Genomic DNA, 144179 nt, shown 5'->3' on the forward strand with positions numbered 1-144179 from the left:
TTGTGCATGTGTAACGTGTAAAAATATCAACACACGATGCTGTATATTGGAAACTAATAGAACATTGTGTGTCAGTTACATGTCAATTAAAAACAAACAGAAGAATTCAGCAAAGTGACAAACCTGATCGCCCAAGGCAGAGACGGGCAGCATGTCGGAGGGAGGAGGCTGGGATTAGGGAGGATCCCGGCTCCTCCTGTTTCTCAGGGCACCTGTCTTGCACACCTGTGTCTCGGTCTCATCATGATTTCAGAGGCAGAGGCCACATCTCTGGGGCCCTTCCTGCTTTAACACGATCCGATTGTATAAATTCGTATAACCAGACTCTACTTAGTAGCTGGTACTGGCCCCAACAACATACGCACAGAAACAGTCACTGGGTTGCTGAGACACCCGTGCAGAGCATCCCTTTGGGAAGGTTGCTCAATTTCTTCCGATTCACGAGCTCTGAAAATGAGGAGGAGGTGCCAGTAACTGTTCCAGGAAAAAGCTGCCTCCTTACTCGCCTCAGAAGCCATTTGGCTGCCAGAGACACAGGGTCCTCAGCCTGGGGCAGAGGCCCCAAGTGGACTTTTTTAATTTTTTAAATTTTTAATTTTTTTTTTGTTCTTAAATATTTTATTTATTTATTCATAGAGACACACACAGAGAGAGAGAGGCAGAGACACAGACAGAGGGAGAAGCAGGCTCCATGCAGAGAGCCCAACACGGGACTCGATCCAAGGTCTCCAGAATCATGCCCTGGGCTGCAGGCGGCACTAAACCGCTGCGCCACCGGGGCTGCCCCAAGTGGACTTTTTATAAAGGAAAAAAAAAATTTTTAAGGCTGGTAGCACTTACTGATGCTAAGACTGCAGTGTTAACTAAAGCTCACAGAACAGATGATCTGGAACTGACCAGGAATGAAATTTCAGTTTCTAGATCAGTTCTCTGGCAGGCCGAGGGAATAAGAGTTGGAGGCAAACTGGAGCACACCAGCTGCTTTCTCTTCTATTAACTCTCGATGCTCTTCAAACTCGCCTCAGTGCGATGCAGTCAGTTGAAACTACAGGATGCCAGGGGATGGTGGCTTCACTTCCCTGGAGCTTGGTGGAGCAGAGCAGACCCTGTCTCTGGCGAGGTACTACACCAAGGTTACCACATAAAGTACAGAACACCCAGGTAAATTTCAATTTCAAATAAACAACACATCGTTTTTGGCTATAAGTACATTCCACACAATATTTGGAGCATACTTATGGGGAAAAAAAATGCTTCATTGTTTATCTGAAATTCCAATTTAACTGGACACCTTGCATTTCTATTTGCTAAATATGGTACCTTAATTACATCCATTTCAAGCAAAGACTAGTTGGTTCTTAGTCTCAGAGTATAACAACATCACCAAACCAACCTCTCCCCCTGCCAAAACAAAAAACTCTCAAAACAAAACTTGCCTTTTTATTTCCAGGACATGTTTTTTAAAAGTAGGTCTGTAAGTATCTAATAATAATAAAAAAAAAAAAAAAAACAGAAAAAAGAGATGGATCTTCTTCTAAGTCTCCCTATTTAAGAGCTCGGCACGCCACTGGCCATAGACACTGGTACCAGCTAGTTCTTTGGGCAACCCTCACCCCAAAAGCGACTGGCTCCCGACTCATTGGGGTAGGGGGAGAAGGGAGGAAGAGCAGAATTCAAAGATGGCTACTTTTGCAAAGAGACCCGCTGGGGCAGAGGGACAGGGGAGGAGGCAGGACAGGGGAGGGCGGAAGAATGAGAGGAAGCAGTGCCAGAGCCCAAGCCACAGAACATACATGTCCCTCTACACAGAACACCCACCCAACCACAAGCTACCTGTGAGGTAAAGGAAAAAGTTATGGCTTTAATAGAATGCCAGTAGTTGAAGGACACATTCCCACCCCACCCTCATCCCTGACTTCTCCCCAGTCTCTGCATTTGCGCTGAGAACCAGGGAACCCCTGCCCACACACTGCTGGTTTTCTGGACAGACAGAAGCTGCAGGGCCTCAGGCAGTAAAGGGCAGTTCACTACGCTGGGGTAGGTGAAGAGACAAACACCTCCCCAAGTTTTTCTGAAATTGTGTTTATTATCCTGGTCAAAAGTTACTCATCCGATACAGTAGTCTTGAATTTTCATTTTGCATGGTTATAACAGAGTGAATGATTAGCTTGCAATTCAAGGCATTTTTCATAAGCTTTGCTCTTCAAAATGGTGTTAGTGTTGTTGTCGGGCAAAGTCCTCAACGGCAAAGAAATTACATTAATGAAATGAAATAAAGAATGATGTGCTGGTACCACAGATTACAAAGTGGCTCTAAGCAAACCATTCCCCCCCTCTCATGGCAAGAGAGATCAAGAGCTAAAAATACCTTAGAAAAACAAATGGCACCTAATACTCATATAAGGGTCAAGTTTGTAAATTATTAATCCATGGTACTCAAAAGTGAGAGAATTAAATGCAAAGCTAAAATCTGGTAAATCTTCTCATTTCCTCTTCTTCGTGGAATATAGTTTTTCTTCAAGTGGGACTGGGACAATCCCTTCACACTCTTTTACTTCCTGGGTCAGAGGGTGTCTTATAACATTCGGTCTAATGACATCAATGTCTCGAGACAAATGTTCCATTATGCTCTCAACAGCTGTGGCTGGTGCATAAAAATCCACCAAGAAATACCTGCAATAAAATAAAAATTTGTGAATTCCTGCATTCTGAAATACAACACTTTCACTATTTCACTATTTTGGTCAATGTTTTCACTTTACTCCTCTCCAGAGAAGATCAATGACACAAATACACACACACACACACACACACACACACACACACACACATGCACACCTTTGTCAAAACATAGAAACTACCAGCTGACCAGCTGAACAGTGGTACTGGCCCAACCTCCCTCTTCCTATGGCTGGTCCCATTACATTCTTGTGAAAATCTGAAATTAAACAAACTCTGTGGTAGCATAAAGCATTGTGACATTACATACAGCAAAGTCTAGAGAGTACAGTAAGATTACAGGTCTAAGGAACAGAATGTACTATTCAACAAGGCTAAATTCTTCAAACCATTTTTGAGAAAACGTCTATCAGGTAAGTCTTCTAATTTTCTAAAGGAGTTTACAAGTAACTTAATGCACCTAAGAGGCACAGTGCATACCATGAGCCACACTTCCCAAGCAAGGGAAAAGATTCTGAAAGGCCTGGGACTTGTCTGAGACTATCATGCATGTTCGAGAACTGACAACAGAAAGAAAATCATATGAATCTTGGGAAAAAGAAAGAGCTTAACATTCTTCCACTCAGAGTAGACTAAGGCTAATCCAGAAGGGCATCTACAGCCCACATCAACGACTTCATCAGCTCAGCTGGATGATGTTACAAAGGAAGAAGCATCCCTCCTCCCTGCCTGCACCCTCCTCTCAGTTCTCAAAGTATAAGCCTCCCTTGTACTGTTTGGTTTGAACCACAGTGCTGTGAAAGGACAGTTTTCAGGGCAGTAGTTCAGAATTCTGCGATGTTCCAGCTGGCTAAGATGACCTCTGACATCGCTTACTTTGTTCTAGCCACACTCTCCTCCCCAAGCATATTCCCATCCTAGGTCTTTGCACTCACTGTTCCTTCTGTCAGAAATGTTTGCCTGAGTTCCACAGAGCTCACCCCTCACTTCCATCATGTCTCTGTCCAAATGTCACCTTGTCAGAAAGGTCCTCTTTGATCACGGCTCCTAAAGTAACATCCTTCCCTGCCCGCCCACCCAGGCTTATTACTCCATCTGCCTTACTCGGTGCTTTCTTGTTTCCCAGAGTGCTTATCGCTGCAGATATAGGACATAATTTGTTTATTGTCTATCTCACTCCACTAAAACATAACTGCCATGAGAAGGACTTCTTTACTCCATCCCCAGCACCCTGAACAGAGGCTAACATATAGTAGGTCCACGGTAAATGGCCGACAGTGGCTGTGTTGGTGTGAAAGATGAAATTCTCACAGAAAGCAGAAAAGACCAAACTGAAAATGGACAGATTCAATAAGGAAGGGAGTTATGGGTAAAAGGATGACATTTTGTGTAATTCCATACAAAGAGGGTTCAAAACTCATAAAACAACTTCCCAGGTGAACATCCACAATTAGCTGAGCCTAGTGGGAAAGTTATTCAAGTAAATATTAAAACTGAAAGGACAGAAAAACACACCATGCACAAACATGAACCAAAAGAAAGCTTAAGTGGTTTTAGTAGTATCAAAGTAGATTTAAGAGCAAAGAAAATTCCCAGAGATAAAAAAAGATAATATAGAATAGAATGATCAGTTCACCAAGAAGACACAACAATCCTAAATGTGTATGTACCAGACAACAGAACTTCATCATACAGGAAGTAAAAACTAACAGAACTGAAAAGAGAAATAAACAAATCCACAATTACGGTTGGAGACTTCTAACTTCCTCTCAGTAATCGGTAAAACTAGTCAACAGAAAATCAGCAAGGATACAGCAAAAGTGAGCATCACCATCAACCAACTGGATCTGACATTTATAGTACCCTCCACACAAAAAGAGCAGGGTACACATTGTTCACAGTTGCAAACAGAACATTTACCAAAGTCAACCATATCCTGGGCCATAAAATAAGTTGCAATAAATCTAAAGGCATTCGAATCATACAGAAGACACTTGGGAAAATCCCCACATATTTGGAAACTACACATACATCTAAATAGTCTATGAGTCAAAGAAAAAGTCAAAAGGGAATGTGAATTGAATGAAAATGAAAACAACAAACAAAGTTTGGGGAATGCCACTAAAGCAAGAACTTTATAGCACTAAACACCTATGTAAGAAAAGAGGAAAAGCCTGATGCCCGGGTGGCTCAGTTGGTTAAGTGCCTGCCTTAGGCTCAGGTCATTACCCTGGAGTCCCAGGATTGAGCCCTGTATCAGGGTCCCTGCTGAGTGGGGAATCTGCTTCTCCTTCTCCTTCTGCCCCTCCCCATTCTCTCTCACTCTATCTCATTGTCTCAAATAAATAAATATCTTTTTTAAAAAAGAAAAGAGGAAAAGCCTCAAAGCTTCCACATTAAGAACCCAGAATAAAGGGCAGCCCAGGTGGCTCAGTGGTTTAGCGCCACCTTCAGCCCAGGGCCTGATCCTGGAGACCCGGGATCGAGTCCCATGTCAGGCTCCCTGCATGGAGCCTGCTTCTCCCTCTGCCTGTGTCTCTGCACTTCTCTCTCTGTGTCTCTTATGAATAAATAAATAAAATCTTAAAAAAAAAAAAGAACCCAGAAAAAATTATAAATACAAAGACAAGGGGAAAAAAAGAGAAAAGAAAAGAATAAAGATCAGAGCAAAAATTTCTGAAGCTGAAAACAGAAAAACAATAGAGAACATCAATGAAACCAAAAACTAGTTCACTGAGATCAATAAAATTGACTCACTTGTAATCAGATTGATCAGTAGAAAATGAGGAGACAAATTACTAATATTCAGGAATGACAGAGGTAAAATGGCTACAAATTTTACAGATAATAAAAATATGGAAAAAGACTATTAAGAACAAATTTTGCAAAAAATCTGACAACTTTGATGAAATTCCTTGAAAAATGCAAACTACCAAAACTTACTCCAAAAGAAACAGATAAGCTGAATAGCCCTATATCTGTTTAAAGAATTTAAATGTGTAGTTAAAAACCTTCCACAAAGAAAATCAAAGGCCCAGATGGCTTCACCAGTGAATTCTATCAAATGCTGAGGGAAAACATACCAATTTTGACACAAACTGGTCCAGAAAATAGAGAAATACGTCCCAACTTTTTCCATCAGGCCAGCATTACCCTGATGCCAAAACCAGATAAAGACATTATATAAGAAAATAAAAAACTGGTATCTTAGGACATAAATGAAAAAAAAAAATCTAAAAATTTTAGCAAGTTGACCATTAAAATATATATGAAAAGAATAATACATCATGATCAAGGATCACAGCAAGCAAGACTGGTTTAACATCTGTAAATCAATGTAAATCACATATTAATAAATTAAAAAAGAAAAACCATGTAATCATTCCAACAGATGCAAAACAAACAAACAAAAACCATTTAACAAAATACCATATCCAATTCCTGATAAACTCTCAGCAAAGCAGGGCTACAAGGGAACTTCTTCAACCTTAACAAACCTTACAACCTTATATCTTTGCAAAACCTGCAACTAACATCACACCAACTGGTCAAAATCTGAATGCTTTCCCCTGAGATTGAGAATAAACAAAGGGTGATGTTCTCATCATTTCTATTCAATATTTTGCTAGAGTTTCTTGCCAGTATAATAAGGCAAGAAAAAAAGAAAAGGCATCCAGATTGATAAGTAGTATAATTATCTATATTTACAGATGAGATGGCTGTGTATATAGAAGATTCTAAGAAATTTACAAAAAAGATACTAGAATATGTGAGTTTAGCAAGGTTGTAGTATACAAAAATCAACTGTACTTCTATATACTAGCAACAAATAATCACACTTTGAAATTAAATATGAAATGTTGAAGGATAAATCTGACAAAAGGTGTGCAAGACTTGTACACTAAAAACCATAAAACATTATTAAAAGAAGTTAAATAAAACCAACACAAATATCTTGTTCATAGGTAGAAAGATTCTAACTTACTTAGATGTCCATTCCAAAATTAATCTATAAATTCCTAAGGATCCCAATCAAAATCTTAAAAGACATTTTTGTTAGAAATTGATGAACAGATTCTAACGTACATAGGGAAATTCGAAGGACCTAGAATGGCCAAAACAACTTTGTTATTAGGAATAAAGTTGAAGGACTAACATTACCTGATTTCAAGACTTATTATAAAGCTATGGTAATCACAGCAGTATGGTATTTGCATAAAGATACACAAATAGTTCAATAGAATAAGAGTCCAGAAATAGATCCATATATACGTATATGCACAACTGATTTTTGAAAAAAATGCAAAGGCAATTCAATAGAGAAAGGACAGTCTTTTCAACAAATGGTGCTGAACAATTCCAAATCTGTATACAAAAAATGAACTTTGATCCATACATGTATCATATGCAAAAATTAACTCAAAATGGAATACAGATTTAAATATAAAACATAAAGCTATAAAACTAGAAGAAAATACAGGAGAAAACTTGTGACCTTGGGTTAAGCAAATAAACCTCAGACATGACACTAAAAGCAAAATCCATAAAAAAATATTTGATAAACTAGACTTCATCAAAATTAAACCCTATTCTTTGAAAGATACTGTTAATAAAAAGACAAGCCACAGGCTGGGATTTATAAATCACACATCTGATAAAGGACTTATTTGTACAATATAAAAAACTTTTAAAAATGTATTTAAAAAAAACATTTTTTAGAAAAGGGCATAAAATTTGAATAGGCATTTCACTGAAGATATATTATGGCAAAGAAGCACATGAGAACGATGCTTTGTCATTAGAGAAATGCAAATTCAAACCACAAAGAGACACCTACTAGAATGGCTAAAATTAAAAAGACTGACCATACGGAGTGTTAGGATACAGAGGAACTGGCATTTTCAACTCACTGTTAGTGAGAATACAAAATGACATTAACTGTTTTTGGCATTTTCTTAAAAGCTAAACATACACTTGCCATTATGATCAAGCCATTCCACTCATAGGTATTTATCCAAGAAAATGAAAGCATTAGTCATCACAACAACTTGCATATGAATGTTCACAGTGGCTCCACTTACAATCCAAAACTGGAAACAAAAATATCCATCAACATGTAAACTGATAAACTATGGTATGTCCATATAATCAATGGCATACTACTCAGCCATAAAAAAGGAATAAGCTGCTGATATACATGAATCTCATAATACTTTTGCTGATTGAAAGAAACGAGTGTATAAAAGGCCAGAGGCTGTCTGATTTTATCTAAGAAAGATTCTAGAAAAAATAAACTAATCTACAGTGAGAGAAAGCAGACCAAAAAAAAAAAAAAAAAAAAAGAAAGCAGACCAGTGATCATTAGAGATACGAACAAGTGAAGAGAAGGATCACAAGATGCAGGAGGGAAACTGAGGGGGGACTAATTTATTATCTTGATTATAGTGAATTCACGGGTATATACATATGTGTCAAACCTTATTAAAGTGTATATTTCATATGTGTAGTTTATTGTGTTGTCAATTTTCCCTATAAAACTGCTGATTTAATAATGGTGCATAAAAACCTGAATGGGCAGGCATTGGTGAATGATTTGGTATGAGTGGTAGTGATGAGAGAGCAATTAAAGATAATGAAGGCTCTGGAGCACGTGGGTGGCTCAGTTAGTTAGGTGTCCAACTCTTAATTTTAGTTCAAGTCATGATCTCAGGGTCGTGGGATGGATCCCCACATAGGGGCTCCACACTCAGCAAGGAGTCTGCTTGAGGATTCTCTTTCTCCCTCTCCTTCTGCCCCTCGCTCCACTCACCCTCTCGCTCTAAAATAAATAAATTCATCTTTTTAAAAAAATGGTGTAGGGGTGCCTGGGTGGCTCAGTGGGTTAAGCATCCGCCTTTGGCTCAGGTCATAGTCCTGGAGTCCTGGGATCAAGTCCCAGATCAGGCTCCCTGCTCAGCGGGGAGTCTGTTTTCTCCCTCTCCTCTGCCCCTCCTCCTGTTCCTTCTTGATCTTGCTCACCCTATTTCAAAAAAATAAAATATTTTTTAAGAAATGGTATAAATTCCATCATCAAGTAAACTTCTTGAGTAAGTAACTTGTACGTTTGCTAACTGATTAAGATCACCATTTGGACTTACTCTGAAAAATTATGCACCACCCTGGTCAAATTTTCCAAGGTGTAATTCCACTTGTTTATTTCTACTCCACATAAAAGGCACTAGATTCATAATCACCCCAACTTAAGAACTGCTCATTTGTTCAACATTTAATTATTGATTACTTACCTTGGGTAAGGCTCTACAATAGAGCATAAAAAAGTTTGTGTGATCAATCTTAAATTACCTTCTCTTTGCCAACCCCCTGTCCACAATAACTATGGCTGCTGGTGGCCAAGGCAAGAAACTCACTTAGCAGAGCCCCAGCATTTCTTTCTTCCCATTTTATTCATTTATTCTTTCATTCTGTATTCAACAAAATGTCCTTCCAAACTACCACAGGCAAGTTATGACCTCCAACCTCTGTTTACCAAGATTCCCACCATATTTATTCCAAGTAGTCCCCTCTCTCTAGAAAGTCCATAGGGGTCCCTGCTCTCCAGTCAAGCCTGCCCTAGCAGTCAAGTATTCAAGTTATTCAATACCCCATCTGGGGTTCAGCAACCACTGTTTCTTTCCGTTTTCTATTCAACTGTACTAGAGGCATTTTTGTGGGCTAGCCTCAGGGTCTAAATAATATTTTTAAGAGGAAGTGGGTGCGCAGTTGCCAATGACCAACCCAAACACCCACAAATCAACTCTCATGCAGTCTTCCCAAACAACACTGTCCACATACTGGCACTCATGAAATCATCCTAAGAAAGACACCCAATGCTTTTGGATACCATTTTGTGATATGGGTAAAAAGAATTTCTCAGGATAGAAGCTAGATGCCAGACAGATTATTATGAGAAACCTCTTATTTCGGGAATTAAAAGGAAAGTGTCTTACACAGAACTTTCTAATTTTCAAAGTGCTTTCATATCTTATCAACAGCTTCTGAGGAAGAAGTTGAACAAGAAATGGAAGCTCCATTCCACATGGTCATTCAGAAAGTGGAAGAGGAAATAGTGCTGGGTATTGTTTTGGTCCAGAAGCTTTCTCCTAGCAACACTACTGCTCTAGTAGTTTTTGAAGTGGTCCTCCTACACACTGCCTCCTTTGAGTTTTATAAGGATTAAGTCATTAGCTCAGGTCACTCAGCTACTAAGTGGCCACAACCAGAATTCTAATAGAGCAGGTCTTCTGACTCCAGGATACAAGAAGCCACATACAGCTTTGGGACCAAAGGGTTACAGAATCACAGAATGTACATGGTGGAGAGGACCATGAAGACAATGCAGTCCAACCCCTTTGAGTTGCTTATGAGGGACCTGGGGAACCAATCTGCTCCAGGTCACAGGTTCCAAACTCCAGAATCCACCATTCCCCACTCTGTCAACCACATCTCTTGGTACACCTGCACACAGCATTCTACAGGTTTCTCAAGGACAAGAAGTCCTACCTAAAAAAGACCTGGATGTCCAAGATGAGGCTATAACTTGGCTTCTGGAAGATCCCTGTTAGTATAAAAGCACCTCTAGCCTTTACTTTTTACCTAGTCTACCTTCCCTCCACCAGTCATGGACACTCCTCAAGCAACCAAAGCTAAACAAGAGCATGGCCAAAACGCAAATAGGTTTCTGACCACAACCACAGCTGTGATGGTCATTTCATGTTATCACCCTGCTGATCTGTGCCTAGGGCTAAGGTGGGTGGGCAAAGACTGCTTCTGCTCCCATGGAAAATTCCAAAAAAATGAAACATCCCCAAAATAAGTAAGAGGGCAAGTAGTTTCAGAGATGGGGAGATCTTACTGTATTCACCACTCCTGGTTGAAAGCTGAAGCTCTTACCTTCCCACTTCCTTCCTAGGGCACCTCCACCATGAGGGAACCAAGCAGAAGTCCAGGACAAACTCAAATCTCCGTCTGCCTTAGTGGCCCAAGCACACGGGGCAATAGCCCACTATGGCTTCCTCATACAGAAAAGACCGTGACCAATTCCTGGGTGTTGCCAGTAATCTTTTATTCATATAAGTGGGCAAACTAAACTGGTCAGTGAACATCTGTTATGGGTAGACCTCAAAAGGAGGCTAAAAAAGGAGATACAGAGGGCCTTGACCTCCCAGAACATATAGTCTAGATGGAGAGAGCAGTCATAAGGCTGGTATGCTGGCAGAAACCTAGGCTCCCACTCTTCATACAAGTTCCCCCAGGCCTGCAGGAACTGTGGAAATGATAGTAATGGACATCTGACACCTGGATGCTAGGCTTTTCTAATCTACAGAAGGTGACCCGAGGAGTGACAGTGACATGATAGCATATGGGGCACAGCCCTGCATTTCCGTTTTTGCACACGAAGGAAGTGAGGCCTAAAAACAACCTTAGAGTAGTGGGTTGGGCAAGTCCTGATACCTGCAAGAATCCCTTTCTCTGACCACACAGGTCCATAACAGATCTATAAAAATGGGAGTTAGGTTGGAAACATGACCTTGAACTCCCCTGATAACCCACTCCTTACATCCTGAAGACGGCCACGGAGAAGCCATTCTGAAGTCCAGATGAGCTGCTGTTCAAGGGAAGGGAGCCCGAAGAGGAAAGTCTTAGTGTCTCCAGAGGAATACAAGAGCCCCCTGCCCCACCACCAGTCTGGCCCTAAGAGGGGAAGATCAAGAGGATTCAAGAACCACAATTAAATACCAATCTTTACTTCTTCCCCTAACCAAGCTAGGCAGAACCAAAAACAAGACCATAGTCACAATACATGTGAACTTTCTTATCTCCATCCTCACAATTTAAGCTAGAGTAGTTGAGAATTATGACTACAATTCCAAGCGCCTAGACATACCTCAAAGCTGGCCTTCCAATTAGGAAAAAAAAAATTTCTCCAAACAGTTTTCCATTCTCTAATCAACAATTAAATCAGTAAATGGACAAATCATCTTGGAAAATCCAGTTTAGCAATCTAAAGTGTAATGATGTATATATTCCCAGTACCTTCAGTCCTGTGCTGCTCAGTGGCACCAGGTAGCCAAGGCCCATGTCAGCACCACCACCGCCTTAAACACAAAGCCCAGCAGTGTTTACATTTAAAGGTGTGTTTTCCCTTGTGTGGTTCTAATTACAGAATCACACTTGGTCTTCAAGGCAGAAATCAGTCTTACCCAAGCCATCTCTCTTTTCTACAGAACTTCACACTGATGCAGAACCAACTCCGCAGAAGTGCAAGTAAAGGGACGACAGGTACCAGGCAAGGAGATAAAGTACAAGAAAATGTTCAATATACTAATGTCATTCTCATTGCAGATTTCCAGTGTTCAAAAGGTGGAGGAAACTATTTCATAGGCAGAGCCTGCCCGTGTGGCATTCCAGGTGATGAGTTACCCTTCTCTGGATTTCTTAAGAGACTCAACACTACACATCTCCCCATGAGCATGACTAAAACCCAAGGGATCTGAGAAGACCCAGAGAATGGCTTCCCCAGGACAGACTGAGCCCAATCCTGGGAATCCAGGCCACTGGGAACACTCCATCCACAGCAGTAGCTTCCCCAGGGAGCCAGCAGCTCTCACTAGCCTTCCACTCCTCCTCTGGGGTCCTGCCCCTAGACTCATTCCCCTTAGTCTCAAATTCTGAATTCCGCTAAGACTGTCACCACCCCTACCCTCCTACCCCCCTACGTCCCACCCCCAGGTTGTTGAGGGAAGATATGTGTCTTCTTGCAGTGCTTAAAGGTCGTGATTGGTTTTTATTTCACTTTTGTCTTAGCCCTGCTATTTACAAGTTTACCGCAAAAGCGCTTGCCTGAATTTGAGTTATATTCTTTGTCTCTGTTTCTCTCAGACACAGTCGCACACTCACAGCCTCCCCTTCCCCCTAGCAGACAAGTGGAAATTTCCACTGAAACGCTCAGTGGCTCACGGTGGGTGGGGGGTGGAGAAGGGGGATGGGAGGGATTTGAAACCAAGAAGCATCTTCAAGCCTCTCTCAGAGGATAGGAAACAGATCTATCTGAATGCCAGTTTCTAGACTGTATCAGTTAAACCTTGCTCGATTCAGGCTTCACTGAGAGTGAATTCTTCACCTTAAAACCAAGGAACCCTCTGCATGGAAAAGCCCTATTTCTTTTTATATCTGTTGGGGTTCATGCATTTTTAAAACCACTAAACCTAGTGAAGAATCCTTACAAATCTCAGGAAGCTGCCACTAAAAAAGAAACCCTCAAGGCCGCAGCAGCTCTGCCTTGAAACCCGGTTGTGCAGCACCTTCACACAAGAATGGGGTCAGGATGCTGGCCTGGACTTAATGCTGGCAGGAAAGCACGAGAACATGGAAATGTTAGCTAACAGGAAAACTACAGAGAAGAATCAATCTCCTCTAGAGAGGGTGCCAGGTCTCTTGGAGTAAGCTGCAGACACATTTGGGGAGAGAGTCAGTAAAATTCCACTGATTCACCATAGAGTCAGTTATTTTTATCATTCTGCTTACCCGTAAATAGACAGGCATCTTATATGTAGGCCAGCAGATCTTATAAGCACCTATTTACATTTTAATACAGATGAGAACGGAGAAAGAAGGGACGACAGTCAAGAAAAGCCTCCTTCACTTCCTAAGAATTCCTTTAGGCACGCCTTCTGGGGTAAGTCCTATCTCAGAGCAGCAAAATCAGATCTTGTAACAACAGTCAAAGCCCATCGGGGGCATCGTTTTACAAACACACACAAGCCCAATGCTGAAATATGGACCACAGTCTCTTCTACAGTTCTCTCTCCTCCAGCAGAAAGCCCATTCAGTCTCAATCCAGCCCCATCTAGTGGAAAGAGAGCCTTATACTAGTAAGTGCAGCCCTGAAGTCTGACACTGGAATGGTTCTAGCGGAGGGTGACTGACACCACGACTCAAAATACCCATCCCTTTCTAGCAAGGGTTTAAAGGAGCATCTACTCCTACTGCTCCCCTCTGCATATGTGACACCATCACCTTTTAGACTCTGAGAAATACAATAGGAATCTTCTACAACACCAACTTTCCCTTTCTCAGAGCTGATGTAAGAATGAAGGTGAACATCTGAAGGTACAAAGTAGAGAAAAATCTATGGGCCCCCAGGAGACCAAAGCAAATCCAGAGCTGAGAATGAATCTCGGAACTTTTAAAACCTGCTCCCACCCCCTTCTTCCCCAACTCTGAGTCATGCTCCAACCGCTTCCAGACACTGCCTGGAGACAACAGGTGGTGAGTGAGGCCAGAGCCTCCATCTAGAAATCTGGTCCAGAAGACCCAAACTTCCTAACCACCCCAGCATGGCCCAAGGAGCAACAGGGGCATCTGGTTAACTCCTTTTTGGTCTAATTTCACATCACCTGGGGTACAACTTAACAAGTATTTGGAATATAACAAGTGTACTTGATTTTTTGGCATAGACCGGTCAGAGATTGATATAATAATAAATACCAGGTCCTAACACTCCCTCTGGGGAGGCTCCCCAGATAACTGTGAGGCAGCAGTATCTCTCCTATCTATCCACTTTTCTACACATCTTTATTTTGGGCCCCCTTAGCATGCATTTGGAGGAAGGTGGTGAGGATGCAGAGTGATAGAGGCAATCACCCAACAAGATGGGAAGTAACTGCCACAGACACTCGTTGTCAGCCAGGCCAGGTGAGCCCAGCTGTGCTAGGCTCTTATACCTCTTTGGCTGGTTCCTACATGAGCAACATACAGTCAAGTCCCTGATTCAACTGAAAACTCCTTGTGACCAAGACCACAATAATCACCAGAACCATCCTGAGATCTAGGAATACTACCGGGATATACATTTCCTCCCTATTTAATGTAAGAGCAACAAATACATAATACCAACAGTACCACAATGTGATATGGGTTCTTGGAGGGCATCTAGGTTCACTCGTTAGCCAGCTAAAAAAAATTGGCTTTCACATACCAACCTCCGGATTCAAATCAGCACCTCACCAAAATTACAGATACAGGCCATGCCTCCAGGGATGTTCCAAGAGTTAAAAACATTTGAATGCTAAATTCATAACAAACAATTCTACAGTTTCTTTTTAATCAGTTCGAAAAATTGAGCCTTTCCAAGGCCCAGCACATAATCCACTTAATACATGTTTGTAACACCTTATGTGGTTACATGTGATGCACACACAGACCTAACCAAGTGAACAAAAGCCTGGTACAAACATCACTGAGGGTAGTGACCTGAGGGCAAGACTGGCTGAAGTCAAGAGAGTATCAGGCTACACTTCAGCTCCACACTACAGACAACTGACATACCAATTTTTTTTTTTAAGATTTTATTTATTTATTCTTGAGAAACACAGAGAGGAGAGAGAGAGAGGCAGAGACACAGGCAGAGAGAGAAGCAGGCTCCATGCAGGTAGCCTGACGTGGGACTCGATTCCGGGTCTCCAGGATCACGCCCCGGGCTGAAGGCGGCGCTAGACCACTGAGCCACCTGGGCTGCCTCATACCACTCAATTTTTAATCTTTACCCAGGTAATGCCAAAATACATCAGCCCCTCCTCTCCTTTTACCAAAAGACACTGTGAAGAATATTAACGAGTAATACAAAAATAAGTTAAGGGTCATAAAAAGTTGATAAGCGAAGCCAACTTCTTACTGAAGGGCTCTTCCCATTAGCACACTAATGTATGCTGCACATCTCTAGAAGGGATCAGATTGTGTAAGGGACTTCACACTGTAAATGCTCGCTCGCTTGCTCTCTCTCACATATACACAACATTTTTTGATGGAGCATATCTGTATAACTAGTATTTCAGAGACTGCACTTTGGAAAACACTACCTTAGACAAATACATACCAGACATTGATTAATCCCAGAAAAGCAAGCTTAAACCATGAGCCTCCCCAACTGGGAGGGAGGTTCTGTGTCTATGTACAACACACAAATATAGTACACTTTATGAATACTCCTCCTCCTTTGCTGAGGAGTCTGAAAGTAAAAGAGCCAGAAATAAAATTGTTAAATGTAAATGAACTAAGTGACAGCAAGAGTCCTTGGTGGGGCACATGCACCTTGTCAGGAATCAGAATGTAGGGCTAAGAGTTGTCAGCAGTTGTGGCTTAGTTCCAAAGGAGTTCCTCCACAATCTGAATGTATGCCATCCACAAGAGAAAAACAGCACCACCCAACCCCAGCACCACACACAGACGCCTGACAACTAAATTAGTTTGTACAGTGGTTCTCAGAACATGGTCCTCAGACAGCGGCATTAGCACTACCCAAGTACTTGCCAGAAGTGCCAACTCTAGAATGCTGGTCACACCAACCCTCAGTAAATCCTGCTTGGAAAGGGGGCAGAAGAAAGCACCCCTAGTGCACATCCCTGAAAGCACAGGCATGAGGGAACGGGCTTCTCTCCCTGCTCAGTGCTTTCCAACTGAGAACCCCACTAGTAATTCTTACCTAAATTTTATATGCTCCTCTCTAAACAAAAAGGCAAAAGCATTCATAGCCCTGCCGTTAGAATGAAGCCCCTTTGTGGTTAAGCTAAAAAAACAAAAATGTTACACACACCATCTCCATCCCTCTCTGTGATGACTGTGGAAGAGGAATCGCCACTGTGCATTTCACGTTGCCTAGCAACGCCGCAGGCACTCTCTTCAGAGGTGTTCTCAAGAAGCTGAACACTAGCACAAAACAAGGGGAAGCAATCAAAAGATGAGATCTGCAGTATGTGCCACCCCTTGGCAGAGGTTTCAATGCAGTAAGAAAACCTCGGTGTGAGGCATGACTGCATGCAGACCTCTCCTGTGGACTGCACTTGCACAAGACCACCAGTCCCACATGGATAAAAGCGGCACCATCCAATGCTCTGTGCCGTCCACAGAGCACATCAAGATGATCTCATTTGATCCCCACGACAACGTAGAGGGAGAACGACCACCTGAGTTTAGTATCCAAGGAAGCGTCAATCAGAGAGGCTAAAGACCTGCTGAAAACCACACAGCTGGCAAGCACCAGAGGGAGAGCAGAGTCTTCCACTCTGGGGCTTTTCCACTATACTAATAACTGACTTCCATCTTCTCTATCACTACCTCTAGGAAACTCAATAGCAGAAGATCTCTCCTCCAAACCCGAAACCCTGAGTGTAAAAAATAACATCACCAGAGGTCAGAGAAGCTTCAGGTCAATTCAACAAGCAAACAGATATCAAAGAATTTCTATTAGGATAGTGGTCAATCACTACAGAGTCAAATCTCAATGTGTTTGAGGAAGTTGCTATATATACTTCTTGAGAAAGAAATCTCAGAGCAGATTATTGTGATTATTGTTTGGATCTCATAAAACCATTTCTTGATTGTGGGTCAGGCGCTGGTTATACGCTTTGCTCAAAAGAAGTACCTTTTGCTTGTTACCTGCAACCCACATTATTGACAAAGGATGCACTGAGTACGTGGACAGCGCATTGCTCACTGAGGCATTTTAAAGGCAAAGCTAAAGAGATGTCAGGGGAAAACAGTGCTTAGGTTGACAAGAAAAGTTTGCCACGCTCAGAAGCTTATAAACCTGTTGCTCCTTTCGTGATTTGTCCTCATACTCTGATTATGGTTCATTACCGGCCAGCTTTACCGTAGCTCACTTAAATGACAACGCCCCTAGAGGATGTCCCTGCACACCGTGAGGCACAACAGAGATCTCCTGAGAAATTACAATAATTTCTAAGATAAACTAACCAAAGACATTTTTCAAGATTTATGAAGTAACTTACCCTCCTCTAACGTGCTGCTGATTGTGGGCAGAAATCCTGTAAGGCAGAGCTCGATCGCCAAGGTTTTCCAAGTGCCTCACTATCGCCCCTCTGTCCATCAGGGCTTCTATGGTACGTTTCAAAGCAGCAGCAGTCTCTGGCTGTTTTTTTGTTTTCATTTTTAAAGAGAAGAAAAAAACAGAATCACTATATGAACTAGAACGATTAAGTCTGGTCAGTTCCAATCATAACAGCTCTACTGGTAGGGGAAAAAAAGCAACAAAATAACTGTTTTGCTAACTTAAAATTTAAAGAGAGAGACATTTAGTGTAAGGATATGAGATAGCTCACAGATACGAAGGAAAATCTGAAGAACCAGGCCTCGGAGAGTTCAGGAACCAGAGCAGCTCCAGGGATCTGGGAGGCAGGAACTAATAAATGGCTTCTTCAGAGCACCTTGGCCAGGATGAATCCACGCCAATCATTGTCAGTCCTTGTATCCCATGACTCAAAATCCAAATTCCAGGGCAAGAGCATCCCATCCTTTTGGCAGGATACTTTGATTGACCATCCCACCAGAACCATAGCCAGTGGGAAAAGGGGTTGTCCCCAAAGAAAAACAGGGAGATTATAACCAAAAGGGGAAAAGGATGACTAAGACCCAATCTCTGCTCTCTTGGAGCTTACAATCTAATAAAAGGATTAACACAAAAAGTCACATCAGAAGACCAGAGGGCAGAACACAGGAGTGACAGAGGGACTAGAGAGCTTGTGAAAGGCAGCACACTCAGCTGGGAAAATGACTGCATTAAAGAGAAGTTTGAGAGGAGCCCTCTGATGAATGACAACAGGAGATGCAAAGAACCAATGAAACAGGATCTGAGTAGAGGAAAGGCAAGAACTAGTACAAGTGCCCGGAGGAAATGACTAGGAGTTCGACCGGATGAAGATCAGGACACAGGAGGGCTGAGAGGCAAAATGTTGGGTGCAAGCATATAAACACTAAATACCTGTTTAAAAAAAAAAAAAAGAACAGTATAAAATCCCACCACACAGAGATAGAAAAGTTTGAACTTTGGTGAATTCCTTTCCAGATGTCTCTCTTTACATATGCACACAAAGATACTTTACAGGGTAAACCTGAAAGCAGCAAGTAAGATTATGTGGCAAACGAGGCGGAGATGTGGCCAAGGAGGGGCCCCAAAATCCAGTGGCTGAGAAAATGGTATGGTTACTAACAGCTAAAGGGAAATATGCAGGAGCTGGCTGGGGACAATTTTAAAGGATGAACTTCACATGCTGGTGAGCTGCTCAGGAGCTGCCCAGAGCTCCTCAAGGTTGATCTCTCAAGATGTAAACCTTAAGTTCAAAACAGCAGAGTGGGTTAAAACTGCACAGGGGATCCCTGGGTGGCGCAGTGGTTTGGCGCCTGCCTTTGGCCCAGGGCGTGATCCTGGAGACCCGGGATCGAATCCCACGTCGGGCTCCCGGTGCATGGAATCTGCTTCTCCCTCTGCCTATGTCTCTGCCTCTCTCTCTCTCTCTGTGACTATCATAAATAAATAAATAAAAATTAAAAAAAAAAAAAGAATCATCTGCACAAGAGGCTGTCCGAAGTCCCCCCCCAACTCCTGCCCCAGGAGTAGGGGGACCATGGAGGGAGGGTGCAGGGGCAGAAGACATAAACAGAACCTTGGCGAGCATGACTGTGTGGGGGCTGACAAGGGAGTTCCAAGTCAGAGAAGCAAACGGCAAAGACAGTCCAGCAGCACAAGGAAAATCAGGCCCAGCTTATCCCAGAAACTAGAAGACTGAAGACTCCAGAAAGACAGGGTGGAGGATGAAAAGAAAGCAAATGCCACAATATGGTGGTTGCACGGTCACACAGGACGGGGTAGAAACTAGATGGCAAGTTTCCAGGGTAGAGGTGGGACAGCAATGAAGAGAAAGAAAAAGCACCAAGGCCTGAGGGGCAAACTAATTTTAGCAGGATGTCTTAGGAGGCAGAGGACAGGAGCAAGTTGGTAGTTAAAGAAGAATGACCCAGGCAAGGGGATATAATGTAAGATGTTTTAAGTAACAACAATGGCAAGTCTGATTTACTGTGTAACTGCTGCGAGCCTGGTACTGGTCTAGTGTTTTATTGTTACATATTTAATCTTCACTGAGGAAAAAAAGAGCAAAGGTTTACAGATTTGGAAATTGGGGCCTCTGGGAGATGCCATGACTTTGAGAGGACGGGGGCGGGGCAGCTAGTACGCAGAAGAGCCTGATGCAAGGGCAGGAACACTGAGGGAAAAACCGGGGGTGGGGGTGGGGGTGGGGATGAGAGGGGAGGGTAGAGGTGCCAGAGGACCCCTCAGCAAGGAAATGGGACACTTCTCAAAGACAGAACTGGAGGGATGCAGGCAAAGAGATCACGGAGTGCTTGAGTGAGTAAACTTAAAGTTACCTTCCAGTGGCTCATTTCAGATCTAGTAAAAAGAATACTGGAGAATCATGTGAAGTGTGCACTCCAGTAATCAAAGAAAATATACCATTCCTATAAATTTTCTTTCCAATGAATTCTGTCAAAATGCTGTGAATGCACTATTAGTTTATGGTTTATAAATAAAAGTTTTACTTTCATCTCACACTGTAGCCCACTAGGGATTTTTTAGATTCCTACTGAAAATTATATTTATGTATTTAACCAACTTTATGATAAAATAGAAATTTCTTGCCAACAATAAAAATAGGGGCCCAAATCACTTCACATCAACACTAACCAGATAAAAAGTTTATGGTACTTTCTCCTTACAACTGTATACAAATGTCGTTTTATATAGTTCTAATCAACATGGAGACTAAATTCATATCACATTTCATTAGTTCACAGACATTTCCGTATTTCTGCAGAAGCCTCATTCCTAACAGCAGGGTAATATTTCATTTCATTAATAATGCCATTTCTTGACCTGGTGTTGCACTAATTAACTTGTGGTAAGGCAAACTGTCTTACCAAATGAAGATGTGGGGAAGTTTTTTTTTTAAAAAACCCAAACTTTGATGGATTACAGTCTTCTGATTAGCTATCCAAACCATAAATTTTAATTTCAGTTTTTCCAGATTAAAAAAGAATGTATCTCAATAACTCTTGTCTTTGTTTAAATTCCAACTAAAGTGCTTACAGTTTGAAACATGGTGTGACCCCCCTCTGAAGAGCTTCTGAAGTAAAAACTTTCCTTCTTTCCAAAAAATGGGTAAAGCCACCTAACAAGAATGTAACTCTAGGAAAATATCAAACTACATTTTGCTTGACTTTAAAGGTCAAGATCAAATTGTAGACGGCTGCGAGGGCCACATTCATTTCACTGTAATTTCACAGAACCCCAAAGTTTTAAAAGATGGAGGAGCAGATATATTTCTTGTTTATTAGGGAAGCTTAACTTGTCCCATATACCTTACCTTATCACTCTACAGCATGGGTCTAGCAAATAAGGGCTTGTGAGCCATCTGCCTCAACACCTGTTTTTGCAAATAAAGTTTTATGTGAACAGAGCCAGCTCATGCATTTACATAGTGTCCATAGCTGCTTTCATGTTAAAGGCAGATCTATATCAGAAACTGTATGTCCTGCAAAGTCTAAGTTATTTACTGCCCAGCCAACACTCTGCTCTCCATTGTCATGGATTAAGGGAGACGACTGGTAAGGCCTCAATCCACTAACTGTAAAATGCACCACAAATAAAACCATGAGTCTGGGCAACTGAGGTCTGCAGACAGAGAATGCCTCCCTGGGATGGGTCATCAGGTAGACACACATGGCACCAACCTAAGTGAACAACATCAGCCTGGTTGTTCAAATCACCACAAGATTCACAGAAGTGACAACAGATTCACTATTCCAACCACAAGCTCCTAATCTCCTAATCAATCCAAGGTGCCAACTTCAACTCTCATCTGGTGAAACCTACAGTTCTATTAAAATAAAATTCTTAGGCTTCAAAACAAAATAAGACGTTCTCCTCAATCAAACCAGCACAATGTTCAATTCGTAAGAATATATGGTCTACGGAAGTAAATGATCTGGCTGTCATAACTCCCATTCACAAGGTCTCTGAACCATTCAGTTCCAACTATTCTAAGAAAGGTTGTGTGTTCTTCTCATAGGCTTCTCCTGTCTCATCTGAAAGCAGTTCCCTAAGACTTTCCTCCAATCCACCATATGGCAAGGAAACACAATCTTGGCAAGGCACAGACAGAGGGACTGAAAACATTTACTTGGAAAAACTATGGAAGAAACAATGAATGAATGTGAACAGGAATAGGAAAGCTGGGTTCCAGTCCCAGCTCATTCACAAACGAGCTACAACCTTGGATGAACTGTTAATATGTACACTCTTAAACCTGTGCTGCTGTTTTCTTGTGTGCAATATCATTGGTTCCCAACAAATTTCCTGCCTTTACAAACTTCGTATAGATAACATTTATATGTAATTCTCAAAATATCCTAGGGGCACACAAAGTTTGGAAAAATCTCCCTCTTTTCTCTTCTGCACCCCTCATCCTATTGTCTTCATCACCCAGAAGTGCTTAGACTACCCAGGTACTCTTGTCATTCTGTTTCTTTCTATACAGTATTCATGGCAATCTGTAAATACTCTTTCATCACTAGAATGTAAGTTGCAAAAGAGCAAGGACTTTTGTCCATCACAGACTCAACTATATTCCCAAAGTCTAAAACACTCCACATATCAGGGAGGCAGGCACTAAAAAGAGTAGTTAAATAAATAAATTAATGTATCAATTCCGCCTCCCTTGCTTGCTTGCAAGCAATAATGCTTTTCTTGAGGAATCTTAAATCTCCTAGGATCTCTACAATTTGAAGCGCTTTTCATACTAAATGTAGCTCACTGCCACTTAGTAATTGTAACACTAAAGCAAGCAAAATGACAATACCAGTGTTTTTCTATTTATTTCCTATTAGTGTCAAAATGCTATTTATACTAATATTGTAGTTTTAAAAACTCCAGAATTCATCTCACAGAAGTGAAACTAAATATTCATGTATTTCAGATAGCAAGTTCAAACATATATACAAACATAAATATTAAACTTAAGATTGTTCTAATTATTTGCTGATACGATAAAGTACTATCCAAAAAATTTTACACTAAATATACTTGAAAAAAATTCACACTGAATAAAACTACCAATCTTGGTCTTAATATTAATTACTGAAACTACTGATATTCAGGATGCTAAAGACGACTCAGGGAAAATCGAACAGCCAACTTCATATATTTGCAGGACTACTCTGAAAAAATAGGTACATCATATTTTGATCAGACCTTGAGATTGAGACAGGAATCAAAGGGTAAAAATTATGGAGAAACAGAGCCTCAATGTGTAAGCTGCACATTTCTGAAAATTCCAGCTATATGAATGAGTGAATGAGTGAGATGGGCTGCCATGTGAAGAAGCGAGCCTCCCTCCCAGTACTAGAAGTGCAAAGATAAAGGAGGACCATGGAACCAGTGCATTGGGTGGGAAGCTGGACTGGCTAACTTCTAAATTCCTTGCCAAGATTAAATTCCAAGACTATTCTGGCACCACTCATCATTCTGAAGGACATTCTGAAGTGAAATTGGGTTTTTAGAAAAACTACAATTGCGTGGTGGTGAGAAATACACTGATGAGGCTCAGTGCTGTTGCCAGGCAAGGCTCAGTGCTGTTGCCTGGATTTATCTTAAGGTACCAGCTCTTTAGCCCATGACTGCTCCTGCAACAATTCTCTGACAGGGTCCCTAGGAAGCCCAGGCTCCTCAGACTACATTCTGAAAACTGCAGTTCTAGAGATTCTAATGGACAGTTCCTATTATAGAGACAAGAGCAAAAGGATAGGAAAGATAAAAGGAAGGACATCTCTACTTGCCTGCAAGATAAAATCCCCCTGCAGTAAGGTTACTCAAGCTAAGAAGTCATGGGAGTACTATAAACACCACCACTGGTCAATAACCAACATTTTATCTAATTAAACATACATTCATCCCGGAAGAGAAGCTTGTCAACAAAATTTTCTTGTAAATTAGACTCTGGCAACACTGAAAATTTTAAAGCCTGTGGCCCTCAGATGCACTCAACTATCACTACAACACCCGCACAGTCCAGCAGTTAAGAGTCACACAGAACACACACAGAACAGCATGCAGCACCTACCTACACCTCACCTTTTTCACTTCACAGGAGGTGTGTGTGTGTGTGTGTAACCCCCCAGGAGCAGTAAGGAGTGAGGGAAGGCAGAGCCAGGTCAGAAAACTGTCAAGACCTGAGATAATGTAAATGTGAAAGCCTTCGTCCTTCTCTGCCACAACCTAACTCCAGAATTTATCTCCCTAAAATTTTTTGTTCTTTGACATTTGCATCTTCAAATAGAATGTCCCTGGAAATTCGGCACTAAGATTCTGACAGCAATTGAAAAAGAAAATATGTGACCACCTTTCAACAGCAGAACAGGCTTTAAGGAAAGTCTGTCACTAACAGACCTTGGAAGAACAGAATGGACAACCAACCTATCTCTCAAAACATGTAAAGTGCCAGCCCTGCCTAAGAACATCTGCAAAGTCCAACTCTGAAAATGGTTCCAAGGGAACTGGTTTATAAAATATTTTTATGTTTGGAGAACCCCTTCTGGCCCACATTTTGAATCAGGAATTGCACTCCTCCAGGTAATTAAGGGTTAAAAATTACTAAGCACAAAAGTTCTTTTAAAAATTAGTTAAGATTCAGTGAAGACAAATCCAGAACACTAAAAAAAAAAACAAAGTAAAGCTACATAAATGCATATTCAAAAATGACTACATAGTATATACTATTGTATACTGTATAACTTTGGGTTAAGTGACCAGAAGAGTACATTTTATAGGCTTTTCAAAGGTCCAAGGTAGAAAATGCTTCTAGAAGCAGAACTGCACTGCTCTACTTTGTCCATCCATCATATTTAGAAGATCATTTATAATAAATAGGGACTAACTGCTGAACAAAGCCTTAACAGGTTCTCAAAAGTGGGGAAGAGGGAAAAAGAGAAGGGAACCAATATCCATACAGTGTACTATGAAAGTAACAAATAGTAGAATGTATTGAACAACTTTTTTTATAAGCAACAGTCATGTGATCTGCACAAAGTACCTCAAATTTTTATAAGAATTTTAGATTAAAAACTGTACATTCACAGTTCAGAACGGTCACGTGATCACTGAAAGTTAGAGCCCTAAGAGTGGCTAAAACGTAGAGCAAGTGAAAAGCACCCACGAATAGGACATTCAATTTACATGATCATCTTTATGAAACCACCTAGAAATCTTTATTGGGAAACAATTTTAAAATAGTTTTAATGACACAAATCAGTTGTAAAAGAGGAAGCATATTCCCTGATGTCTGGAAAAGGAGGGAGGGCAAACAATGTACATACCATATTCTATGGGCATCAGAAATACAGGCTGAACCTGATGAAACTGCCATTTGAGGGGATCAAGTATAGTCATATACAGACCATGTCTTAAGGCTCCATCTAATTTTTTATCTGTAAACATTTTTCCCAAAGGCATCTTCGAGCCAAGTATTTCTTGGCTGCTTCTGGTGAAATGCACCTCCAAAAGGGCAGCCACAGAGATGCCACAAAGCCCCGGCCCTTTAAAAGTCTGAGATATAAACCTGAACACAGATATGTGTATATAAACTAATTAAAAAGGAAGTCAACACACACACAAGACTGAAGCAAAAAGCATCAATGTTACACAAACTCCAAAGGAGCAGCTACTTGTGACCAGGAGGCTAGAGAGAGCGGATTACCACCCCAGCTGGGGCAACAGGCTACTTCCTGTGCTTCTGTGGCTCAGTGCACCTCAGCAGACTCCGACAACTCTGTCCCTGCGGGTCGTATCTCCCAGATCTGACCGGATTCTTTGTCAGGACCCTCTCTCCCCCTCCACTCCCTGCTCTCCAGCTCAGGGTCTCAGGGAGGGCTCATCCCCTCCAGGCTTCAGCTCACCAGCAGGTCTGGACTAACAGGAGGGAAGAACAGAAGATTCGGATGGAGTTTATATTCGGGGCAGAATCAATGGGCACTGTGTGTGGTACACACAGAAGCCATCGCTGGTGTCCATTCAAGGCGACTTTTTTTGCTTAGCACGTTAAGAGTTCAGTTTCCTCAAACCCTCAACTATATATATACTACTGGCAAAAATGTGAACTTTCTGGAGGACAAATGGCAGAATGTATTTGTTTCAAATGTGTATATCTTCAATCCCACCACCACTCCTAAGAATTTACTCTGAGAAAACTGCCATACCCATGCACAAGAACTTAGCTATGAAAAATCTCACCATAAAGTTATTAGGACAGTGAACAGAAATGTAGTTGTCCCTTAAGACTGGCTCACTAAATTATTTTCCCTGAATAAACCAGTATGATACAGCCATTTAGGAAAAAGGATGTTGATCCTTATATAAGACATAAAAAACATTTTAATAAAATTAAAAATCAGCATGTAAGGCCAATCCCTATTTCTTTTTGAAAGACCAATAACAAAAACAAAAAGAAGTACTTATATACACATACATGGAGAAAAGGTTTGGATGAACATACAGCAAATTGTTACTGCTTTTCTCTAGCAGTAAGATGAGAGGACTACTCTTTTGTTTTTTTTTATACTTTGCTTTATTATCTGATATTTTATTTTATTTCATTTTATTTTCCTTTATTTTATTTTATTTTATTTTACAATGAGCAATAAAAAGGTGTTTGAGAAACAAACTTCTGTTCGGGAAAATTCAGTTTTGATTTATTTAAAAAGGATTTCTTCCCCTAAGTCTACGCCAACTGCTTGCTGTCTTACTATGGATGCCATAATTTGCGAATTTTGTGCAGAAGTCCTAAACTCATGCCTCAAACATTTAGAACTAATTTGCTCCATATCCATACAGAGTTTTAATAATATAATAATCAGACACGTATCAACGGATAGCTTTCAGTGTTAGTGAAAGAGCCTCACCAGTTGTACTTCTAACATCATGAGCTGTGACACTGGCTACTCTATTCCTTGGTAATCAGAAAAACCGGAAATCTGTGTCAGGAGCCTTGAGATCACTGGTTCTAGAATCAGAGCCAACCTATGAGATGTGACAGTACAGGATCAAGTCTGGCCCTGAGAACACACTGGCCAATAAATCAAGGTGATGAGAAGAATAAGAGGAGCTTGACCACGTTCTATGGCCACAGAGCCAAGACTGAGATTCTTGAGACCTGGGAAATCAAACACAAAAATGTATTCTTGGGGGCATGTGATGAAAATAAAAAGAACCCAGGGAAGGACTGAAGAAAAAAAAAAAAATCAGAGGAGAAAGAGTCCAATGACCACAGAGTTCAGCACAGATTAATGTGTGCCAATAACAAAGGGCAAATAATATAGCAAAGAGTCAAATTTCAGAGCATAGCTGAATTTGCCATTGTAAAGGCAGCAGGATGACCAGTCAACTTCAGCTGCAAAATGCAGTAGGCATCCAAAGGACCCCTGCAGCTAGCCCACAGTGAGACACTGATACGAGCCTCAGTATCAAAAGGTTATAAATGAATCAATTTAAAGAACTCACAGAGTAAGAAGAAAAGTCATGATAACCTGAGACACAGCTTTGTATGAATTTACTAGTTGTCAGTTACTTATGAGTCCACATTAACAGGAATTCTGTGTAGTTCAACTGTAATGCAGTTTTGTTCCTTAACCAATTTACTTGCTTCCCAGGTCTCAAGTCAATCAAAGAGTATCAGGCAGGTATTTATTTAGGGCCAAATCTAGAGGCTTCATTGTATACAACCATTTCTTCCATGATTTGGGTAAACCAAAGGAGAAGGGCAGCATCACCAAGACATCCTCTAGAGCACACTGGAATCATCTGAGGAACTTTAAAAACGAGATGCCTCAGTCTCACCTCAGATACTCTGATTCAATTGGCCTGGGAATTTAAGAATCCTGGGCACTAGCGTTTTTTCTAAAGCCCTTCAGGTGCAGACAAAGGTGAGAATCACATTCTAGTATGAAGTTGGCTGGCTTCTCATCATCTCAAAAATGAGTGATTCGAGCTGAAATGAAGTTTATAAAGGATTTTCAGCAATGATCTCCTACAACTCCAATAAACATAAAAGCTCTGCTTTTTTCACAGTGATAATGGAACTCTCCCTGAATGTGAAATGGAGAAATGACAACCCCAATAGGTGACTACTTGTGGTTAATACTACTTCAACAGCTGGAAACAATGCCAAAATTAAGACATTCGTGCTTGCTATTCTTTAGACACTTCAAAATCCACTCTTACTGGGAGATTTCCACTTCTATCTTGCCCATCCCCCCTCCAGATGCACATACAGATGAATTAAAGATGGGAAACAGGAAGACTGGCAAGAGTCCTGGTTACTATGGCAGCAAGTAAATGAAATGCCAAAGCTCATGAAACTGATAGTGAGAGCAGGAATCAGGTATACATCTTCGAGCTACCTGTCTTGCTGACTGCCCTCCTTCATGCATGATTCAGCTCCCTGCCTTCGCCTTACATACAGTTCAGCCTCTTTAGAAAGGAGGAGGCGGGGACGGGGTGGGGGACACTACCATGACACAGAGACCAGGGGAGGTAAGAACTGGCCAAAGATTTAGTGAGTAGAGGCAAAGGGATTATTAAAAAAAAAAAAAAAAAATCCTATTTACATCCTGTGAACCTTCTAAACATCACTGTATGGGTTTAAAAAAAAAAAAAAAAAAAACATGTTCATTGGCTAAAAAGGAATAGTTTTCAAAATATGCATCAATACACTCAGAAACTTGGGCTTTGGCAAGAGTCAGATTTGCATACCCTACTAAACAACAACAGACCAATAGCGTGTCCAGCAACCAGGCTATTGCAGTGGTACTTAATTCAAGTGGTGACAGGAAGGCACTTGAGGGATTGCACTCCTCTGAAAAGCAGGGAGGAGCAAAGTATAAAAGCACAGTGGAATTAAAGGAATAAAAACATCCTTCAAGATTCAGCTACTTCCTGGGAGAAGTGCACCTTTCCTTGCAATCCCAGGTCTAACCCTCTCATTCCACACACATCTTCTGAGTGTAATTACTTAAGGAATGCATCCCCTTCCCTAACTAAGCTTCTTCAAGGTCTCATCTTACTCATCTTTACTAGGTGCTAGAGATGCAAAGAACCTGGCACACAGAATGTGCTCAATAAATGTTTGATGAATACGTAAGTCAAAGAACAAATGGAAAGATGAGAGATGAGAGTTGCTAACTCAACTTAATTCACTGAAAAGGAAGAAAGATTAACCCAAGTCATAAAATTCAAGGAGAAATAAGATCTTCAACTGCAAAGAGGAAGACAGCACCATTTTGTTTTCAAAAGACAAAGATGCATAATAAAGTTGAAGCACATCCTGTTGGTTAAAAACAGATGCACAGTCAAGGAACGAGGAATAAACAGGTAAAAGAAACAAAACAAAGACAGCCAGACTCATCAAGGCACTTCTAAACTTCTCGATTCTTGGGACATAATCAAGAATCAATGGACATTCTACTCCTAGTGTACAGGATATTATATATCCAAACTCAGACTTTGAAAAGCTTTGAGAATTTCTAGAGACTGAGTCAGCAAGTCATACCGTCTCTATGTACTATGTAGAGACAAAAGGATTATACGCAGTCTGCCAGGGGGGAGGCCAATGAAATTTCATAGTACAACTGGAAGGAGAGTGCAAGCAACGAAATGGTAGTCCTCATTTTGTCATGTTTATTTCCCACCCTACCCTCTAATCTCAGTGTGTACCCTGGAGTACTGTATCAAACCTGGAGATCACATATAAAAGGGATATCAACTGGCTCAACGTTGTCCAGAAAAAAAATAAGACTGACAGGTAAAGGGTCTGAAACCCAGGTCCTGGGCTGCACACTGAAGAGAATGGAGAAGATGAAGCCTGATTTTGAGACTTAAGTGTGTATTTAAATACTCAAAGAGAAGGAAAGATAACATTTCAGAGGCAAGACCTGAACTATCAAATTACAGAGGCAGACTGGAGGTAAGAAACCCCTTTAAAATCAGAACTTCGTGAAAACAAAATGCACATTCTGGGAGAAGGGACTGATATAGTTCCAGTTCCTTGTGGGTGGTGGTTACATGGGTGTTGGCTTCACATGTACAGCTGATCTCTATCATTTGTGGAACACATATATCCCAGCTCACCTACTAAGTTTGTTTGTAACCCCCAAATGACACTCCCACCACTTCTGCAGTCATCTGAGGACATGAATGTATAGACATGGTGGAAAATGTGCCACCCCATACACACATTCCCAGCTGAGGTCCAACAGCCAAGGATCTGCCTTGTTTCAGATCTCCCATGATAAAGCAGGTGCCTTTTTTGCAGCCTATATAGAGCCATGTTTTTCGAATTTTTGTGTTTTTTGAGTGTTTAAAATGCCCTCAAGTGAGGTGAAGCACCGTCTTAGTGTTCCTAAGTGCAAGTAGGATGTGATGTGTCCTACTTGCACTTATAAACGTATTAGGTAAGCTTCATTCAGGGCATGAGTTAGGATGCTATTATAGGCTTTGAGCTCAATGATCACGAATCAAAAATACATATTAAATATGATGTCTTTATGAGAAACACACATAACGTGAAGTTATGTATCAGTCAGTTAATTAAAATGTAGTGAGACCAGACAGAGGTTCACAGAAACCTAACCATGTTAAGTTTAGGGGCAATGACTCAAGGGGCAATGACTCCATATTCACTAATTCAGTGTTAGAGGCAACTTTACAGAATGTAATGTAACTACCAGAAATAACAATAACTAACCACTTTCACTATGCTGCACACCTGTTCATGCTTCATGGATGCTAAATTTCACATGCAAAAAACGTTTTGATAAGTAAGCTTCATGTATTATACAGAAGATAAAATATGCAATTTCTAAGGTCCCTTCGAAATGTTAACAATCACTAGCTTTGCACTTACAGAGATAAGCAGAATTTTAAAACTCAACTGTGCTTCTGGCTGTCAACATGCTCCTTCGGGGAAGGGCAGAAATAATGGGCTCTAAGCTCTGAAATTTCAACTTTCAAATTTTAAGTGAAGAGGGGTTATCAGGACTTTCCAGATGTTGGAAGATTCAACACAAGCATTTAATCATGCTCCCTCCTAAAAACCTCCTAAAAACCTACTAGTAAAGGAATTTTTTTTTTAAAGGTACAAGTCTGAGTAAGATGAGAGAAAACAGCAATTCAATTTTAGAAGCAAGCAAGCAGATGGAAGAAAGAAGCAATATGGAAAACCGAGAATCAACCATACTTACACTGGAGAATTCCTCAAAAGATCTGAGAACTGGCAACACTGGGTACACCTCTGAAAGTGGGAGTGAAGTGAGAACCAGAATAAGGTTTGTCAAAAGTACAAGGAAAACTGGATTCCTAGATGTGAGTTTAGAAGTTTATCCTCTGGAGTGGACAAAACGGATAGAAACCTCGGGACTGAAGGACAAACACACAGCCTTAAGTGAGGGTTCCACACCAAAAAGAGATTAAGAAAAAAATGCATACTGAATGAGACCCTTGTGTTCCTTCTTCACTTACTTAGCTCCCAGAATAATGATCCAAGGCCTTTTATTCTCCAGTCAAAAACTCAAAGAATATTTCTTCGGGGAATCTGACCTGTTCAAAAGATACCTCAGAGTCATCCAACAAACAGCCATTGAAGGCCAGCCAAACAATGAAGCTGACAAGCTCCACCCACACGTTCAGTAGTCCATCCTGTTAGATATAAGCTGACAACCAAAGATCAATATACATTTGAGAAAAGCCTTTATTGGGAGAGCCCAACACAGGAAAAACTGGAGTAAAACAACTGTTTTCTCTTCCTGCAGTGTTTATCTTGAGAGATGAAAAGATACAGCATTCATAAAACAAGAGACTATAAGAAAAGAAAGATTGAGGGAACAAAGGATTACTGAAAAATTAAGTATCCGAGAAATTCTTTTCTAACAGAAAGATTGGGCGATGAAGTTTAGAAACACCTGTAGAAAGTGCAAAACAGACAATTAAGAAAACTAAAAAACAAAAGCTGTATGAAATTAACTGAACCAAACCATGTGGTCTAGAAGTTGAACAAAAGGGGTTCCAGAAAGGAGAAAACAGGGAGAGTCATCATCCTAGAAATGAAAGATACAGGTTTGCCAAATTGAAAGAGCCCACTGAGGGCCAGGACAATCAAAGGAAAACTTTCAAGGCCTGTAATAATGAAATTTCAGAACACTGAGACTAAAAGCTAGGAAAGAAATGGTCTTATGCTTACAAATCTCTGAAGAAAAACTTTCCAATCTACAATTCCATATTTGGCAAAACTTTTAAAAGGTATTTATGGACATGCAAAAACTTTAATTCTAAGGAGTTGGAGAATTGAAAAAAAAAAGTTAATGTGTCAATATCATCCAATTTCTTGCAACTGGAAGGGAGATGCATATAATAGGAGAAAGCTAAAAAGAACTCTCTAGCACTCATTTAGAATTTGGAGGCATCAGTAAGTATGTATGAATTTCCTACCTGTTTACTGAAAAGCACCTTGAAGAATGGGCACACCTAGCTCTGGTTTCTAAATCCTATTCCCTACTAAATGCCTCATCCTGATTAGGGCAGGGGAAATACAAGCTAACTATGAAAACATCTCACTGTTTTGGGAAATAAGAAAGTGTGCATGATGGAAATGTGTCATGAAGGACACAAACTGGCCTGCAGAATGTCACTGGATAAATCTGGAAACATTTGAGCAAATTAATGATAGTAATGGATTATAATCCACTAAATGAGTCCATACTGATAAATGGGGAAAGAGGGACAACTCTTCATTTCAGTATAGCAAAACAAAAACATAACAGTTTTGCATCATCATAGTAATAACTGCTCAGGCAAGAAATACCTATGGATGCTGAAATCAGGGGTTCAAGCTTGATGAAGAATAAGTTATTTACATAATCTCCAATTATCTCCCCACAAATTACTTATTAGTGAAAGGAAAACCAGTAACCTTGAGAGTGGAGAAACCTGGCTGACGTGATCTTAACCAAGTATCAAAGTTAGTGTCAACAGTAATGGGACAACACAAACACAACATCACACACCTCCCAATGTGAATCTCTGAGGACATATTACTGCTTATACTGTATCTCCACCAAAAACGCATAGTGTGAATCCAATCACAAGGAAAGAAACCCAGATTTGAGTACGGGCATTCAGAAAATGGCCTCTAACCTTCAATAATGTCAATACCATGAAAGACAAACTGAGGAAAGCACCGCTGCTAATTAAAGGGGGGAGACCAAAAAGCTTCTGAACTTTAAAAAAAAATTCCTATAAAAAGGTATTACTGGAACAGCAACATTTGAAGCAAGGCTTCAGATTAAAATACTGTATCATTGTTACTTCCCAGATTTTGATAATTATATTATGATTACATGAATGACTGTGCTTGTCTAATAGACTTCAAGGACTTAAGGCACAGAGGGGAATGAGGTCTGCAACTTAACACTCAAATGGTTCAGAAAAGTGTGTATGATGAGAGAGAATGACAAAGCAAATGTGGCAAAATGTGAACTACTGGTGAATCTGGATGAAAATGTTTCTGGAATTCTTCATACTATTCTCACAACTTTCCTGTGTGTTTGAAATTATTTCAAAATAGAAGTGATAAGAGAAAAGAGAAAAGTCAGTGAAGGACAGCCCCTTCACCTCTAGCACAAAACCTTATAAATTTTTTAGAGCAGACATATTCAAAACTGAAAATACTCAGTCACAGAAATGTAAATTTTTCATTTTATTCAAAGTTGGTACAGAAGTGCTAATAACATTTCCATAAAATAATTACTATACTTCAGTTACAGGACAAGATACCACAGAAAGGAATATACTTTGCAAGAAATGTAGGTTCATCTGAAGTTTCCAAATACTTTTTGAAGGCTAATGCAGCAGCTGGCAAAATAACACACAGTACACAAAGAACAGTGTATTTTACAGAGTCAGTAATGAAAACTGACAGCTCTTTAGCAGATTTGCTTCATTGTTTTTCCATTTTTTCAACAATAACACTTTTAAAAAACACATTAAACCAAGATCATACATGTCTACAATTTTAAAAATCAGATTGTATACAGTAAGTTAGAATAATAGTCAAGTTAGAATTGTCATGTATGGTTAACAATCCTAAATCTACAATTTCAATTGTATTCCTTTCAATACAGAAATAACCTGGTTTATACCAAATTCTACTTTCTGCTTGCAACTAAAATATTGTACAATGTGAAGATGGACCCCATCAATCAAACCTTAAAAAAACAAAAAACCTGTGGACAATAAAGGGTACACTGAAAATCAGTTTACAATTCCAAAAACTCACCAATAACTCAACAGCTTCATTTATAATCACATTTGGTCTACAATGCATAACTGACAAAATGATAACATGTACACAATACACACCCCCAGTGCACAGACTGGTCTCTTACAGAAAATATGAACAAAGCATAATAGGGAGGACACTGGAAAAAAACGATTTTCAACGTAGACATCTCCTTAAAATGCAATACTTACATATCAAAAGTACTAGATAAAAGCAGCAGTATTCTGCTGACATTTGGCTTAAAAATAAAGAAATGAATGAAGCAATTTCACAGGTATTAGAAAAGGAATTGGTTTTCTTCTTGAAGAAGACTACTAACTTTTGCACAGCAACTATTTTTGATATCCACCTTATCAAAAAAAAAAAAAAAAAGCACTGAGAAGCATAACGTAGTTCATATGTGATTGCCAACATAGGTCTGGGCAACAGAAAATGGGATGTCCAAGCAAAGAATGGGTAGATCCCTGCTGTATTTCTGAACTCTGTTGGCAATCTATAAACCAAAGCAATATTGGTGGGGGAAAGCAGGGAACAGATTCCATATCATCATCTGACACTAATGTAATATGCCATTATTAACAAAAATAAAGCTTTTGCATTTTAACAACGCCACAGAAAAGTCCATGAGCAAAAGACTCGTTGATCTGTTTTTGCCACTCAAAAGTTAGAGATCTCAAAGTGAAATTAGAAAATTCTAATTATACATATTTACACTGCTAGGACTACTTTCACCTAGACTAATTAAAGCAATTTTCCATGGAATTATAAATCAAAGAAATTCTGCCAAAGGAATCTTCAAAAGCATTAAGTTTTTGCAAACGATTTTAAATTTAAAAGCAACATTTAAAAGTACAGACACATACTATATAGGACTAACAAGTTATAACTGCTTTGCCTTATCACACATTGCTAAGCCAAAGACGTTCCTCAAACCGTTTCTTTTTTTTTTTTCCTGCATTTCTGGCACTCCTCTGCCCTCATCCCCCTGAAGCCTGAGGTTTCACATTCTAAAATACTGAGGGAACACACCTGTTTTTTGCTGGAGGGGCAATCTTTCCCTCAAGGCATTCCGCTTAACCCTACTAAAACATGTGACATTGGTCTACACCAGCTTTAATCTTCATCATATATTATCAGAGCTGACCAAGTCTTTCCTTAAGAAGATAAATACACAAAATAGAGGAGAGTGGGAACCTAAGTAGTCACTTCTCTCCCATTCTGAGAGTTACAGCTTTTGACCTATGGGCAAAATCCAAGACAAAGACTATTTATTCATTCTTGATAAACTGGGACTATTCAGGTAAAGAAAGCAAGGGATAAGACAAAGACAATACTGAGTGCAAGAATACACAGATTTCATCTAATCTAGTCATGAAGCAGGGAATGGGACAGGTAAAAGAATCCTTTAGACTCTTAGAACCACTGTGAAAAGCAAAGTAGCTCATTTGGCAGATCTGCCTCAGATTTAGTTTGATGCTCAGAACACTTGGATCAAATTCTGCTCTACTAAAATGAAGTGCAGTAAAGCACATGAAAAAGTTAGTAAGATATGTTCACCTCTTACAAACCTACGCAAAGATTAAAGACAAGTAGTATTTGCCCTGTTAAAAATGTAAAATTTCTTCATGTTTTCAGGGTACTACTGACAGCCGGTAAAATTTCCTACTAAAGATTTAAAATAAAAAATAGTAATAACAACAACATCAATGGCTCTACAGCTTAAAGCAAAAGTTTGTCAAACTGTTCCACCCACCAAAAGCCTAGAAGTCTGTCTCTGCTTTAGTTCCAGATTGTAGGAAAGAACCCATAGACCCCCATTTTCACTAATAACCCCCAAATATAATTGCAATGTTCTTGATATTTGTCTTCTCTCCCTCAACCAAAGTAGTACAAACTTACTCAGATTATTACGTTTGAACCACTTATCATTTAGGACCACAACTCAAGATACCTCACTGTCTAGGGCTTTCCGTAATATAGTCCTCCACAACTCCCGAGGGCTGTACGACTGGCACTTGTGGGATACTGAGAAATACTGTTAGTCTTGTGCTTTCTACATGTGGAGATACACACCTGCATGTTTGAACATGATTTGTGCTTTCTATGGACTTTTACTTTAAGCTTTTTACCTATCATGGAATGTGAAACTCTTGTCACATGTATGTTCTCAGATATGCCTATCAAACCTACATCAAAAAAAACAATAGTTAAAATATACACACAGAATTAATAAGTAACCTTATAGTTTTAATTAAGGATATAAAACAAATATAGATGAATAAATAACAATTAAACTGCAACAGGAATTAGAGCTACCTGGTTTCCTTGAACCTAAATAAAGGCTGCGTATATAAAGTACGTAAATATAAATGTATGTTTTTGTATTTCCTTGACTAGTTATAACAAAATTTAAAAAGAGGAACTGTAACAAATAAGTATATTCTATCAAGAAAGGGAAATGTGTAAACTAGCAGAGTCAATATTGGCAAACAGAAGGCACTAATCAAAACACGTAAATTTCAGAAGCTGATTATATTATGAAATACCCTATATACTGGCCTTTGCCAATTTGGGATTTCAATAACAGCAATGAGCTTAATTTCAGTTTCCAACTATTATAACCAAGAGTGAGTTATTAAGGAACATTCATTCCACTTATAGAAGTCTAGGCTACAATGATATATTGAAAAATTATCCAGACTAGTTTGTCCAAAGGCAATAAAAAAAGTAAACACTCCTTCCTCCAGCAGCACTGGGGTACAAGGTGAATTTACCAAGATAAATATAAGTCTCCAATAAGGTTGTGGTTATCTACCGTCAACTTGTGCTGTTGAAGAAATGACTGAAATATGTATTTCCCTTATTGACAGAGTTCACTGATTGTAAACTATCTTAAACTTGGGATAGGGGTAGGAGAGGATGGAGTGGCTTTGTTATCATGGGCAACAATTAAGATCTAGTGCTTTTCTGAGAGCAAAGCTACTGTTCCTACACTACGAAAAATCTGAGACCACTGTGCTTTTGTCCTGACTTGCTCTTCATTTGCTTATTTGTTCTAGCATCCCTCTCTTCAAACATAGTATGAATCCAGGTAACCAAACCACACTGGAAAGTTGTTACATAAAATTATTGGTTTAAATCAACAGCTTCAGATTATGGTCCTCCCCTAAAAGGTAAAGTACCTGAAATTAAGTAACGGTACAGATACATCAAACCTTTATTTCTGAGTAAAAGACAATAATATATCCATGGCTAAGGCTGTTAAGTTACCAAGATAAACAGGGTGCTTAACCCAAAACAAAAAACTAAATCCTATCTTTTATACAGGATTTGAGATGGAAAACAGAAACATAAATTACATCAATTTTCACAACATTTCTTTAAAGGTGAATCAGTAGTTAAAAGCCTTATTCCCAGCATTGGAAAGAAGCTTAAATAAAAATATTTATAGGACTGTGACTAATGGTGTGGGACTCAGTGCTGGCAAAGCCTATTAAGTAGTTTGAACCTTAGCTAAGTTCAATTCTAGGAGTGAAAGAAGTTGTATACCTAGTCTTCTAACAGAGGGGGTAGAGTCTGATAAAAAGCATACCAAATTAAGAGAAGTGACCTTAGTGGAGGAAAAGGGGTTTGCAGCCCTGAGTTAAGCCAACCAAGTATAAGTAATCAAAACTTCTTATATGATCCAGTTTCATACCTAACTAGTACAAAAGGGTTTCTCTATATGCCAACTGACTAATTCCAACTTTTTACCCTTAACTACTGCACGAACAGGTTTTTTGGCATTAAAACAAACTCCATTCCTTTCTGCATTATGACACCACCATTTCAAAGGGACTGGTATGAATTTTAACTATCACTGCCTCACTAATTTTTGAAGAAAGGGGTTTTTAGAATACAATAATGATGTATTATTAGGGCTTTTATTATTAGTGAACATTAGTCTGAGAAAATCATTCTTGAGAATTAACAGTTTAAGCTATAGAAATTTAGTATATTTAAACACAACCATAGTTAATGAATCATTATTTGGATCCAAGTTTTCAAAACTGGGGCAAAGCAACACTTTTGCACATCATAGCAATAAGCCTGAAAGTGAGTTAAGCTGATAAAGTATCAAAAGAGGAATTTGAGAAGTGTTAAAAGAGCAGATAAAGAATTAAAGCAATGTAAGGGAAGACAAATAGAGGGAAAGACCAGTCTCTCTGAATGGTAGGTGAGTATACACACATATAGGAATATACCCTATTTGTAAAGTCTGCTCAAGCTAATGTCAACATCAAAATGACTTAATGCAACTTAACACTTTGTTAATGAGATATTGTATGAATACAAGCTTAAAAGCAGATTTTTCTACTAAATTATTGCTATCAAATATCAGTCACTTTAACCTCAAAAATGTTTAAAAACTCATACTTCACAATATGTAATGTCAAACTAGGGTTTAACAGGCTAGATCTTATTTACTAGTGTCCTAATCTATATGGGGAAAAGTTTAAACTAGCTTGTAGCCAAAATGCTTCAAGTTCTAGAATTCACTGAACAGAATTCTACAACTGCACATTTTAAGCTAATGTTTGTCCTTTGCCTAACTTGTTAAGTTTGTATCACCCAGGTATTTCTCAGCATCTCGTTTAATAGTTTTTCTGACTTCTTGGGAAAATTTTGTCCTGGCAAGTCTCTTTGGTCACATGATGTAATAGGAATGGTCTACATACATTGCTCATCTAAACCTGGGGAATGGTGGTGAGGTGTCACTATTCCATATCCACGTGGTCCTTTCCAGCCATCATACCTCAGATGAAAATGACACAGCAGAGTAAAAAATATATGGAAAGTAACTGGCCAAATACTGCCAACTGGGAATAACTGACCAGTCTAAACTTTTAAAAGCTACTGATATAGCCAGTCTGTAGGATGGTAAAGAATAAGAATAACCCATAGGTTGCACTAAATGATATTTGGACAGGGGAAGATCCATGCACCCTTTCAGTACCAGAAGAAAGCAAGCAATGGACTGAGAAATGGAGACAGAAATTCTCAGTGCCCTAGACAAGACCTTTCAGTCCCCCCCACTCACAATCAGCCTCGGGTTAAAGACTGAGTGACAACCTCCTAATCAATGCTTAAAATGTGAAATTTCACATGTGATAGGTCTCTGCTAATTACTTGATGTGTTAAGACTATGACCCTGCTCAGCCTCTTTGTACAAAAACACAATGGATCCTTTGAGCCAAGTGAAAAGGAAGCCTTGGGAGAGGAGATCTGCTCAATTTAGGCCAAAGGACACAGTACCACCACTATTGCTTGATGTTTCCCTAACCTAAAGATAAGAGTAATAACCTCAACCAGGAAAAGAATGGCTATGGAAGAAGACTGGCTCAGCTATTTCAAAAGCCACTTACTATCTTGGGGCAAAAGGACATAATATTTTTGGAGCCAATACTTCTTATACATGCCAGAGTTATTAATAAGCTCTGCTCATCAGATCTTACGACTGAGACTGCTTAAAAGGACAAAAATATAAGAACTGGGGATACCATTAACAGCAGATCAGACAATACTTTTTCCCTACCTTTGAAGACTAGTGTCTTCACTTCATTTTGACTCTTAGGTAACTATTTTAGTCAATACCACTCTTATTCAATTCTGAACCTTAGCTTGAGCCAATACAAAAATATATACATATTAATGTCTACAGACAAAATGTCATCACTTAGGACTCATTTAGTTAGTGTAAAGTATGAACATTTTGCTAGCTTAATACAGACCATGTTATCACTCCATGAACAATCATTCTAACGAAACATACTGAACAGTGGTCCCCTGAATGAAGTTGCAATCAGCAATTCACATACTTATTCAAGCACATTATCTATTACTGGAAAGCAATAAGAAGGGCAAGCTTCAGGGACTTGAGTCTCAACAGACTGATGTTTATACTGGCAAGAATAAACATCCTAATGGATATGCTAATAGTCATTCCTTATTTACAGACATGAGTACTCTAAACTTGACCTACTGCTATATACACACAAACAGACACAAGATGATGTATTTCATGTATCGTACTGACACAGCAGCAAAGGGGGGGGGGGGGGTGAGGGATCCTAATACTCCAAACTATTAGGACTCAACATTAAATAAAAGGGAGAAAAATCCACATAAACACCACCTATTAATTTATGCTGTAAAAAAAGAAGGGATTAAGAAGGCTGCCCAGCCAATGTGCCAATTTTCTTTGCTCAGTTATACAGCAATGTGTTCAAAGTCAAAGAAAATTTTAATTCTTACAACTTAATGCCAATTTGAAAAATCTAAGGTCCCATTATTTTCCCAAATACCAAAAGGTTGTCTCAAAGGAAAAATAGTTCCTTTGAGAAGAGGACAAACCATGAGTCCAGCTTTGGATACACGGTTTTCTGTTCTTCCCAATAGACTTTTTATAACCTTGGGACAGGTCACAACCACAGCCTCCTCCATACAAGAAAAGGATGGTCCCTATTTATTTGGCCCCCAGCTTATAAACCTTAAGAATGAAACTGAGAAAAAAATTCTACAAGGCACTCTAAGCTCTCAGAAATCATGCTATTCATACATGAATTATTTTTTCATCTACATACTCAGTCCATCAGAAAGCCTCCTGGAGATGGGAAGACATTATGCTACCTGATTATTTCTAAAATCAACTTTGGACTAATCAAGCCCATCATAATGAAACTCATTTATAGAATACAAAAAATTTGTGAAGTCATTAGGACTGAGTTTTGATTCAAAATCTACAAAAGTATCTAAAAAAGTAATACTTTTCCCTAAAGAATACAAGCTTAATAAATTCATGCAATTTAAAAAGTATCAGAGATTACAGGAAAGTCAAAGAAAGTAGATACACAATTAAGTTTCCTTCATATGTTATGGAGGAAAAAGGACCATGTTGAGCACACAGACACAGAAATTCGTAATCTGTAGAGCTTTTCTCTAATATCTTTTGCATCCTGTCCTCAAGAAGGGGAATCAGCCTGTGAAAAAGATTCCCATCCATGAAGGTTACAACACAGTGCCATGCCATGTGAAGACAGAGAATCCTCTAAGTACACAAGTCCTACGATATCCTCCACAAGACATACTCCTAAACCCAGAAGTTCTTATTCATGACAGACAACTCTTTAACATGCTATCCATTCTACAGAAAGACTATACTGACAATCTACCAATGGCAAGGCATGCACTCTGAGTTTTCTGTTACTAATGTCCAGTTTGCACTGGAACCTCCTCATGCTCTAAGTCAATGTAACTTTTTAAGAATGTAGAGGGTGTGTACAGATGGCAAGTCTTTCAAAAAAAAGAAAAAAGTAAATCAGGAAAAAAAAAAAACCATCAAGGATACGATATGATCTCAGAATTAAATTTTCCCTCCAAAAGCTTAACTTCAACATTGCATGATCTAATCAAGCAGGGCAACCCAGCACAAAAGGCAGTGACAATTTTCTTCAAATTTCTGGACATATCTTCCAACTGAATCCACTTGGAAAAGCATGTGGCTAATAAAAAATGCTACCAAATGACAAAAACAAAGAACAAAGCTAGAGAATTAGTGGAGTATGAGTAGTCACCTATTTAGCATAAGCTCATCAAACACTGCTTGAGGACTGCTAATTCCCAAACTATATAAATAACCTTAACTTGGTCAATTAATCTGGGGATCATCAGCAATGTTTACTTCATTTTCTCCCCTAACCATCTGACAATACAATCATGACATAACTTTATCAAGACAGACTTGGTGGTCATTTGAGTATCGTTCACTTAAACTCCGGTCAAAATTAGAAAAAAAAAAAGAAAAAAAAGTAACTAGAACAAACTTTTTACCAACAGTCCATATATTGGTGGTACAAGATAGCTACAGAAAAACATTCTTCTTCCTTTCTTTTGGCAATCAGAATCCATAGGCTCATGCTAGCAAAATGAACCTGGCAAACGAACTAACTTGTCCTGACACAAGTACCCCATAAGCACATTAGATTTTCATTACACAACTGATTACACAATGTCTACAAATTCAGTTTTAAATGGTAGGAGGGATTACAGAGACAGAGAAAAAACTTTGAAATGAGCAAGTCTTCTACTTCAGGATAAGAAGGCCTACCAAGATTTGGCAGTGCAGACAGTATACCTTATTCATAATATCTTAGCATATATTCTGCTCTACATGTTCTATGAGAATAATTGGTCTCTCCTTACTTTGGTATGGAAAATTTTAAACCACATTTGCACAATTCAGTCTGTTAAACAAGTTTTACTTCATTTAGGTTGAAAATTTACTTTCATCCATCTCTGGGAAAATAAAGTCTTGCAAATAGATGATTTTTCTGCTAAGTAAAATTTGGCTAAAACCTATAGCGTAAACAATGCCTGAGAGATGCAACAGTTACATAAGTTTTGTTTTGTTTTCCAAAGACCAGTATTTTCTTAAGTTAGTGTCTCATCATATCCTTAAAAAGTTCATAAGGAGAAATAAACAAACATGAAAATTCCAAGTGAACACACAGCAAAAAGTCCGATATTTAGTATTAGTTTAACTTGTGGAGGCTCTTCCAACATTTGTAAACAAACAGCCTCCTCCTCCATCAGGTCTCTGAGACTCCTCTTGCTGAGGCTCTTACTTTTAAAGCCACAGAACCAATCTATGAACTTCCAGTACCGGCCTCCATCCTCTGTTTCCTTCTTTCTCTCTTTCTCACCCATAAGAGCTGCTTGCCCATTGGAATAAGCATCTACAGGTGTTTCTGCCTCTGAATGCCCTAACGAAGCCACTGGATTGCCCTCTTCTCTGCAGGTCACCAACAGATTAACATCTTCTGGCTGAAGGCCCTTGATGCTATCTTCAGATTTCCCATTGGGAATGATGTGGTTGGTGGCCTCACTGTTCTCACTGCACCTCAGAATGCTCTTCTCTTGCATTTTGTAGGGTTCATCTTTCGGGGAGCAGCTTTCCTTCACCACCAGGCTCTTCTTAGACCAAAAGGTGGTGGTACGAATCTGTTCCTTTGTGGGAGGTGGTGTCAGAAGGCTAACAATTACAGTAATGAGTCCTGTGACCCAAAACAATGCTGTGGCCACATACATGTAATGGATGTCTTTGATGAAGCCTGGCCTGTTATCAGGTTGGTCACATTCTGGGGCACGGTATGCAAAGGCCAGTGTCAAACGGACTGCTCCAAGAACAAAGCCAGCCATTCCACCATAGAAAGCCCCTTGCTCATTACAGCGCTTCCAGAAAATTGCCAGAAGGAAAAGGGCCGCAACTGGGGGTGTCAGGTAATCAGCTACCTCCTGAATGTAAAGGTACATCTGGCCTCCTTGCATCTCCACGATGATTGGCACCCATGCAATGCTGATCACCACCATAAAAGCCACAAATATCCTCCCCACAATCATTAGTTCCCGGGAGCTTGCGCTCCGGCGGATGAGTTTGTACACGTCAAGGGTAAATATGGTACTGGCACTGTTAAAGATAGAGTCCAAGTCGCTCATCAGAGCTGCAATCATCACCGCCATCATTAAGCCACGGAGGCCCACAGGAACCAGCTTCATCACCAGGCGTGGGTAAGCAATATTAGAGCACCCAGCTCTGCTTCCACATACTTGCATGCAGTGCTCTGGGTTGATGCAAGCTATATCATCAGCAAACAGTATTCTGGAAATCATTCCTGGGACAACTATGATAAACATTGGCAGCAGCTTCAAGAAGCCAGCCATAAGAGTAGAGCCTTTGGCATGAGCAATGTTTTTAGCTGCTAAGACTCTCTGCACGATGACTTGGTCAGCACACCAGTACCATACTGAAGCTGGGGTCTGCCCAAGAACAAATCCAGGCCAAGGAACATCTTCATCTGTTGGATTCCGCAACATTTTCAGTGCATCTTTCTTAGGGTGGACATTACAAGAATTTGTGTTGGAAAGGTTGTATGTCAACAAGATGGAAGTAACATTGGGTGAGGCCAACATGTACCTTCTCTTAACTTCCTCAAACCCGCCAATCTCCATCATGCTAATTATCATAAGTGTGAGTGCCCCAACGATCATAAGCAGAGCCTGTAGAGTGTCTGTGTAGATCACTGCAACAAGGCCTCCGGTGACAGTCAGCAAAGCAGTCATGCCAATGAGCAGGATGACAGACACATAGAGGTTCCAACCCAAAGACTCCTGGATAAAGAGGGCACCCGAATACAGATCCACTGAGAGCTTGGTGAAGATATAGAGAATCAGAGACAAGGCTGCAAAATAGACCTGAATCCTATGGCCACCAAATCGCTTGGACAAGTATTCAGGCATGGTGTATACCCCTGACCGGATGTAAATCGGGATGAAAACCCATCCCAGAAGTTGCAAAAGCAGTAAGGCATTGAATTCCCATGCGCCCACTGCAAATCCACTTGCAGCTCCAGATCCTGCCAGCCCAATGAAGTGCTCACTCCCAATATTGCTCACAAACAGAGAGGCACCAATTGCTACCCAGGTCATAGAGCGCCCCGCCAGGAAGTATCCACTCACGGTGCTTCTATTAGATTTCCACATGGCAAAAAAACCAATGCACATGACCAGGATAAAATACAGGGCCACTATGGCAATGTCTGCTGTCTCCAGTACAGCCCTCATTTTGGTAACTTTGTGAATAAAAGTGTCCAATGACAGAAGTGTCCGACTTTTTATTTACTCATTAGTAACCCCAGCCAAGTCTGTAAACCATACGTGAACTGGACTACACAGAGCAACACAGCAGGTCAAAGTCTTTGTCCTTTGGTTTGCTGTCTTGATGGTGGTGGTTGTGATAAACTTTGAAGGAGACAGTTTAAATTTTCCTCCGCTTCTTAATTGGGATTGAGAACTTAGCTCGTACTCTTAATCCACTCTCCACAAGACCATCAGCATTTACTCAGGTGCTGGAGGAGAAATTCTGAGTTGCAGCTAAGTTAGTGAAGCCTACTGTACCAACCCTGCAAGGCAGCAAAGACAAAAGACAAAGATTGAATTAGAGGAGGGTCTCACCAAGTGATGAGGAAACTTTCAGTCTAGCAAAACGGCGCAATAAGACATTCTTTATAAAAAGAAAAAAAAAACTTTTAAAATATACTTCAGTTCCACAGGAAAGAGCAATCTATACTAGCACATCTGATACGTAAAGTCATGAGAATATTTATCATTTTGAACTAAGAACAAAAATTCATTGATCTCATAACTAAGTGACCTAACTTCTCTAGCAACTAAGAGCTGCCTACCATGACGTTGCCCTTTTTTCATCTTACTGTTGTCGTCTCAGACTGGAACAGACACCAAGATCCTAAAGCACCTTAAGGGAGGAGGTGGAAGGGACACTAATTTTTTATAAGGACACCACAATGAATCTTCAAATGCTATGAATCCTGAATAATGAACTTTATAGCCAGTTAGGGTCCTGGATGGAACAGGCAGGTAGACTGAAAATGTTACCATCTACACCCAAACACAAAATCAAGTATTACTTACTCTATGCAAAATTATTATAAAATTCTCCTAAATTCCTACTACAAATGTGTATGTGGTAGTTATCACCCAGTAATGTAGAAATTGTGAGAGGACTCCTGCCCTAAAGGAAAACAAAACATTCCACACACACACACACACACACACAACTAGGAACACACAACTTATAAAACCCTAAAATTTTATTGTTTCTCCTAGCTAGAAGACATCACAAGATTTTTGAAAAATGTTCAAAAATTTCTTTCCATTCCTTTCATCAGGCAATAATTCCAAGAGAATCTCTGAGCGAATAAAGGCACACAGGCACAAGGTTTGATTTTGTTGAATATTTTTCCCTTTTAATACTGCTTTCTCGTTGAAGGGTATAGAAAGCAAGAATAGGGAGGAGGAGAAAAGAATTTCTCAAAGACCAAAAAATATTGTATCTTCCAAACTTCATGAAACAAACATTTAACAACAGTTAGATAATAAGTTCTCTTCAATTAAGTCAATCACATATTTTTCAGTCCTGGATTAAGGAAAAAAAAATCACTCTGCAAAACAGACATTTAAATCCACCTAAAATCAAATTTATGGGTCAGATGGGTTTTCTCCTGAAAAAACAGACAAATTCTAACTCTACAAAGTTAATTATAATTATAGTTGAGATCAAAATGAAGAACATTTGTTATTCATACTAATGCCTTCCACACATCAACTTCTAATGTGAGTCCTTTTGTGATAAAGCAACCTCAAAGTGAAATTTTTTCTACATTTGACAAAGTAGATAACTTTTTGATGAATCTCTGCATTTTCCTTTAAAAATCAGTACCAAACTTAAGTCCTATAAATGATACTAAAGGCACCGCTTTCCAAAACTGTTCAAAATAGACCACAGTATTAAAAACTTTTTAAAAAAATTTTTATTTATTCATGAGAAACACAGAGAGTCAGAAATACAGGCCAAGTTAGAGGCAGGCTCTTCGCAGGGAGCCCAATGCAGGACTCAATCCCAGAACCCTGGGATCACGACCTGAGCCAAAGGCAGACACTCAACCACTGAGCCACCCAAGTGCCCTGTATTAGAAACTTAAAAATACACCTCTCACTGGCCAGGAAAGGATCTGGAAACAATGGCTAAAGATAAACGTTCTATTGAATTAGGTTATTAGGTCTAACTCATAATGCTGCCTAGATAGAAATGTCTTAAACCCATCTTTATGCCTTTTTTTTAAAGCGTACTGCACTATAATAATTATACTAAGAAAACTGATTACTATCTTTCCTCCTAAGAATCTATAATGAGTGACATGAATAAAACTCCCACACACAAAAGTATAAAATATATGAACAGTTGGGATTTGTATCACTTCCTACTTGCCAAATCTTCAAAGCTGGTCATATTTCTGTGACCACTATCCCCACCCCTAAAACTTTCTAAAGAAACACTTGGACATTATCTAGAAGGATCACCTAAATTTTTAATAAAATATAATCAGATGACTAATATACATCAATTACCTAAAAGGTATCTTTAATGTTTCAGTATAAGGGGGCAAGTCCTTAATTAAAAAGAAAATAGCTGTTGGCAGTTATGAAATCCAGCCATCTAAGTAGCTCTCTCCCTGCCATTCATCATCCAAGCCACTTGTTTCAACTTCCACAGAAAAGCCTAATTCACCTGGCAAGACAGCCCTTTCAGGTGTTACTCTTCTTTATGGCAGCTGCTGACCAAAAATATGTTTCTCCCAAGAAGAGACAAACTAAACACTCGGTGCTTTTGTTGGGGGGGGGGGGGGGGGGGGAGAAGTACGAGGAATATGCGCAGCAACAGCCCCTACCAGCAGCTTCTTTGTTCAGAGAACCAAGTGCTCAAAAAGAAAACAAGCACCTTCTTAAATCACTAGCAAGCACTGCTAATATCAGTAACATTGTTCTTCTTGTCAAATTGGATCTATACAAGCCAGATCTCTGAGCCATATTTTGTTTCCTGATGAATGAACCTTCAGACTGGTCTAAACCCTAACTTCTCTAGAACAGCAGGTCAGCTACAGAGAAAAGACATGCCCACAGGAGAGGTAGCAGGGAGTGGCCAAATACTAGCTCAAGGCTGACTTTCTCCATTCTGTCTGCCTGTGCTTCCTCAGACCATTCAGAAGCCACTGCCAACAGTCCCCATCTCACTGGATACCATACCAATTTGTGGGCAGGTTTAAGATTTTTCCAATTTAAACAAAAACCATCCAGAGACCAGCACCTGGTAAAGACTGGAAAAGGAAAAACAAAACCAAAAATAGGTCAATTTAGTTTACAGAAAGATATAAAATACTATAATACAACGCAGCTAAATTTCACATTCTAGCCACGAACAGAGATCGTCACAGCCTTTAGTAGATAAATTATGCATTCCTTAAAAATGGTTCCAAATAAAATACACAATAAGTTCCGCACATTTTTTCTTTCCTTTAAAGAAGTAAATATTTCTACAAAAATACAATGAACACTAACCAGAATGCCTTTATTTCAGAACAAATATACCTGAAAAAATTTTTTCATCAGCTAAAATGAAACTTTTTAATTTATGTTTCTGTATTACTAGGATAAGCTGTTACACAGGTCAGGTAAATCCTGTAAGTGAGAAATGTGAGACAAGTAAAACAGGTACAGGAATGATAAATATATGGGTTGGTTTCTTGGTAGTATATTTTTTTAAGAAAACAAATATTTCTATAATAAAAGTATTATTTGTGGAATGTATAAAGTGGTCCCCTAGTGGTGATGGGCAGTATAATAAATTTTTCCAAATCGCAAAACAAAGGCATTTACTGTGAAACAGAGCAGAAGCTCCCCCAACCCCGAGAGGGCTTCCTTTTCAGAAAGTGTTTTGTTGACAGTTTTGCACAAAATTAGAATAAAATTTTGGTACTGTCTCATGTACCAGAATGAATTAAATGACAACTGAAGAAGTAATCCAAATAGAGAAGTATACCTAAGTATTTGCTGTGTTTGAACTAGAAAGAGGAAAATAGGTAACACCAAATTATATTACCTATGAACGCCCGTTTAGGTATTAAAATCAAAATATAATTAGTTATAGTAACCAAATCCAACATCTCTTTTCTATTATCTAGGATGAGCATATAATTTATCTTCCAAACTAGGAAATTACTCTGGGACAATCTGTAAAATCAAGGACATATAGTCACTCTAGAAAGGGAGTCACCAATAAAAACCCACCAGGGAACAAGAGAAACAATTCCTAAAGCCAACAGGGCCCCAAGTCATAACAACTTCAATGAGGCAAGGGGACTGACAAAAGACAGAAAACAGCAATACAAAAGTGGCCCAACAACAACCTTTTTAGCTTGGAGTCACTTTTAAAACCACACACTCAAAGGACAATCTGAACAGGCCAGCCCAGCACTATCAATAGTAGGCTTCCAAGGGCTTGCTTATATTCTGATCCAATGAAAAATGTTCACTGTACCAGCTAGTAACCTAAGAATTATGGAACACATGGGCACCTTTGAAAACTTACATGTATGGGTGGCACCATCGAGAAAGCAGACAAGTTTTGAAGGGCTGGAGCCACATAAAATTGTCCAGTGCATAGACCAGGTACTTAGCACATGTTGCTTTACCTTCTACAACTTGTATGAATTAAAAGTTATGATTATCACCTCCTTTCAAATTAAACTGTCAACTATATCCCAAACTTGTTAGGTTTCTCACAAAAACTATATATAGATAAAAGAACTAAATAAAATATTAAATATTCAGTTCTCTCGCAAATATCTTAAGGAGACTCTCAACCATCTCATGAACAATTAGCTCCTAATTTACATCACTTCAAGTAAAATACCAAAAAGAAAACCCTAAACATAGACAAAATTCTACTTACAGACTTTTCATACGCATTTTCACTTTCGTCATCTTGACTCAAGGTTCAGTAAAGCAAATGCCACTAACAGAGTAGATTAATGGTGCATATATATATATATATATATATATGACCATCCTCAATCCAGGCTCACTTTAAAAATGTAGAAATAGAGTGGGAAATATCAGAAAGGGAGACATGAGAAACTCCTAACTCTGAGAAATGAACTAGGGGTGGTGGAAGGGGAGGTGGGTGGGGGGTGGGGGTGACTGGGTGACAGGCACTGAGGGGGGCATTTGATGGGATGAGCACTGGGTGTTATTCTATATGTTGGCAAATTGAACACCAATAAAAAATAAATTTATTAAAAAAATGTAGAAATGGACATTGGTAGTTTATCAGTGGCACATAAAAGTGAAACAAGGGTTTCTAATACAACTCACATGAATTCCAGTCAGTTGTAAATCACAAGTGGAACTGAAGATAACACTATATGTAATCATGATACAACAGTCCCTAAAACATGTAAGGAGTTTGCTCTTAAAACTTTCTTGCAAAATGTTTCTATTGTACCTACAACCTCAGCTATTCAAATTTCTTAAAGTATGTAAGAAATGCATGAAACCCTGATTGAACTAAATGGCATTTCAACCACCAGGGTGGGAGGCAAGGCAGGGTAGGCAGGGATCTGAGCCCCCCTCCAGCAACTCTCTACCAACCAGACCAGCTCTATTTTTAGCAAAGTATTGGGGAGAGATGGGGTTTAGGAAAATGGTTTCCCATGTAAGTAAACCATTTCTTCAAATAAAATGTTATTCACCTAAGAAAAATGATGAACTACCAAATTTATCATTTCACACATATACACACATCCCATTCATTTTAATCTGTTTCTATCAATATCAAAGTCTGGCTCACAATGTTTCATGTTGTTTTTTTAAAGAAGTCTCAGAGAATGAAAACCTTTTAAGTATGAGGATAACTTTCAAACTACCACTGTTTTCAAGTTTTATGTGGATTATACTAGATCATGTACATGGAAAAACTCCAATAACCTTTTTGAGAGAAATGAAAATATGAAGAGAGAGCGGCAGTGTCTATGTTTGTTTATAGGAGACTGGGTATCAAAGATAAGTGAGTTATAAATTATATATAAAGATTAAAAAAAAAAAAAGGCCTGACACTTACTGACCTAAGTCCTAACACCTTATAGATACTGTAATAGGAGCACTGTGTGCATTAAGATACTCCTTACAGTAATTATGGAATAAGTACAATTATTACGATCATTTTACAGATGAGAAAAGGAAACCAAGGAAGTAATGTAACTTGCCCCAGGACAGTTACTCATATTTATTACTTCAGCATCTGCACTTGCATCTATCAGTCTAAATGGTTTCTGCCCTTATAATCACTAGGCAATACTATCTTCAATGACAAGAACATGTCTTTACTAATAGAAATATAAATAATAACAATAAAAAAATCCTGTATCATCCATGTTAAAAAATCTGTGCTTATAGAGAAAATACTTGAGATTTTTACATAACAAACTTTTACAAAACAGACTACAAGAGCACACAGGATAAAATGCAACTGAAGTATTTATGTATGATCATATGTGAATGGATATATTAAGGAGAAACTAAAGATTCAAAACAAAAAGAAGTCCCTGGCATAGGCTTCTTAAGTAAGTAAACAAACAGCAGAGAAGCCTTGATGAATCAGTTTTGTAAGACCAGGGCTTATCCTGGTTCTCACAGTCCAAACCCAAGGCTTATGCCTTCATTCTCTGCAGTGTTAATTGTTCTTTCACCAGAGAATAAAAAATCTATCCCTTCTACACCTGACTTTGTTACCATGGGCCACATGAATCTACCCAAGCCAGTCTTCCTTCACTTGCTAACTCCTCCATCCTCAAGACATTAGGCTAAACGAATCAGCAATCTACAGATAAAAGAGTTTTCATAGTAAAATCTGTGGACCACAGTTCTGCTTGAATGAAGTGTTTGTGACCACCTATCGTTGCTTGGGAGTGTGAATAACTTGGCTCACATTCCTTAAACCTGTCTCTCTCTCAGTCTTGCCCATCTCAAGGAAAGGCCAACTCCACTCTCACTACTGCTCAGGTCTCAGCATATCAGTACTATAAGGCATTCCTGACAACTTGCTCATTGTCTCTCTCAAGCCACACACAATCAATCGATTAGTCTGCTGGATCTATCTCAAAAAATGTATCTATACTCAGACCATTTGTCATTTCAACTGCTAGAACTCTGGTCGAAATCACCATCCCATCTGATCTAGTTTACCAACTGCCCTTACCTTAACCTGTCTCCAAGCTTTGGCCCTCGGTCTACTGCAGGGCATTAATTAACACCGCAAGCAGTCATCCTTTAATTTACAGTTCACGACACACCAAACATACCTCTGGGCCTTGACATTTGCTGTTCCCTATGCAAGGTACACTTAGCAACTCCCAGATTTTCACAACTTGCTCTCCTCTCATTTACAGCTTTACTCAAAAGTAACTCCACTAACCACCTCAGTCCTTCAACCTGCTTTACTTTTATTTACTTTATTTTAAAAGTAATCTCTACACCCAGCAGGGGGCTTGAACTCATGACCCTCGAGATCAAGAGTCAGATGGTCCACCAAATGATCAGACAGGCATTCCATTCTGCTTTATTTTTTTTTCCATAGCACTCAATACCTTCTAAGATACCAAAGAACTTATTTATGTTTATTATTTCCTCACCACCAGAATGTAACCTCCATAAGGGCAGAGATTCTTGTCTGTGCTGTTCAGTGATGTAAACTGTGTCCAGAGCAGCCTGGCACACCACAGGTAGGCAAATGTTTGTTAAATAAAATGTTAATGATAAAGTACCTAACCAAAAGTGTTAAATTTTCAATATCCTACATAATCCTCAAGAGTAGGTTTTGTTTTTTTTTTTTTTGTTTTTAAGCAGTAAGTGATGACAGAGTAAAAGGCCAAAAGGGAGTACAGCACTTCCTCCCCTACCAAAGAGATCAGATCAGCTACCACAAACAGTTTGGAGAGTGTATGGAATGACAAGGCAAATCAAACAAGGCAAAAAGCCCTTTGTTCACATAGAAATCTCAATGGGCCATGATGTAGTAAAAAATTGTTATCTGGAGCCACTATCTCATCCTACCCACTCATCATAAGAGTGGTCTACTTATTTCATTGTACTAACTCCACTGTAGAAGTCCTCTAGATATTACCCCTGCAATATCAATAACCACCTCATAGTGTGCAATGATTCCCAAGTGCTTCTTCTACTATGGTTGTTTCCATACAAAAGGCAGGTCAGTGTGGGGAAGGAGAATTTTCCTTCAGCCTCCTCTTCTCTACAAGCCCAACCCTCTTGCTGATCTCAGCTTATGAAGACTATCTCCCGCCTCTACCTCCCATTACACTTGAAGCATTAAATGTTCCACAATACTGAGCAAGATACTTTAAGAACTACCATTTACCAACACCAGGCACCATTTCTACACTACATGTACCAGCTCATCCAATCTTCACAAAACCCCAAGAGGTAAGCATAATAATAATCCCTAATTTATAAATGAGAAAATTGAGGACATTTTTGTCCTTTCTAAATTGAGGACTTGATCACTAAGAAAGTCCAGAAATATCCTCTGTGAAGATGAAAAATATATTCTTTTACAATACTCCCCAAGATACACATAAAAATGTAGGAAAAAAAATACAAGTCAGAAAAAAAATCTCATTGATAAAGAAGAAATAACGCAATTAGAAAACTACCCTATGTGGTCCCTAATGAATCATCAAAGTTGAACCTTATCTCTAGTCATGAGAAAGTAACTACACAAATCCAGGCAATGACTACAATGGATGCTAGAATCCTCAGGTGACAGGCTGATGGAGAACTTTAAAATGGATGGATGAGACTGACAGTATCTGCACCCACCAAGAATGAATCGTCTCTAAAAGACAGACATATGTGCTTCTTGATGTGATGCTACACCCTGAATACTTACGTGCTCTTGTAAAACAAAATCTGAAAACTAATCAAATTTCTACCCGCCAGTTTACAGAAAATATCCGGATTAGATAAACACATAAGACACCAGGAAAAGATAAACCAAATTCAGAAAGTAAGGAAGGGTGGGGAATCAGTTACATTTAAGACTCAAGGGGCCATCAAGTAAATGCAACCTGTGGATCTTGTCTGGATTCAGATCAAATAACTCAACTAGGGAGAAACGTTTGAGACAATTCAGAATTTGAACATGGGGATGTTAAGGAATTCATCTGGTATCATAAAGGCACTGTGGTTGAGTTTTGTTTTTCTTTAAAGCCCTTACCTTTTGGATATGTACCAAATATTCACAGGTAAAATTTTATTATCTGCACTTTGTTTTAAAGCACTCCAGCAATAACAAATTCAGAATCATCAACAGATGCTAAAGCCAGTGGAAGACAAGAAAAGAACACTCAGTCTCAACTTTGTCACTCTATAAATCACCAATTACAAAAAGAGAAAAGCTATGTTTACAATGGAACAATCTGGTAGATAACACCTAAACCAAATGACTACTTAACATCAATAGTGAGACAAACAGTTATGCTTCCTCATCATTCAATACACGGCCATCCCTAGTTAATAACAATGTCAACAATGTTTAGCCTATCTCAAATCATGAGAAAATCAACCAGACAAATCCAATTGAGGGATTCTGCAGACCACTGGGCCTGGACTCTTCAAAGTGCTACTGTTGTTAATGACAAAGACCTGAGAATTGTTCTAGATCAAGGAGACTAAACAAACAAATGCATGATCCTTGACTGAATACTGTATTAAAAAGCTAAAGGATATTAACGGAGTAACGGAATAAATTTGAACATGTATGTATTGAATATTTTATAATAGCACTGTATCAATGTCAGAACTGAGTAATGGTTATGTTGTGGTTGTGAAGAAAACTGCTCTTATTCCTAAAAATGGCATGTCAACATGTTTGCGTCTCTCAAATGATGCAGATTGAGAAAAAAAAAAAAAAGCAAATATGTTAAGTTCTAACAATCAATGATCTAGGTGAAAAAGCATGCAGGGGTTAACTGAACTGGTCTTGTAACTTTTCTAAAGAAAATATAAAATACTTTATAAAAGAAAAAACGAAGGGCAGGGGTGGGAAAGCAGGTGGAGTGTAGATGAGGCAAGATTGGTAAATGTTGATTGGTTGTTGAAGCTGGGTGATGGGCACAGTATGGAGATTCATTAAACTATTTCCTTTTATGTGTGCCCAAGTCTGCATCTTAATTCTCACTTCTAGAAAATGGGGGAAAACAGGTTACCTCAAGGCAACATCTATATTACTAAATAAAAAAGCTCCATGGGAAAAAATTAAGCATTAAACAATTGTTATCCACTGTCAATTCTTTCAGGAAAGGCTCAATTGAAGATGACCTATAAAATAAACCAAAGCCTGCTGAACTGAACTCAAGCTAACACTGACTCCAAGATCCCTGCACTTTTTCCTGCTGTTCTGTCCCAGGTTAACGGCAATGGCCTCACTTAAGTCCTTCGCTTAAGTCTCTGCCTCACCTGAGCACTCTAACAAAAATGAAATTTGCCACATTTGTCTCTCATCACACTTTCTCCAGAGTTTGCTCGTTTTGTCTCCCTTACTAGAATGTAAGCAAGCTCCAGGAAAACCGGAGCTTTGTCTTACAGTTTAGCACTATATTCCCATAGAACATGATAATGTTAGTACCCTGTAGGCACTCAAAATAGATGTGAAATATTTCCTTTAAACTAAAGGGAGTTTAACCACACTACCAGTATGTTGTACACTCTTTTTACAGATAAAGTGATGAAAAGCAGAGTTTCCAGGTTGAGACTGCCCTTGGCACGCTGGCCCAGCCATTTACTGAGCTGTGGGACCCTGGACACCTTTCTGCTTCAGCTTTTCCACTTGTAAAATGGAGATCACACCACCTAACCCTTAAGATGACTAAGTATTCAAGGGGAAAATACATACATACATACATACACACACACACACTGCTTATACTACTAAGAGTTAAGTAGTATAAAACAAGGTTTAAAGGTAGAACATCCAACCATGTCAACTTTGTGGTTCACCTTCATGTTTCCTGTGTTCATCCTACTTGGTTCCAGTCTTATGTTCCTGGAAAAATCATTCCTAGAAGAACAGATGCCAAAAAGTTTTTTGTTTTTCCATGTGACTGGGGCCAGAAAATGTAAACACCAGCCTTCTTGCAGACCAGATTCTAATTCTCCCAGGAGGCCAAGTCATAAATAGAAGATCCTGAAAGTGAGATGTCTCCTCAAGCAGATGTACGCGGTTGGAAAACTTTTAAACTTTCTAATTTTCCTCAAGGTTTAGGGAATATAAGATTTCCAAGAAGCAAAAAATAAGACCACAAACAGGAAAACTTGATCTGTATTTGGAAGAACTGGCAGAAATTATGGCCTGAATTGAACATAAAAAAGAAAACATAAAACTGAGGTATGGGGTTACAGGTTACCAATGCAGCTAGACTTTTCTCTAGTATTTCAAAGATAGGACAAATAGTCTAAAACTCCAGAGAAAACAGGATCACAACTGTTTTCCGTGAATGTTAGAAGACTGGAAGATCCTGATGTTGCAGCTTTCAATTATTTCATTCTAATCAGATAAAATAATAAAAAAATATTTTTGTCAGGAGGACGTTTTTCTTCACCTCAACCTTCTTAAACTGAATCTGCAAAACCTCCCGGCCCTCAGTCCACACAACGGGAATGGTTTTTGAGAGTGGTAGTGCTACTACAGACTCAAGACCATCCCTGATGGAAATCTGGTTTCAAAACACAATTGCTTTCTCATATAATTGTTAACAAAACAGAAGACAAATACTATGCCAGTAAAAGAATGAAAATCAAAACAACATAGCAGTGGGTCATATATTTACTTAATAGCTTCAACCAAATTTTAAAACAACACTTAAGTACACCTTTTCTATATGTAACAGATACCTGGCAGATCCTACCCTCAAATTTAGTTTTTCATTCAGCAACAGAAACTCACCTGGTCTCTGAATCAAACCCAGGACTGCATGAAGTTTTATATTCATAATTTACCTATCTAACTGAAGCAAAAACTGCACATGCGTTCCCACAAGGACCTTCCCAGTACCTGAAATCCAAGTGCTGCTAAGGTCTTGAGTGAGACCTTACTGTGTGAGAAGTGAGAAACTTCCCATACTGGACTACATCCACAACAATCTGGCTATGATAGCTGCACTTAGATTTCTTCATTTGACAAAATTCAAGCATTTTAACAGTAAGGGTAGTTGTCAACAAGAATGTTATAAAACTAAAGTCTAAACAAAGACAATACCAACATTTATTTCTTGGCTGTAGGGCAGAAGAAGCTAGCAAATGCCAGTTTACAAGTACTCAGGGCTCCAGGTTGAGGTTTAAGATTTTGTTAAGTCCAAACTTTCACTTGCAATTCCATTTTTAAGTTCTCACTCACAACCACCACTCCTGAAGTGTTCCAAATGTGGATTCGGATTCCCTTTATCAGGATGCTGCAATCACAGTTAAAATGATTGGGAGCAGAGGGTGGGGGGAGCAACACAAATCAATTATACCCTGGACTTGAAAGGCAGGAAAGAACAAATTGAACCTGAGATATATATATGCATGTTTTTTTTTTAATTGGTGATTTGCTGTTATGTATATGAAGTGAGAATGGGGAAATGAGAAAGACAAAAAAGAAAAGTCAGTCGTGGTAATAGCTGGGTTTCCACTCTATGGAAACATAAAGCCTGATCAAAAACAAAAACATTATATCATCCCCCTTGTTCTATACTCTGACTAAAGAGCACCTACATATTTTTCATGGTAATTCTCTGTTCCAGGATCATGGGTCATATAAGCTAATGTGAACTTCAAAAAATTTCATTTTCTAGACAAGTACTCTTGCTCAGAACAGTATTTCAAACCCTTAAGAGGCTAGTATAATGGGTATAAAGCAAATTGCACTAATGCATGCTTAAAATAAGCATCACCCAGACATTAAAAAAAAAGTGGACTATGAATACTAATTTCTGACAGTTTACAGTAAGTTATACTTCAGTCCTCATGCTATTCTCTGAAGTCTGTACATACACTTTAGCCTACATGGACATGCATAAATAACCCAGCAGTCCAAAACTAAAAACCACTATTACTTTTAAGAATGGAATGTGTTTGCCATTAACTATCAGTCCTATTGTAAACCAATGACCAATTAACAAAATGGGTTTTATCAACATGTGAGCAGCAATTTCTGAAACCGAAGTGCTAAAAAAGGTCTAAAAGCTATCATGGACATCTTTAAAAAATGTCTAAAGCCAATTATCTAAGTCAGAAATCAGGTGGTAGCATATCTGACCAACAGACAGATTTCATTTGGTCTATATACTTAAATACTTTTGAGTGAGTTGCCAACATCTTAAAAATTGGATTTCCTGAAAAATCTGGATCTCTGGCTACTTACAGTAGGAAAGAAAAGGACAAGCTGGTAAAACCAGGCCCACACTCCCAGGCAACAGACTGGGTTAGTCAGCACCAGCACCACCAGCACACACATGCTCCCCACCCAATGGCTCTTTCATCTCGCCATCGGCCCACCCACCCCTTTGCAGTCATGAATTAAAACACTCCAAACTATGACAAAATATAACCTCCACTGAGGACAACCATTTATACTTACCTAGTTTTAAAATATAGTAGTTAAAAAAGAATTCAGCACACATCCTGGCTATTCTTCAGGCAACTTTGTTAGATAGCTTTTATTAACTCATGAATACATTTACAATTTATATCACCATCTCCCAAACAGAATGAAAAGGACTTCAGTTACCAGCATTACTATTCCTCTTGGTCAGATTGTTTCTTCCTTTATATACTCTCTCTCTCTCTTTCTCTCTCTCTCTCTCTCTCTCTCTCTCTCTCACACACACACACACACACACACACACACGCTTTTCTCAAGACTGCTTCCAGCGGTGCCCAATACCTTATAGCATCCCCATTATGCAACTTCAGAGTAAAATAAAATAATCAGGTACAAAGTCACAAATTAAGTCTGAAATAAAGATGGATTTAGAAGACTGATAGTTAAGTAAATATTTTTAAAAAGCACATTCTCTCATAGAAGGTCGTATCTTAGACTTGTTAGACTACAAGTATTTCTGGCTTATAACAATTACTAAAAAAAATTAAGCTTATTAATGAAATATATACATTCCAGCAACATGTGGTGTAAAATACTATTTTAATTCCTTTATAAAAATAAAATCTGTACCAATAAGAATGAACAAATTAAAAAAACAAATTATTCAAATCACCAATTAAAATATGTGGTTTTATAATACGCTGCTGTATCAAAAATAGAAAGTAGAATACTAACTGAAAATACCATGTAATGGCAGAAATCAATTAGGCTACCATCTCTCTGCTCTGTTTTTCCTTCTGAAAAGAGGTCATCCTTACAGCTTTAGCAATTTGCCTATTAGCAATCAAACATTTACTAAATAAAATTAAAATACTAAGTTTCCCCCTACACTTGCCTCAAATCACCTTATTAACAGCCTAAAGTAATTATTCTCTTGAGTTTCCCATTCTTCACTCTTCCCAACTTTTCACCTAAAACACACGTTGAGTCTAACTACTAAAGTATTAGTTATATTAAGGTTGGATGAGAGAGATAAATACAAAGATGCAAATTTAGTTCTTGATGAGGAGTCCCAGTGCAGGGCCTGGCAAAGGCCAGCAGCTGTCACTAAATGACAGACATCACAAAGAGATCATTCTAAGCTGGTGGAGTCCATGGGAACCCTCATATACATACTACATCTCATAGATGCAAAAGTTTGCCCTTGCTTAATTAGCATGCAAGCTATTATGTACTATGACTCATGTTCACAAATTCAAAAACTTACTGAGCAACTACTACATTCCAGGTTTGACTAACTCTCAGATTTTGATAAAACTTACATATAAAAAAAAATTACCTTTTGCAGTCTCTTCATCATTAAAGCAGCAATAATGGAAAACTAGGCAATAAAAGTTCAATAACTTGCCTGATAAAACAAAACTACTTTCGTGTTACACTGAACACCTATTACATCCAAGGTCATGTTACCACTTTATCTTCAGACTCTCCAACTTAGGGATCACTCCCATTTTACAGCGAGGAAATGAAGATCCAAAAAGGTTAAGATCCCTAGGAGGCAGGAGCCAGGAACCAAAAGCAGGTCGATCTGTCTCTAGCTCTTTCTAGTTTCCCAGTGCCAATTCTTTTGTTTATTCCGACATAATACAACCAGTATCTTCATTGAGGATCTTATGTTCTTCTATTCATTTAGAAAACAAAAATCAGAGCACTTACTAAAGCAGAAGCTTTCATAACCTAAACAATCAAATCCAAAAATAATAGGTAAAAAATGGATTAAAGCTAAAGTAGGAAATCAAAATATCATACATACGTACCTTAAACATTTTATTTAAGTTTAACACATAAATGTACATTCATTTGCCAATTTTAATAGGGGGTGAAAGCACTTTGGAGAATGGAATCGATGAGGAGCTCCTTGCTGATTGAAGTTCCTTCTGCTCGATCTAAACCACACCTATAAATGCATCATCTACAATTTCCATTTTGTTTCATTACAAGAGGAAAGCTTTATGAAATCCTTATAAAGCATCTACATACAGAATCCTTCATGACTAATGTTCCTCTTCCTCCCAAACTTGGTAGATATTGCAGCCATGTCTAACGCTACAACCATTATTGTAGTAACTCACCTTTATCAAGTCTTTCCAAAGAATCCAACTTGGTTTTCAGGGAAAAAAAAAATTTGCACTCATTTCATCAGTGTACATGATACATTATTATAAAATCAAGATTACTTGCCATGAAATAGTCTTGGAAACCAATACAACTTCTAGTAAGCATACACCTCACCCAGTACAAGCCAAGTGCACCGGCTTGGAAACAACTTACTAACACAAGAGGTCAGCGTATTTATCACCCATAACTGTTTTAGAGAGTAGGAACCCTCATAAATTAGCTAAGTGAACATGGACAAGTGCAATGCAGAGCAGAGTTCAGAAATGAAACAGGCTTAGCCCTCAAGAATTTGTAATCTAGCAAAGGAGATGAACATTCACCAATTAACTACAATACAAAAGTGATCCATGTGATAAGACACAGGAAAACACCATGCAAATCCAAAGGAAAAATTATAGTCTACTCCTAACAGTGTAGGTGCTCAACACTTTTTTTTAGCATACTGAGATAGACTTGAGGCAAATTTTCATGTAGACCATGGGTAACACTAGAGGAGGGCATTCCAAGAAAAGCAGTATGACACAGGCACCAAGAAAATGAAAGGCAATGGTATTTATTTATGGGGATCTGCAACAGGTTTGTTTACTGGGTACATGGAAAGGAGAATGAAAGAAATTGAGAGATGAAGTTAAAAAAAAGTTGGGGTCCTATCAAAGGTGGCCTAAGATGCCAGACTTCACTTGGAATGTCTTTGTGAAAACAGTAGGTGTGCTGGAATTTAGCAACAGTGTTGACACGATCAACTATTACAGGAAGGTAATAAAGCAATCAGAAAGCCGTCACTATACAATTTTGTATTACTTCCTTGCTAAAAATGAATCTCAATTGTCTTAACTTGTCTTTAAGTATCTCAAGAACAACTAGTTTTGCACTCTAGGAAGCATAGGCATTAACTATCCTCCCCTCAGCAGTGCGTTAGAGAGACCAGCGAAGAAACTGCAAGAATCAAACTAGAAATATTAGTGGTTCAACTAGAGCAGAAAAGACGACATGGGATTGGGAGTACAGGAATATAAAGAGTTGAATTTTGTTCAGCCACAAATGATAGAAGACAGAAAAGCCATAAACAGAATCAAGTTCTAGGGCAGGCAACTCAAGTTTGAACCATACTGAGTTTGCAGTGCCAAGGGGATATCCAGGAGGCTATAACCAACACACAGAAGAGTACAAAAGCTAAGAGTTCGTAGCTTACAAAAAAAAAAAAAAAAAAAAAAGGCAAATCATCCATATGATGGTGAAAGGTATAGTAATACAAGGAAGGAAAGAATCAAAGCAGAAATGTCAGAAAACAGCACCATAAGACACTAAGAGAAATACTGAAACTATGAAATTATGTGTCTGCATATTCTAAATCAAGGGTCAGCAAATTTCTTCTGCAAAGGACAAGAGAACAAATATAAACAAATGAACAGGGTTATGTTCCAATACACCTACATTTATGGACTCTGAAACTTGAATTTCCTAGAATTTTCACATCATAAATTATCCTTTTGATTTTTCTCTCCAACTACTTAAAAATGTAAAATCCCTTCTTAGCTCACAAGCCATAAAATACAGGTGGCAGGTTTAAATTGGCCTGTGAGCCACCATTTGCCAACTCCTACTGTAACATCGAACAACGGTAAGAGAACTGGATTAACTGTCCTTTTCCAAACTTCTGAAGGCAGTTTTTCCTTTAAATATATTAATAACTTACCAGATGTTCATTAGTTTGAATGATTTCCTTAAATTTGACTAATTGCTTAAATTTGATTCTGCTAAGAGATAACTACATGTGTTGACAATAATCCCCATTGGTTAAGAATATTGCCTTCCACTAAAAAGAGGTATTACCTTGAACGGAAAAAAATACACTCGTGCTACAAATACAGCAAAGGTACTGGATGAAAATTATTACCTTAGCGTTTGTCCCTCACTGCTTTCAAACTCTTAGTTTTCTTTAAAGTGACTGTAATCTAAAGATGAGAAGATTCAGTAACAGTCTGCATATAAATTCCTAAATTTTATAAAACCTATAAACATCAGTAATCAACGTGGGGGTCATGAATAACAATTAAAGGGGAAAAAAAATCAGTGCAGAATGTCAACTTCTGACAAGCAGTCTTAATAAATACAAACCATGTTTGGTGAGGAAGGACTCCTTACCCCCAAGCCACTCCTTGTACCTTAGCTGTAGCTCAGGGGCAGGAACAGGACTCCTTCTTCAATCACTTGCTGCGGCAATGAGCTGTAACCCAAAAAAACTGTAATACCAAATGAGAGTATAACATTGCCCACAAGGCTCAAGTCTTTCATTACTGGATAACTATTTTAAGTTGTCTGGCTTCAAGCAGACAAAACACAAAGGGTGATTATTAAAGATACAAGCTAAGTCATTCCAGGAGGGCCCATGAGAAGAAAAGGACTAACTTAGCCATCTGACAACTAGAACAAAGAGGTTTCCTTTTGGACTTTTGTTGGCTACCACCTGAGCGCAGAAATGTCCACTGTTTCCTCATTATCAAATGTTGCCAACAAGCCAAGCTGCAATGACCTAGGTCTGGCTAGTCCGATACTTGAGTTCATCTATGTCTCCAAAAGGTATCTAAACTGTAAAAACATTTTGTAGGTATTACTTACAGAAGATCCTACCCTGGATACAATTCTAGAATACAAAACTGCCAGCTTTTTCCAATCAAAAAGGCTTGAGTAAAGAAAAGACTCCTCACCATACAGTCTGAAAACCTACTGCTTTCTACATTTCAAGAACTGGAATCTCACTACACTTTTATTTCTAAACTTAGGTTATAAATTAAACTCAGATTACAACATAAAACTATACCTATAAAGAACTATTTCAATCAGTGATTTTAAAATTTAAAACAGAATATGCTTTTCAACAAAATTTAAAATGAGGAGTAGTAAACATAAAATAACTGGTAAACTGTTTTAATGAAAAACTCAAGATTTCCAAAATAGCCATCTGTTCTTTTATTCCTATTATGGATATATACATAAGATATATAAATGGTATTTTATCATATACACTTGAGTTTATTTAGCAATTAAGCTAGTTATTACTCTAACCATTAATCTTTAACTCCTCATGTAAAAATTCCTGAGTACCAATGAGAAAATTCAGGAAAACATTTTTGCCCAGGGCTTTCACAACTCAAAATATGCTAACTCTGGGCAAACATACTAAGACATGATAATTAAAATGTTCCTAATCTTAAAAAGTTCCTAAACTAAGTAACTACAGAATATAAATGTTCTGTATAACTTTTTTTTCACCTCAAAATTCCTCTTCCTGAACCCATCCTAAAAGTAAAAATTTTACACAGTTTACACAGCTTTTCCTGGGCTTCTCTACACAGTATGTGGCTTTATCATTCATGAATTGGCAATTCTGTCTCCTGCCTAACTGAAATTAAATACCAATGTTTAAAATCTAATTTCAAGGTGAAATGAAAGCACATCAGCCACTTTCTCAGACTCTCCAGAGAAGAATCAGCGTCAGACCTTACCCACCAATGCAGGACCCTTCCTCTCTCTACTTGAATGTTTCCACTGCAAGAGGCCAAGGTGGAGGTGAACAAAGAACTCTCCATCTCACAGAAAGTTTGTGTCTTTTTCAGTTGTTAGAAAACTCCTCCCATGCTATCTGATACAGGTGTAACACAAATAAAATCTTTTTATCCTAGAGACCCTTCTACAAATATGATCAAAGACTGGACTAAGCAACAACCCTTTCAAATGGCTGTAGTTATCACTTTCGAAGGCCTGGTTTCACAACATCCTTTATTTACCATGTCCAATTTCAGAATTTAGCCACACTTTTACCTACTTTTCATATTAAATTAAACGTTGGGGAAAAACAAAAATAAGGCATTTTTTAAAACACAATACATTAAGGCAAAATTCCGGCTAAATGGCACCTGTAAATAAATTTCTTCTTGGGAGGACTGGTAACTACATTCATAAATGCATAAACTTGCAAGTGTGACAAAAGCAGACTCCTTTAACTCCCAGTTGCAACTGAGAAAAACACAGCACTGGAAATTCTAAGTGACGGATCAACACAAAATTGTACAGTTCAAGGACTCATTCTGTATACTACACCCTTAAATCTTTCAACGGGAACCCCCACAGGTGACTGTGCTACAACACAGGGGGTATCCCATACAAGATCTGCTGAAAGCTTCAATAGTTACTGCATTTTCAGCTTAAAAATTCTTGTATGCTCATTTTTAAGGACCCCAAGCTAGGGGTCAAAGGAAATAAAACTGGGGGAGGGGGAATAATAATAACACACTCCAAAGAGACCAGGAATGCTCCAAACAAAAAATGCTGGAAAAACTAAGCTACATCAGTCTCAACTTCAAGTCTGTTGTTTAGTTGTCAACGTAAGCCTACTTCCTCAATTCCAAGACCCCGTAATGATTGGTTGGGGGCTAAGCCGGAGTTAAACCATCACACTGAAGGGGGATACATCTCAGGATCTAAAAATATGAAAAACATGCCACTAGGAATTGAGGGGTCACTACAGGCCTCCTGCAGCCGAAACAAACTGCCAAAGACTAGAACTAGGGTTCCCCAGGCCTGCGAAAGGTCTAGGAGCTCACAAGTGGCATTTTGCATCACATACACCTAATGTGAACTTTTTCATTCGTTCCCCCCCAAGTATGGATCTTATTTTAGAATCTAATTTTCCTAAGTTGAAAGCAAAATTGTTCAAAACTTGAAGTTTGTTACTCATTTACAACCTACTCCAAAACTAGTTTTATTAACAGGAAAAAAAAAAAAGAGAGAGAAATTTCTGCAGTTGTTTAATCTGACTTTATTCAGGTCAAGAACTCTGTAACACAACTTCACCATTGTTACAATGTCCTATCTGTACCCACGGAGGCCACCTCCTCCAGGGAAGAGTTCACCTTCATTATCTGTTAATGGACTTGCACCACACACACATCACCCCCCCTCCCCCGGGATTTCAAGGCAAGTATCAAATTATCCTCACCAAACTATGCTACGTGTCTTACCTGAACTAGAATAAAAAATGTTTGCACCACATACAGGAGCATACAAAAAAAAAAAAAAAAAAAAAACAGGATACGAAGGAGTACAACAAGTAACACGGTAATGCAAGTACAGTTAAACTAAGCTGCTTGAAGCCAGTTAACTAACCTATGTATTTGGCAGTTATGCTAAAAACAAAGAGTGCGGAGTTTTCATTTCAAAGGTTTATGCAAGGAACAACTATCATGCCTATACTCTACTACTACTAGTCTGTCTGGTCCCCAAAACAAGGTAAAATAAATTTCAATAACCACGTTTCCCAGGCTCTATGGTATCGCCTAAAAGCCACAGGTTAAAGGGAGGGCTTAACCCTCCCTTTAAAGCTTAAAAACGCTTCCTTTTTAATAATGTGCTTCTGGTTTTTCCTTGTTCCCTACTCTCCCTACGCAATAATATCTTAGCGTGGAGGGCGAAGAGCCAGAAAGGGGGAATCCTCCGGAGGCTAAACAATACAATCTTATCTTCTCCCCAGATTCTGGGAGCACAAGCTCGGGACACAATGGCACAGCCTCTCTAGCCCTGATCAAGAGGCACTGGTGTCCTTTCCCACTCTGTAATGTGCGGAGACTACAGAACAGTTGCCTAAAGCTCCGTGATCACCGGTTTTTCTGTAAGGTCGGACCGTGATCCCAAGGCTTAAACTGAAGTTCAACCAAACTTGAGTGAATAGGTATTGACCCAAAGCGTGCGTGATTCTGGCGCTGGAGAACGCTCTGCTTCCCAAGTTGAGACGTGGGAGAGTTTTTATTATTATTATTTTTTATTATTATACGGGAGTGGGGGGGGGGGCGGGGGAGTAGAGGGGGTGGGGGCGGAGCACAGACCACACTCTACGTTACCGAATTCACGGGAAGGACGGGGATTTCGGCGAAGGCTTGTGGAGTACCTGACCCAGAACAGAGGACGAAGAGCCGCCTCCGGGCCGCGGGGCCCTGTCCTCGGCCTCACCATCACTTGCAACGAACGGGCTCGCAGGTTCGCTTAGCATCCCTCCAAAACCTGAAATCCCCTACCTCAAGATCAATCAAAAAGCAGGGGGAGCCAAAGTTTCTTCCGGAAGGCGCAAAAAAAGGCCACAACTTGGATGAATGAAACTGGGCTAAGGGCACCCGGAGCAGGATTTTCGCTCTAGTCAGAAAAAGAGAAGTCAAATATTTTTTTTTTCTTTTTTTTAAAAACAAAAAAACAAAAAAACAAAAACGTGACATCGGTTTTAAGCGCCCGTGGTCCAGAAAACTGCACAAACACGCTGTGGAGAACACGTTTTATTGAGCGCGGACGGCTCCGGGGCGGCCGGCGGGCGCTAGAGTGGAGGCGGAGCGGGCGGAGCGGCGGCGGCGGCGGCGGCGGCGGCGGCGGCGGTGGCTGTGGCGGCGGGGCCGGCGACGAGGCAGCTTCGCGACGGCGGGAGCGGGGCCGGGCGCTCGCGCGTGTCCTCCCGCGGACCTTCAGGGGCTCCCGCGGCCGCCCCGCCCCCCGCCCGCCCCGCCGGCCGGCCGCGTGCGAGGCACACCCTCCCGCGGCCGCGCTCCCGCGCGGGCACACCCCCGCCTCCCGCGCGCACGCGGCCTCGCCGCGCCGGCCGGCCCACGCGCGCCCCCCTCAGCGCGGACGCCCGCCGCCCGCCGCCCGCCGCCCGCCGCCCGCCCGCGGCCCCGGCCTCCCCCCGCCCGGCCGCGCGGGGAGAGCGGGGGGCGACGGCCTAGCGGCTGGGGGCGGGGGCGGGGGCGGCCGCGCGGGAAGGCGGGCTGTGTGTGGGGGGAAGGTCACTTACCCGCTGCATGGCTTTCAGGATCAAAGCCAGCTCGTAGCGGGGCATGCCCGGAGGCTCGGCGCGCGGCTCCGGACCGAGCCGGCTCCCGGGACGCCGGAGGGGCGGGGACCGCGGGGGGCCTGACGCGCTGCTGGGCCGGAAGGCTCCCGGGCGGCGAAAGCACGCTCCGCTCGAGCGAGCCCGGGCTTTAAGGCTCTGGCAGCTGCGCAGACGCCCGGCCACGCCCCCTGCGCGCCCCGCCCCCTCGCGCCGCGCCCCGCCCCCTCCTTAAGGCGGCCGCGCCGCGCCCCCTCGACAGCCCGTTTCCCCCTCCGCGGGGGGACCCCTGGCCCCGGAGCCGCCGCGCGGGGGCGGAGGGGGCGGCGGCGGCGCCGCGGGCTCGGCCGGGAGGGGGCCAGCGCGCGCCGCACTCCGCCTCCGACCCCGCCGCCGCCGTTCCAGCTACCTACGGTTCTCGAACCAGCTGGAACTTTCCATGCCTTCCGTCTCCTCCCGGGCGGCGGGCTAGCGTGCGCCCTCGTGTGCGCGTGCGCCAAGCAGTGCGGTCTGGTCCGTGCGCGCGCCCCTCGCCCGCGACTATCCCCGCGCGGGGGGACCCTGGAAGGCGGCGGCCGCTGCTCCGGGCGGGGTCGCGGCCGGACCTGGGCGCTCCCCGCCCACGGCTGCGCAGGGGAGCTCCAGAACGTTCCGGCCGAGGACTGCGCTTCCGCGCGCGGAGGGATGCCCCGGGCAACCTTGCCCCTCCGCGCCCCCTGCCCACCGCCGTGCACGGGCGGCCGCAGACGCGGATTCCCGGGGCCCCTTCCCCGGCGAGGTGGGCGCAGGGCGCAGGGCGCGAGGTCGGGTCAGCCCCCGTCGCTCGCCGGCTGCCTGACCTTGGCGCGCTCCTGCAGAAAGGGGAGGTGAAGGGCACCTACTTCCCAGGGCCGCGATGCCTTTGAGTGAGCTGATGCACGTAAGCCGCTGACAACGATGCCTGCACAGACCCAGGCGCGACACAGGCATCTGTTGTGTGAGCCCGGCCTGGCCCACGTGTAGTTGCCAAGGGCAGGCTAATACTTTGGCTCAAACCGATATTCTTTAAATGTTTGCTCAGCGTTCATTTGGAGGACCAGCTGCGAACTTGGAAAGCCGTTTCAGTAACCGTCTGGGAGCATGAGCGTGCCCTGGAGGGAGGAGAGTCTCGTGGTACATTCCCTTTACCCCCCCAAAGAGGCACACAGGGCTCACCTTTCCCTCCAGCCATTGGCTCTACTTTTCCTGGCAGGCGTTGAACAAAATGCATTTTTTTTCCCAGTTCCACTGCTTAGAGACTGAGCCCCCTTGCAGCTGTCGCCCGCGAATACTGTGCTTGCCCCCATTAGAAAGGGCTGTAGGTGAAATGTCTGTATTTAAAGTGCTTTGATGCTAATAGGTAAAACTTACTGAGCACTTAGACTTGTGTATCAGGCACTGCACTAAGGTTTTTACATGCCCCTCCTAAAATTCTTACTTTGTGAGGCACATACTATTATTAACCCCCCACTTTAAGGATTCAAAAATACAGGAACACAAAGGTTATGTAACTAGGCCCAGGTCAAACAGTAATAGAAAATTTGGAACAAGACTATAGGAAGGCTGAGCCCATACCTAGTCTAGCCTCTGGTTGCCTCGCAGGACGCAGATGAAGATGCCAATGATATTATTCAGTAGATTTACCACGTGTTCCATGTAAACCAAGAATGGAGTCTCTTTGTCACCTTATCCAGACACCTTAGTATCTCTCAGATCTTACCTCTCTCCCCCATCAAAATTAAGATGATTTTTGAACACATCTATTCTGTGATATCTGGGTTTTAACATTTTCTATTCTTGGACTTCACAACTCATACTCTTCCAAAGAAAAACTAGACAGGTATTAATACAAATTACTTGGTTAGTGTTGACTCATTTCACTTTTGGGTAAAAAAAAAAAAAAAAAAGTAGAATACTATAAATAAATAACAGAAGAAAGCAAAGACTTTCTGAACCATAGGTGGGTTACAGGTTTTCTAGGATGGTCCCTACTTCAATTGTCCCTCCTGTTATCAGCCACGTGTTCCAGTTTGGGAATGATAAAATATGGACTCTGAGGTAATATACCAGGCCAAAGACCAGGTCAATACCACCAGTTGACTTCAGCTTTTAGCATTCCCCCTCGGAAGCCCCATACTTTTTCCCTACTACCCAGGGATGAGTGAAGGGTCTAGCTCATTGACAGTCTAGCATGTTGATAGTTAGTATAAGGAAATTAGTCTGATTGCATAATGCCCCAACATAGCACCCCCAACCATCCCAATCTGGTGGCTGCCCAGGGGGCTCACTCCATTCCTTCTGAAAGAGAGAGAAAGGGCCTGATTTTCCCTCTTCAACTGTTTTATTTATTTGTTTGTTTTAAGGATTTTGTTTATTTATTCATGAGAGACAGAGAGAGAGAGAGAGAGAGAGGGGGGCAGAGACACAGGCAGAGGGAGAAGCAGGCTCCATGCAGGGAGCCGGACACGGGACTCGATTCAGGGCCTCCAGAATCACACCCCTGGCTGAAGGCATCGCTAAACCGCTGAGACCCCCGGGCTGCCCAACTTTTTTTTTAAAGCACAGCACTAGAATGCTCATGGGCTCATTAAAAAATAATAAAATCACAAGGAATGCTGATGCAAATTTAGTGTCCTCCTACATAACTATAAATTTAAATTCACCAGAAAGATTTTTTGAATTTTATACTATGTATATAAGTCAGCATTTAGAATTATAAAATATTACTGTAATATTTAATGTATTAATATTACTCCAGTACTTAGGAATAAGCTTAGCCAAGGACACAAAAGATCTGTACACTAAAGACTATAAAACACTGGTGAAATAAATTAAAGCAGTCACAAATGAAAAGATATCCATGGTCATGGATTAGATGAAGTAATGTTAAAATGCCCAGACCACCCAAAGTGACTTACAGATTCAGTGCAATCCCTATCAAAATCCCAATGTAAATTTTTAGAGAAATAGGGGAAAAAAACCTTAAAAATAAATACAGAATCACAAAAGAATATTGAAAGCAATTCTCCACAAGAAGAATGAAGAATGAGACAATATATATTCTAATTTCAAACTATATTACAAAGCTATACCAATCAAAACAGTAGTATAATGGCATAAAAACAGATATATAGACCAATGGAACGGAACAGAGAAGCCAGAAATAAATATGCATATGCGGTCAACCAATGGTCAACTGATCTTCAACAAAGGCCCAAGAATACACAATGGGAAAAAGGCAGTCATTTCACTACAGCATTGGGAAAACTGGATATCCACATGCAAAAGAGTGAAATCATATCCTTATTTTATACCACACACAAAAATCAACTCAAAATTGGGATGCCTGGGTGGCTCAGTTGGTTAAGGGTCTGACTTCATTTCGGCTCAGGTCATGGTCTCAGGGTGGTAATATCGAGCTCTGTCAGGCTCCATGCTCAGCAGGGAGTCTGCCCAAGATTTTCTCTCTTCCTCTCCTTCTCCCTCTCCTCTTGCTCTTGTGTAGGCTCTCTCTCTCTCTCTAAAATAAATAAATATTTTTCTACCTTTATTTTTTGATTGATTTAACTTAATATTTTATTTAAATTCAATTTGTCAACATAAAATATAACACCCAGTGCTCATCACATCCTGTGCCCTCCTTAATGCCCGTCACCCAGTTACCCCATCACCCCCAACCTCCCCTTCTGCAATCCTTTTTTGTTTTCCAGTGTTAAGAGTCTCTTGTGGTTTGTCTTCCTCTCTAATTATTTCCCACTCAGTTTCCCTCCTTTCCCTTATGGTCCCTTTCACTATTTCTTATATTCCACATATGAGTGAGACCATATAATAATTGTCTTTCTCTGACTGACTTATTTCACTCAGCATAACACCCTCCAGCTGCACCCATGTTAAAGTAAATGGTAGGTATTCATCCTTTCTGATGGCTGAGTAATATACCACATCTTCTTTATCCATTCATCTGTCAAAGGACATCGTGGTTCCTTCCACAATTTGGCTATTGTGATCATTGCTGCTGCGAACATTGGGGTGCAGGTGTCCCGTCATTTTACTACATCTGTATCTTTGGGGTAAATACCCAGTAGTGCAATTGCTGGCTCATAGAGTAGCCTAAAATCAATAAATCTTTAAGAAAATCAACTCAGACTTAAACATAATACTTGAAACCATTAAGCTCCTTGAAGAAAACACAGGGAAAAAACTTCTTGGTGTTGGCCTTGGTAATGATTTCTTGGCTATGATACTAAAAGCACAGGTGACAATTGCAAAAATAGGCAAATGGGATTGCACCAAACAGTAAAGCTTCTGTACAGCAAAGGAAATAACACAATGAAAAGGCAATCTATAGAGTGGGAGAAAATATTTACAAACTATATGTCTGATAAGGGGTTAATATCCAAAACACATAGGAGCTCATAAAATTTTATTTAAAAAGCAACAACCACAAATAATTATCTGATTTAAAAATGGGCAAAGAGAGTATATAGAGGACCACCAGGTACACAAAATGTGCTCAATATCACTAATCATTTGGAAAATGCAAATCAGAACTACCTTGAGGGGGCACCTGGGTGGCTCAATCAGGTAAGCATCTGCCTTCGGCTCAGGTCATGACTTCAGGGTCCTGGGATCAAGCCCTGTGTCAGTCTCCATTCTCAGCGGAGAGTCTGATTCTCACTCTCCATCTGTCCCTCCCCCTATTCATTCTCTCTCTCTCTCTCTCTCTCTTCCAAATAAATAAATAAAATCTTTAAAACAATAAAAAACTACAACAAGATATCACCTCAAACCTGTCAGAATGGTGTCAAGAGTTAAAAAGTATAGTGGAAAACAGTATGGAGACTCCTGAAGAAATTAGAACTACCGTTTGATCCAGGAATCCGTATTATGGAGATATCTATCTATCTATCTATCTATGGAAATCAGATCTTGAAGAGCTATCTGCACTCCCATGTTCATTGCAGCATTAATCACAATAGCAAGAATATGACAAAATCTAAATGTCTATGGGCATATAAAGAAAATGTGGTGCAATGAAATGCTAGTTAGACTTTAAAAAGAAGGAAATCTTGCCATTTGAGATAAACTGGAGGACAAATACAGACACAAAAGGATAGATACTGTATAATCACTTATATGACACATCTAAATATTCAAACCCATAGAAGCAGAGAGTAAAATGGTGGTTGACAGGACCCAGGAGAAGGAGGCAATGGGGTGGTATCAGTAAAAGAGTCCAAAATTTCAATTATACAAGAAAAAAATTATTCTGTAACATAGTGTCTCCAAAACATTTAATGTGGTATATATCAAAGATTTGATTAACCAGAAATCTTGATTCATTTTCGAGTATGATTTTATGAGAGGCAATAGAAAAGAAAAAATAAGTTGAAATCCAGTCCTATTTCAAGAAAGTAATGTCAGTGTATGCCCTGGGGCAGCTTAATCATCTTTACCTTCTTATTTTATATTACTGTATGATAAGGCTTTACCTTGAGCTCACAGAAGGTCGTTATTTCTCAAAGATATGTCAAAGACAGGCCTTGTGCATCTAAAGACAGCTCTCAAAAAAGTGAAGAAATGGAAATGTTTTCAATGAATGGAGAAAGTAATCCCACAGTCCAACCAAGTCATATTTTCAGCTGTCAATCATCACGCCCCTCAGCCTATCATCTTCCCCCTGAGGACCATTTCTCAGCCCGACGGCTCAACTTATGACCCAGACCCAAGTCACACAGTTCAAACTTTTGTTTTTAAATGTTCTAACTCACTGGTATTTCTAAACCCCTTGCACACACTGTCACCCACCCTCTTAGTGCCTCGCTGGGTCATCTCCCATGTGCTGATGGCTGTGTGCCTTGCAGAATGAAACAGTAGTGTGCAACATACATATATTATTAGTGGGACATTCATGTCACATGTCAATAATGCTGGAGGTGTTAAACAGCTTTATGTTATTTCTCCACAAGCACAAAATCCAGAGCACACATGGAAGAATTTTAGATTTAGTAAAAGGAACAAAAGCCATGAGCTGGAGAGGGTGCAAGAGAATGAAGCAGTGTCTGAACGGGTCTTCAGGGGGTAAGGCTTCCTGCCAGAGGAGCACCTGGTAAAATAAACCAGGGGCACCATCACTCAGGGTGAGGCCTGAGAGGTACACAAGCCCAGCCTGCTCAGCACGCAGCAGTTTTCAGGCTGGACATGAAAGGGCAGTATGTGATCAGACCTGAATGGATTTGAAAGGGTCAAGTTCACGAGCTGGGTCAAGCTCAGAGGGCATGGCACAGGTGCTGGCAGGAATCATAGGAAGGAGTGTTAGGGGATAGAATCTGTAGGATCTGGTGACTGATTGGATACGTGAGGGGCAGCTCATGAGGCCGGTGTCACCAACAGACCCTGGGTTTCTGTTCAATAAACATTCTGGACTGACTTGCCTTTGTTTTGGTCATGCCTCCATATGGCATTTCCTCGGCTTCTAATTCATAAAGCTTATATTACAATTCCATTTATTAGTATTTTTTTCTCTCTGGATGTCTTACCTCCATAAATCTTCATAGCGAGATTCAAATCTTCTGAAGAACTGAGATGCTATCTTTTATTTCTCTAAGAAGTCTCCATATTCAGGCTTTCAGCCAAAAGAAAGAAAGTGGTAGTCCTAAAGCCTACGCAGATCCACCACCTAATGATCTGGCCACCCCAGAACTATTGGAAGTTGGGGGGTCATGACACCACCAGTCAACAATTTCTGGTAAGAAGGTCAATAGACCACTATTATCTCAAAGTCCACCCTCCATGAGGATCATCTCACAGGTGTTGCAGGGTTCTGTTGACTCGTGTTGGGGAGAATGCCCTCATTAAAATGAGAAGGGATTACATAGATTTGGTACAAGGAGCAAAGACCATAGGCACTAGATTATATCCAATAGTTATGCAGCCCCCCATTGACTCCAGGTCAAAACAGAGTTGTGCCCTTGATCTGAACTTCATTGGACTTTCCTTTTGCTGTAAAGGCAGATGACAGGCAGGTAAGAACATGTGGGAGAGAGAGAAAATTCCAATGGAGAACATATTCAGGAAGTAAATGATCTTTTGCAATGAAGGAAGTATCTGGTAGGAAGTCTAACCCCTCAAAAGCAGCTCTGAGGAAGAGTTTATAACTTTATAATGTATCTCAAATCAGTATACAATGTTTTAATATTAGATAATATCTATTTTTCCAAATTGCCCATATTTTTAAAAATCAACTTACTGGCAATAATAATAGCAGCTATTTATGCTGCCAAAAAGGAAAAATTCTTACATGCAATTAAAATTACAAGATAATTGGGGGCTTTCAGGTGATACCTCCTACAATAAATCATCTTGAACTTTCAGCCTCCAGTTACCACAACCTTAGGAGAACATTTAGGTAATATCTTGGGAATTTAGCTCCCAACTTGAATAAAGAAGTCCACAACTGAGCTTAATACTAAATACATAATTACTAAGAAAATTATAAATAATCCTATTTTGGAGAACCTCCTGTTGTTAATGGTTCAGTGATTAAGACATGGTCAAGTTCGTAGATGCAGAAAGGAGAGCAGTTGGTATGCCGGTGAGGAAGGCCATCTTCAGGCCTGGGATTCAGCACTACTAAACTTGACTCCAGCTGCAAGCCCACAGCTTTTATCCTTCACAGGCATTTCCTCCAAGAAATCTCTTAGATGTCTGATCCTATCTTTCTATCTGCTTCTTAGAGAGCTGGAACTGAAAAGTGTCATCTCCATTTTATCTTGTGGCCCTAACAATACCTAAATTCTCAAAAAAGAAACTCTTGTGCCCTCGGTGCCAAACAGGGGGACAGATACCTGATAGATGCTGAGCAAACATACATACATACATACATACATATACATACATACATAAATAAGATGCTGACTCCATATGAATGTGTTTTTGGTGTCATCTTGAAGGCAGAAGAAAACTGTTTGGCCCAACTCTCTTCTTTCCATGGGCCTAGCCACAGGCTGTGCTTCCTACTGAAAAAGTGTGGCTGATGTACAATGATAGACAAAGGAACTAAGATTTCACTTTTTTTCCATGAGGGAACAGCCAAGTCTCCCATTAGGTCATTGGCTTAGGAACACACTCACTGGCTCCTCATTCTGTAGTTCAGAAGCTTCTGACCACAACCCCAACCTACCAGACTTGTGAAAATTCTGGTCACTGCCAGTGGCAAGGAGAAGGGGCCTATGATAAGTGGCCTCTAAGATGGGCTCTAATGATCCCCAACTACTGGCATTACACTTTGTATAATTCCCTGTCCTCCAGTGTGAGCCAGGCTTAAAGACCTCTGAGTAACTGAATACAGCAGAAGTGATAGGATGTAACTTTTGAGTTGACATTATAAAAAGATTGAGGCTTCTTTTTAATAGTCTCAATTGTAGAGTGGAGAAGACACTGGGTTGAGAGTCAGAAGACCTAAGTGTAATCTTTATCTTGAGGGCACTGAGCAAGTCATTTTCATCTCTTTATGTCTTGGGTTCTTTATTCATTAAATGGGTTAGATAATTTCTAACTAATGACCATGATTGTTTTATATAGGGAATAAAAGCCAACTTTTACTGAGTGTTGCTTTATGTATCTTTAGTATCAGTGTGCTTTATGCTCACAGCAGTTCTATGTGTGATGACTTATCATCCTCATTTCATACAATGGAATAGTATTCAGCAATAAAAAGAAGTAAACTATCGACATGTTTGGCAACGTGGATGAACCTCAATTATGCTCAATTATCCGCCTCAAAAAAAAAAAACCCACATACTTAATGATTCCATTTATATAAAATTCTAGAAAATTCAAACTACAGTAACACAAAACAAATCAGTGGCTGCTTGAGGTAGAAATGAGGAAGGAGGATTATAAAGGGATGTGAGGAAACATTTAGGGATGATGGATATTTTTAATAACTTGATTAAAGCAATAATTTCATGGATGCATACATATGTCAAAACTTATCAAATTATATACTTTAAGTATGTGCAATTTATTAGGTATCAATTATAGCTCAAAAAAGCTGTAAAAAATATAAATCATTCACATCATTTTTATACTTAGGAAAGTCATTTTCTGTCATTGTTCTGATATATTTCTATTCACATCTTCCCCTATTTCCCCTTCCCCAAATTCCTGAATAAGAGGTCAAGACCATGCTCACCTCTGGTATTCATATCAATTAAGGAAAAAATGTCCATGTGGAAAGAATTTTAAGTTTTGCAAGAGATGCAAAGATGGATAAGAAATAGTCCATGTCTTTAGGAAGTTATAATCTACATAGGCAGGGATGATGTAAGTGTGTTTATTCTTTTAATTTTTTAAATATAAGTATGTTTAAAACTAAATAGTCTAACAGAGTTTAAGTATCAATCCTAAAAAATAGAAAGTATATAAAAGGAGAGTTATTAACTGCCTAACGAGTACAGGCAAAAATTTCCAAAGACACATGACTTTGGGCTGGGATGGCTTGGGAATGTTTCATGTAGGATGTGGGATTTGAGCTGGAATGTGAAGAATGGATAACATTTAGATAGACGGGAGGAGAAAAGAGGATAAACACAAGATGTTTTGGTGGGGTCAGAGGATGGTGACATTGAGTGAATAAATTTGACAGGAGGAAAGGTGTCTGTAGAAGACTCACAGGACTTAACCCTACAAAAATGATACCAGAGTTGGAGAGTCTTGAGTACCAGGTAGAGAGTCTAAACTCCTGGCCTTTATTTCATTTTAATAACAAGAAGTTAAGGAGCCTTTCACTGTTGGAATCATTCAGTAGAGAGTGTCTGAGCACATATGAGGGATATGGAAAGGAGATAATCTCTCTGTAAGGACAAGTCCCTCCCAATCCCCAGACACTGGTCACAGGTTCATGGGCTTTGAAAGCATCATGAGAGGTAGCACTGGAATTCTGTCTGATTGTATCTGGGTTCCTCTTGGAGGTGGTGCCTGACTTCCATGCCAGAGTCATCGGGGACCGATTTTCCACTATTCTTCCACGTTCAGCCAATGAATGGAAAATGATCCCATGTGCAACCATCAGACTCTCTCTCTCATGATTTTGAGTCCTGAGTGAATGACTCAGTGACATGAGGAAGAGTTAGAAGTCATTCATCATGCTCACCAGACCCTTTCTTCTCAATGGCTGTGGTTATGCTTCTTGCTAACCAGCCTTCCGAACCTGCTAATCTTCGTTTCTGGCCAGTACTCTGGTCTCTGGTCAATTCTGAGATTCCCCCAAATATTATTCCAATAAATTTCATTTTTGCCTAAGATTTTAGAGTCTGTTCATGTTTCTTGAAGCCAACAACCTGGACTGATGTAGAATTCTTTTGATCTACAAATGTGGTGGGATGCTTCACTTCCCTGCATAAATCTGTTGGCCTTACTTCAGGCCTCTGGATCCGTATGGAACAAGTCTGTCCCCTCTTCCACATAAACTCTTCCTATGTCCAAACACAGCTCTCTGGCCTATCCCAACACTTTCTTTCCCTGGGCTAAATGCCCCGTGTTCCTTTGGGCACTCGTCATCTCACATGGGCTGGATTGCTTCACCAGCTTGGACAGTTTTTCCAAGAGTGCTCAACTGTTCACATTCAGACCTTGGTGGCTTGATAAACATTTGTTGAATGATGGCTACAATACCTCTTGTAAGAAACAGCCATCCATTTTTGTTTTTCCATGGAAAGGCTATGTTACAGTTAGGGTACCAGTTCAGCTACTGAAATAAAAGTCAAAACAACAGTGACCTAAGTAAGATGGTTTATCACATGGGAAGGTCTAAATGTAAGTAGGCTCTTTCTAGCTTGTTGCCATCCATTTGTATCCATTTATAACACATGGCTTCCATCTTGCCATCTAGCATGGCCATTCCTTCCTTTAGCACCATGTTCACATGCCAGAAACATCCTTTCCTTCCCAGGAAGGAAAAGGAAAAGGAAAGTCTTGTGGCATTCTTTTTAAGAAGTCTTCCAGAAGTTTTACTCATCATCCCCTCTTATTTTCCACAAGTTGGAACTTAAACCTATAGCTTTGCCTTTCCTCCCAAGAAGGACTTGGAAAGGTAGGTTTAGCTGGGAGACGACAGTGAACTGGCAGTTTCTACCGTAGACCATATTACACAATTTGTGTATCTTCTGATAAAACTCTCCCAGCCCAATGAGATGTTACACAAGTCACATGTGATTTATTGGCTATAACTTTCTTATATTCAATGCTGAGTATTTTGCAAGTGATGATCAGGCTAGAGTCATGCTAAGAATTGAATTTTAGATAAATTCAATTTCATGGATTTACCAGGGTACATGCCTTAGACTAGTCCCTATACTTATAACCCAGAAGTCAGGTCTCCCCTGAAAAATTCTTCTAATTGAAACAACCAAGCAGCTACTTCTTTTGAAAACAAAACCTACAAGTTTGCCTCACATAATGAGTTTGACATATTTTCACACAATAGTATTCTTTTGGTTACAAATAATATAACTGACTGTAGTTTGTTTAACGGGAGGGATGAATTATTAGAAGTGTGCCAGCTGTATCCCAGGACTCAAGGCAATGTGCAGCTGACTGGGCCTTTGGAGCAGACTAAAACTAGGATGCTCTCCATCTTTTGTTTCTGTCCTTCTGCCCATCAGCTTAATTCTTCTTTCAACAAAAGGATTCTTTTTCTCTGTTCTCCAGTCTGCACAATAGAAATGGCTATTCCTAGCTTCTTGGTCTACATATAATCCCTCTAGCCACCCATGAGGCTTTCCTTCAATTGGCACATTTTTTATTCTTGGCTGGGTTAGTGGCCCACCTCGGCCAATCTGTGAAGTCTGAAGACTAGGTCAAATTTTGTCATTGTGACAGCCAGCAGCTGCCTCGGAGCCCTGCAGATTTGGGAGGTCACAAGTAGAGAGAAATAGTTCGCAGCAAAGAGGAGGTTAGATAGGCATCTCAATAGGCATATCTTCCACCCATGCATACATGGAAGGTTGTCATAAATGGGATGAAGTTTAAAAATGTGGCTATGAGGTCTATGACACTCAGACTAGAAACATGATGCAGTGAGGTTGGGGGAGAAACTAAAATTCCTCAAAATTCTTTTGCTTAAAACAGAAACCCATCTAAAAGCTCTAGAGCATGTCACTTGAGATTTTTAATACGTGAAAAAGGCTTCTATGTGCAGAAGATTACCTACAGTTACTTGTTTTAATTACTACTCAAGTTATTAAAGTTGTAATATTTTTTAAATACCTAATTTTTTAGAGCAGTTTTAGGTTCACAGCAAAAGTGAACAGAAGGTACAGAGGTTTCCCATAACCTCGCACCTGCCCCCACATTTGCATGGTTTCCACCACTATCCACATCATATGTCATAGTACATCTGTTACCATTGATAAACCCACATTGACACATCATCGCCCAAAGTCCATAGCTCACATGGGCGTAGCTCAGTCTTGGTGTTGTCCATTCTGTGGATTTGGACAAATGTATAAATGATATGTATCTACTGTCAAGTCAAGTACTTGACAATACTGTCAAGTATTATACAGAGTATTATCACGTCCTTAAAAATCCTCTGTGTTCCACTTATTCATCCTTCCCTCCTCCCTAACCCCTGTCAATCATTGCTCTTTTTAGTGTCTCCATGAATTTGCCTGTTCCAGGATGTCATATAACTGGAAAAATACAGTATGTAGCCTTTATAGAGTACAACACAAAAAGCACCATCCATGAAAGAAAGAATAACCTGATTTAAAAAGAGGCCAAAGACTTTTTCACAACATATTTGCCACTGGGACAGAGGTGTCATGAAAACCACCATGAAACCTAAATCAAAATTGGAAAGGAAAAGACTCATATCAACATCATCATCATTGGACATCTAGACTCAGGCAAGTCTACCACTACTGGTCGTCTGATCTATAAATGTGGTGGGATCAACAAAAGAACTATCAAAAAATTTGAGAAGGAGGCTGCTGAGATGGGAAAGGGCTCCTTCAAATCTACCTGAGTCTCGGATATACTAAAATCTGAACATGAACGTGGTATCACTATCGATATCTCCCTGAGGAAATCTGAGACCAGCTAAGTATTATGTGACCATCACTGATGCCCCAGGACACAGAGACTTTATCAAAAATATGATTACAGGCACACCTCAGGCTGACCATACTGTCCCAATTGCTGCTGCTGGCATTGGTGAATTTGAAGCAGGTATCTTCCAAGAATGGGCAGGCCCATGAATATGCCCTTCTGGCTTACACACTGGGTGTGAAACAACAAATTGTTGATGTTAACAAAATGGATTCCACTAAGCCACCATAAAACCAGAAAAGATACGAGGAAATCATTAAGGAAGTCAGCACCTACATTAAGAAAATTGGCTATCACCCTGAAGAGTAGCATTTGTGCCAATTTCTGGTTGGAATGGTGACAGCGTGCTGGAGCCAAGTGCTAATGTGCCTTGGTTCAAGGGATGGAAAGTCACCCGTAAAGATGGCAATGCCAGTGGAATCATGTTACTTGAAGCTCTGGATTGCATTCTGCCATCAACTCGTCCAATTGACAAGCCCTTGCAAACTGCCCCTCCAGGACATCTACAAAGTTGGTGCCATTGGTACTGTCCCTGTGGGCCAAGTGGAGACCAGTGTTCTTAAACCGGGCATGGTGGTCACCTTTGTAACAGTCAATGTTACAACAGAAGTTAAGTGTGTTCAAATGCACCATGAAGCTTTGAGTGAGATGCTTCCTGGGGACAACGTGGTCTTCAATGTCAAGAATGTATCTGGCAAAGATGTTCATCATGCCAATGTAGCTTGTGACAGCAAAAATGACCCACCAATGGAAGCAGCTGGTTTTACGGCTCAAGTTAATATCCTGAACCATCCAGGCCAGATCAGCGGTGGATATGCACCTGTGCTGGATTGTCACACAGTTCACATTGCTTGAAAGTTTCCTGACCTGAAGGAGATTAATTGTTATTCTGGAAAAAAGCTGGAAGATAGCACCACATTCTTGAAATCTGGTGATGCTGAGATCATTGATATGGTTCCTGGCGAGCCTATGTGTCTTGAGAGCTTCTCTGACTATCGTCCTTGGGGCCGTTTTGTTGTTCGTGATGTGAGATAGTTGCTGTGGGGGAGTGGGGGTGGCAGCAAAGTGATGAACAAGAAGGCAGCTGGGGCTGGCAAGGTCACCAAGTCTGCCCAGAAAGCTCAGAAGGCTAAATGAATACCTGCCCAATATCTCCCCAATACCTGACACCTCAGTCTTGATCAGAATGGTTTGTGCTAATTGGCCATTTAAGTTTAATAGTAAAAGACTGGCTAATGATAGCAATGCATCATAAAACCTTCAGAAGGGAAGGAGAATGTTTTGTGGACCATTTGTTGTGTGTATGTGGCAGTTTTAAGTTATTAGTTTTTTAAAAAATGAGTGCTTTTTAATGGAAACAACTTGACCAAAAATCTGTCACAAAATTTTGATACCCATTAAAATAAAAGTTTAATGAAAAGAAAATGTGTCTTCTTTTGGCCAACATTGTAACCTCATATAGTACTATTCAGGTAAAAAATTAAAGTCACCTATAACCTATTTCTGGTACTATCTTACGTTGAAACTCAGAATTTAGGCTAACATTTTTTTCCTGGTGGGAATTTTTGTGTTTTTTTTTTTTCACCTTGCTGAAAGGAAAGAAATCACCTGTTTAAGTACATAGTACGAAGCTGTGGGGAAAGGGGATCTGTTGGTGTAACACATCATAGCTTAGAGCAGATAAGCAAAGAATAACACCATAAGATAGCTTATAAAAAGGTTAAATTTTGTAATACTAAAGTCAATGTGTTGCATATAAAATTTTGTATTCTATCAATATTGAGTAAACTTGTTAATACAAAAAAAAGGGGGGGGGGGATCCCTGGGTGGCGCAGCGGTTTGGCGCCTGCCTTTGGCCCAGGGCGCGATCCTGGAGACCCGGGATCGAATCCCACGTCGGGCTCCTGGTGCATGGAGCCTGCTTCTCCCTCTGCCTGTATCTCTGCCTCTCTCTCTCTCTCTCTGTGACTATCATAAATAAATAATAAAAAACATAAAAAAATATTTAAAAAAAAAAAAAAAAAAAAAAAGGGGGGGGGGGAGGGCCAAAGACTTTAACAGATACTTCACCAGAGAAGATATATGCATGACTAAGCATATGAAAAGATTCTCCACATCATATGTCATCAGGAAAATGCAGATTCAAACAGCAGCGAGATATTGCTACCCACATATTAAAATGGCCAAAATCCAGAACACTGGCAACACCAAATGTTGGTGAGGATGCAGAGCAACAGGAACTCTCATTTAACATGGATGAGAATGCAAAATGGTACAGCCACTTTGAAATATAGTTTGGCAATTTCTTATAAAACTAAACGTACTCTTACCATCTGATCCAGCAATCGTGCTCCTTAGTATTGACCCAGCACATGGACGTTTATAACAGCTTTATTCATAATTGCCAAAACCTGGAAACAATCAAGATGTTCTTCAGCAGGGAACAGATAAAGAACTCTAGTATATCCAAAAACCGGAATATTATTCAGCAATGAAAAGAAATGAGCTAGAGGCATGAAAAGACATGAAGAAAATTTCAATGCATATTACTAAGTGAAAGAGGCCAGTCTAAAACATTGTAATATTTAAAAACGTGGGTTCTTCCAAAGTCTTTATGTTTAATTCACAATTCTTACCCTTATTTATGTCTACTAATTTTTAGGTAAAAATAATATTAATCACTTTCATTTCTTATCTGATTAACATCAAATTGACTACATTTAAGTAGTAAGTTCTCCTAGGTAATTTCCCTATTTAGAAACGTTATTTAATTCTCTAAAACATTTTAAGTGTATTTAAAATTAAAATATATGTTTCTCTAAAACACTTCAAACATCTGATGTGACAAACTTATAAAACTGACAAGTGAAATCTTTCTAAGCCTTTAAGCAATTATTAAAATTTTATAAACCTGGTGAATGACATTTCTTGAGATTCATGGTGGATGGCTACCAAATGCTTTCTGGTATTAATTCTCCCCTCTTTGCCTTTAGCTAAAACCCTTAAGCTTTAACTGGAGATACATTCACCCAACAATAGACTACACTATGCGGGCAGCTGTGGCCACGTGACTAAGTTTGGGCCAGTGGGATGTGAGTAGATATGATGTATGCTACAACCAGATCATCACCTTTAAGACACTTGCAGTGGCCCCACTTCTTTCCCACTTCCTTGCATGTGGCAGTGAGCCAGTATCAACCGTGCTGAGGAAGATAACACAGGCCACAGCAGAGCCAAAGGAGAGAAGGAACCCATTCACTAGAAGACCTCACATAGCAAAACTGCTTAGCCTGCAGCTCTGGACAACTCACCACTTGACTTCTATCATTTTTGAGTGATTGTACTTTGGGGTTAGACTGTACCCTAATAATACAATGTTCAAAGATTTCCTACAAACTAAATTGATTATATCTTCTTAAACATTTCAAATTGAAACTGCAAGTCCAATATGCCAGGTTCTCTAATACATTAGATTTCCTTCAATATTTCAAGCTCTCTCTTTATATATATATTTTAGGAGGAGAGACAGAGGAAGAAGGAGAAAGAGAATCTTGAGCAGGCTCCGCACCCAGGGTGGAGCCTGACATGGGGCTCAATCTCACAACCCTGAGATCATGACCTGAGCCAAAATCAAATTGGATGCTTAACCAACTGAGCCACCCAGGCACCCCTGTTTCGAGTTCTTTAAATAACACACAAATTGTGATGGTGATTCAACACTGTCTCCTGAAGTTACCATGAAAGGAACACCATATTTCATGGAATCTAAGATGCCTTCTTAGATCTTCTTAGTCTTCTATTGTAAGATATAATGTTACTTTAATAATGCCACCATTTATAATTGTTTGATGCCATTGATTACAGAATGCATTCCAAATTCCAAGATGTTAAAATTGAGAAAATGTAGCAATATTCTGATTTTGATTCATCTCACCATCTAAGAGCCATCTGCATATTCTCCTAGGGTTGCAAAGTCACTTACTGAACCAAGAGGAGGTGATTTGCTGTTGTAGGCCAACTGAGTCTAGTAGTGGAAGATTCAGGATTTTTTTTTTAATTTTTTTTTTTTTTTAATTTATGATAGTCACAGAGAGAGAGAGAGAGGCAGAGACACAGGCGGAGGAAGAAGCAGGCTCCATGCAGTGGGAGCCCGATATGGGATTCGATCCCGGGTCTCCAGGATCGCACCCTGGGCCAAAGGCAGGCGCCAAACCGCTGCGCCACCCAGGGATCCCAAGATTCAGGATTTTAACGTAGTTACAGATTCAAATTCTTGGCAGAAAAGTGAAGATGGTACCTGGATGTGAATAGCAGTTGGAATATTAGAGTTGGAACCTGTATGGTTTGTCAAGAGGCAGCTCTGTGTCCACATCTTTCACCTGGAATCTAGTTTCATAACATGGTCTCATGTGTTTTCTGGGTGGCTTTCAGTTTTCTCCTTTAACCTGGTTTAATTGAAGCTCCTTTCAACTTTTTTTTTTTATTGGAGTTCAATTTGCCAACTCCTTTCAACTTCTTATCACCTGATTTGAGTAAGCATACCCCATATATACATGCAGGCTCACGCCCACACATACACACAGATTGCAGCCAATCTCTTTGCTGTAAGATTTGGGTTAATTGAATGCTGTCTGCAACAATCTTTTTTATATTTTATGTTTTTGCCTATCTCATTGGCCATCATTTTGTAATTATTGCAGTGAAAAGGCAAAAACAGGGATTTATTATTGCAGGATCCCAGACTATATCCTAGAATCCAGGGACAGGATATGCCACCAGGGCTCCTGAGGAACTAGATTGGGACATTTTTTATTTCTCCAGGACTACAAATATTTGTCTCTACTCTGCTCATGAAGTGTCTGATCCTGCCTCCCCCTTCCCTCTATGCCCTTTTGTCAATCAGGGATAAGTGCTCTCTGCTTCCCCATGCCCACTGTGGAAGATGGCTAGCCCATAGCTGGAATGCCCTGAGATAAATGTGCCAAGTTCAAGTGACCACCAGCACTGACCTTCATCTCTCATTTGAAATCCACCATGAATCCAAAGAAGTGCAGCCATGGAATGCAAATGCTTAGTCCTCGGGCATTAAGGAGGGTACAGGATAAGATGAGCTCTGAGTTTATACTATATGTTGGCAAATTGAATTTAAACAAAATATTAAATTTTTTTTAAAAAAGGAAAGAGCTGTCCTAGGAAGCTGTGGACAGGGCAGATCTCACCAAAGGTGGCTACTTGGGGGAAGTAGAGCTTCATGGTTTCGGACATGGAGCCAAACCAGACAACCTGGATCCAAACTCAGATCCTGCTGCTTAATGACTATATGACCTTGACCAAGTAACTGACTTCTGAGAGCCTTAGTTTCTCCATCTGTAACAGAATCATCCCAAAGGCACAGGGTCATGGCGGGGATTATATGGTATATGTGGAAAGCAGGGGAAAACCTGCCTGCCACGTGGGAAGTGTTCAATAATTGTTTTCTGATTATAGAGACAGACAAGTAAACAGATGCAGGTTGCATGCAGGTTCCATCTACCAAACCTGACAGACCATTCCAACCCAGTCGTGATTTGCTCATCCTCCACCCAGATCAAAGAGATGACGCATTCAAAGGTAGGGCATTCCATCCCCCAGACCAAGATGAGTGTGAGTTCATTGATTTGCTTGCCATGGAGGGGTCATTATACGTGCTGAGGCCTGGGGACATTAGCAGTGAAGGGAGACACACTGCTTCACTGCTTTCTGCCTCTTGAAGAAAAACTTCAAAGGCACAATCAACAAGGCTTCGTGATGAAAGCATGAAGATGGGGAAAGGGGGGAAGAGGTCAACAGCACATCTGAGCTCTTGTTCTATGTAACTGGATAGATATTGGTGACATTTAAGGAGGCGGTCTGAGAGGGAAATCCCAATTTCTGTTTAGGGCAAAAGCCAGGATGTTGGAGTGAGAGTGTGGTGTTGGGACTCGGGCTCCCCACCCCCCAGCCCGGCTCTGCACTCACAAGTGTTGCAACATCAGGCAAGTCCCCTAACCTCTTTATCCGTCTTCTCGTCTGAAAAGGAGGAAAGTAATAGCTCCAAGTCACGGAGCTGTTGTGAAGATAAAACATGTTTATATAGGCGTATCTCATTTTATTGTGCTTCACTTTATTATGCTTTGCAGATATTGCATTTATGGCAATCTGGCACTGAGCAAGTCTGCTGGCACCACTTTTCCAACAGCGTTTGCTCACTTCGTGTCTCTGTATCACATTTTGGTAATCTCACAATATTTAAAACTTTTTCATTATATTTGTTATGGTTATGTGATCAGTGATTACAATTTGCTGGAAGCTCAGATGATGGTTAACATTTTTTTAGCAATAAAGCATTTTTAATTAATTAATTAACTTTAACATATTTTAAAAGACATAATGCTATTGCACATTTAATAGACCACAGTGTAGTATAAAAATAACTTTTGGAAAACCAAAAAATTCATTGACTTACTTTATTGCAATCTTCACCTTATTGTGATGGCCTAGAACTGAAACCAAAATGTCTACAAGGTGCTCCTGTACCCATAAAGTGTGTAAAACCATGCCTGGCTCCCTAAGTGTCAGCCTTCAGCACATGATGGGTTTGAGGTGCCTTTGAGACATCAGCAGAATGCAAGCACCCCAGAGGAGTGGCTTGGTGGAATTGCTATTGGATCCTGGCATGACGCATGGAGGGTGCTCAACAAATATTTGTTAGCAGGACAAGGTAAGGATTTTGTCTAGAGGGTAGGCTGTGAATATTAACCTGTGAATCCCCATGTGGGTGGGACCTGAAGCCTCTGGCTGAGGAGTCCCTAGGAAGGGAGAGTAGGAAGAGGGGCCTTAACTGGAGAGCTTGAGGAACCTCAGACTTGTGCCCATGGGTTCCATTTGGGACATGGGTGTCTCCCATTTCTGCTCCCATGTCTTACCTCTTAGCATCCCTCCAGCATCATTGCCTCCTTGGGGGGGGGGGAAGAGAGGGGGCTGAAACATGACATTCTAGGGAGAATTTGATGACAGCTTGAACCTTAGGATAAGGATGCTGGCCTTTCCATAGGGTGGAAAAAGGTGGCCTTCTCCACTCGGGAATTCACAGCTGTGCAAAACAGTAGTACTGCAACCCCACTGGGGGTTTTCTCCCTAATTATTCAACCTGTGGAGGGTCAGCTGTAACCCATGCTGGCTGTCCTGTTCCTACAGCCAAAGCCCTGTTTTACTATGCCACCCAGTACTCCTTCCCTTCCCTCCTTCTGCTCTTGTTGAACTCTGTCAGGAAGTTCATATGTCCCCCTGGACCAGCTATCTGACAGTTTCCCTGTATGTATGATGGTGTTATTTCTCCGAAGACTGGAAGTTTACTCTTGGTGTGCCAGGGCAGGGCACACAGCCAGAGGGGGCCACAGGAGGCTCAGCACCCCACCTACTTGAGCCTACATCAAGGCCTTCATGACTAGTGTCAAGGGCAGGCTGTGAGAGTGGGCCTCCAGAACTTTCTAGTAGCTCTTCCTATGTGCTAAGCTTTAAAACTGTATTTAATAGTTTTTGCACATTGTAAATGCCAACACCCCAGGACAGAGGCCTGCCTGCCCCACCCCAGGAACAGGGTCTGGTTCCCAGTGGAGGCTCTGGCAGAAAGCTCCAGCCTGTTTCTGTGAATTTCCCCAGATCAGTAGACAGACACCAGGCCACAGAGGATGGAGGGAGGACCAGGACAGCTTCATCCTTGAAAACCTGAGAAAAGATAACTGTCATATTAGGTTTCAGGGTTCTAAAAATTATTTTTTATTATATGCATTTTTTCTGTTGTAAAATCAATATAATCTCATCACAGAAAATTTGGGAAACAGGAAAAAAATGCCCCAAATCCCACAATCTAAACATAGCCGCTGTTGACATTTCAGAGGTTTGTTTATAAACTTCCTATGTGTGTTTTTATTTACATAGTTTTAATCATACTGTATATATCATTTAGTATTCTATTTTTTCCTTGGTATCTAATCAGTAGCATTTCCATGGTTTTTTTTTTTTTTTTAAGATTTTATCTATTCATGAGAGACACACACAGAGAGGCAGAGACATAGGCAGAGGGAGAAGCCAGCTCCCTGCAGGGAACCTGATACAGGACTTGATCCAGGACCCTGGGATCACACCCTGAACCAAAGGCAGATGCTCAACCACTGAGCCACGCAGGCGTCCTACATTTCCATTTTCTTAACCGACCTTTGTAACTAATATTAAAAACCATCGAATTATATTCTACCCAAGGAAATGCTGTGGTCTACTTGATCATCCCCTTTTGGATGTTCCAGTTCACACTTTTTCACTCTTTATTCTTATGACTGATTCTAAGACGAACATCTTTGTGCATCGAATTTTTCTGCATTCAGGAATGCTTCCTTTGGTTGGCATTCCAAAGTAGGATGTCTTGAATCATTTATGATCCCTTAGGTCTATCATCATTGTTTTTCCAAAGGGCACACCAGAAATGTGGAGCAAGCCTCAGGTTAGAATTGGAACTAGGGGAAACTGAGTTCCAAACAGCAAGGATCCTGTGCTCTCAGTACCCAAGAAACTGTAACAAAACTTCCCCAGGGCTAGGGTATGAGGTCAGAGGATCTAGGAAGACAAACTGGGGATGCCTGGAAATGCCTGGTGTATGTGAGAATCCGTGCCAAAGAATGTGAGCAATGAGTAGATGTGTAATTGCCCATGTGCGGATGTTGTATACCCAGGCCTCCCCTGAGCTGCACCACCCCAGACAGCTGATTGCTCGAGTGCCATATAGCAGTGAATTGCAGGAGAAGGATAGGTGAAGGCCAGGATCCCAGGGGCAGAACATTCAAAGGAGAAGCTCTAATTACCTGGCAGGTGGCACTGAAAGTTACTAAAAGACAGAAACTGCCCCGCCCCAGTGGTTCCTGGAGGCCACCTTGCCCTACACCTCACTTAGAGCATTATATAAAAAGGGAGTTACAACACCCACTCCCTGCTTGGTTCCAGGCTGCCTGCCTCAGCCCATTTCTCCCATCTCATGCCATTCTGGATTTTATCCTTCCAACTTGCAATCTTACTGGACATTCTTTCACATTTCAATTGTGTTCAGTGGCAAGTTCCTGGTACATCTGACACTGGTTCTTTCAAACCATAAATCTGGTTCCTCCACCACCTGCTAGCAAGACTTGGGTCCCCTCTCTGCTTCTTCTTTTCGCATGCCTTCAGGACCCTGGCAGCCCCACCCCGTGGAGGGCTCCATCCCTGTACTATCTCCTCATGCTCTTGAGTTCCATGCACCACTCAGACTCTGTTTGCATCTGTATCTTCTTCCAGCCCAGATCTCTCTGCTGGGCTCCAGGTCTCCATTCCAGCCTGGAATTCCAAATGCAACTCAGATCCAGCAGTCCAGCTTAACCCAGTATCTCCCTTTTGGGTCACACCTGTTCCAGTCCCTTGTCCTGTGAGTGGTAGCACCAAACACCTAGATCTTATGCCAGAAATGCTACCCTCCTAGGCTTGTCCTTACTTCTTTCCTTCCATCCAATCAGTCACCAAGTAGTCCTCAAATCCATTCCTTCCATCTGACCCCTCTCCCTCCAGGGTCCTCAAATTCACCCTGATAATCATTCCTCATTGACCTGAGTCTTCTTTTATTCTGTGGCTCCCAGAGTGCCCCTTCTCAAATGTTAATCTCATCAGGTCACTTCCCTATTTTAACTGGCTCCTGGAGCAAGGGATGCTACAGGGTAACATTCCAGATCCATTCATTCATTTACTCATTTAGCACATATTTACTGAGGTCTTACTATCCTACAGGCACTGTGCTAGCAGCAAGTATACCCTGAGAAAGAGACAGACATAGTGATAGAATATTCAGTGAAATTCAAGGTCATCTGTGAATGACTTTTCCATACATATCCAGCTTAATCTCTCAATGCATCCCTATCTTATACCATACAGTGCTACCCATGACCTTGCAGTTCCCCAAAAGCACCTCCCTGCCTTTGATGAGTTGCTTCCCAGACTTGTATAGGCTTCCCTATCTCTTTGGATAATTACGTTCTTCCTAACTCAGTTGTGCTCTCAGCTCCTCTTGAAAGCTTTCACTAACACCTCCCCCTCCAACTCTTCCAGATTGACCTGCCCTTCCTCTATGCCTCAGCACCTGTGTTTACCTCTGTAATTGTATTTACTACACGGTGTGGTGACATAATTTACTGGCCTGTATTCTTTTTCTCTCTCTCTCACACACACACACACACACCCACAACACACACACTCCTTAAGTTAATTTTTATCACCTGTGCCCAACAATGTACGGCACATAGTCAGCATTTGGGAAATGAACTATATAAAAATAACACATCATTCTTGTTGAGTTAGTATCATATTTAGTGCATTTATTTATATAATTCATAGTAACTGCAAATAACTATTTTGGTCACTTTAGATGCAACATTTAATAAACCATTAAGAGAGTAGCATTAAGTTAATCTGTCCAGTGCCTACTGAGCAAATTTTTGTTAAGCACCTACTATGTGCCAGGCATCATGTTAGCACTGGGGATATGGCAGTGAAAATGTTAGACAAAATCCCTCTCCTTGTGGGGCATGTACTCTAGTGGGGAGAGGTAAGTTATAAACACATAGGCAATTAGAAATCTCAGAAAGTGATAAATGCCATGAAGAAAACACAAGAATAATGGGGAAGGACATTTGTGGAGGCAACAGAGGGGTCCTCCACATTAGAAGGCTGTTTGGGAAGGACTGTCTTTATCTCAACTTCCTCATGTGGGAGCTGGGAATCATAAAAGCAGCCCCAGTGTTAGGATGCTTGGAAGATCACATGAGAAAATACCGATGCAGCACGGACATATCATAAAAATTGTCCTTCTTGCAGGGTGTTAATTCAGGGAGAGGGATGTTCTAAGTTATACCCTGAAAGCAGCAGGTGGAGAATGGGTCACAAGGCCTGAAGGGATAGCAAGGGGATCACCCAGGAGGCTGTTGCATGGAAAGAGGAAGGCTTCTGATTTCATGTTCCTGGAAGCAGATCCTGCCATGTGTCCGTGTGTTTTACTTACACTCTAAAGGCAAGTTTACATACCCATCTCCTGGACATGAAGAGCTAGCTCATTTGTGTCTAATGGAATGAGTAGGAACACACCATGTTTCCTGCAGCTCACAGGAATCACACACATGTCCTGCATAAAATTCTTCCTTCACTGTCACACTGAGCATTCATTTCTGAGTATGATTGTGTTTCTCTCTATTGTTCCTTGCCTGTCTCCCTGGGGTTTCCACCCCTATGTCTAAATGATTCCTTAGGATTTCACCAATATTTCTCCTACAGTTTCCCAGAGTTCCTAGAAGCTGCTTGGCCATTGTTGTATTTTTAATAAATGTAAAGATCTGATGAGATGAATAAATAAGAACTCATATAATTCTTAGATTAGGTAATTAGACATGCACACAGTTCTGATAAACATGATCTACCTGTCACCTGTTAATGGTGAAGTGTTTGAATGTTAACTGGGTAAGATTTTCATGCTATCATCAAATGGTTGTCTACTCAATAGCTGGACTGAAACATGAAAACTTAGAAAAAGTCTACCTTGAGGAACACAGTAATATACATATTTGTTGATGGAGGAAGGAAAGGAGGAACTAATTCTTGAGACTTAGTGGAACAGTGGAAGTAGGAAAGAAATGTTTAGAAAATATTCCCAGTGAAGTGGCTTTAGACCATCTCTATTAAGATATTGGGTGGCTTGGCTCAAAATTCTTAATTTGATCCTCTCTCCATCTCTCCCTCCCACACTGCTTTTCTTCCTTCCTTTCTTCCTTTTTGTTTGTTTTAGTTATATAAAATCATACCTGTAGGCTCTCTCAATGGCACCCAGTTCTTTCCCTCCTAGAGGTAACCTCTGTTTTTAGATTGATATGGATACTTCTGAAATTATTTCTTTATATATCTATGTATATACTGCTGTATATAGAAAAGTATATGGTATTGTTTTGTTCTGACATAAATGTATCACATTGTGTGCATCATCCTGCAAATTGTTTAGTTTTCTCAAAGGTAATAGTATGTCTTCAAAAACTCCCCAGTGTCACTATGTATAAATCTGCTTTATTTTTTCAAACTGCTACTCAGCATCTCAACATGTCATAATTTACATGTATCTTTGTATATTTATCATTTTTTAATAATTACTTACTTGGTTTTATAATAATTTAGTATCCAGTAGAGCAAATCCTTCTGTGTTACTGTTCTTCTTAAGAGGGTTTTGCTGGAAAAATAAACATTGTTAAAATGTCCATACTACCCAAAGCTATAATGCAATCTCTATGAAAATACCAACAGCATTTTTCACAGAACTAGAGCAAATAATCCTAAAATTCGTACAGAACCACAAATGACTCTGAATAACCAAAGCAATCTTGAAAAAGAAAAAACAAAGCTGGAGGTATCACAACTCCAGATTTCAATTTATATTACAACATTGTTGTAATCAAAACAGTATTATACTGACACAAAAACAGACACATAGATCGATGGAACAGAATAGGAAGCCCAGAAATAAATCCACGATTACATGGTCAATTAATCTCTGACAAAGGAGGCAGGAAAATGCAATGGGGAAAAAGACAGTTGTGAAAATTGACCAGCTCCTTGCAAAAAATGAAATTGGACCACTTTCTTACACCATACACAAACTCAGTATGGATTAAGGACCTAGAGGTGAGGCCTGAAACCATAAAAATCCTAGAAAAGAAAACAGGCAGTAATGTTTCTGACATCAGCCATGATATTTTTCTAGATACATCTCCTGAGGCAAGGTAAAAATAAACTATTTGGACTATATCAAAATAAAAAGCTCTGTATAGCAAAGGAAATGACCAACACAACTGAAAGACAACCTACTGAATGGGAGAAGATATTTGCAGATGAAAAAGGATTGATATCCAAAATATATAAAGAACTTACACCACTGAACACCAAAAAAAAAAAAAAAACCCACAATTAAAGAAAAGGGTAGAAGATGTGAAGAGACATGTCTCCAAAGAAGACATACAGGTGGCCAACAGACACATAAAAAGATGCTCCACATCACCCATCATTAGGAAAATGCAAATCAAAACCATAATGAGGTATCACTTCACACCTGTCAGAATGACTAAGATCAAAAACACAAGAAACAACAAGTGTTAATGAGGGATTTGAAGAAAAAGGAACTCTCATGCACTCTTGGTGGTAATGCAAACTGGTGCAGCCTCTGTGGAAGATGGTGTGGAGGTTCCTCAAAAAATTAAAAATAGAACTACTCTATGGCCCAGTAATCACACTACTGGGTATTTACTCAAAGAATATGAAAATGCTAATTTGAAAAGATATATACACCCCTATGTTTATTGCATATTATTTACCATAGCCAAAGTATGGAAACTGCCCATGTGTTTAACTATGGGTGAATGGATAAAGAAGACATGGAATATATATGTATATACAGTAGAAAATTATTCGTTAAAAAAAAATGAAATCTTGCCATTTGCAACATGGATGGATCTAGAGAGTATAATGATAAGTGAAAAAAATCAGAGAAAAACAAATACCATTTGATTTCACTCATATATGGAATTTAATAAACAAATGAGCAAAGGAAAGAAAAGAGACAAACCAAAAAACAGACTCTTAACTATGGAGAACAAACTGATGGTTACCAGATGGGAGGTGGGTGGGGGATGGGTGAAATAGGTGAAGGGGATTGAAAGTACACTTATCTTGATGAGCACTAGGTAATGTGCAGAATTGTGGAGTCACAATATTGTATACCTGAAACTAATATAACACCTTACGTTGACTACACTGGAACTAAATTTTTTTAATTTAATTTAATTTAAAAAGAGTGCTTTGCTATTCTTGGTCCTTTCCATTTCTATATCTGTAGGTTCATTTGGATCTTTTACACATATTATGATATCATCTATGAATCATGAGAGCTATATTTTTCTTTCCAATTTATATATCTTTTATTTCCATGTTTTTTTCTTTTTCTTCATTGGCTAGGATCTCCAGTACAATGTTGAGTAGGAATATATGTGGACATTTTTGTCTTATTCACAGTTTCAAAGGGAAATCTTTCAACATTTAACCAATAAGTATGGTGTTTGCTATAGTTTTGTTTTTTAGATAAATTTCATCTAATCAAGGAAGTTTTCTTCCATTCACAATTTTCTAAGAATATCTTTGTATAGATGGCAACATTTTACTAAGTTTTTAATTATAATTCCAGTATAGTTACCATATAGCATTATATTAGTTTCTGGTGTACAATATAGTGATTCAGCATTTCTGTACATTACTCCATGCTCATCATGGTAAGTGTACTCTTTAAATGGATGACAAAATTTATCAAAAGATTTTTCTACATCTCTGGGATAATCGTAGTTTTATTTGTTCATGTGGTAACTTACATTGATTTATTTCCAAATATTGTTCTTGGAGTAATTTAATTTGGTCAAGAAATTATCTTTTATATAATGCTGAATTTGGTTTCCGGTTTTGGGATTTTTTTCTCGTGGGTTCTGAAATATTATTGACTTGAATTTTCCTTCCTCGTAATGTCCTTGTTAGATTTTAGTATCAAGGTTATGCTTTCCTCATACAACAAGTTTTGGATTATTTTTCCTTTTCTATTTTCCAAGACCATTTGTGTAAGATCAGTGTGGTTCTCTGAATACTTGTGTGAATTCATCATTGAAAACTTCAGACTAGTGTTTTCTTTGAGAAGAGGTTTTAAATAATAATTCAATTTCTCTAAAAGTTATTCAGGTAATATGTTTTTCTTGAGTCCAAACTGACATGTGGAAATTTTCTAGAAAGTTCCCATTTTGTTTTTGACACAAAGTTGTCTCAAAATCTCCTTTAAAAAAAAATCCCCTCTTTCCTTTTCGATGCCTAGGGGATCTACAGCCATGTCCCTCATTTAATTTCTGACTCTGTGGTCTACTTTAAATATAATCAAACCTGGATGTTTCCTGTCACACAAACACCATTTCTTTTGTTGTTCCTCTCATCTGGAAAGCCAGACTTCACTTCTCTGCCTTTCCAAATGATGCTCATCGATTAAGGCTCCATGCAAATTTCAGAGTCTTCATGTAGAATTTGATGACTATCTCATCCTGCACTGATTTCTTCCTTCTCTGGATATATATACATATATATATATATATTTTTTTTACCTCCAAACTCTAATTTTTATTTCAAATTTGTTCCTAATCGTACACCTTTTCTATTTTATTGTTTTGTGCCCTCTAATCAAACTGTTGTGAAGTTCAGAATAAAGACATTTTAAAATTTCCCATAGCACTCAGATGGTGATAATTATACAAAAGGGCTCAGCTTAAACAAAATATTGATTGAGAGATTAATCCTATGGTCCTATAAACTCAATATTACACAAACGTTGCAAAAAGAATTTAATAAAAACTTTTATTGAGAAAACAGCAAAATAACATACTAATGATAGGAAAAATAAAAGCACAACTGAAACTGTATGCCAACTCTTGTATAATAAAAGAGGAGCATCACTCTTCTGTAGCAGCCTCCCCAGTCGTCTCTATTGTCATAAAAATTAAAGTCTGAACTTAATGAACTTGCATAAGGTAAAAGTTAAATGACTAAGTTATAATTCATTTAAAAGATGTAGAGAAGCAAATAACCAAAAATAAAACTAAAATAGGGAAGAAACCTACTTCTAGCTGGAACTAAGAAAAGCCTCAACCTTTTATTACAAACTCTGATTAATATTATCCAGATATGATACAATGTGGATTAAATGGAAATTTAATGTGTCCAATTCCACAGGACATAACCCTAGTGCAATGGGACAAGTAAACCTGTTTGGAGAGCTATCAGAGAAGGAGGAACAGGAAGACATTGGGAATATTAGAGAGAACAAGAGAAAACTAAAAGAAGTTCTAGTTTCATGCTTGTCTTAGTCTGTTCAGACTTCTGTAACAAAAATACCATACACTGGGTAGCTTACAAGCAACAGGAGTGGTGTGCCTGAGTAGCTCAGTTGGTTAAGCATCTGCCTTTGGCTCAGGTCATGATCCCAGAGTCCTGAGATCAAGCCCCACACTAGGCTCCTTGCTCAGCAGGGAACCTGCTTTTCCCTTTCCCTCTGCCCCTTCCCCCCACCCCTAACTTGTGTGCTCTCTCTGTTTCTCTCTCAAATAAATGAATAAAATCTTAAAAAAAACACACACACAGGAATTATTTCTCACAATTCTTGGGAAGTCCAAGATCAAAGTGCCAAAGGGTACAAAATTTCAGTTATAAGATATAACTACTATATATTAGATCTCTTTGGCCAACATCTCCCATTTTTCCCACTTCTTAGTTCCTGTCAACCACTATTATATTCTCTGTGAATCTGACTTTTTAAGAATTCCACATATAAGTGAGATCATCCAGTATTTGTACTTCTGTGTCTGGTTTATTTCACTTAGCAGAGTGTCCTCCAGTTCCATCTGTGTTATCACAAAGATGAAGATGAAAGTTCTGCACACTTCCAAACAAAAACAAAAGACTACTTATTGACAACTAAAATGAAATTCTCATCTGCAGTTTTCAAATGTGGGAAGAGTGAAACAACACTGATGGAATTCTAGAATTCTGTTTCCAGCCAAACTAGGATTCATGTATGATCATAAAAAGAACGGGCATGGACATACAAGGGTTCAAGTTATACACCACCCCATATTCATTTTGAAGAAGTTGTCTAATCCAGTGAAAAGTGATCAGAATAAAGATGACAAGAAAGGGAAGATTTTGTATATGCTAAATTTAATAGATAATATTTATCAAGTACTTAAAATGGGTCAAGCACGATAATCAAAGGAAGAGATTTTTGGAATGCAGGAAAATAGAGCCATTATATTCCCTTACCATTTCTGAGAAAATTACTTGATACTATACCAAATAATAAAGAAGAATCCAAATAAAGACATCCAAGGGGAAAAAAGCATACTGTGTAATAACAATAAGAGCCAAATTTTATTAAAAGGCTTACACTGATTCCAACACTATTCTAAACAATTTTACATAGAACATCTCATTTAATTTTCCCAAAATCACCACAGGTATGAAATATTATCCCCATTTTACAGTTAAAGAAATCAAAATATAAGAATAATTTACCCAAGGTTGTACAGTCAGAAGGGTGGCAAAGCTGACCTTTCAACCCATAAGACTGACTACACAGCCATTGCTCTTACCCATCTTTTTAATTTTGATGGTAAACAATAAAACCGTCTATTCAATTATTCTAGGTGCTAAAGACACAGGAGTAAAAAAAACCAAGTACTAAAAAAAAAAAAAAAAAAAAAAACAAGTACTTATCTTTATCATATCTGCATTCTTGTGAGTACAAAGTCCAAACATGTATGTACTATGAAGAAAAACAATGTACAGTAAAGAGTGAATGGAAGAAACTGCTATTATTGATGGTGGTGGTGGTCAGAGAGAGAATCTCTGAAGAGACATCAGAGTAAAGACCAAATGAAGTAAGGAAGGCTGCCATGAAGCTGTGGAGCAAGTGTTCCAAGAACCAAAAAGGCTAAAAGTCTTGGAAAACTCAAGAAACAGTAGGAGGCAAGTGTGGCTGGAGTCAAGTGAATGGGAGGAGAACAGTGAGAGGTAGAAGGGCAGAGGTACCAAGAAATCAGATCACCTAAGGTCTATTGACCATTGGAAGGACCTTGGATTATATTCTAGTGTGATGAGAAACAATAGGGAAAATCACCCTTTGGCTTAAAGATAAGATTGTAGGAAGGCAAAAGGGAAAGAATCAAGACAGTTAATCTATTGTGCTATGGAGCACCTGGGTAGAGAGTTGGGTAAGTGCCCAACTCTTGGTTTTGGCTCTGGTCCTGATCTCAGGGTCATGGGATTGAGCCCATCGAGCCCAAATAAAATCTTAAAAAAAAAAAAAGAAAAGAGTGAAGTACTGATTTAAGCTACAACGTGGATGAACCTTAAAATCATCAAGCTAAACGAAAGAGATCAGACATTAAAGGTCACGAACTGTTTGATTCCATTAGTATGAAATGTCCAGAATATGCAGATCTATAAAGATAGAAGGTACATTTCTATGTACATTGTGGTTGCTGGGGCCCGGGGTAGGGGGAGGGGAAATGGGGCACAATTGTTAATGGATATGGAGGTTCTTTTGTGGCGATGGTTGTATGACTTTATGAATATACTAAAAAAAACCCGTACATTGTACACTTTAAAAAGAAGTTGAATTTTATAGTTTGTAAGTTATATCTCAATTTTTAAAATATAAAAGTAAGTTCTTAAAAAAGAGATGGAAGAAAAAAATTCATTCCATTAGACATCCTTAAATTTTTAACAAACGTATTTTAGCCTACATTTGTCTATCAACATCAAGAATGAAATGGCATTTATAGCTCCCTTTCCTTTCTATTATCTCCACAACCTGAGAAATTTACATTACTCTTACTCTCCCTTCTCAACTCTACACATCCTGGATTTTGTTGTTGATGATGATAATGGAAATAATATAATTATTACTTGTTGAGTACTAAGTGCCAGGTACCATGTTTGCTTTATATGCATTGTCTCATGTTTCCCAAGTTCTTGACTACTACCTCAGACTACCTCTGAGACTTTTTAGGGATTTTTTTTAAACATCCTTTTTCATTTTAAGCCTTCTTTAACATTGAAATTAAGTGGTATAACTACACTATCAAAAATTTTTTTTGGGTATTGGTTTCTTTAGTTTTTTTTAAAGATTTATTAATTAATTAATTAATTTATTTATTTATTCATGAGAGACACAAAGAGAGAGAGGCAGAGACATAGGTAGAGGGATAACAGGCTCCCCCTGGGGAGCCTGCAGGTGGCTTGGTCCCGGGACCCCAGGATCACGACCTGAGCCAAAGGCAGATGCTCAACCCCTGAGCCACCCAGGTGCCCCAAGTAGCAGAGTAATATTCCATTATATGCATATATCACATTTTGTTTATCAGTTCATCAATTGATAGATATTGAGGATGTTTTCAGTTTCTGGATACTATGAATAATGCTACTATGAACATTCATGTACAAGGTTTTACATGAACATATGTTATCATTTCTTGGGTATGTACCTGGGAGGGAAATTTCTGGGTCATACAGGAACTCTGTGTTTAACTTTTTGAGGAACTGTCAAAACACTCTTCTAGAGCAACTGTACAACTTTATATTCTAATCGGTAATGTATGAGGAGTCAGTTTTTCCACATCCCTGTCAACACTTCTTATTGTCTGTCTTGGGTTATAATCATTCTAGTGGGTGTAAAGTAGTATTTTGTTGTGGTTTTGATTTGCATTTCCCTAATAACTTATGATATTGAGCATATTTTCATGTGCCTGTTAGCTATTGGCATATCTTCTTTGGAGAAATATCTATTCAATTCTTCGACATTTTTAAATTGGGTTATCTGTCTTTTTATTGTTGAAGTGCGATGGTTCTTTATCTATTCCGGATACCTTATCTTTATCAAATAAATCACCTGCAAATATTTTCTCCCAATCTGTTGCTCTTTTCACTTTTTTGATAGTGTACAGATGGTCCCCAACTTACAATGGTTTGATTTTGTAAAGATGATATGAAAGCAATATGCATCCAATAGAAACTATACTTCAGAGTTCTAATTTTGATCTTTTCATGGGCTAGCAATATGCAGTATGATATTCTTTCACACCTGTGTTTTCTCCCAAGAATTTTATAATTTTAGTTCTTACATTTAGGTCTTTGATCCATTTTGAATTAAATTTTAAATGTGGTATGAGGTAGGGGGTCCACTTTCATCTCTTACACATGTGGATATCCCAATTCTTCCAGCATCATTTGTTGAAAAGATTACTATTCCCCATTAAATTGTCTACACAGTCTTGTTGAAAATAAATGTATGTTCATAAATGTATGAGTTTATCCTGAGATTCTCAATCCTGTTCCATTGCCTATGTCTATCCTTATGCCAGCACTACACAATCTTGATTACACAGCTTAGGTTTTCAAATTAGGAAATGTTAATCCTCAAACTTTTTACCTTTTTTTTTTTTTCTAAATTGTTTTGGCTATTACTGATCCCTTGCATTTCTATATGAGTTTTAGGATCAACTTGTCAATTTCTGCAAAGAGCAGCAGCTGGAATTTTGATAAGGATTGTATTGAACCTGAAAATAAATTTAAGCAGTATTGCTTTTCTTTGATCCGCAACATAGATGTCTTCTCATTTGAGTAGGTCTTCTTTAGTTTCTTCCATCAATCTTTTAGAGTTTTCAGCGTGCAAGCCTTTGCTTTTTTGTTGTTGTCGTTGTTAAATTTATTCCTAAGTATTTTATGGATGCTATTGTAATATGGAATTATTTTCTTTTTAAAGATTTTATTTATTTGAGGTGGAGAGAGAGTACACACATGCACAAGTAGGGTGGAGGGTTGCAGAGGGAGAGAGACAAGTAGACCCCCTGAGCCGGGAGCCAACACAGGTGATCCCAGGACCCTAAGACGGTGACCTGAGCCAAAGTAAGACAATTAACTAACTCAGCCACCCAGGTGCCCCTGGAATTATTTTCTTAATTTAATTTTTGGATTGTTCATTGCTAGTGTATAGAAATATAAGTGATTTTTATATATTGATCTTTTCTTTTTTGTGAATTCCTGAAGATTTTATATATACAAGACTTTTTTTCCACTTAGTTCTTTAATCATGGCTCCTTTTAATTACCTCTTTTAAATATATTTAACATAGCTAATTTACTTTGTATAATAAGTTCATTTTTTGTGTCTCCTCAGACTATTTCTCGTGACTATTTTTTTCTTGTGTATGTGACCTACTTTCTTGTTTCTTTGCATGTCTCATAACTTTTTATTGAAGATTGGACATTTAGAATAATATAATGTAGCAACTCTGGAAATCAGAGCTCATCCCAGGTTTGTAGTTTGTTTTGCATTTGTTTGTTTATTGGATTTTCTGCACTAATTCTGTAAAGTGTATATTCTTTACTGTATGAGGCCACTGAAGTTCTGATCGATTAACCTAGTGGTCAGTTAATGATTCCACAGAGACGATTCTTTAGATGATTGGAACCAATAAGGCTCCCAGTAGTTGCCAAGAAGTTCTGTGTGTTTTAGGAGACACATCCAACATTTAGCCAAACACCTTACAGCTCCATCTTAGCCAGTGGGGAGAACTAAGGACTTCTCAGGTCTTTCCTAAACACACATTCCACCCTGCACAGGCACATAGTCCTACATATTTGCATGGCCTTCTGCATTCCCAGGGATGTGTTGGAGATTTCAAAGCCCCCATATGGACATCCATTCTTCAGCTTTTCCTTTAAGTCTTTGGGTTAGCCTATTGTTTGTCCCAACTGTTATCTGCCACCTGAAGCAGCCGTGATGTTCAATAATTGCCTCTGATTCTTTTCAACACACACCCCTGGGGAAAAGGCTGTTTGTTCTAGATGAGTTCTGAGTCAGATCAAATAAAGACAGCCTTGCAAATGGGGTCTTCCAAGGAACCATCAGACAGGTCAAATAATGACAATTCTCTGAGAATGGGGCTTTGAAGGGGCTCCAACCCCATTCTGCAACCCCCACTCCCCAGTAGCTCCCAGGCTGCTAGTTTTCACTGTGACTGCCTACAGGCTCTTGGATTTCCAGGCTGCTGCAGCGACAGGGAGGAGATATGGGAACATGGCAAGTTAAAGTGACACAAAGCTCATTGTTCTTACCAAGATTCAGCTGTTTTTCTTGAATAAATGCTCCCCAGATTGCTGCAAGGCTTTGGTTAATTTCCAGAGTTCTGAAAAAGTCGATTCTGAGATTTGCCAATGTTCTTATTGCTTTTATGGAAGAGAGAATTTTTAGAGGTCCTTCACCATTTTTGCTAATGTCCTAGAATTTGACTTTGATGGAGATTTTCAAACCTCCAGAAGTGTGTCTGTTACATGTGATTATTAAACCCTTGAAATGTGGCTAATACAAATTGAGATGTACTATACATGTAAAATACATATTCAAAGGCAATACAACAGCAAAACTTTTAATATTTTCTTCATAATTTTTACTTTGAACATATATCGATATGATAATATTTTAACTAGTTTAGATGAAATAATATATATTACTAAAATTAATTTCACTCTTTTTTACCCTTTTTAATGTGTATGGTAGTCAGAATTCTAAGATGATCCCTGATGTCATGGCCTCTGTGGCAGCTAGAAAATTTTAAATTACCTCTGTGGTTCTCATTATATTTCAATTGGACAGTGTCTAGAAGGAAAAAAAATTTAAAGACATATTAATCTAGTAAAATAAAACAAAGTATATAAAAAATTAGAAGGAAACAGTAAGAAAGAATAATAAACAGAAAATACAACACATGGCTCCCGATTGTTATTGTTGGGAGCCTAGGTAGTTCAGTCTTCTGCCTTTGGCTCAGATCATGATCCCAGGGCCCTGGGATCAAACCCACCCCCTCCCTGTTCAGGGGGGAATTTACTTCTCCCTCTCCCTTTGCTCCTCCACACCACTTGTGTGTGCTTGCTCTCTCTCTCTCTCTCTCTCTCTCTTTTAAATAAATAAATAAATAAATAAAATCTTTAAAAAAACTATATATATATATATAAAACATGATTAAATGGAATGAGATTAAACCTAGTTGTTTGTTAGATTCTAACAGAATACTCTGCAGATATTGGGAAGATGGATCACTGTCCCTGGGAGCACTCATCTGGGATGGAGGTTTGAAGGCTAGAGTTTTAATGGGAAGTGCTCTCAGGTACAACACCTGTGTAGGAGTGAAAGCAGGAGGAAAGGACAGTTAAATTGAGATGTGTTTGGAAAAAGGGTCCCAGCTAATCCCACATGCAACTCTGGAGCTGGAGAGGCTTTTCAGAGGGAAGGCTGAGCCTCTGTGCCCAGCACTGATGGGCCCCTGGATGGGAGCTGCCCCCTGGGAGAAAGCATGACTTTGAACAAGGGGAAACCCTATGGAAGGACTTAGCTGTGATCAGTCAACCTCCTGACAGCTGGGGAAATAAGTGCCTTGACTCTGAAGCAGAATCTGGGGAACATATTTTTCCATACACTAGAGAAGTTGTGATCATCTGTGATATAGGATTCAAATCTCTGAATTAGAATTGCTTTCTCAATTTTGCCTCCCACATTTCCCAAGATTCTACAAATAGACAACAACTCCAGGTAGTTCTGACATTAGAGAAAATGATCCCACCTCCATTGAATTCCTACTGTGCCAGATGGCACCTGCCTCATTGTATAAACTTCATCTTTTTTTAGGCCACATGTCTGCTTATTTCATCTGGCTGAATTATCCCAGTGACTTTTTTAGTACCAAAAAAAAAGAAAAACAAGAAAAAAGCAGCAGACATAAATTCACGTCCTTGCATCACGAGGATAGAGTGTCTTCTCCAAATTTGGTTTTCTCAATCACCTAAACAAAGATATTGGTTAGGGCCTCTTTTCATCCTGAAAGAACTATGGAGAGTTTTCCAGGCAAGGGAAGGCATGGCATCTGTCACCACCTATGTGGGCAGGGATTTATTTTAATTGCCCTATAAGCTGAAGTGACAGGTAGTGAACAATCAATGTAATAACAGGCATCCACCAATAAGAATGGACACAGGTCCTTGGGGGAGGTTCTGAAGTGTCCAGCTAGTGGTTATTTGATAACCGGCATGAAAGCAGTTCACTATTTTAACAGACTGAGATGTACCTCCCAAATAGTGACCTTGGCTGCAGGTGCAAATGCAGACACATGGAGGGAGGGCAGGTCATGGAGCTTACTGGCTGAATCAATGGCTCCAAATCCAAACTGACCTAATGATTCTTCTCACTCAAGCTCTGGAACACGTCAGGTGGATATGAAAGCACACAGCAAAATCATTCAACTATGACTCGCCCACTTCCTTCCCATGATCCAATCTGACTCACCAGCATCTGTAGGTTTATCACAGCACTCTGCTTCAGCAAAGATAGAGGTGCACAAAATAAGGGACAAACAGCACCCCCTTGATTGAAAGTCCGTGTGTGTGCTGTTGTCTCCAAAACACCAGGAGTGGGAGGCAGGAAGAGGAGGGTGGGTTTTTTATTACACTTTAAAATGCCACCGGACTTGTGGTAAATTGAAACATTGTTTTAAGGAATTGTAGGTATTTCCAGGCAGGAGAAATATGAGATCAGTTTGATCACGGTAATGTTGACTTTAATTTTAACTAGTGTTCCTTGGGCAGAAATCTAAAACTATTGTAGACAAATGGATGTTCTAAAACACCTAATCGTGGGCAGAGCACTAAAGGTTTAGGACGTGCTGTTGCTCTTTATTTCAATACAAATAGGAATAAAAAATTGCACAAACTGCCTCTTTGCATCTTATCTGACCTTGGCCATTAGGACCCCTTTACAGACTAAATCAGGCCATGAACATCTTCAAGGCCTAAATCTCCCTACCAGGTACAACCTCCCCATGGGCATCATGCTCCTCTCTGAATAACACATTTTTCATCTGGTATCTGCCTTCTGACTAGGTAACCAACCCCCCCTCCCTGAGTACTAATCTCCTCCCTGGGTACCACCTGCCTCTCTGGGTGCTAATTTCCTTACTGGGTGCCATTTTCTGCCAAAGACAAGTCCAGATAGTCTCAGAGTTAGGATGATTCAACTTAAGGATTTTTTTGACTTTATGATGGTGCAAAAGCAAAATGCATTCAGTAGAAACTATACTTTGAATTTTGAATTTTGCTCTTTTTCCAGACTAAGAATATGTGGGCCCATTCTCTCTCATGATGCTAGCCCATAGCAGCTGCCACTCCCAATTAAGCCACATGATCACAATCACAAGGGTTAACAACTGATACACTAACAACTAATTTTTCACTTTGAGCACAAGTAGTCAAAAATTGCATGAAATAGCTAACACTTTATTATAAAATTGGCTTTGTATTAGATGGCTTTGCCAACTGTGAGCTAATGTAAGTGTTCTGAGTGTAAGCTGGCTGGGCTAAGCTAGGATGTTTGGTAGATTAGGTGTATTACATGCATTTTTGACTTTGGATATTTTCAACTTACGATGTGTTTATCAGGATGAAACTTCACTGTAAGTCAAGGAAAATCTGCCTAAAAGAGTCTTCCCTCCCAACCAAGAACAATAATCACCCAGGGGTATATGGCCTCAACAGTCAACCAAACATTGTCACTCCCAAGATCTCCTCTGCCCCTCACCACCACCCTGGGAGGAGGTGAGAGTGACATTCTCCGGTTTACGGTGAGGACAAGAGGACTCAGCAAGAGTAAATGACTCCATTCAACCTGAAGAGGACAAGCATGTGCTTATACCCCTCACTGCTTGCACATTTCAGAACCACAGGATGCGGGTTCTTAGGATGCCTAGCTTGGAAGGAGACAGGAGAATGTGGGCAGCTAGAAGGAATCACTCAACTGTTTCCCTACCTAACATCCAGGTGGGGTGAAAAGGTAAAGACAAGAGGTAGGTATAGGTCGAGCACGTATTAATATGCCTGGCACAACAAATAGCTGATGTTGTTATGAATCCAATAGAGAAGATGCTCTGGGTAGAAAGTCTCATCAAAACCCTGTGTAGCACTTTCCATGCCAAGGTGAGTTTACTGAGTGGTTCCACCTCTACCTTGGCATTAAGCCTGGTAGCCTGTCCAAATACCTTCCTTTGCAATGCTATGTACCACACCTCCCATGGAGGCTTTACTTCTGTGCAAACTCATGCCCATATCACATGCTGGGCTCACATTCCAAAGCTATTACAACTGCAGGGCAGGGAGAGGACTTATACCACCATATACAAAGAGGTCTCCCAGGCCAACATCTAGCTGAACCTGGCATCATAACCAGTCACTGCTAAAGGACCATCTCCAAGCTCCAGGACTAACATTTAGGATGGGTCCACCCCACTTATGTTATACAAGACTCTTCTTGGCCCCTAAAGGGTCATAAATGATAACCAGGGTCTTGAGTTCCCAACAATCTCAGTACAGCTAGCAGACCAAGATGTATACAGATATAAACTCATTGGTTCTGAAGGTGTGCTAGAACACAACATGGGCTCACATGGAAGGTGTGTATGTGGAAGTTTATGTGCTATACAAATATCACTACATGGGTATCATAAATGGAAAGAAATGAGAGAAGTATTTTAGCAAGCTGATGAACCATTTTTTAAAGATCCATGATCTGAACAAATGTGAAGATTGTGGGAGGATAAACTAGCTGACCCCCAAATTCCAGATCCTCTTTCAAGTGTCAAAAGTTGGCTCACCAAGATCACATCTGGAAACAACCACCTCTTTGTTCTCAAGCTTAACCTCAGAAGGCTTCTGGAATCTAGAAGGATCAGGGTTGGCAGTGGCCCTGGCACATTTTCCTTAGGTGAAGAAAACAAAGAAAAAAAATAACAAAACAGCCCCCTATCCCCAGATAAAACCCAGAAACAGATCCAGCAGTTTTTCCCTCTCCTTCCCTGATCCCCTTCCTTTGAGTGTTTTATCAACTACTGTAGTGGGCGGTATCTGGGCTACCGGTGTTTTTCTACTTACAAGAGTAAGAAAATTCCATTAACTGAAGAATAATATGGTTGACTGCCCCAATGGGAAAGGCATTCAGCATGCTGCGTTCTTGTTTCCTGTGTCCCTCTCAGGACCCTGAGGTCTAGACTTGCTGGCTCCTGCTCCCCAGGTTGTCCAGGCCTCTGGGGTTGTGACTCCCACCCACAGAGAAAGTACAGTGCGTGCTAATGGGGAGCACAGGAACAGAGGGAAGAGAAAAGTTAGGATGGGGGCAATTAGGCAGGTGAACTATTTCCTTTTCAAGAAAAGAAAATAAAGAAAAAATACAGGCACAAATCTACATTAGGGCTCATGTTGAGGACTCTGGAAATACAATTGAGGTCTGGAACCATCCTGAAAGGACTCAGAAATCGCACCCACCAATAATCTGGGGTGAAAGATTTTGGGGTGAATGACTTTAGCTTTCTTCTTCGTTTTAAGGGGATCAGGTCTCATTCTTCATTGGTGTAAAATGGTACAATCACTTGAGAAAACTGGAAGTTTCTTATAAAGTTAAACAGGCAGCTACTCTATGCCCCAGCAATTCCATTCCTAGGTATATTTAACCAAGATAAATAAAACATACATCCACACAAAGACTTACATAAGAATGTTCCTAGCAGCTTTATTTAAAATAGTCCCAAGCAACAAACACCCCAAATTCATCAAGAGATGAATGAATAAACAAATTGTGGTATATCCACACACTGGAATTATATAAGTTTCCTTGTGTCACTATAACAAATTACCACAAACGTGGTGGCTTAAAACAGCACGAATTATCATTGTACAGTTCTGTAGAGCAGAAATCTGTATTGAATCCTTCTGGGCTAAAGTCAAGCTGTGGGCAGCACTGGCTCCTCCAGGAGAGAATCTGTGTCCTTGCCTTTCCCAGCCTCTAATGGCCTCCTATATTCCTTGGCTTGTGGCCCCTTCAAAGTGCACCACCTTGATCTATGCCTCTGTAGTCATGTTGCCTTCCCCTCTCGGGAGGTAATTCTCCCTCCTTTTCCTCTTCCTGTGATTAGGTGTAAGACCTACTTGAATCATCCAAGCTAATCTTCCCATCTCAAGATTCCTTAGCTTAATCACACCTGCAAAGTCTCTTCTGTAACATAAAATAAGATTCATGGGTTTTGGGGATATGTTTGAGGCCATTACTCAGTCTATCACAGGACTATACCACCTAGAAACAGAAAAGGATGAGCTGCTGATACAACATGGATGGATCTTGAAAACTGTTTGTTGAGTGAAAGAAACAAGACAAAAAAAAAAGAAAGAAAGAAAAAATAGAAAAGGAAGAGAACATCTGTATGATTCTATTTTATGAAGTTCTAGAACAGGCCAGCCATGTTGATAGAAATCATAAAAGCGGTTGCTGGGAAGCAAGGGAATTTACTAGAAATAGACACAGAGAACTTTGAGACACAGAGAACATGAAAATGTTCTATACCTTGACTGGAGAGTTAGTTGATTACTTGAGTGTGCACACTTATCAAAGTGCATGGAACTGTATACTTTAGATCTGCGCATTTAACTGTATCTAAATTGTTCTTCAATAGAAAAGAGTGTAGAGGGAAAGTAGATAGCAACGAGGAGGATTTAAAAAAGAAGGAGGAGGACAAGGGACAGAAAAGCAAAGCCCAGTCTATGTAGGGAACACATTTTCATCCCTCATTATCAACTAGAACAAGCTTCCTGGCATGAAAAGAGCTGGGCCACAGAAGAGGGAGGTGAGCTATCCTGTAGCCTCTTCTAGGCATCTACAGTGCCCAAAGCCATTAGTCTAGTTTAGAAAAACTTATAAGACAAGACACCCAATGGAAAGCCCCAAATATATTGAACACTTCCCTCCTCTCACAGGAAGTGAGAAAATAACCATATTTTTTACATATCAACCGTTTTCACTTTTTGCACTCCCTGCTAGGATTTGTGCATATTCCTGTACATCTATTACATTGTTGTTATGGCAAAGGGATCATTTACCTTCTGCCTTTTTCATTCAAGAACATGCTGCTATTTTGTTAGAGGATCTTCATGAGCATCCCTTTTGATCATTGGATGATAATATTTCCCTGAATGGATGATTTTTCACCAGATAATTCACTTAGCCTTTTCTTTCTTATTAGACATTTAGGCTATTTCATTTTTCTCCCTTTAGAAACATCATAGACCCTTGGTTGCCTTTGTTCTTCTTTTAAATTATTTAAGAAGTGAATATTGAAATAAGAAATCAAGAAGAGGAGAAAGGAATAGGAAAGTAACCACTAGCCCAGAATTTAGAGCTCGAGGGACCTCCAGAATTATCTGGTCTAAAATCCTAGTTTTACGGAAGAGGAAACCAAGTGAGGCCAAGGCAAAGGAAAGGCCAATGCCACACTGCAGCTAAGTCTCAGAGCTGAGACTCCAACTCGGAGCTTCTGACTCATGTAGTGCTCTTCGGTTCAAACAAAATACGCACACGCTACACTTTGCCTTGCCTACACAGCAAGCACTGACAAATTTCTCCTGTCTAAACCTGTCATAAAATTGCTGCCTGGGTCAATTGTGAGAGAAGTAACAAACAAAAAAAAGGACAGTTGGTCAAAGCCCATGTTAACATGAGAATAGACGTTGAGCTACCTTTTAACTCAGCTATAAAAGAGAAATATGGCTGAAAAATGGAAAGAAGTTATTTTTCTTTGCATTTGTGTGCTTGGGAGATGCTCTGAGCACATGGCCATTAAAAATAAAAGATCATTGGCTCTCAATTACTGTACTAATAGCGGGAAACCCTGCCATGATCATACAAAATAGGCTATGCAAAAATAATTTACAAACGCTTTACATAATTTTCTGGCAGCAGATTCACCTTCTTAATTATGTTTATCATAAAACTTGCTTCTAGAATATTCAACTGGAAATAGAGAGTGGCTTGATCATGCTAGGTGCAAGAGGAAGAAGGGGAGAATGACTATTTACAACGTGCCTATTTTGTGCCAGGCAATAAACTAGATTTTACGTATTCTCTCTCGTGGATTTTTAACCCCAGTAAACAGGAATCTGAGGCTCAGATGGATTAAGTAACTTTCCCAAGGTCACCCAATTAGGCCAAAGTCAAGCTTCCATTCCAGCACTGTCTGAAGTGGAAACCCACGTGTTTTCAAGTCTACCAGGAAAATCCGATCAAATTTTATTCAACAAATATTTATTTATGTGCCATCTAATTTTCAAATCCCGTTTGCTAAGTAACAAGAGCATAAAAATAAATAAGAGAAACATCACTAGTGAATAGTACACAATGCTAGCAGATAGAATCAATCACACATAGTAGGTCACACATAAATAATTGATAAATGAGGGAATAGAGTCTCTTAGAGAGGTTATGAGGCAGCTCACATCCTTACGTCAATGATAGACTGTTTAAATGCCAATTGGCATAGTTACATTCTTGATTGTTTCTTAGAGAATGTGAATTTCATGCAAAAATATTCAGTCCTACTCTAATTCTGAGACAAAAAGTATTTTGATTCTCATTTCCCAATGGGGCTGCAAAAAGAAGATTAAGGTGAGTTTCCTAAAACCCAGGCCAGCTTGTTATGTTCTAACCTGTTTGCCTGAAATGAATTATAATAATCTAAGGGCAATAACTTGTCTATGTAATTAAATTTAAGGTTTCTGAATGGGGATTTTGTTTGGTTGTAAGTAACAAAAAACTCATATTACCAATTCAAAAACCTTTGACAATAGGAAAAGTTTGTCATCTCTCATTTAGGAAAATATCTAGAGAAAGTGCAGCCACAAGCTGTTAAATTGGCCTCTTTGTGACATCATCAAGGACCCAAATTTCTTACATCTTCTCCCTCTTTTATCTTCAACAAGTCAGATTAATAGCCCTCATGGTTGTAGGTTGGCTGCCGTAATTCCAGGCATCACATGCTCTAGCAGAGACTTGCTATGCCCCATCTAGTTCCATTCTTCTATCTGGGCACACAGAAAGGCTACATTTCCCAGTTTCCCTTGTTGTTAGTTGGGGACATATGACTGGATTCCGGCCACTGGGATGAGGGCCAAAGGGCTGAGCCGAGCCCCATGTGCAATCACCCACTGTCTTGCTTCCCCTTCTACAAGCAATAGATGTAGCAACATCACAAGGTAGAAAGACCCTGGATCCCTGAATCTGCCCTTGAGGAGAGCCTCTGACTCATCGAACAAGATGTAAAGGAATAGGCCACTGGAGTCTTGGACTGGTTTGTTCTAGGAGCTGTCAGTAATCACCCTAACCCTCATGCAGAAGGAGAGAAGTAGCATCTTCCCTGAGTGATGGGTTCTTGACACAGGGGCTCAGTCAGGAGGGAAAGGGGGTGAGTGGAAGAAGCATTCACAAGCTCTGCTACACCCCACTTCTTGCTGGGTTTTTATGATGCTTAACAATCCTCTGTGTCCCTTGTCAGCCCTCTTGGTCTGCCCATTGGCTGTTGCCAGCCTGTTTTCACTTCTCAAATCTCCCATTGGCCTTCCCCTGCCTACCCTAAGGATGGCCCTGCACTCTGGCTCCAAGAGGGCTACCCAGAAGATTACCTTGGCTTCCTGCATCCAAACCTCCAGACCCACCCATGTTTTCACTGAGCTCACTAGCCCTCCACTCTGGATCTCATACCCAACCCATTAAGAGACCCTGCTCACAACAAATTCTTCCCTTTCCTGTATTTTCAGAAAAGATTTTCTTCTCTTTTTTTAAAAGATTTTTTAATTATTTATTTGAAAAAGAGAGACAGAGATAGCAACAGAGAGAGAGCATGAGCAGGGAGGAGAGGGAGAAGCAGGCTCCCCAATGAGCCCAGAGCCCAACTTGCTACTCAATCCACAGGGCCCCAGGATCATGACCTGAGCCAAAGGCAGACACTTAACCCACTGAGCCACCCAGACACCCCAAAAGGTTTTCCTCTCTAATGACCATTTCCATCAGCTCTTTAATATGATCACATTCTTGTATTAAAAATAAAATCACACGAACACCTTGTAGCTACTGCCCTCTCTTTTCCTTCCCTCCCTACCAGATTTTTTGGAAGAGCTGTCTATGCTCAGTCTCCACTCCCCACTGTGGCTCTACTGCACCCTAAGACCCAGAGCCCCCCTACTGTTATACCAAACCTGCTCTCACCATGGTTTCCCATGACTTCCTTGTCACTAAATCTGGTGGACACATTCCCTTCTTGTATTAGTTTCTTAGGGCTGCTGTAACAAATTGCCACAAATTACCGGTGTCTTAAAACAATAGGAATTTAATCTCTTACAGTCCTGGAGGCTAGAAGTCCAAAATCAAAGGGTCAACAGGGCCATCCTCCTCAGAAGGCTCCAGAAAAATATCCTTCTTTGCCTCTTCTAGCTTCTGGTGGTAGCCAGCACTTTTGGGGTTTGGCTAGCAGCTGCATCAACCCAATCTCTGCCTCTGTCTTTATGCTACTTTCCTTGTGTTTCTTGGTGCACACACTTCCCTCATAAAGAACACTAGTCATTGGTTCAGAGCCCACTCTAAAATGAAGTATGACCTCATCTTAACCTGACTACATCTACAAACACTCCACGTCCAAATAAGGTCAATTCACAGAGGGTTAAAGCTTCAACATATTGTTGGGGGAACACAATTCACACCCACAACACTTTCATATCTAACTTGACCTGGAAGTGTCCCTTCTCTCCTTGAGACATCATCTATTCCCAGTCTTCCTTGGACCTCTCTGAAATCTGTTTCTCACATTACTTCTTGGTCTTCTCTTCCTCTGTCCATCCTTCTAACATCAGTGTCTCTCAGGGCTTTGGCAACTTCCTTTTCTCTCTCACCTGGTTGAAAGGCCCATCCTGAAAACTCATCATGTTCATCTGAAACCTGACCCTCCCATCGTCTCCCCATCTCATAACTGGCACCACCATGCATGAAGCCTCTTGAATGGGCCTCCATTCCTGAGCACTGAGCCTTCCCTCTCCCACACTTCCCATTGCCAACCAACCGTTGAGGCCTATCAGTTCTGCCCCCCAAATACTTCTCCCTGCACTTCAATGGTCCTTGTTCACGACACCATTATCTTGCTCCCTGACCATCATAAGAGATTTCTCATAGTCTCCCTGTCCCCAGCTTTTATCAACACTTTCTTATTAAGTACTTCTATTGTCCTTATCACCCTCTGAACAAATTCCATACTCTTTAACTTGGCTTACAAGGACCTTTATAATCTGGCCCTACCTAATCCTAGACTCATCTCTTTATATTCCATCCTCACATGTCAATACTGTTAATATTCTAACCCAAACGGATGCCCTAGACTGAATATTTGTGTCCCCTGCCCCAATGCCAAATTCTTATGTTTATACCTAATTTCCCAATGCGATGGTGTTTGGAGGTGGGGCCTTTGGGAGATGATTAGGTCATAAAACTGGAGCCCTCATAGATGGGATTAGTGCCCTTATAAAAGGGACCTCAGAGAGCTCCCTGCTCCTGCCACCATGCGAGGACACCACAAGAAGACAGCCAGCTATGAACCAGAGAGCAGGTACTCGCCATTCACCAAATGTGCTAGCACCTTGGTCTTGGACTTCCAGGCACTAAAACTGTGAGAAATAAATGCCTGCTTTTTGCTAGCCACCCAGTTTATGACATTCCTTTATAACAGCCTGAATGGACCAAGACTCCAAACCATCTGTAACTTGCATCTTGGTCTTTGCTTGTGTGTATTCCTCACCTGGGACATTGTTTCCTGCCCTTTTGGCTGTCCATATCACACTTAACATTTCCTATTCATTCATTCAGTAAATATCTATTGAGTGCCTACTATGTGCCATGAGCTATTTTAAGCACTGAGAATATAGTGGGGGAAAAAAAGAGAAAAGAACCTAAATTTATGTGCTTATATTTTGATTGAGGGAATCAGACACGAAGCATAAATAAGCAAATACTGTAGAATGTGTCAGATGGTGATAAGTGCTATAAAAAAAATTAAACAGAAGATGGGGGATTAGGGGGTACAAGAGAGTAGGGGTTAGGTTTTTAAAGAAGGTGACTATGAGAGTCCTTACCGAGAAGACAACATTTAAGCTCCACATGGACCCCACTTCCTCCAGTAAGCCTTCTGGAAATTTTCCAAGCGTAGGTTAAGTGCCATTTTTATGAGCTTCCATGCAGTCTCTAGCTTCTCATCACAGCACTTAACACGCTATATTTTCCTGTTGACTTGGGAGTATCAGCTGCAAACTATGGGGGCAGGGAATGAATCTGTTATTGCTTGTATATCACCAGCTCCTTGTAGATGTTCATTATATGTTTATTGAACCAGTAAATGAATTGACAATCACATTATTTACAAGTCATATGAAGAATTCATCTCCTATTTATAGTCATGCTGTGTTTGACAAAGTGCTGTCTCACCCACTGTCTCATTTCAGACAGGCAGGTGTCATTGTCATTGTCCTCTTTTAGCAGACACTCAGAAAGATTCTGTTTCTTGCCCAAGGTCACACAGTAAGAGGAAACTGCAGTTCAATCTACCTCTTACATCTCCAGAACCACTGTGCTTTCCAGAAAGAAAAAAAAAAAAAACTCGCTGCCTTCCTCAATCGTGTTCTGCAAAAACACAATCCACCAATTCAAGTGCATTAACCATCCTCAGCCAATGTACATTCATTTTTTTCCAGGGAGGAGCAGAAGGGACCTCTGCTCCTCCCTGGCTTCTCATATCCCCATATCCCCTATCCCCGGAAAATTTTCACCAAATGCTAAAGCCACCATGTAAGCCCAAAGATAAAACCTTCTGGGATTCCTTCATGTAGCCACTGCCTGGCATGCCCCATGTTCTCACACTATTTTCCAGAACATTTACTGCCCCTCTCCAGGTACACATTGAGCAGATCCATGTGGACCACCACAGATGGGGATCCATTGAAGTGCTCTCTTCTCTGGCACTTTTGAGCTGACATCGCTTTTCAATGTGTTAATTGAACCACGTGGGGTTCATAAACGCTGCAAGCAGAATTGCAGTCAGGAGTCAATTAGCAATAATTAATATCCTCTATCTAATGCCTGTCCTCCCCCCCAAATGATAAAGTGTCACTCCATTTGGACACAAGAAACAGAGAAGGGGATTGGGCAACAAAACTCACTGTTTCACAAAAAGTCTAGTCTGTGAGAAGGCGGGTCCCCTCAGAGCAGTTGAGTCTCCAAGGATTGAAGGACCCTATAGTGGGGAAGTGAGCCTAAACCACACAAGCTATGCTCACTTCAACGAGGTGACGTGACTTGTAGGCGGGGTGGGACCGTACTTGGGTAGTTTTCCACTTGCTGCTCACAAGTTCTTACCCTCTTTGGTTCTTTGTCACTTGGCCCCATCAAAACGCCCACTTTGGGGAACTTAAACGCTTGCTCATGCCACCCACCAACCCAGTGGCATGTGGGGATGAGGGTTAGAAGTTCACATACTCTTTGCCTTTGTTTTCTCGTGCTACTCTCTGCATAAGCACCTCTAAACAAGCCGAATGGTTGTGGCTGTTGCCACATGATTTTGTATTGATGAGTTTCCTTCCATCCTCTCATTCTCAAGGGGAATGGGAAGTGGAGGAGAGTTAACTGTTTGAGAAACAGTGCACACAATTAATAGGCACTGACAAAGAGTCAGCCTGGATGCTTTGAAAAAAGCTGCTTTGTCACTGAAGGGCTTATTTCCGCCTTGAAATACTTCCTTCCAATTGAATATATAGTGCAAAGGATAAACACTCATCTTTCTAGGGGAAAAAAAAATTTCTCTCAGGAAGCTGGAAAATTCTTCTCAAAGTGTCAACATTTAGGGAAAAACAGAGGTAAGTGCCCTAATTCTAGCAACAAGGGAGAATCAGTTGGCTCAAATGTTCTCACCTCCAACCCTGCTCCTCTGGAAGGTTCTTGCTGCCTGTGTTCCACTCCTGTTCACTCTCAAAGAGGAAAATGCAACTCTTCAATTGCTCTCCCAACTTCTGATGCAGATCACTCAAACAGCTGGACTCCTTTGAAAAAATGATTTTCATCATGACCAAAACATTACTTGCAAACAGAGTTGAGAGGAAAAAAGAAAACATTTTCTGTGATAGTCTTTCCTTTGGGTTTCTGAAAAGTGAGGAAAGTTTTCATTTAAAAAAAAAAAAAAAGCCATAAACTTGTCTTAGGATGCACTCAGCATAGATGAGAGAAGACAGCAGTTAAATAAATTAACAGAATAATAAACCATCATGATCCTCTGCTGTTTCTTTTCAGAAGAGTTCCCCCCCACCCCAGAAACTTTAAAAATATCTAAGAAAAGCAAAATGTTGTAAGTTATGAGATGCTTTTCAGGAAGGCATCCCTTTACCTCAAGTGTGACTAATGAAACAAGTGAGTAAGATAAATCTGAATAAAACAAAAGAAGTGGACCAAAGTGAACGACCTTTCTTGTCAGCTAGAGATTAATTTCAAGGGTTGTGCTGAACCACCAATCTGGTATTGTGGACCAAAGTCTATGGAAACGTAAAGGACCTCACCAAGAGAGAGGCATCAGAATGCCTTGGAATTCAGCACTGGGTTCAAATCCAGACTAAGTCATTTCCTAGTTGTATGCTGTGGACAAATTACTCAGCTTCTCTACCCTGAGTTCCCTATCTATAGAATAGGAATAATAATAATAATAATATTGCTGTCCATCACCAGATGTTGAGAAGATTAAGAGATAAAATGCTTAGAGATACAAAGTGCCTAGTATGGCAGCCGGTGCCCTCTAAGCCATTGTTAAAAGGTAACCACTGTTATTACCGCCATATGGAAAAGTCAGAAAAATGACTAACTGCTGCACAACTCACATGGTTTTTCCTCAATGTGTGCAAAGACTTGATGCTAAGTCATGGTATCCCCATGTGGAAGCCCAGGTTTTTACCTGGGCTAAAAACCAGAGTGAACAGTACTCACAAAAGCAGCTCGCAAACTTTCATGTCGTCAGATCACATGGCACGGTGCTCGGGGAGTGGGAGAGAGTACCTTGGACTCGCTTCTGTGCACACCCAAATTCATATGTGGAATCTCTACCCTCCAGTGTGAGTATATTCGGAGATAGGGTTTTTAGGAGGCAAAGCCAATGAAGTCATAATACACCTTATGAAGTCATTAGGATGGGATCTTAATCTAATAAGGATCTGTAGCCTTCTAAGGAGAAGGGGAGGAGAGCGATCTCTTTCTCCAAGCCCATGCACCGAGGAACTTGAGAGGTCATATGAAGATATAGCAAGAAGGCAGCCACCCCCAAGTCAGGAAGACAGTTCTCATCAGAAATGAAACTGGCCAGGGACGCCTGGGTGGCTCAGCGGTTGAGCATCTGCCTTCAGCTCAGGTCTTAATCCTGGGGTCTGGGATCAAGTCCCACATTGGGCTCCTGTGGGGAGCCTTCTTCTCCCTCTGCCTAAGTCTCTGCCTCTCTCTATATATATATATATCTTTCATGAATAAATGAATATAATCTTAAAAAAGAAACAGAACTGGCCAGCACCTTAGTCTCAGAATCCCCAGCCTCCAGAACTGAGAAACAATTGTTTAAGCCACCCAAACTGTGGTACTTGGTTATGGGAGCCTAAAATGACTAAGACAGAATAAGATGCCACCTTTTTCTTTCCCTACAACCAGAAAATTGAAAACATGCCTTCATGGGCGAAGAATGTCCCTCCTAGTCTTGAGGGATGACTAAGTGTGCATAAAATGTATAATGATTTCATCTGATTTTGAAAGAAATACACCCATTCCCATTTTCCAGGGTAAGTAACTTTCACCTGGGGAAAACCCTTCACCTCCCATTGGAGAGCCATACTTTGCACAGCAGTCAGCTAGGGAATAAGTTTTGCTGCATAATTCAAACTCGTAGGCAAGTTTGAGTGAGTGATCTACCTGAATGACTTTTGTACAAAAATTCCTTGAAACTGGAAGGCTCTGTCCGTGCTCTCCTGACAAGCATTTCTGCAAATGATTCACAAGTCTGAAGACAGATGTTATCATCAGCGATTAACATAGTTTCCCCCAAGGGAATGGGCAATGTCCCAAGAGAGATAAAAATGTAGACAGAGAATGAGTAAATCCTGAAACATACCAGAAATTTCTGTGGAAATGAGGTAGATGGCCATGGTTCTCTCTCCACACCAGCTCTACCTTAAGCAAAACACTGCACTGGCCTCAAAGGGGCGGCATCTGTGCACCAGTGGCAAAGGCACTAGGCTGGGATTCAGGAGATCAGGGCACATCCATTAGCTCACTACATATTCATTGAGGGCCCGCTATGCATTATGATAAAGCGGTGAGGATCAGAGACGAGATCCAGACTACCAAGTCAAGTCCCAGCCCACCCCTTCACTAGGGCCCTGTAGCTTGGGTTAGTCACTCAGTCTTCCCATGCCTCAGTTTCCCCAGGTGACGGGCTGGGCTGAGAAGAGCACCAGCATGTCTTAAGTGTGTGTTTGCAGCTATCATTGGTGCTACCTGGGTCAGGGTCCATCCCAGCTACTGGCATCAATACCCTCCTTCTGATAGTTCTGTGTGACTTTTAGAGAAAACACTGAATTTGTATGTGCTTCAGTGTCCTCATCTGTAAAATGGAGACAGAAGCACCAGCCTCTTGGGATCATGTGAGTGAGTGACATAAAATATGCAAAGTGCAGGGTATAAAATAATTGCTCAGGGAATGTATTTCTTATAAATAATGGTCAATTTTCTTTTTTCTTTGCCATTCATCTCCTCCCCTCTCCTCCACCACCACTTCATTATTTACTATGGAGAATCCTTCTTGGCTCTGGCCACAGACAAACTCTGATAGTGTTCATGGGTGAGAAAGGTTGCTATCTTCTCTCCATGTGGATTTTCTCTTTGATCGTCTGTGGTCATGGTCTTACACTCACAGCACATAGTGGAAGTCAAAATAATCATCTAAATCAGGCAACAGAAAGCTTTCTCTGTAAAGGGCCAGACAGTAAATACTTTTGGCTTTGCCAGCCATACGGTCTCTGTCACAACTACTCAACTCTGCTGACATAGTGTGAAAGCTGCCTTAGACGATTTGTAAATGAACGAGTATGGCTGGGTTCCAATAAAACTTTATTTACAAAAACAGGCAGTGGGCTGGAATCGTCCTGTGAGCTGTTGCTTTGCTGACCCTGATCTAAATTCATCCATACAACAAATATATACTGTGAGCCTTGTACGCGGCAGGCACGGTCCTGCATACTGGGGATATAGCTGTCAATGAAAAAAAGCCCTTGCCAAAACTGATCCCACATCATATTATAAAAGCATTCGTTACTATTTCCCATAGAGAAGAGACTAAGTGAAGACCGTTCTTCAAAAAGAGAGTCATCATATATGTGAGATGTTACCAGCAGTTTGGATAAGCTGCGGACTGAGAATTGGCAATTGGATTTGGCAACAAAGAGGTCATCAGGCGATGAGAGCAGTTTCAGTGGAATGGTGGGGACAGAAATCCGACTGGAGTGAATTCAAGGTGAACAAGAGGTGGGGGGGCGGGATGGGAACAGTGAGGACAGAGCAGGAGGAGAGGCACAGAAGCCAAGTGGGAGGTGGAGGGGACCCAAGACTCAGGCCAAAGAAAGGGATTGTTGCTGCTGCTGTTTTTTTTGTTTTGTTTTGTTTTTTGTTTTTTTCTTTTTTTACTTTTTTATTGTTTTAATTTTGTTTTGGTATATTTTTTTATTGGAGTTCGTTTATTTGCTGCTGTTTTAAAATGAGATGATCAAAACATGTTTTCACAGAGAACTATGCAGAAGAGAGGGACAGTTGGATGTTATGACGCAGGACAGCAGGAAAAGTGGTGCTCTAGGGGCATGTTGCAGGGTGACCAGGGGACAGGGTCCCCAGTGCCCAGGTGAGGGCGGGCTCCTACAAGGAGCAGGTGCAGTCCATCCCTGGTAACGGGAAGGAAGGCAGAAAAAAGGGTGCAGATTCAGTTCTGGGAGAATGAAATGGTTCCCTCCTCCCCACTCAGATCAGTACTATGCTCAGATGAGAACGATAAGGGAAATTCTGAGGAGAGATAAGAACATGCAAAATGGTCATCTCAAGGGGTAGGAGAGTACATGGATCTCCATGTACATGGAGAGTACATGGAGTACCCAGAATCAGCTTGCCAGGCAGCCCGAGGTTCCTTATGGGGGTGACCAGCCTGCAGGCTGGTTTTTCCTACCTGCACCTCATGGGAAGAGCTTTCCCACTAGGATCCTTGCTAGGCCTCTGGGCAGCCTGCAGAATGAGTCCCTCCAGGTTGTTTGTCAACTTGTGGTGCAATCGGCTGAGTCCAAGGACATGGCCTCAGGGGCACGAATCATACAGCCTATTCTCTCCCTGTAACAGTCTGGCTCTGTAAGGGGCTGTATGTGGGGTGGGGGTGGTTTCCCAAGAGTGATCTGCGAGCATCATCCCATAGAAAGGGGCTGAGGGACCCAATAATGGTTTGTGGTTAGGCCTGGGCAAATCCACTTGGCATCAGGTGACCTTGAATTTGACATGACAGTGAAGTCCAGAAGTTATATAATGTTCAAAGTGTCCAAGACACAATGCTGCCAGATTCTACTCTATTTTTTATTTTATTTTTTAGAAGATTTTATTTATTTATTCTTGAGAGACACCGAGAGAGAGAGGCAGAGACACAGGCAGAGGGAGAAGCAGGCTCCATGCAGGGAGCCCGACATGGGACTCGATCCCAGGACTCCAGGATCATGCCCTGGGCTGAAGGCGGCGCTAAACCGCTGAGCCACCCAGGCGTCCCTCTACTCTATTTTTTAAAGTTCTCGCACCTGACTACGTGCCTTCTATCTGTAGTGGGAGACGACTCCAGTTCTGTACTACTGTCCGCTAGGTTCTTAGTACATACAGGGCACTGTGCTAAAATGCATTATTTCAAGTAATCCTTAAAACAATAGAGCGGTAGGAATTATTGTCGTGTGTAGAGTATGTAAGGCAGTATACTCAAAGTCACGTAGCAGAAAATATCACTAGGTCTGTCAAACCTCTACCACTGGGATAGATCAAAGATACTTCTGATTCCGTTAGATGTTGCATTTGCCTGCAAGTAACAGAAACTCCCAAAATATCAACTTAAACAAATTAAGTGGGTCTTTTTCTCTAGCGTAAGAAAGTCCAGCGGCAAGCAGGTCAGGACTTGTAGGACAAATGCACAACACCATCTAGAACTTGCTGTTATGTCTAGCTTTCTGTTTGCCTAGCCTTAGTTCATTATCACCTCATGGCTACAAGATGGCAGTGTCACCTCCAGCATTGCATCAGCATTCCAAGCAGAAAAAAAAAAAGATAAGGACAGAGGACAAAGGTACATGCCAATTTATTCCCCTCCCTCCATCTTTTTTTTTTTTTCCTGTCTTCTTTTAAAGAGCGTTCCTGGAAGCCCCGCCCCACCACATCCACTTTCATCTCATTAGCCAGAACTACTGTAGGGCCACCTGTAGCTAAAAATATAGAATTTTAGCTGGATGCATTGCAATCCTAAGAAAAAGAAAAATGATGCCGCCCCTTCCACCGTTTCTCTGGCAGGTCTCTTTGCCAATATTGCAAAATGCATTCTTCCAGATTAGAAGAGCCAGCTTTCTGAGTCATTGGCCATCCAGGTCAGGGTGGCCTGAGCCGGTGGTCTTGCGCTGAGATGCTTCAAAGTCTTATTTAAAATGTTTGGATCTCTATGAAGCCCCACAATATGCAAGTTTATGAGGAGATTTAGATAGGAATGGGGTTGATGGGCTTCGTTGTTTATAAAATCAGGAGTGCAAAAAAAATAAAAATAAAAATAAAAAATAAAATAAAATCAGGAGTGCTGAGAAAAGAGGTAAAGCTTTGAAAGCTTTGAGTCCTGCACCGGCTCATGGTCATCATTAACCAGCTCTACGTAGGGTACGTATAAAAGGGATCATCAGTCCAGCCGTAAGTTTCCGCAAGCTCTGTTAGATGGGAAGGAGCGGTGCTATACACTCGTGGAAGGGCCATTTCCTTTGTGGTGTGAATACGTGTGTCTGGGAGACACCACTGCCTGGTGCACGTGCTCCTCCGTCAGGTCCCCCATGTGCCTGTCCTGGTCTGAGTAGATCTTTGGAACACAGCACGTACGGTCAAGTCTACTGAGCCATCCATTCCTTAGAAAACCGGAAGAATCAAAGATAAATATCTCGACTATCATAAGAGTTGGAGATCAGATCTAGGCATGCACACTTCTCACGTTCAATAAATATTTGTTAAACAGGAAAAGAAAAGATTAGAAGAGCCACATAGTTAATATTACTGGGATGTTTCTGCGAGTGTGATGTGTGGTTATGTCACAGAGGAGCTTCGACTCATCATCTTAAGGAAAACACCAAACTTCTTCAGAACGACTAATTGACCCCACAAGGAGCATGTATCCCAGGCTTTCAACTGCCAGAACAACCCAACTATCAAAATTCATCCACCAATTTCCCAAGCCATTCCCCAAGGACCTGGAATGTCACAAGGGAGACAGGCAAAATTCTATCCAGAGCTCATAGCACCTCTGCATGTAGGAGCTAGAAAGACCCCTCTCCTTCCTCTTTCTTTTATTTTTTTAATATTTATTTATTTACTTATTTATTTATTTATTTATTTATTTGTTTTAGACATGGGGGTGGGCAGAGCCACAGGAGGAGGGAGAAGCAGGCTCCATGCCAGGAGCCTGACGTGGGACTCCATCCCAGGACTCCAGGATTGCACCCTGGGCCAAAGGCAGGCACTAAACCCCTGAGCCACCCAGGGATCCCCATCCTTCCTCTTTCTTTTCGGAAAGAAGACCCCTCTTCTTTCAGGAAGAAGCAGAAGAGCTTATGCTTCTAAAGAAACAAGATGCTTTTAAATCAGTCTACATATGTATCTGGGTTATATATGTAGCCCCCTGTGTGGATTAGTAAGGCTTAGCGGTAGCGTCTTGCATTAGGGTGGTACCTTTGTTAGGATTGATGAGCCAATATTAATACATTATTATTATTACCTGGAGTCCATAGTTTACCTCAGGATTCATCTCTGTGTAGTATATTCTGTGGGCTTGAACAAATGCATAATGACATATAGCCACCAGTATAGTATCATCACAGAGTAGTTTAACTGCCCTAAAAATACCCTGTGCTCCACCTAACTCCTCCCTCCCCTAAACTCCTGACAACCACTGATCTTTGCACTGTCCCCATAGCTTTACCTTTTCCAGAATGTCATAGAGTTGGAGTCATACAGCATGTAGCCTTCTCAGATTGACTTCTTCCCTTAATAATATGCATTTAAGTTTTTTCTAGATCTTTTCATAACTTGATAGCTAATTTCTTTTCATCACTGAATAATATTCTACTGTCTGGATGCACCATAGTTTACTTCTCCATTCACCTACTGAAGGTTATCTTGGTTGCTTCTACTTCTTGGCAATTATGAGTAAAGCTGCTGCAAATGCCCCTGTGCAGGTTATTCCATGGACATAAGTTTTCAGCTCCTTTGGGGAAACATCAAGGAGTGCAATTGCTGGATTAGGTGGTAAGAGTATGTTTAGTTTTATAAGAAACTGTCAAACCAACTTCCAAAGTTGCTGTACCATTTTGCATTGCAACCAACAATGAATGATAGTTTCTATTACTCCACATCCTGGTCGCCATTTGATGCTGTAAGTGTCAGTATTTTTTAACTCATCCGTCCAATAAATATTTAATCTGAACCTAATTAATGTCACACACAGAGACACTCAATCTCTTACATTGCTTAGAGTTCAAAATACCTTTAGGTTGAAAGTGGAAAGTTTTGGAAAGTACCGCATCTTTTTGATCAATGGCTCTTAAACTTTAATTGGCATCTGAATCACTCGGAGGGCTTGTTAAAACATAGATTGTAGTGGGCAGGGGAAGAGGCAGGGCTCACCTCCCAAATTTTTGATTCAATAGATCTGGGATGGGACCCAAGAATTTGTCCTTCTAACAAGTTCCCAGATGCTGCTGCTGCTGTTGGTCCAGGGACCACACCTTGAGAATCATTTCTCCTTAGGTAAAAGAAAAACATCAAATGGAACTACAATACACTCCCTCAGGTATTAAAACATACACACACACACACACACACACACACACACACACACACACACCAAATGGGACAACCACAGCCTCCATATCAGGTTCTGTTTTAGGGCTTCTGAGATACACCTAACCCAAGGGCAAGTCCATGACATCTATGTTTTGTCTGCTCTTAAAAGATCTCAAGCCTCTCTTTAGAGGTTTAGTTTAAATACTGTAACAAAATAGAACAGAAAACCATTTGTTAGGTATATTGCCCCTGAGTAGGGGAGCAGCTCTGAGGTGGGGAAGCCTCGCACGAGGATCCCTTCTGGAACATGAAGCAGATGTTGTTGGACGCTGTGCTAATGCATTTTGATGAGCACGACTCATTTTGCAGCAGTTGTCCTACCTCCTCATGCTAGAACTTGTGCTGAACCACAAAATACCAGATGACCCCAAGACCCTGAGTATATATGGTTTACTTCTCAAAGGCAATGTCATCTGGGACAGATGGGAATCGTTACCCCAGGAGTCAGGTTATTCCACCACTATGTCTTGGTTTTTACCCTTACAATTTTATTAATTATAGCCTCTTCTGCATTTCTGTCCTGGGAACCAGCTACAATTCCAGGACAATGTTGTCCCAAGAGAGACACTAGCTGTCATTACTACTCTGCTTGCCAGCATTTGCAGTGCCTGACCATGCCAGATGATTTGCCAGGCAAGCTATAGGTCTTCTCTGTAGTCTTTCCAAAGGCTCCTTCCTGTTAGCATCACCATCCCCAGTTTACAGATGGAGAAATTGAGGTTCAGTGCAAGTAAACCACTCATTCCAGGTCATATAGCTAGTAAGTGGCAGAGCCAGAATTCAAACTCAGGTCAGACTAATATTACAGATTCTCATATAGAAGGGTAGATATGAGCAGAGCAACTAAGATATAGACCTAGAAGACAGGAGGTAAAGTTTAGAGTCAAGAACAAAGACTTCGGGACACTTGGGTGGCTCAGCGATTGAGCATCTGCCTTCGGCTCAAGGCATGATCCTGGGTCTGGGAATCAAGTCCTGCATTGGGCTCCCTGCAAAGAGCCTGCTTCTCACTCTATGTCTCTGCCTCTCTCTCTCTCTCTCTCCCTCTCTCTCTCTCTCTCTCTATCTCTCTCATGAATGAATAAATAAAATCTTTAAAAAAAAAGAACAAAAACTTCTGTGAGACATATCTCCAGTTGGAAGTCTCCTTCCACCTTCCAATTACTATGGAGCTCTATTCATATTCCATGGGAAGCACTTCTCTTGGACCGTAGATTAGTAACATTATTTGTATTTCATTTGTCTTGTCTGCCTGGAGTCTCGTCCAAAGTTGGAGCTGTGAAAAGTTTATGTTTAGAAGGGTGGATGGACTAAAATAAGCGGCCAAACTAAGTACATCCAGCACATAGATCTTGGTTTCTTAAACTGTTCTCCAATATAAGGATCCAGCAATTCTTGGAAAAATGGCTGAATCTAGGACTGGAGCGGGACATATACAAGATGAGCCTGGGACATAGTATAATGCCAGAAACTAAGAGAGTGCTCCTCCAGAAAAGAAGAAAAACAAGCTCACAGTGATGAAGGGTTGTCAAAGGAACACAGGAACCCACTGAAAGAGTCTCCATTGATGAAAGCTGGACAATTTAAACAACAAAATAAAGTAGTATTGGACTATAATCCAAAGAAAAGAATCAACATCTATAAATCCATTGTGATATTAATAACTGATTGAATAAACAAGTAAAAAGAATAAACAAATCTCCAACACAGAAAAATCTCAGATAATTTGTGTAGATATTCCAACCCTCAAGGTGGTAGGGCATAACTTGCTATCCCTTAAGTTTGGGCTCCACATTGTGACTTCCTTCCAAAGAGGACGATATGGAAAGAGAGAGAAAATAATAACGTTATGGTGAAATCCAACAAACACTCTCTCAACAAGGTGATTAAAGTCAACACCCACAATGATAAGTCAAGTTGATATTATGTGCCCTGGGAAAGGTTTAATAAACATGACACTATACTTTTGTGTCTTCCTCCCCAAAACTCATAACACCCGTCTAATCATGAGGGAAAAAAAACATCCTGATTGAGACACATGCTACAAAATTACTGAGCAATATTTCTCAAAACTGTCAAAGTCCTCAAAACCAAGGAAGTCTGAAAACTGTCACAGTCAAGAAGAGCCTAGGGAGACACAATGACTAAATGTGGTATTCTGGATGGAATCCTGGAACAGAAAAAGGGCATTAGGGGGAAAAAAACAGGAAATGTTAATAAAGTATAGACTTTAATTAGTAAGAATGTATCAGTACTGGTTTATTCATTGAAACAATTGCATCATATTAATAAAAGATGTTAATAATAGAGAAAAGTGGGTGTGGTGGGTGTGGGGTATATGGGAACTCTCTGTACTATGTTTGCACATTTTCTGTAAATCTAAAACTATTAAAAATGTTAAAGTTTATGTTTTTAAAAGGATATATCTTTCTCTTAAGTAGGTGACATTCCAGATTGATTATCTACTTGAATGGATGAAGGGAGCCGTATAGAAAAAAAAAAGCAAAGCAAAGCTATTTATAGTTCTCAACATGAATGGTCTTCACATTAAGGATGCATTTGATTCATGGATTATTATTCTAATAACTATTACTATGTTTTCTTGGTCACATTGGGTCAATCTATTAGCTGCATGGTATAGGTTAGCAAAATTACCCAAAGGCGTATATTTTTCCTTGGAGAGAGCCAGGATAGCTTAATAAGGAGTCTCCATCCAGTTTCACAAGACCATTCCAGAGAAGGACTTCTGAAAGGTGTGGTCTCCTTCGCAAGGGCTCTCAAAGGGCTCTTAGTTCCATTTCTAACCTCTAGCAGAACCACAACACTGTCCCGAACAGCCACAGTAAGTTGATGGCCAAGCATAATGGTTTCTGATCAAGGTCTGCACTTGCCTTACCTGTGTTTTGAGGATCATGGCTTATCACACTCAAGCAACTACATGGTTCATTTGAAAAGATGCACTACGGTAGGTGGCCAAGGCAATGGGCCAGAGTTTCCATAGTTCCATGAGTTCCATATTTGACAGCAAGGGGTCAGTCCTTCCATATTCCTAAGGGGGGTGATATGTGAGTCAACTCCATCCTTCCTCCTTGCCCTACACTGATCACAGGGAAACTGATCCCTGCAGATTGTATTTTCCAGGCTTCCAGGTGACGTTAGCTAAGGGGCAGCATTGGCAGGAGACTGAAGAATGGGAAGAAGGGAAAAGCCAGGGTGTCTCTCCCCTCCTGTCTCTGCCTCACAGGGCATCTCAGCAGGGGCTGCATCTCCTACATGGCTCCAGCTCCCACTATGTGGTACCCTGGATGGATCCAGGACCCACAGGACCCACAGGACCACCAGAATTGCTGAGTGATCCAGCTCCCCACTCCAGCAACACTCCTTCTTCTTCTAACTCCCCAGTTTAGGGGACTAGTGGCCTCTTGCTGTTGCCAACTTCTGGATTCCCCTACTGCCCTCTATTTGGCTTCTCAGAGATCTCATCACCTACATAACGAATTTCCTCTGTTAAATACTTTCCATTTAAAATACTTTCCATTTAAAATACTTAGAGTGGATATTGATTTCCTGATTAAACTCTGCAATGTCTTAAGACTAGATTTTTTTTTCGTTCTCATCCTGATCAAGAAAAGGAGACACACACACACACACACACACACACACACATGCACACGCACACATGTATACTTTGTTTTTGTTTTTTTTTAATTTTTATTTATTTATGATAGTCACACAGAGAGAGAGAGAGGCAGAGACATAGGCAGAGAGAGAAGCAGACTCCATGCACTGGGAGCCCAACGTGGGATTCAATCCCGGGTCTCCAGGATCGCGCCCTGGGCCGAAGGCAGGCGCTAAACCGCTGCACCACCCAGGGATCCCCACATGTATACTTTGAAAACACTCTGCATCTTTCTTCCTTATCTTGTAAGAATTAATGTTTATTAAGAGCAATTTGCTGAACAGGTGGATTCCTATCACTATCATCAAATAGGGAATTTGTAGAGGACCTGCGAGGATGATCTAGAGAAGTTTGATTCAACTTCCTATGACCTCCTGGCCCAACACCACCAGCAAAATCATTATAGGAATCTCCTCTAAAACTAACAAAGTTTTTGGCTACACACTTTCAGTACTCTCCATGCTCACACAGTGAAGGAAGCAATGATCTTTGCTCCCCGTGAGGTCTCAGGGGTGCATCCTGGTATTTCTAGGTTAACTAGATGAACTACAAAGAGCACTTCCTTGTTGGCTAAAGAAGAAAGATGTTGTGGCTGTAGATTAATACTGGCATCTTCCTCTGGTCTAATTGACTTCATGTGGTCCCTAGATGCGGTGGCTTGGGGTGTTTAGAGAGGGTTGTTTTATAAGGATTAAGGACTATTTAGTTGAAGATCTATTTATTACTTTGGGGCAGGTTGGCTTTCATCTGTTTTCATTGCTGTTCAATGTAATAGATTTTACCTAAGTTAACCAGATAGTTTAAAACTAAAAAGTTCACTTTGGGGGGAGGGGCATGTAGGGGGCACAGTCGTTTAAGCATCGACACTTGGTTTCAGCTCAGGTTGCGATCTCAGGGTTGTGAGATTGAGCCCCGAGTCAGGCTCCACACTCAGCACAGAATCTGCTTGAAATTCTCCCTTTCTCTCTCCCTTTGTCCTTTCTGCTCATACTCTTTCTCTCAAATTAATAAATAAATCTTTTTAAAAATTCACTTGGTCCTGAAACAAAGCAATTTGGATCTACCCATATTTATTCAAAAATGATCTGTGCTTAATCGGACTCCTTGCTAAACTGATCTAACATCAGTGTCCTTTCAGCAACAAACATTCTAGATTTATGCATAGTGTAAATTTCAGAAAGCATTTTCCTTGAGGACCGGGTAACTTTTGAGTGATCAAGTACACAGGAATCAGTTTATGAATATACAAGACATACATATTCATGGAAGATCATGAACAGCTTCACTAAACGGCTTTTTTTTGCCACTTAAAAACTGTTTGCCTCAGAAAAATGAGAAGTGCCACAAAATGAATTTTATTGTTGTTCTTTTGCTTTTATCAACATGCTGCAATCACATGTATTGAAGGACAAATTCTTCCCAGAAGACACAGAGAAGCAACTTCTTAGAAATACTGTTCGTGGGCAGATGATAACCATAACTGCGAAAGGACAAGACACATGTATCAATCAGCAAAAGCAAAAGCAAAGGCTTAAAGTAGTCTCTGTCTTTGGCAGTTCGAACTCCCCCTGCAATAAATAGACACACAGTTAAACTAAGGCCATTAGCAAAAGGAAACCACTCTTATTCTCCACTGCCCCAATGTGCTGTGATGGATTAAAAATATATGAAGGATTTTTTACACCCAATGGCTCACAACTCTGGGGGATAGGAGGATTGCCTGGCAGGTTGATACAAAGCAGATTCTTGGCTGTAGTTCACACGTACTGGGTAGATGATTAGGAGACCAGTAATCTACAGTTGAAACGGGTCCCCTTGATTTCTGGTACAGAAGGGTCTTCAGATCATGTTTTGAGAAATGCTGGAAGGCACACTACTCAGGAGAAGACACAGCCCCAACCCTTGAACATCATATGTTTGGAATATCTCACTTTTAACTTGACAGGAGCCACCACAGGAGCGCTGTAGTGGGATTAGCTGATAGAGGGAACGTACAGAAGGGCTGGGACAAAATGTTCCTTACTTGGTCCGTGTCTGGTGGTTCCTTGATGCCTTTGCTTGTGTGATCCTCTTGTGGGAATACCTCAAGCACTTCATTCACTTTCCTTCCTTGTGCCCTTTTCCGAGGAGGGAGAGGTCATTCAAAGAACAAATCCTTGGCCTTCCTCACCAGAATCCCTGGGGAGATCCAGCAAGTATTCTTTAGAGAGTGGCTGGCACCCTGCGCAGGCCCGGGGGTCTCTTCCAGCCAGTGCCTGGAGAAGGTTTGACATCTGGGCCAAATCTGGAATGGGTTTCTGAAAGCCAATATTGGAGCATTTGTGATTGAGACCTGCCAAATCACGTGCCAGGAATATCTAGTTCCTTCCCCATGAAGAGTGGCAGTGTTTAATGAAGAAACACAGCTCTGAAAGTTGAGACATTCCATGCATTATCCATATCCATTAAAATGGGAACAAAACCCCAGGAAATGCAGACGCCTCCCATCAGCAATGCTTCACCTTTTTCCCCTGGTTACTTAGTATAAATGCCAGGAAGCTATTCTACAAGAACATGCCACGTGGCTGCGTCTGCCAGTCCCACTGTCCCCTTTCTTCTTGTCCAGCCTGGTGCTAGGCAGAGGGAGGAGAGGTGTGGGGGTGGCAAATTAAACAAAACCTTTAAAAACAAGATTCTGGCTGGGACTTCCACCACACAGATTACCAAGTGGATAGGCATTTTATTTTGCTAAATGAAAGGGCTAGTTTGTATCTTCCCTGGATCATTTTCTAACCTAACTGCAGTGGAAACATTCTCAGAAAGAAAGACTTTCTTGTTTGTTTGCCCTTCATATTGCCACTGGTCGTCCCACACGTAGAACTTGGGCAGTGATTTGCTTCTGCTTGGCCACCAGACCAGCTAGCAGACTTCTTGAGGGATTGACCAACGCCAGTGTTTCATTAGGTCACAGTCAACTCAGAAGCCCTTGGGAGCGTCAAGCTGAAACGTAGACCACATTGCAAGCCCATCTTCTGTGGATAGAAATGGTTCCTTTCACTGGCTCCTTGCAAGCAGGGAGCTGTAGCTAAATGCGTATGATCTACAGAGTGGTCCTTTGCTTGTTGGGGGTTTTGCTTTTGCTCTTAGGCACCGAGCAGTTTTCTTCTCAAAAGAAGCCATGAAAGGATAGCTCCCCAAGAACCACGGGGAATCCCCAACAACCAGTGGGTGACTGAATCTCAAACTTCAGTTTCTTTGTCATCCAGGTACAGGTAAGGGAGTGGGGTGTGGCCAGTATCTGCCTCTCCGGAAATGTGAAAAGACCTAGGCGTTGACTAACCCCCTCCCCCACACACACACACCCCAATCTTCCTTCCTCTGGCCGCAGCTGTGTGCAGACACAGACCAACCCTGGGAAGCATTTGTTTCTCAGTTTGCTTCTACCCATGTGACTGCTGGCAAGTTTCTGAGCTATTCTGAGCCTCCTTTTCTCAACTGATAAAATAGGCATAGAGAATCCCTCAAAGAATATGGAGGTGAGCCCAGTGAGGGAGACATTGTAAAAGGGGTCTAAAGGATGGCTCTTCCTTTTCATTTTGTCGTACTTCCATGGGAGGGGATAGAGTCGAGGATGGGAAGGAGGTGTGGTTGTTGGCTTGGCACTTGGAAGATCTCTTCATTAGTGAAACTTTAGGGTGCCCTCCTCCTAGCCACATTTGTAGTGACGCTTCAGCTGCCTATCGGCCGAGATCTGACTATCTCGATGTAAGAGCCCTGCGCACAGTCCGGAGCTGACCTTCCATGCAGTCTCTTTGATGGCATTGATGATGAAACCACTTCCTGTGTAGAAGAATATAGTCATGGTTCTCACTGAAATGACCTAATTTCCCGGGAATCATCTTTATACCTCTTTTACCATCTTTTACATTCAAAATACAGAGGCATTTTGAATGTAAACAAAAACCAATTTTTAAAATAGTCATAGAAAAAAAATCAAATAGTCATAGATAGGACTTTAAGGGATCTCTAATACCTCTGAAATTATATGAATGTGTGTGCATACTTGTGTGAAGAACGGTGTCTCCAAAGGGAGACTCTATAGCTGCACTTCCTATAAAAATATAATGTGGGATCCCTGGGTGGCGCAGCGGTTTGGCGCCTGCCTTTGGCCCAGGGCGCTATCCTGGAGACCCGGGATCGAGTCCCACATCAGGCTCCCGGTGCATGGAGCCTGCTTCGCCCTCTGCCTGTGTCTCTGCCTCTCTCTCTCTCTCCCTCTGTGACTATCATAAATAAATAAAAATTAATAAAAAAAATTTAAAAATATAATGTGAGCCACGTATGCAATTTAAAAGTTTCTAGTAGCTGCACTAAAAAAGTAAATAAATTAATTCTAATAACATATCCTCTTTAATCCAATATATCCAAAGTACTATTGTTTGTACATGTAACCAATATAAAAAATTGTGCAATATTTTACATTGTTTCCTCTTTTTTTACTAAGTTCGCATTCTAGTGTGTGTCTCCATTCAGACTAGCCTTATTTCAAGTGCTCAAAGGCCACTTGTGGCTAGTGGTTCCTATTTGGATAGTGCGTATCTACAGATGTTTTTAGATTTTTCACAAGCCATTGATGAAAAGTAGTGTTAACAGTGTAACAGTGAACAGCGAGAGGTTATCATGGAAAACTTCCCAAACCAAGTTCTTGGTGGTCCCAATAACAATTCAAGAGTCTCCTTAGGAGCTCAAAAAGACTTTCGGATAAATTATCTCATCAGACTTTCCTAACAACCCATCATGTGAACAGGGCAGACGTCATTTTCTAATATTATAGCTGAGAAGATAAAGGTTTTAAAATATTACGAAATTGGCCCAAAGTCAAACTGAGGTTGATGGGTTGGGAACTTGAACTGGCTCTTGGGACTCTAAGTGTCTGGTGTAGCCGGGAAAGAGGCAGCTGCCTCCCTCTATCATCACATTGCTGCCAAAGTAGCTCTTATTTGCATCCCCCAACAAAGCCCAAGGCCCACTGCTGCATCACCAACACCCAGCACAGTGCTTGGCACTGAGCAGGCACATGGCTCCCACTTGGTGGATTAAATTCAACTGAACCAAAAGACTGATCCACACCACATGCCCTCATAGTCATTGCCAAACATCTCTGTCTCTGAAACTTTCGGAGAAGCCAAAACCACAAAAACCACCTACATGCTGAGTTGCCTTTGTCCAGCCTTTGAGGCCCTCTCACTCCCCAGCACACAAAATAGAGCTTAGGAGTTTTTGTCTGGGCAAATAACCTTTATCATGGCTCTGTTTCAAAGCTCACTGAGGACCTTTTAATGGAAATGTACACCTTTGGCGGAAAATGCACCTTGAAAGTAGATTCAGTCTGACTTGTGATTTGGATGCTAACCTCTAACCCACCCAAGACCACCCAGGGGAGCCCAGGGACCACCCTGGGAGCCTGGTGAAGCTGCAGAACCAGGGAAACACCTCATTGCACCTCTACCTTGCCAGCTGGATTGCGGTGAATCACACAGACCTGAGAGAGCGGTACAATCCCTGACAAGTGATGTCAGAGGATGACTTGAAATCTTGATGGAGACACAGGCCTGTTCCTGGCTGCCCCGGGCTCAGTCTCCAGCTGGCCCCTGGCATGCTTTTACCCACCCTCCCGTCAGCACCAGCCTCCTTCACTGAAGCTCTCTTGCCTCCCTGTGTGGCAGCCTGGCATCCCCCATCCTGTTACTGGGCCAGGATTTCATGGAGAGCCTGGGCCAGGTGCTGAGAGCTGCTATCTTCTCAGAGGTGTTAGGAGGCTGCAGCAAGGCAGAAATCCAGGGCCGATGCCTCCTGCCCCATGCCCTCATCGCCTTCTTCTTGCCAGCTTGCCACTGGGCACCAAAGAGGAATTTAGTGCAGGGGGTACGAACAAAAGCTTATTCTGGACTTTTTATGCACTCTTTAAATCAGCCTGGCAAACCTTCCATAGCTCAGGACCCGAAATGTGCCCCCACAAATGCAAACTGGGGTCCATCGGAGTCTTCTGCTATTTCTGTCAAATGTGTCCTGTTTTTGCAATGCTTCTCTGTGAATTAGTCTTTCTGGAGAACGCCCAAAATTGTATTCACATTTTGGTTGAAATAATAATTTTTTAAAAGCTTTGTTGAGCTTTGTTTTCATTTTGATGAGCAAACCAAGCCAAGTGTTGTAAAGTGTTCAAGATTCACCTGCTTAATAACCGAATGCCTCCCGTCCGCATGGGCCAGACTTCTAAGTGCTGGAGATACTAAAGTGAGTCAACCGCAGAGTCTCCTGTAGAGTTGAAACTCTAGTGGTTGGGAGGTAGGGGTGGGTCATGAAGGGATAGAAGATAAGCAGGAAGACAAATCAAACAGATCATTCTAATAATCCCAAATGCCGTGAAGACATTAAAACAGGGTGACAGGGCACGGAATCGTGTAGGAATGGAGAGGTCCACTCAGAAAGGCAATCCGAGGAGGCTTTTCAGAAGAGATTATACTGGGGCTGTGGAATAGATAACAAGAAGCTGCTGGCCCACATGGAGATCCAGGGAAGAACGTGTCAAGCAGAAGGGACAGCCAAGCAGGAGTGAGCTTGGGAGAGGCCAACATGGCGGAGCGTGGTGAGCAAGGGGAAAGTGGTGAGGAATGACGTTAGGAGTCTTTAGGGACCCTACAAGTATGGACTCTAAGCATCAAGCAAAGCCATTGGAGGGCACAGAGCAGGGGAGTCATGTGAGCTCACTTAGCCTTTTCAAGGTTCGCAGCAACTGCCCCTGGGGATGGATGGGGGAAGGGGCTAGAGGGAAAGCAGAGGGTTGTGGTGGCCTCCTTCAAGGACATTCCAGTCTAGAGAAGGAGCAGCCACAAAATACGTAGGACCCAGGTCAGGAGGAGCTAAAAGAGCTTTCAGCTAAGGCTGGGACAGCCTCCAGGGGTTCCAGCTGAGGAGATGGTGTTGAGGTGGGGCCACACCTCGGGCTTCGTGTGGGCCGCATCTGGGGTTCAGTCCCTGACACTAGGGTTGCTAGACCACTTATTCTCAGGTTACTCCATGAGTAAGAAAGATAATTCTTCCTTGTTTAACTCTCTTCTTGAAGTGGGTGAGCACCTTTGGGTTTTGACTCCCCCGTGACCCCCAGCGCCGACCACGTCTGGCATTGAACAAAAACTCAAGCAATGCACACCAGACTGACCCCGGGAAAAGAAGACATTGGTAGGGCAGACGGGTGGGGAACTGACCTTTGTCTTGGCGGCAAAGCCTCCAGATACTGGTGGAGAGCTTGAAGGGAGACCTGAATATTATGGTCAGAATTTTCTGCTGGTCAGTTCTGGGGCACCCATCAGGTAGGAAGCGCCTGGTGTGAGGAGCCCTGGCTGAGCTCAGTCCCACAGAGGGGGAAGGGTAGAGAAATAAAGAGGAACCAGGAGAGGAAACACATGTCCACTCACGTGAAGGAAGTGACAGCAGCTGGCAGAGGAGAGCAGCCGTTACCTAAGAGGAGGCAGGCTCCTTGTGCCAGAACTGTACTTGTTTTAGGACTGGGTTAAAGGGAGGAGTACTCCTCTGTAAAAATAACTGGTGTCTGAAGGTGACGGGACGACCGGGAGGCGGGTGGCAGGCGTAGGCCACAGTGGAAAACAAATCCCACCGTCAAACATTGTTGAAGAGAAGAAGACACTACACTGAGGAGAAATGAAGACGGTCAAAGGCAGAGGAGTAAACCCTTCTGTGGTGACCTCCAGCGAGTCAAAGAGCCTCCCATCTGGGAGACAGGCCGAGCCTGAACGCCCCAGCACTCCAGAAGATCATGCAGGAGTCCATGGCAGGAATTCTAGAAGCAAAGGACACAGGGAGTGGAAAAGTACCTGTCCGCAGGGTTGGGCCATAGTTCCTTTCCAGGTATTTCCTCCCCCGGCTGGTCTGCCCCACCCACCACAGGGAAGGGGAGAGGCTGGAGATAAGCGGACTCTGAGGTCCAAGGGCATGGGCCTGCACAGCAAAGTCACTGCAGCTGAAGGCCTCCGTACTTCCTCTTATCTCTTCTGGACGCCTCTCTTACCACCTGGATCATCTCTTGTCCCCTTCCTCCTTGCCACAAGGTACCCAACGCAACCAGGCTCCAAACCCCTTCCAGAACAATCTCTCGGAGCCTCCCTGTGAACTCCCATACTCCACACCATGAAGGCACACCAATCCTACTGCATATCTGGAAAGGCGGCTTATGCAGAGAAGTTTACTCAGAGCCATGAAAAGTCCAGAGCAAGTCCATCTTCCCAGGACTATTGACAATTTAAAATAGTACCCCAGAGAACACCAAGGCCCCCATGTCAGCACCTCAACCCAGGTAAGGCCTCCGAATCGCCTGTGAAACTTCACAAAATACAGATTTCCACTGAAAATACACTGGAGTGTATTTCCACTCCACAGAATACCCAGGAAAGCAATGGGGTGGGGCCAGGAATGTGCAGTTTTCAACCTTTCATTTGAGGGATTCTGATACCTGCCAAGGCTGGGAACCAGGGCTCTGAGGCAATGTCCAGCAGACCTTTGGAGCTCCCGGTTCACTCAATCACAAGGTGTACAAAAGTAAAACTATACCAACACATACAGAATTCACATAAAGAATTCGAACCGCTGGTCCTGTCCTCTTCCCCCATCTCCCATGGCTCCCTGCTCCTCCCTCAGTCCACCTGGGTGTGGAGTCCAGCTTTTCAGTCCAGAAAAGGTAATGGGAGAAGAGAAAGGACAAAGGCGAGGTATTGCTGATAGTCCTCAAAGCCATCTGCACCTGCACCTCTCTGTGGCTTCCTCCTCCCCAGGGACTCACAATAAATCACTACAAATAAGTAGCGGCTATTGATAATTTCCTTCCCAATTAGGGCAATATTTAATCTCTTACTGTCAACCAGAACGGTCTGTGGACAAAGGATTTCTGATTAATTATAGCCATCCCTACCTTAGTGTTAATTTTCTTCAAAAATAATATTTTCCTTTCACTTTTATTGGTGAGGTGCAGACTCTTGAATCTCTTGGCAAACCTAAACCCAGTCAATATTTTTATTACACTATTGTTCTCCAACCTCCAAGTCTTCAAAAACCCAACAAATTATGATCCTGCCTCTAAAGGGCCTTAATTAATTTGCTTACAGGCATTTGTGGTTTAAGGACATAATCCCAAACATGCACACAGAAGTCATCGACCTCATATGTAATCTTCATTGAATTACTCCTTGAACCTGGCTGTGGCCCCTATCATGCCTCAAATTTAGATTAAAAACAGATTTCCCAGGGGATCCCTGGGTGACTCAGCAGTTTAGCGCCTGCCTGTGGCCCAGGGCACGATCCTGGAGTCCTGGGATCCAGTCCCACATCAGGCTCCCGGCATAGAGCCTGCTTTTCCCTCCTCCTGTGTCTCTGCCTCTCTCTCTCTCTCTCTCTCTCTCTCTTTCTGTCTATCATAAATAAATAAATAAATAAATAAATAAATAAATAAATAAATAAATCTTAAAAAAAAAAACCCAGATTTCCCATTGAGACTCCACCATCAACACCCTGCCCCCCGCTGCCCCATTTAAGAGTCTTCTATCTGTGTCTCCTCCCCCAATTCATGGCTTCCTTTCCCTCTTCCTGGAATCCTCCTGTCCTCACCGTGCCATCTGGCACGCTCTCATTCATCCTTTAAGATGGAGACCTACACCCTCTACCCTTTCCAGGAAGCATTCTTTTTCCAGCAGGGTTTGTATCTTCTTCCTCTAAGCCTTCCTCTGCCAGAGCTCAGACGTATTGTCCTAGAATCTCCCCACCTCCTTCAAACTCCTCAAGTGCCAGAGATGGCAGTTGGTTGTGTCTGCATCCCCAGTGTCTTGCACAAAACCTGCCCATGGTGGGTGGTCACTATATGCTGGGTGAACTGAATAAAGGTCCAAATGAGAAAAGCCCGCTCACATAGCCCAGTCTCTCCTCCATCTTCCTCAACTTTCCTTCTTGTGGCCTAGAGGAACCTGAAAACCACATACCTACCATGAGGGCAGGGGGGGTGTCCATCCTGTTCCCTGTCATGTGTTCAGGGCCCAGGACAGTGCCTAACGTGTTGTAGATGCTCAACGGATATCTGTTGACTCTATAGATCAATCATTTGAGCTTATTGCTCTAAATCCACCACCTCTGCCCAGCTCTCTCCAGTCCCCAGAGGACTGTTTTCCCCCTCCTGCCTCCGCAGCCCCATAGCATGACAAGTCCAACATAACAGAAGAAATAAGAGGGCACGAAAACTCATGTCTGGATAAAACAGTCATTTCAGGAGCTTCCTGTCCAGCAGTAGATAACACTCTGATAATTCATTGGACTACTCAAGAAGACCAAGGTGGGTACCAGAATGAAAGCCACTTTCTATAAATCCCCATTCACTAATCATCTTATCCTGATCAGGAATTTTGGTGCAAATATATACTGGTTTAGAGCTTAGGTCAATTCTTCCAAATGTGATACAGGCCAGAAATTAACCATGTGCTTATTTTTCCCCTAAGTCTAAAAAAAATGGAGTCTGCTCCACAAATTTTATGGGTAACTATTAGTTATTATTATTAATCAGGTAACTATTTGAGTAGGTGGAAGAACAGGGTATTCGGCTCTGTTAAACATTGTGGTTGACGGAGAATTGCTGTTTACATCACTCATCCATCCGTAAGTTTCCAAGAATTAGAACACAATGAAATGTACTTCACAGTAAAAATCTATTGAACGGGATCCAATCTTTCTTTGATGGTTACATGGCCCCAGGATCATTATCGGCAGCAATATCTTTTTATAAAAGGTATAGAGGCATTGTGGTTTAAAAAATCCACTTGGAAGAGTGCTGTCTGTGTTGGCTGAGCACACGTTGCCCCTCCGCACACACTGGTTCAGTCTGTCTCAGTGCCCACCCTGTCATGATTTCAGGTCCACAAACTCCAATGACCCCACATAACTGGCCTGTTTGCTGATAAAACCAGCCACTGAACCACCCCTCCAGCCCTCCCACTCCCAAACCCCATCTCCTTGCAAATTCCAGTGGGAAACTCAATTGTTTTATTTTCTCTTAGCTCTTAGTTTCCTCCCCCTTTTATTTCTTTTTTCTGAAGGTTAGAGCCATAAAGGACTTTGGGGACAGCCTACAAGCCCTAGAGGGCCAAGTTAATCCTTTTTAAGGCTTGGGTTATACCTTTTTAAGGCACCTACGTTTTGAAGGATCTGTCAGGATACAGGTGAAAAAGACCATTGATCATCTGCATGTAGGGAGATAGGCAGAAAACTGGAAGGTCGGAGCACCTGGGGGGCTCAGTCAGTTAAGTGTCTGCCTTTAGCTCAGATCATGATCTCAGGACTCTGAGATCCCTCTCCCTCTGCTCCCCTCGACCCCCAAACACACACACTCTCTCTCTTAAATAAATAAAATCTTTTTTAAAAAAACAACAAGGGGGATCCCTGGATGGCTCAGTGGTTTGGCGCCTGCCTTCGGCCCAGGGCGTGATTCTAGAATCCCGGGATCGAGTCCCACATCAGGCTCCCTCCCTGCATGGAGCCTGCTTCTCCCTCTGCCTGTTTCTCTGCCTCTCTCTCTCTTTCTCCGTGTCTCTCGTGAATAAATAAATAAAATCTTTAAAAAATACAAAAATTAAAAAAATTTAAAAAAAAATAACAACAACAACAAAAACGACTAGAAGGTCAATCTTCTCAGACCTTGTAGTTCAGCTTGGAGTCCATGACAGATTCATCATAATATGACTATCATGATATTTCCGATAATAACATCAATACTACCACTAATAATAATGACTATCATTTAATGAGGTAGGTGTTATTATCCCATTTTACAGATGAGAAAACTGTATATTGCTAGGATTGAAAGCTAACAAAGTTGCTGATACTCAGACCCATCTGTGCAATGCCTAGGTTTAATCTCTTAGCTACTCTTCTCCTCTCAGGTCGTTTTCAGCCCCTGTCTGTAGGTGTTCGTGCACATGCACACTTCCCAATGTTGTGATTATTTTGGCTGCCCAGCATCTCTGCACTTGGGCAATGCTCCATCCTACAGACAGATCTCAGGGGAGGTAGTCTAGAATATTCTAGTTCAGAAGCTGAAAATGCTGACTACTCCCTTTCCCAGCCAGTCTTGCTGTTGGGGCTCAAGCACGTGGCCTGGGTTCAACCCATCCAGAGTCTGACTCAGGAGCGGCAATGGTGAGAAGTAGGCCCCACAAGAAGCCATCCAGCAGCCATTGGAGGCCTCTACACTGAGGGCAGAGCCAGCAGAGCCAGTGTCCAGACCGGGTAAGTGGTGGTCAGCTGGGGTCCTGGCTACAGCCTTTGTTCCCTTCTGCCCTGTCTAAAGCTTTCTGTTGAGTTTCGTGAGTTTGGCTTGCCACAGAGGCCTGCTGGATACACCAGCTGAGGGCAAGCATCTCCACACTGAGTGTCAATGCCCAAGGGTGTCACGCAGGGGTAGATGGGTAGAGGGAAGCTGGGCAACCAGTGAGCCGCTCCCAGCCTCCACCACGGGACTCCTGAACTCCACTCGTGGCCGGAAATAGAAACAGTGCTCGACGACCTTTCCAAATAGGACAACCCCTTTGAGTGTCCGTAAGTCTTCTCGGGTGGCCGTAACAAATACTACAGACTTGGGGGCTTAAACCACGGACATTTATGTTCTCACAGTTGTGAAGGCTGGAAGTCCAAGATCAAGGTGTCAACATGGTTGGTTTCTCCTGAGACCTCTCTCCTTGGCTTGGGGATGGCCATCTTCTGACCACTTCCTCATATTCTCTCCTCTGTGCCTCTCTGCGTTCAAATTGCCTCTTCTTATAAGGACACCAGTCGAATTGAATTAAGGCCCCCTACTATAGCTCTATTTTTTAACATAATCACCACTTTAAGGGCCTCTGTCTCTAAATCCAGTCACATTCGGAGCTACTGGGCATTAGCTGCTGGGCTTCAACATATGATTGGAAAGGGAACACAATTCAGCTGGCCACCTTGTCAAATCATTTCATTTGTCCTCTTTAAACTTCTGTATATGGTAAATGTTAGCATGTGTTAGGTGAGGATCTATTGAATGGAGATTTATTAATAAAACATTGCAATTGGATTTCATTCATCACAACTCTCACATGTATTTGAAACTTCACTTGAGGAAGTGGGAGGCATATCAGTGTATGGACAACACCTGGTACACAGCCTGGGTCAGCCTCTCACAATGTCCCTCAGTTTCCCAGTCTCTGGCACCCAGTGGCTAGGACCTGATGTCTGGTCAGGGGATGCTCCAAAGTCCAAGCTGGCTGCTGCCACAAGGAGGTGTCAGAGAGAACACCACTTCTCAGCCTGCCTGGCTGGCCATCCTGTCTGTGTGTCCTTGCCTCCTCACAGGTCACTTGGGGTCTGTGGGCTTAGACCCCATGCTCTCAGCCCAAGGCCGTTGTAAGGTCAGCGGCTGCTTGGCACCAGGCTCCATCTTGCTCCCCTGCAGAGGCCATGTGGCAGACACAGTCACCTGTCAGCAGGCTGGCCCCTCCACCACCTCAAGTGTTTGCCTGCCACCTGGGCCCATGCTTACGTGGAAAGAAGTGATGACAAAGGGGCTTTGCTTTACACAAGAGAAACAATAAACATGTTTAAGGAAAGGTCTACAGGGAAGTTGGTATATGTCCCCATAACTAAAAGTCAGTGGAATCCGTTACCTATTTCCAGGATCCTTGTCATTCTTCTTAGATTCCAATACAAGGCACAATCCTCTTATCTGAGGTTGAACAGCAGACACCACCTTTTTCCCCAGGAAAATCACTCATGGGAGGATTGCAAATCCCTACCCTCCTGGGAACTCTGATGCTCCTAGCAGGGCCAACCCTCTCCCTACCTTTTGGCAATCAAGAGGCCTCCACGGTGGGTTTTTCTGGAAGGACATCAAATGCATAATCTTACAAGAAGTTACGTCTGTCCAGAGGCCTCATCAGGCTGGGCAGTGAAAGCCAAGTTTGAATGCAGGAGAGCTGCCTCCAATCTCACTCAAGCCTGCCGACTGTGGGGCCTTGGGCAAGTCACGAGGCCTCCTTTCCATGGTTCTGCAATGGCAATAATGGGAGCTGCCCAGTCCTATGAGGAAGCTCTTCTCAGAAGCAGATGAGATCAGGCGTGGGAAAGCAAGTGGGAGCAGCATCAAGCTCCCCAAATGTCTGCAGCCTCCCCTCTCTTCCCACAAGCTGCATCTTGTGGACTTTGCCAAGGTCCTGCCTGTCCTACTTAGCCTAGGGCGGTGGACAGCAGAGCGCTGGGGGCGTGGGCTGTACAGAGAAAAGCCTAGCTTGCTCGGCTGTGGGAAGATCCTCAAGGCCAGACAGAGCCACCCTGACCTGCAGCTGTGCCTGCAGGTCATTTTCCTCCAAGGGTTGGAGGGATAACATTTGGGAATCTGGCTCAGATATGCCAGGTCAGAGGGGGGTTGAGCCACAGGGGAAGCGAGAGTGTCCTAATAGAACCCAAAGTGGATTGAGTCCAGCTTGGTGTCTTCTGTTGCATGTATCTGCATTAACTGATACACCCCAAGGCGTGGGGAGAATTTTGTTGAGGGAGGAGAGTTTACAGGAGGATTTGTTCTCTTGGTCTCAAGGGCTGGATTTGAACCCCAGTGGAGAGAAACCTGCAAGAGGTTCTATTTTTTAGTAGATGGCAGGAAGCTGGAGAAAACGAGTAAGACACAGGTGACGATGGGTATCCTAAGCCATTGGGGTGCCTGTAACAAAATACCAGCCTCGGTGGCTCAGAAACAAAAGACATTTTTTTCTCATGGTTATGAGGTTGGAACTCCAAGAACAGGGTTCCAGCATGGTCAGGCAAGGGCTCTTTTGTGGGTCACAGACTTCTCAGTGGAAGGGGCAAAGGGTCTCCTGTTTAAGAGCATTAATACCATTCATGAGGGCTCCATCTTACCAACCTGAGGCCCCACCTCCCAGGGCTATCATATTGGCCAATCTGATGCACAGCACAGACATTCAGACACAGATCTGGTGAGAAAACCATGTCACCCAAGGACTGTGCAGCTTTGGAGCACCCTGGGCTCAAGGACACTTTAGTTGACAGCCCTTTGCGCCTGCAATTAGAGAGCTCCCTTCTCCCTCAAATTTTAGCCAAGGCCTTCCCCGATGTCACACCCTTCATGAAGGTTCTCTGGATCCCCCAAAGATGAACCTCCACGAGCATCTTTACCTCCATATACTTGGTTCCATCTCTTGAGAAAGCCAAGCACAGAGTCTGAGGACCCAACTTCTGATTCCAACTAATAGCACGATTTTTGCACAAGTTACTTCTTCTTGGATGCGGAGATAAGAACTCTTGCCAGACCTGCCTCTCTAGGTTGTTAGTTGTGAGGCTCAAGTGGATAATAAGCATAAAATTGCTCTGCCAGCTACAATGCCTTGGGCGATTGTCAAGTTTTGTTATGACCAGGCTATATGTTTCTTGAAGGCCCAGGGACACACAGGTTTTTGCTTATCTTTGCATTCTTCATAATAATGAGCACCTAACCTGCTCAAAATCCTGGGCATCTTGTTTGGTCCCCAAGGCATGCAGTCCAAAAGCCCTAAGTCTTGACTCTTAAGTCCAAAGCCCCAGAGAGCAGTGAGCCCTACTCAGCAGGTGAGCACTTGTATACCTGGTGTTACAGGCTGAATGGTGCCCCCCTCCCCGACCCCTGCTCAATTCATGTACTGGAGTTCTAACCCCCAGGACCTCCAAATATGACCTTGTTTGGGAATAGGCCCATTGCAGAAATAGTTGGTCAAGATGAAGTCATCCCAGAGTAGGGCTGGCCCTTATCCAGTAGGACTGATATGCTTATAAAAAGGGGAAGTTTGGACACAAACATGCACACTGGGAGAAAGGCATGTGACGGTGAGGGCAGGGACTGGGGGTTATGTGTCTACAAGGCAAGGGACTCCAAAGAATGTCAGCAAGCCACCAGAAACCAGGAGGGGGGCCTGGAGCTGCCTCTCCCTCCTAGCCTCAGAAAGAACCCACCTGCTGACACCTTGAGCTCAGATATCTGGCCTCCAGAGCAGTGAGATAATCAACTTCTGTTGTTTTAGCAACTCACTTTGTGGTACTTTGTTACACAGCCCTAGCAAACCGATGAGGCTTGGAAATCCTGCTCCAGGATTCACCCTATTTGCCAGACGTGTAACTGGCAACTGGGTGAGGGGAAGCCTGGGATACACATGTCCAGGCTGTTCTTCCAGGAGTGTGAGTTCTCCTGAAGAACTCCCTACACAACCCCACAGCGTATGTGGGGTGTGTGTGTGTGTGTGTGTGCGTGTGTGTAGTATGTGTGTGGTGTGGTATGTGATATGTGGGGTGTATGTGATGTGTATAGTATATGGTATGTGGTGGGTAGTGGGTGTGTGTTAC

At 41.0% G+C, this 144179-nt stretch overlaps 2 protein-coding genes and 2 pseudogenes across 2 annotated transcripts; 2 read left to right on the plus strand and 2 right to left on the minus strand.

The window, feature by feature from the left end:
* Window positions 1-2066: 2066 nt before the first annotated feature.
* Window positions 2067-67315, minus strand: MRPS6 (mitochondrial ribosomal protein S6). Its single transcript, XM_025985182.2, has 3 exons — window positions 67061-67315; window positions 17505-17644; window positions 2067-2673 (listed from the first exon to the last, which is right to left on the minus strand). The coding sequence occupies exons 1-3, from the start codon at window positions 67103-67105 to the stop codon at window positions 2484-2486; spliced, it is 375 nt and encodes a 124-aa protein (XP_025840967.2). The 5' UTR covers window positions 67106-67315; the 3' UTR covers window positions 2067-2483.
* On the minus strand, window positions 33350-67200 carry SLC5A3 (solute carrier family 5 member 3). Its single transcript, XM_025985175.2, has 2 exons — window positions 67061-67200; window positions 33350-44941 (listed from the first exon to the last, which is right to left on the minus strand). Exon 2 carries the CDS (start codon window positions 44601-44603, stop codon window positions 42447-42449), a length of 2157 nt encoding a protein of 718 aa, XP_025840960.1. The 5' UTR covers window positions 44604-44941; window positions 67061-67200; the 3' UTR covers window positions 33350-42446.
* A 12931-nt stretch (window positions 67316-80246) lies between the features above and the next one.
* LOC112909287 (elongation factor 1-alpha 1 pseudogene) lies at window positions 80247-81364 on the plus strand (annotated as a pseudogene).
* Window positions 81365-121589: 40225 nt separating this feature from the next.
* LOC112909267 (ATP synthase subunit ATP5MJ, mitochondrial-like) lies at window positions 121590-121819 on the plus strand (annotated as a pseudogene).
* Window positions 121820-144179: the final 22360 nt, after the last annotated feature.

The sequence above is a fragment of the Vulpes vulpes genome, chromosome 15 (assembly GCF_048418805.1).
Source record: "Vulpes vulpes isolate BD-2025 chromosome 15, VulVul3, whole genome shotgun sequence".
NCBI classification, from domain to species: domain Eukaryota; kingdom Metazoa; phylum Chordata; class Mammalia; order Carnivora; family Canidae; genus Vulpes; species Vulpes vulpes.

Excerpts from the sequence above, each read along its gene's own strand:
- SLC5A3 (XM_025985175.2), bottom strand. The coding sequence starts at position 44,603 with ATGAGGGCTGTACTGGAGACAGCAGACATTGCCATAGTGGCCCTGTAT.
- MRPS6 (XM_025985182.2), bottom strand. The coding sequence starts at position 67,105 with ATGCCCCGCTACGAGCTGGCTTTGATCCTGAAAGCCATGCAGCGG. Across the intron at positions 17,645-67,060 it reads TCCTGAAAGCCATGCAGCGG|CCAGAGACTGCTGCTGCTTT; the intron begins GTAAGTGACCTT and ends ACAAAAAAACAG. Across the intron at positions 2,674-17,504 it reads CAGCAGCACGTTAGAGGAGG|GTATTTCTTGGTGGATTTTT; the intron begins GTAAGTTACTTC and ends ATTTTATTGCAG.